This window comes from Gossypium arboreum, chromosome 8, assembly GCF_025698485.1.
Source record: "Gossypium arboreum isolate Shixiya-1 chromosome 8, ASM2569848v2, whole genome shotgun sequence".
NCBI lineage: Eukaryota > Viridiplantae > Streptophyta > Magnoliopsida > Malvales > Malvaceae > Gossypium > Gossypium arboreum.
In genome coordinates this window covers 15,383,231-15,502,434 of record NC_069077.1, presented here as the reverse complement: position 1 = coordinate 15,502,434, position 119,204 = coordinate 15,383,231, and the positions used below count along the sequence as shown (strand labels likewise).

Below are 119,204 nucleotides of genomic sequence, written 5' to 3'. Positions count from 1 at the left end.
TTAGAGAACAAATTAGTCTTTTTGTTAAAAATGAATTCATTTCTACTGTTAAAAACTGATTTTTGTATGTTAAAATGAGCTATATATGGCACACCATGCAATGTGTAATTGTCTAATTATATTGTCCGTCAAACTAGTTTTTAACAGTAAAAATAGATAAAAAGTTTTATTAGAAATGATCAATTTGTTTTTTGATTTAACTTACAATGATTAATTTGTCTTTTTCAAGTGAAAGAATCAAAATGCTTTAATATAGAGACTCTGTGATATTTTTACCTTATATTTAGGAAATAATTCCATAAAAAAAATAAAAGATTTCTATAATCTAAAATCTCATTATTTTCTTAGTTTGTGTAAAATGAAAATGATATCTTTAAAATAACATTATAGTCCAAGACAAGAGATAAACGGTATAGTCAGATATATTACTAAATATGTTGAATCTGTTGGATGAAAGCAAATTCAAATTCTCAACAATTTTCTTGATGGAAAATTTCAATGGCTAATTGAGAAATTTCGGATTAAATTGACGCAAACTTAGCCTCAATAATTCTTTTATTTCTTTTATTTTCAATCATAAATTAATTTTGAAAAGACACAATATAATATATATTATATTTTTCCACCCTTCTACCTCTTTAATAAAATAAAAATTATATAAATTTTATATAAAAAATAAAAATACTGTCACAATAATATTTATTATTTTAAATAAAATTCAGTTAAATTGATATTTAAGTAACTCGAATCATCAATACAATTAAAATTATATAGATAATAGAAAATAAAAGAGCACAAACAGCGAAAACCCTTATCGTTTGCTTTCTGCTACCATTTAATCTTAAGATAGTGGGAAACCCCACAGGATCAAATGGGTAGATCTTTGTCTCCTTCTTCCAGTCTCTCTTTTCATAATTGTTTTTGAAACTTCAAAATTGGTTCATACCGTTTTTCTTTAATAAAAAATAATAATTTCTTTTTGCAATTTTTGGTCCAAATCTAACATTATTTCGTTAATACTTAATTTTTGCATCAATAATGACATCTTAATTCATATGCCAAATTTCCATTTCTATTATATACTGTTTATCAACAAAATAAATACACCTAATATTTTTCTACTAAAATTTATATGTATCGGTATCGATTTATTTCAAGATATCGTTTTAAATTTACCAATATTTTTAAAAATGTTTAAATATATCAAATAAATTAGATTAAATAATTTCAAATACAAAATATTAATTGATTATATAAAATACTTCTTAATAAACTTCACAAATAAAATTCTATCATTTAATAAATCTAAATTAAACAAGGAAAACATCCACACATTAAACAATAAAATTATCCACGACATCATTTTTAAAAACTAAAATAAGATCATCACATATTAAATATATAAAATGAAAATTTAATATTATTCATGCACAGTCTAATATGCAATATCTTTTACTAATGTAATCGAAATTGACTGAAATGAATTAGTGTAAACAATACAAAACAAAATTTACATTGGTGTGGAAAAAAATAATCATTTTAATTTATTACTAAAATGATGCACATTAGTCAATACAACAAAAACTAGTGTGGAACTGAACACATTGGAGAAAACACAATCCATGTCTTTTTCTAACAAATTAATGTTAAGGAAGAAAAAAAGAACTAACATCTAATAATCAAAGATTGACTGCAATGACCATTATCCTCTATTAAAACATTTTAATTACTAAAAGAAAAAAAAATATGAGGATATAACCTCGAACTTTAAAATAAACAATGGAGTATTTGGAAAACAGAATTTTAAGCTTTTTTTTTTTTTAGTTGATTTGGGCAAAAATGAAAGATTGGTAGTCAAACCTTCTAATTATAATGTTTAGTGAATAAAGATTTATAAAAGTTTGTTGAGTTAAAACCTCCAAAATAAGAAATACTGGGATAGACAACTTTTTTCATTACTAATTGAGAATGAGATATGTGGAATATCATATCTGACCATGTTTGCTAAACAATTACTCAATTTGCCACATGTATATATTTCTTGAATATTTATGTACTCTTAATTTATTTTTAATTTACTTTTGTAAAATGATTTCTTATGCAACTTTATATTGATTGAAATATGCTATTTGGCAAATTTATTCAGAGAATAACATAATTATCACTAATTTATATATTAAGAACATGACATAATTATCACTAAGAATATAATTTACAATTATATTGATACACTATTAATATTTATCAATTTCTACAATATTAATATTTGAAAATAAACAACTTAAGAAATTTGTTTATTTAAATTTTCAAAATTATTCACTAATTAAATTTTAAAATGGACGTTTTAATTTATTGGTAATAATATTTTATTTCAATAATTTCATCCAAGAAAGACTCAAGTGTTGTAAATAAATATTTTAACAATAAAATGTGTCATGCCCTTATTTGTTATTTTATGCATATAAACTTTCAACTATCAATTAAGTTTTATCAAACACTTTAAAATAAACAGTTAATAGAATCAGTCGGTCAAACCAATCACCGCAATCAATAATCAATCAATTGCTAATGCCAATACATCATAATAAATAGTCTCGATAAATCTTAAGAAAACTAGTTCCCCACTGTGAAATCACAACCCTTTTTTTAATTCTAATTTAAGATTTAGTATTTAAATTTAAGTTTTAGGTATAATATTTAGGGTTTAATGTTTATAATATTGAGTTTAGAGGTTAGTATTTAATTTAATATTTATGGTTTAGAATTTTTTTCCAATAAGTATTGATAGTTTGAAATTTAGTATTTATTACTATTTTTTTTACAATTAATCCTACTTGGGTTGAGGTCGTATTTATTATGTGTTTATTTTTAAAATTATTAAATAATATAATTTCATTTCAAATAATTAATTAAGACTAATATTATTCAAATTATTGAACTTAATTAAAATATATTAAATATTTTAATCATTAAAAATTACAACAATAAAAAATTGAAACCATAATTAAAATATTAATGAAAATAATGATGAAATTTGATCTTTTGTAACTTTTTAGCTACTAATAAAAGTAACTAAATATTGAAGATAGGAAGTGTAATTTAACATTGATATAACATGTAATTTTTATTTTTAATATTTAAATTTTAATAATAAAAATAAGTTATTATTCTAACTCTAATTTGGTAATATATTGTACAATATAAAATAATTAATTTTCACATAATTTTATGTGTCACTTCAACCAATAAAATTCTTTAAAGCTATTTGAATTGAAGTATTCCAAAACATGCTTGTTATATTATTCGTCAAGCAATAAAAATAAAAACACGTAGATTTTATATGAAAAATCTTTATCGGAAAAAAATCACAGGTAAAACAGGAAAAATTTACTAATGTTGAAAAACAACAATACAAGAGATTTGCGGCTGTGCGTAGTTTTTAAGGGTTAAACAACCCGTCTAATAGAAAAGTATAATCCTATACGGATTCAACTTGTGCTGCAAGGTCCGTACCGTGGGGGCTCCATCCCCAGACCCCCAGTCAAGTTTAGTGGTAGATTGGGTTCAAGCTTTCGCCTCCATAGATCCTCAATTTTGTCCCTCTATTTTATTTCTTGAACAAGTGAGCTACACCTCAAACTTTTTAGACCGAATCAAACGGATTCGGGTCACACAACTCTAACAATACTAATGAATGAAACAATCAAAATGATTATAGTAAAAACACTTAAAAGGAATAAAATATATTTAACTTTTTTTAGTAAAAATATGTTGGCTTGTGAAAATAATAATAAGCATTTAGTAATAATAGATCTTAATTAGTTTTTATTTATTTATTCTACAATACCTAAATATTATTTATAACTTTTCTCGACTCTTAAATACATTTTAAGACATTTAAACATATATCCTCATATGCTAACAATAATATTAAATTAATTAATTAAGAATTACAGTAAACTTACTAAGGAACCATTGTAGCAGTATAATATATAAAATATTGGTGGCTTAATATTAATAATATAAATATATATGGTTAATGATTAAATTCAAAATTGTTATTATCTTATGACAACTACTTTGATAAAATTTTAAAATTATAATCCTAGTAATGTAATAATATTTTAAATCACAATCATATACACAAATTTATATCGCTGCAAGTGACATTTCTCCCTTTTTTTCTTATACTTTTTAAATAATTTATTTAATTATTCATTATCCATTTGCTTTCTATAATTAAAATATATATATTTTATATTTTCTAACCAAATTATCCTTTCAAAATATTTAATTTTAAAATATATTTATCTTTATATTTTGATATATACATAAATTTTCCTATTAAAATTTTAATTTTAATTTTTAAATTACTCGTTAAATGTTGTTTTTAGATAAATACTCCTTTCATAGTTATTTTTTATTCTTTTCTTATAATTTTATATAATAAATTGGAAATTGGGATAAATTTCAATTCATTATTTTTCTTTCTATTTACACAGCTATTTTTTACATTTTCGTAGTTGACGTTTTCATACATGTATTTGAACAAGAAGAAAATCCTAAAAGGAAATGGTCAATTTTTTAAAATAGATAAAAGAGAATTTTTAAAATTTAAATGTGAATTATTTATCTTTACAAATTTGTTTTGAATACTTCTTTACAGCCAAACATTTTAGTTTTTTAAAAAATATATATATTTAGGGTTTTTCCTTCTGGAAAATGATTTAGGTAATTAAAAACATTTAGATTAGTGAAAAATTGAAGATTATTAATTGTTGAACCTAAAGTGTAAAATTAATTTATTTTATATCAATAATGCTTTTATAAAAATTAAAATAAAATTGATTTAAAATATTGATAATTATCACAACATATATTGATTTAAAATGATAAACTTAGGTGATAAAACACTGATTTAAAATGATAAAATTTTAAATAGATTTCAATTAAAAGTGATAAAGAAAAATAGGATTTATAAAGAAAGTTAGGGTTAGACATTTACCATGTTTAAGATATATAAATAGATTTATTATCATAATTTAGTGTTTAGGATATAATACAAAAATATATAATTAATTTTATAAATATTAATCTAAATACTAAATATTAAATTCGAATTTTTCAAAAGAAAAAAGAGAGATAAGTTCCACTAAAACTTACGGATTGTGAGAGTAGAATTATCGTTCTTAGATCAATCATTTGAATCCTTGGGGTGCATCTACAATTGAAGACTTCACCACTAGCATCCAAATAGCAGTATGTAATATGGCCATGTATAAATGGAGAGCTGCATCTCATCTTCTTCAAGCGTACTGTTTCTAAGTTAAGACGTACGTCCCTCGATGAGCCACAAATTTTGTAAAGTGGGTGCCCATGTTATGCTTCTTTTTGTCTTTTCTTATTGGAGTTTGTGATTTGGTAACATGATTAGATGCATTTTCAGCTTCTTTATATTTTGTTCATTAAAGTTGATCTGCTTTGTATGTTATTATCATCATTGCAGGCACCAAACTGAGTGGGTTTTGATGTGCTTTTAGTGACATTAAATCAAATTATGAGTGAATTAGTTTGTGTAACACCCTAACCTTTATTTGTGCATTGTATATAGCAAATTCGTAAATACTACACAGTTTCCAGGTGTCGGTTCCATGTTAGAACTAGTGTGGGGGCGGAAATGTTAAGACGTATATAGATTAACATAAACGTTGGATTTTTTTCATGAACGTGGAGTCTCAATCAACCAAATACTTTGCCTACTTATTCACCACAAAATACCACAGATTGCAGTTGCTAGTGGACAAAGATGAACGATTTTGTTCAAAAACAAAGACTGGGAATTCCGTAAAACAGGAAACACCCTTTGAAACAAAAAAGAGGAGGAGCCCATAGATTAGAGAGGGTGATAGGGTTGTATTGAAATCAAAGACCACATCATTTGATGTGATCAAAATCGTGAAGGTGGAATTTTATCACAACAGTGATGTGTTGTTTGAAGACAGTGGACACCATCAGGAGTTGGGTGAGGATACTTTTTTTCTTTCAGGACACTGCAACAATAATTTGTTCAACCTTTGTCTTTGTCTCTCCCCTTTTCTCTTGTGTCTTGTTGTATTTCTGTTGGGGAAAAGGATAATTTAGGTTTAAAAAGATTCTGAAAATTTTAATTATCTGCATTACAGTGTAAATATTGTGAGAAGATAAAATCTCTAACCTCATGTTAAATTATTCTTAATGATTTATAAATATGTTATAAAACAATTTAAAAAAAAATAAAGAAAGAAGAGAGTATTTCATTGAACTACACTTTTAATAATTTTAGAATTTATAAATTTATCATAAATGCACCTTTAAAATACACTAAAAAATATAGGATATACTCGAAATTTTTTGCAGAAAATAGATGAACTTCAAAACCGACTTTTGCATTGATTTTATGATAGATCTGTCGTGGGCTCACTGACAGCTCTGCAAGTATGTAGATGGCGAGCACAGGCTGGACATGGACTACCCTACCAATACCATGGGCATTGAGCAACAGTGAACATTAGAAGTGAGTATCATTATCCAAATTCCAAATCATACAGGTCAAACATGGGTGATGACGTGAATATCTTATGCATTTCTTCTAGTGGGTCAATAGAGATGTCTTGTCGGCCATCCCATGGTAGATTACTTGGGCCTAATGTTCAACACCAATTCGGCCTCAGTCTCAGGTGAACTGCAATGTTGATGGGTTTAGTCCACCACACACACATAAATGCCATTATTATACAATCACATCCCCAAATAATGTAACTTTTTAATCATTAGCTCATATCACATTTTTCCATCACAAACCCACCAAATTATCTTCAGATATGGAGATTTCTTTTAAAATAATTTTTCAGTTCTATAATATCTTTGCATCTAATGTTGTACACTGTGTCTGAAGCATGCTCTTTAGTTTTGATTTTGAAAGGTTCCAATGACGGGAGCTATAGTCGAAGTGCATCGAATTGTACGTTGAATGATTTCCTGATGAAACATGGCACCTGGGATAAAGATGACTTTTTAGAGACTTATGTTTCTGATACAAGCTAAAGAAACTATTGGCATGAATAAGGTCGGTAGAAACATCTTCACACCTGTCACAAATAAGGATAATGTCAGTAATTGTTTGTGGAGTTCATTCATGAAGTTTTCACGACTTGTATTCCATGCAAACGAGTAACTATAAAATATAACATGCATACGTTTTGTTTATAAAAAATTATTTTTTAGTTTCTTTATTTAATTTTGTCTCTTTTAATCTTTAAATTTTATTATTTGTCAAATTATCTTAAAATAAATAAAAATATTAGCTTTTGTTAACTTTGTCACATCAACAATTAATTAATTTTTAAAACTTAAAATTTTATAAAATGATTTTAAAATTATTTAAAAATATATAAAAATTTAATATCTTAAAATTTTTAAAATTAATTAATTCTTGACATGACATACACGCAGATTGCCACATGGATGCCATGTCAGCAAAGTTAACAAACATTAACGTTTTCATTTATTTGACAAATAATGCAAGTTCAATAGTTAAAAGAGGCATGAATATATTTTTAGTAAAATTGAAGAGCTAAATAAATTATTATGTCAATATAATATCATTGGTGATTTCTGTGCTGTCACTAAATCCACATTTGCCAAGTACTGAAGTATTTGAGAATGCCTTCACCTATGTTACTTTTTATTCCCTTTCTATGATTAAAATCTATAGTAATTTATTTGACATGTCACATGTCCAATTATCATGATGATGGTGTGGGTGGTTAACAAGTTACGTAGGAAGTTATAGACTATAGAGAAGATTGCTGAGACATACCAGTCATGAGATATTCCAATTAGACCTTTTTTCATAGATAACACCTAAGATGTTCTTAGCAATTATGGACACAACATTCATCACCCAAGAATTTGGTGATTTAAATGCTGTTGCAAATCCTTCAAAGCTTGTAATCATGTTTATCATGTTTCGGTATCTTGTAGTACCCGTTAATTTTATTTATCCTTTCGTAGGCATTTACATGCTTCTTCAACTCTCTTTTTGCCACTTCATTTGCACTACTTAGGCACATTTCCCTTTTCTTATGCCTAAAACATGCTAAAGAATAAAGAATTATGTGACAATATGAAAATAATAACAACATTAGAAATTGAAGCATGACATGTCTTAAAACAACAAATTTATGAAGGACTCAAATAAATACTAAGAATTTTATTTGAACATAATCAAATATTAGTTAGATATATTATAGATAAATAGTAATAACTTTTGAGTTTAAGATTTATTAGGATTTTTGTTTTTTTTTATATTAGATCTAGGATTTATGTTTTTGTATTTAAGATTTAAGGTTTATTATTGGAATTTAGGGTTTAAGGGTTATGGTTTTAGGAATTAAGGTTTAAGCTTTTGGCTTTAGGGTTTAGTCTTTAATATTTTAAGTTTAGGGTGTAGCATTTAAGGTTTAAAGTTTAGGGTTTATGTATTTTGAGATTATAATTTAGGGGTTGGGTTTTGAGTTAGGATTTATGACTTATGATACGTGGAAGCTACAATAAATTTGTCAGGATACGTGGAAGCCACAATAAATTCATCATTATCAGAAATACTGTTCGGGATTGAAGAAAAATTAAATAGAGTTTAGGAATTTTGCTATAAATAGCCATGTATGAAGCCTAAACAAGGCATCGAAAAATAGTTTAAAATTCTTCTTACTTTTAATATTCTCTCTTTGTAAACATACTCTCTTTGTAAAAACCATCTTTTTCTTTTAATAAAATCATCTTCCGCATCCCTTTTCCCAGTAATTGGTATCAGAGGCCCCCGGAATAACGATTCTTGAAAAACTGATATCATAATATCCATTGTAAGTTATTATCTTTAATTTACAATGTAGTTAATTCTGTGGTTATTTATCTAAAAATCCATATTCTGTTATTTTGTCTTACTTTAGCTTGTTTAAGTCTGCTTGAGAGACGTTAGGCCATTGTTGGTTAAGACATAATAACATACCAGACGGTTTTAGGTACCATAGATAAATAACATGGAAGAAACAGATTGTTTATATAAAGATAAAACCTGCAGTCATATTATGCATATAGATTCTAAGCAAGAAAATGATATTTCAGCCCTTACTAAAGGATTTAATAGTTTAATGGATACAACTTCTAAAAATTTTAATAAATTATATAATAAAGTTAGTAATATAGAAGAACAAGTAAATCATTTAGGAAATATTAAGGAATTATATTTGAACAACAAATCTAAAGAAATCTTATCTGAAGTTAATAATAAATTTGAACAGGTTATTGTTAATAATAATATAGAGTCGACATAAATTTAGGTCATTTGTATTATGGTAATAGTAATATAATTTTAACTTTATCGATGAAGAAGAAACTTTTTCGAAGAGTCATCTTCTACTATTAATGTAAATAAAAATCTGAAAAAGCAGAAAAGAAAATATATTACTCAACAAAAATATGATTTTCAATTTTATAAAGAACTTATAGAACATTGGAAAATTAGATTTACTAAAAGTAATGATAAAAATGAAAGAGTAGAATATTTAAAATTAATAGAAGAACTTTATAAAAAACATAAAGATCTATTTACTTTATTTAATTATCATTACATGTTAAATTATGATACTACAGAGTAGTTCTAGTAATTCTAACATTCAAGAAGAGTTAAAGGTTACTACTTATAAATCTGATGAAGAAAACACTTCAACAAATGAGGAAGAAAATATAGAAATTCCAGAACCAATGGATATTGAACAAACAGATCCTTATGGTAAAAGAAAATTAGAATTAGATATTCAAAAAAATGATTATCCGAGAACTTTAAATAAAGATTACGAGACAGTTGAAAATACAACTAAGATTTTTAGTTCGCAAACCGAAAATATAGCTACTAATGAAATTAAAACTTAATATACAGGAGAGTCATCTAATCAACAACCAAGTCAAACTATACCTATACCACATTGGATAGATGATTTAAATAAAAGAAATGTGGCCCAAGGAGGAATATATTTAGACTTAACTAATATTTCAATATTAGACTATGAAAAACTATAGATGATTGGGCACAGTCAATGACAATTGTTGTAAACAACAACAATACTTGGTCAAAAGAAAATTTTTTAAATTATTTTGTAAGAACTTTTCAAGGTGATGTTTTACAATTTTTAAGGCGATAGGAAGAATCTGATATAAGAAAAGTCCAAAAAGGACAATTAATTAATCAGATAGGTACTCCTAAAGATCTTTTAAAAAGATTAACAAATATTCTAAAAATAGAATTTTATGGTTAGGGTTTAAGGTGCCATGTTTAGGGTTTATTATCTCGTATCTAAGGTTAAGGCTTTGTGTTTAAGCTTCATTATTCAGAGTTTATGGATATGATTAATTATTATTAAGGGTTGTATGTTTAGGGTTTAAGATCTTGTAATTAAGGTTTATGTTGTTTGGTTTAGTGGTTAGGGTTTTAATTTTTGAGTTTAGAGTTTATGGTATAATATTTAGGCTTTAGGATCTTGGTTGGTAGGTCTAGTGTTTAGTGGTTTTAGGGTTTTAAGAATTGAAGGGTTGTGTTTTGGTTTAAGATGTTGAGTTTTGGTTTTGGATCTCAAGTTTATGGCTTAGGGTCTTAAAATTATTATTTATGATAGTGTTTATGGACTATGATCTTAGTGACTGGTGTTTCATGTTAGGGCATAATATTTAGTGCTTATTGTTGGAGTTTAAAGTTTAAGGTTTAGAATCTTGGGGTCAAGATTTATGGTTTCATGTTTTGGGTTTATGTTTTATGGTTTGAGCTTAAAGTTTTGGGTTTACTATCTTGATAGTATAGTTTAGGGTTTAAGATCTTGGTACTATGATTTTTGTTTTTTGAATTAGCGATTTGTGGGGTTATTGTTTTTTTGTTGTTGTATTGAAGGTTTCGAGTTTTGGGTGTATAGTTTTTAGAATTTTGGGTTGGGTTTTGAATCTCATGCTTATGGTTTAAGGTTTAATGTCGAGGGCTTATAATCTTGGTTAGTAGGGGTTAATGCTTATGCTCTTGAGTATGTTTAGGGTTTATTATTTCGTATTTGAGGTTTAAGGTCTCTACTTTTTAGGGTTTAAGACCTTTAGTTTAGGTTTGTATAGGTTGGCATACCGTTTTCTATTTAGTAGGTACAATAATTTCCTATGTTTAGAAGTAATGTTTTGAAAACTCATATAATTACAAGCATGAAGCAATACTTTATGTCAAGTCAATCACAAAGTCTTGTTTTCAACATAAATCTTTTGGGACCATAAGTGTTGCTTAGTATAGTGTCCTTGAGAGCAATAAGTTTTACCACTATGTTCTCATTTTTATAGTAAAACACCTTAGATTACCCAAAATCCTTTTTATAAGAACTGTAACACACCTGAAATCCTTTTTATAAGAACTGTAACACCCCTTACCCGTATTCAACGCCGGAACATGGTACAAGGCATTACCGGACATAAACACAAATAGACATACATTTCTGAGCCATAAATTTTCGTCCAAATTAAAAATTTTTGTATTCAGTCATAATGTCCCTAATACGAGCCTACGAGGCCCAAAACATGCTTTGAAAGTGGTTCAGGACTAAATCAAGAACTTTAGAAAATTTTACAACACTTAGAAAATTTTTCATTAAATAGGGGTCACGCGCCCGTGTGGATATGGGACACACCCGTGTGGGCAGGCCCTGTGGCCATACACACCCGTGTCCCTACCCGGTCTAATTCTCTGTTTGTCACCCAAGAACAAATTGAAGACACAGGCGCCCTTGTGGTTAATATAAAAATTATGATTTTTCATAAAATAGGTGCAGACTTAACACGCCCAGGACAAACGCCCGTGTCTGAGGCCGTGCCATCCACACAGCTGAGACACACGCTCGTGTCTCTGCTCGTGTGCTCAATTCTGAGTATTCTGTTTTTGCAAAAATTAGGGTGCAGGGGACACACGGCCTAAACACATGTCCGTGGGGCAAGCAGTGTGTCTCACACGGCTTAGACACACGCTCGTGTGTCTACCCGTATGGACAAGAATAAGGCTATTTACCAAGCCATTTTGCCACCCTTTGTTGTACACACCTACACAACTCAACATAGCACCAATCCAAACATTTACATACAACCAATTCAGCCACAACCAAGACATTAACACATCATTCGTATACTACCATTTATCATTCACAAACATCACATACTTATCAATTCAAAACAAGAAAAATCCCATATCCATGAAAGACATCATCATATAAATTGCTTATACCAATAGTAACCAATTTCAAGTGGCCTTATACAATATGAGCCAACACATTAGGCTAATTCAATTATGACACATAATGAAATAACCAATACCCCTTTACATGCTATAACTTAAAATGTTGAAATAATTGGTACCAAAATAATTGTTGATAGTGTGAGTGGATCTCCGACAGTCTCTGATCCCCAAGCTAGCTTGGTGACATTATAAGGCAAGGGAAATGAAGGGGAGTAAGCTTTAAAGCTTAGTAAGTTCCTATGCAAATAATAGGTATCATAATCACACATTAAACATGCAATTAGCATGATAAGAATTAACATAATTGATATCAAAATCTTTACTCTTACCTTACTCAATCATAATCTTACCAAGGGTTCATCACATATCGAGCTCATTATGTATGAGTTTTACATACATACCTGTACCAACCTGTAACATACCATAGTCTTTCACAACTTTGACATTCCCGTTGAACACTCGGAATATTAATGGATACTCGAAAATCTTGCACAAAGTGCCATATATGTAGCCAAAGCTACCTTACATCTCATAATATATATAGGCTCGTTTTCGAGTTATTTTCGGGCATGCTCACACAAGTTGTCAGTCCGGACATAGCTACTCAGTGATGATCACACAAGCTGTCAGGTATCTACAACATATGCCGGACTACCCAGCCACTGGTAGGACGTACGAGACCAGCACCCGAATCACATAAACACATGGGTTCTTAGTGACATGTCACTCATATCCTATCCTATTCCTAAGGCTCAACCGAGAATTTTCACTTGTCGAAACTTTGTCGAATACATCCAAAGAGAAAATCATAATTCATACAATATTAAAGCATTTAAAACATAATTATAATGATGCATTATTTACATACGAACTTACCTCGGTACAAAATAGTAGAAATAGGATATAATCGTGATACACTTTATTTTTTCCTCGATCTAGGTCTGAACCTCGTTTTTCTTGATCTATAATAAAAAAATTTACCTTATTTAATACACACATTGTTCAATTCAGTCCAAAAATCATATTATGAAAAAAATACATTTTTACCCGTAATGTTTCACATTTTTACAATTTAGTCCCTAGGCTCATAAAATGATTTTCATCCAATTTCTTCATTACCCAAGCCTAGTCGAATCTTTCTTGTACTCATACCAGACCACATTTTTTCATTCAATCACACTTTTACTACTTATTTTATAACTTTTACAAATAGGTCCTTTTTTACATTTTCATCAAAAATTACCTAGTAAAAGTTGTTTATCTAACACCAAACATGCATTTTCTACCATTATACATCAAAATGCACAAATATCCATCATGTTTAAAATTTTAGACTTTGAGTTTCTTTCAAATTAGTGCTGGAAATAGATAGATTAGGTTACAAGGATCTCAAAAACGTGAAAATCATTAAAAACGGGCTAGAATGGACTTACAATCGAGCTTGAAAGATGAACAAACCTTAGATATGGAAACCCTTGAGAAATTCAACCATAGAAGGATGAAATTGAGAAGATAACATCATTTATGTGTTTTATTTTGTCTTTACTAGCCAAATGACCAAAATGCCCTTTACTTAAAACTTTGAAATTTCACCCTACCATGTTCATTTTTGTCCACTAACTTAAAAAATGATCTAATTACCATCTAAGGACCTCTAATTTAAAATTTCATAACAATTAGATACCTCTAGCATATAGAACTCAAGTTTTGCACTCTTTGCAGTCTAGTCCTTTTAACTAAATTGAGTGCTCAAACATCAAAATTTTTGAACAAAATTTTCAAAGAACCATTCCATAAAACTGTAGACCATAAAAATATAAGAAAAAATAAATTTTTCTGTGTCAGATTTGTAGTCTTGAAACCAATGTTCCGATTAGACCCAAAATTGGGTTGTTACAAGAACTCCACCTCCAACAACTCATTCACAAATCTAACAATATCCTAAATTCATTTGAACTTTACACCTTACCTTACTAGGCATTTGTTAGGCTAATGCAATTTTTCATTCTCTATTTCACCATTAATTTCTTCTAATACTCCATACTTAACAATATCATCATTGAATTTTATTAATAAGCATTCTCCCTTTACCTTTGAACCTTTAATATCAACAATAATTTTGTTTACTTCGGTATCATAAACTCAAAATGATTTTCATCATTGTTGTACTCATACCAGCCCACAACTCTCCCCCCTTTAGGGATTTTCGTCCTCGAAAATCTTACCAGAAAATAGGTTTGGGTACTGTTTTCTCATAGCTTCCTCAGGTTCCCACGTAGCCTCTTCAACCCCATATCGTTGCCATAACACTTTCACTAAGGCTATACTTTTATTTCTCAACGTTTAACTTCTCGATCTAAAATCTTAATCTGTTCCTCACCATAAGTCATATTAGATCGAATCTCAATTTTTGTTGGAGAAATCACATGTGAGGAAGCAGAACGATATCGTTGCAACACCGACACATGAAACACATTATGAATCCTTTCCAACTTTGTCGGTAAAGCTAACCGATATGCCATTGGCCTTATTCTTTCAATAACCTCATACGACCCAATAAAACATGGATTTAACTTGCCTTTACGGCCAAATCTCAGAATCTTCTTCCACGGATATACTTTCAAAAATACTTTATCGCCGATTTAAAATTCAATCTCTTTTCTTTTCAAATCCACGTACGACTTTTATCGATCTGAAGTAGCCTTCAAACAATCACGGACTACCTTTACTTTTCCTTCGATTTCTCTAACCAAATCAACCCCTTGAATCTGTCTCTCACTGAGCTCGGTCTAGTACAACGGAGTTCGACACTTGCGACCATAAAATGCCTCATATGGTGCCATCTTTATACTTGAATGAAAACTGCTGTTATAAAAAAATTCAACCAATGGTAGATATTTTTCTCAACTACCTTCTAATTCTAGAACACAACATCGGAGCATATCTTTGAGTACTTGAATCATTCTTTCAGACTGACCATCGTTTTTCGGATGAAATGCGGTACTAAAGTTTAACTTTGTACTCAAAGCCTCTTGTAATTTCTTTCAAAATCTCGAAGTAATCTCTATCCGAAAAATAGAATAGGCACTCCGTGCAATCTCACAATCTCAGAAATGTACAATTCAGCTAACTTATCGAGTGAGTAGTCAGTACGTACCGGAATAAAATAAGCTGATTTCGTCAATCTATCAACAGCAACCTAGACGACATCTTTCTTTTTTGGAGTTAAAGGAAAACTCGTCACGAAGTCCATCGTAATCCTATCCCATTTTCACTCGGGTACTATCACTAGCTGAAGTAATCCCGAAGGCACTTGGTGTTCGGCTTTTACTTGTTAACAAATCAAACATCTTAAAACAAACTCTGAAATATCTCGTTTAATACCTGACCACCAATATATTTTCTTCAAATCATTATACATCTTTGTACTACCTGGATAAACTGATAAACAGCCATTGTGTGCCTCGTGTAAAATTTTCTGAATAAGTTTATCATTTTTCGGTACACATACTCTATCCTGAAACATTAAACAATCATCTGAACCTATCCAGAAGTCTGTATCACTACCCGATTCACTCTGAGCTCTTTTGGCTTGCAATTCACTATCATTTTTCTGAGCTTCACAAATCTGCTAAATACATACCGGTCTAGCTCTCAACTCGGCCAAAATTGAACCATCATTAGACAAAGTCAATCTCGTATTCATAGCTTTCAAAGCAAATAAGGACTTTCTGCTCAAAGCATATGCAACTACATTTGCCTTTCCTAGATGATAGTTAATCACTAGTTCATAATCCTTCAGTAACTCGAGCCATCTCCGTTGTGGCAAGTTCAGATCTTTCTGAGTTATCAAGTATATTAAACTCTTGTGATCAGTAAAGATATGACATTTTTCACCGTACAAATGATGATGCCAAATTTTCAAAGCAAAAACAATGGCGACCAATTCCAAATCGTGCGTTGGATAATTCCTCTCATGCGGTTTCAACTGTCTCGAGGAATAAGCTACCACTTTGCCCTCTTGCATCAACACAGAACCCAAACCATTCAATGAAGCATCACTATAAATTACAAATTCTTTTCTTGATTCAGGTTGTACTAAAATCGGTGCCTCAGTCAATAATGTTTTCAATTTCTCAAAAATTTGCTGACATTTTTCGAACCATTAAAATTTAATATCTTTTTGCAACAAATTGGTCATAGGAGTAGCAATCATCAAAAATCCTTTAACAAAACGTCAGTAATAACCGGCTAAGCAGAAAAAGCTTCTAACTTTAAATAAATTCGTCGGCAGTTTCCAATCAACAATTGCTGAAATCTTACTTGGGTCAACCCGAATACCATCACTTGAAATAATATGTCCCAAAAATCCAACTTCTCGGAGCCAAAACTCACTTTTACTGAATTTAACAAACAATTTCTTATCCCTCAATGTCTGCAATACAGCTCTCAAGTGACCAGCATGCTCAGATTCATCTCGAGAATAAATCAGAATATCATCAATGAACACAACCATAAACTTATCTAAATACGATCACAAAATTCTATTCATCAAATGCATAAAAACAGCAGGTGCATTAGTTAGTCCGAAAGGCATAAAAAGAAATTCATAGTGCCCATACCTTGTCCTGAAAGAAGTTTTTGGCACATCTGACTCTTTAACTCTCAACTGATAGCAGCCAGATCTCAGATCAATCTTCAAGAATACCGTTGCTCCTTTTAACTAATCACATACGTCATCAATCATCGGCAAATGTTACTTGTTCTTTATAGTCACCTTATTGAGTTATCGGTAATCGATACAAAGCCTCATAAATCTGTATTTCTTCTTTACAAATAACACTGGAGCACCCCAGGGAGAAAAACTCAGTCTCTCAATGTAACACCCCTAACCCGTATTCGTCACCGGAACAAGGTTTCGGAGCATTACTCGGATATACATATCATTTAGAAAAAATTTCCGTTAAATACTTACCGATTCAATGCATCCTATAGATAAATATATTATCATTCAATTAATAATTTGGCACTTGTCTTAGCATCAATTAACATTGTTAGTATACTTACGCATATTTTATATAAATTCAACATTGATATACTTATTTTCTCAACACGTCACACTTGAGTTTAATAATTATCTCCACCTACATAATTTCCTTGTATCAATAAATCAAAGATAATCATATATGTGCATGTCATGAAATATATCATTCTCTTACCGTTTAAAATCATTTATTTCATTATATTAAAATTTCATGTACCATAATTTCCATATATTTCACGTATATTTATTCCGATAATAATTCATATCAAACTTAACATAAATCAAATTCTATATGCACATACTTTCCACACCATGTGTCAATATAACATGTACAAATCATTATATATGCTTCAAGCATATATGGTAATAAATCATTTCGTATTAGTATTGTTTCATACTATACGAATGTACTAGTATTTCACATTCAATCCAATATAACATACAATTTAACATATTTTCATGCTCAATTATGATACACAAATTTACCTGACAAAATTGCAAAAATACTCAAATTTAGGGGCATTTTGGTAATTTTTTATTTTCCCTGATTTTTATCCGATCTTGATCTAAATTGGTAATTTCATTCAATTTATTAATTTAGACAATAAGTCAATTCATTTCCTTCAAATTGGTCATTTTTGATATCCTTACAAAATTGCCCCTAAAATTTTCCTTTTATTAAATTTAGTCTCTGAGCCTAAAACATTCAAATTAGCCATGCTAGCTGAATATTCATACATATTCTCCTCCTCCTCCTCTCCATTCCTCATCCTTAATTTATATAACATGCTACAAGTAACATTATCAATACTTTCACTATTCACTTATATGTATATTCAAAACTGTCCATTTGCATCATAGTCACTAAATTATTTATATCTTGAGCTACAGACTTCAAAATTAAGATCGGATAATTTTCCCTAAAACTATACTTACATATCTTCCAACCATAAAATTTTCAGAATTTTTGGCTTAGCCAATAAGTACAATTTATTCTTTAAAGTCACTTCTATTCTTCTGTCTAACAGTTCTAACCCTTTTTTACTAAAAATTAATTATCTCCTCGTACAGGATTCAAATGATGTTCTCATTTTTTATCTTGAAAATATACTCATTTAAGATTCTAAAAATATAAATTTAAGCCCCTAATTATTTTTCTACAATTTTTGATGATTTTCCAAAGTCAGAACAGGGGAACTCAAAATTATTCTAACCTTGTCTCACAAAATTTATCATATTTCATGATTTAAAATTCCATTGATTATACAGTTTCTTCTATAAGAAACTAGACTCAATATGATTTAATTTCATGTTTTATTCAACCTCTAATTCAACTTCCACAATTTTTGGTGATTTTTCAAAGTTAGCCTACTGCTGCTGTCCAAAACTATTTTAGCGAAAGATATTATTTACCATTTTATAACACCCTTATTCCCTTTCTCTACAATATTTCCCATCACTTTCTCCTATTTCCCTTCACTAACTCATCAAGATCATAGAACCTTATAAAAGAAGACTCTACTATAACATTATTTCCATGTTTTCTCAACAATAACAAACTTAAAAATATATTGAAATTTTGATGTACTTACCTTGTTCTATTGATTCTAATCTTTAATTTGATTTTCTCTCTCCTCCAGCTTCTATTCCTTGAATCCAATTTGATTTGCTAAGTCCCCATAATCTCCTTAACATTTTTCTCCCTTGGTAGCTATGGAAATTCTTTTGATTTCTAGGTGAAAATGGTGAATTTTTGGTAGAAGGACTAAATTGTAAAGAATGAAAAGTTTCTTTCTTCTCTTCTCTTCTTCCTAACGTGAATGCATGGAAAATAGATGAGAATTTCCTCATCTTTCTTTCTTTATATATACTAATAAAATAATAATAAAATAGTAAAATATCATATAAAAAAATCAAATTAAAATATTAATAACTAATATTTAATTAATTATTTAATCTAAAATATCTCCAACATCATCATTAGTTTATATTTCTCTCTCTTCCAATTGACCATTTTGCCCTTTGTAATCTTTTAAAATTTTATTATTGAGTCATCACTTAATTTTGATAAAATTACAATTTAGTCCATCATAATTCTTCACCTATTCAATTTGGTCCTAATTCATCAATTTTTCCTTGGTTTCTAGATCCTTCCACTCTTAAAATATTTGCACTATTAGCCCTTCAACTTTTTTTATATTTACACTTTAATCCCTCAAATTTGGGTATTTACTCTTGGGCCACAAAACTTTTCTCACTTCTACAATTTAGTCCTTTCTTGAATCAATATGTCATAATATATTTCCCAGTGACATAACTCAATTTTCCTTTTCTTGTCACTTTATTTCCTTATTTTATTATATTAAGAGTAATATCTTACTGTATAAATTTTCAGGGTGTTACACTCAAAACCCTTATCTGTCAACTCTTACAACTGAGCCTTTAATTCCTTCAATTTAGTTGAGGCCATCCTATACGGAGCAATCGATATCGGTGTAGTCTCAGGTACCAAATCAATAGCAAACTCTACTTCTCTGACCGGTGGTAACTCCGGAAACTCTTCCGGGAACACATCAGGATATTCACAAACTATCGGCACTGATTCAATTTTCAATTAAGACATCTTTGTGTTTAACACATAAGCAAAATAAGCTTCACAGCCTTTCCTTACATACTTCTCAGCAGATATAGACGAAATCACAATAGGTAATTCACTTGATTCATTGGTTTCAACCCAAAAAACCTCACCATTTTCACATTTCAATTTAATAGTTTTCTATTTACAATTTACTACGGCATCATGCAATGTCAACCAGTCCATACCCAAAATAACATCGAATTCATCAAATGGAAACAACATTAAGTCAACCGAAAAATAATGACCTCGAATCATCAAAGGACAATTCTTGTAAACTTTATCAATTAGCACATACTTGCCTAAGGGGTATGGCACTTTAATCACAAATTCAGTAGACTCAAGAGGCAAACTCTTACTAGATACCAAATTCACACATACAGAAGAATGAGTCGATACAGGATCAATCAATGCAATAACATTAGTATCATAAAGAGAAAATGTACCAGTAATCACATCGGGAGATGTCGCATCCTCACGAGCACGAATGGCATAAGCCCTAGCAGGTGCTCTGGCCTCAGATCTCACTATTGTGTCCTATGTCACACCTTTACTGCTAGTTCCATTCCCGATATTTCTTGGTGGCCTACCTTTATTGGTAGCATTACTCGGCCTTGCACTCTGAAATTGTTCTTTTTCAGCTATCTCAGGACAATCTCGGATAAAGTGCTCCTGAGAACCACACTTGAAACAAGCTCAGTCATTCATCCTACACTCGCCGGGATGTCTTCTACCACAATTCTAAAATTCGGGTCGATTAGACATAACATTACCTACACTGGCCATTGAAGTAGCTTGAGACTTAAAACTCGAATATTGCTTCCCGCAGTCTTTGTGTGAATACCCAACTGATACATTCGAACGAGAATTCATTTCTCTAGATTTTTTTTTTGACTGAGATTGAAATGACTTACCCATCGGCCTTTTTCTTGCATCTCTCGCCTCACTCTCGGCTTTTCTTTTCTCTTTACTTAGCTCTTCGGCTTTGGAAGCTCGTTCAACCAATACAACAAATTCTTTCAGTTCCAAGATTCCAACCAACAGCTTGATGTCCTCATTCAGCCCATCTTCGAACCTCTTACTCATAATAGCCTCGGAGGAAACACACTCTCGGGCATACTTACTGAGCTTGACAAGTTCTCGCTCATATTCTGTCACTGACATTCGGCCCTATTTTAGCTCAAGAAAGTCCTTACGTTTCTGATCGATGAACCGCTGGCTGATATATTTCTTTCGGAATTCCTCTTGAAAGAACTCTCATGTAATCCCCTCTCTCGGTACCATAGATACTAGTGTATTTCACCAGTGATATGTTGTGTCCTTCAATAATGATATGGCACATTTCAAACACTCATCAGGTGTACATGATATTTCAACAAATACCCTGATAGTATTTTCAAGCCAGAACTCAGCTCTCTCGGGGTCATCATCTATATTAGCCCTGAATTCCTCAGCTCCTTGCTTCTGAATCTTATTAACCGGAAGCTTATTCTGTCTTGCCAAATCCACATCTTGAGGAACTACGGGAATCGGTTGAGGATAAGGAGGGAGTAGAGGATGTTGAGCATTCGGATTTGTTCGAATAAACTCCGAATACCATTCATTCATCAAGTGGAGGAAGGCTTCTCTAGCCCCTCATCTTTGACTGACTGTGGGAGGTCTATTTTCAGATGACGCTGTCCCTTGAGCAAGAGCCGGTGCATTACTTTCTACATCATTAGCTACAGCTCGGTCGGGATCTATTTACTATATGAAAACACAGTTTAAAATTATCAGGATTCATCACACTATTACAATTCATATATTGCATGTATAACTAGACTCGTACACACGCTATGTTAGTCTGAGAATCAACTAAACCGTAGCTCTGATACCATTAAATGTAGCACCTCTTACTCGTATTCAATATCGGAACAGGGTACGAGGCATTACCGAACTTAAACACAAACAGACATACATTTTCGAGCCATAAATTTTTGTCCAAATTAAAATTTTTTGTAATTAGTCATAATGTCCCTAATACGAGCCTACGAGGCCCAAAATATGCTTTGAAAGTGGTTCGGGACTAAACCGAGAACTTTAAAAAAAATTTCATTAAACAAGGGTCACACGCCCGTGTGGATATGGGACACGCCCATGTGGGCAGGCCGTATGGTCACACACGCCTGTGTCCCTACCCCGTGTAACTCTCTGTTTGTCACCCAAGAACAAATTAAAGACACACGGTCAAGTCACACGCCCGTGTGTTAGGTTGCGTGGTCGATTTAAAAATTATGATTTTTTATAAAATAGGTACAAACTTTACACGCTCGTGCCTGAGGCCGTGTCATCCACACGGTTGAGACACAAGCCCGTGTCTCTGCCCGTGTGCTCAATTTTGAACATTCTGTTTTGTAAAAATTAGGGCGCAGGGGACACATGGCCTAAACACATACCCGTGGGGCAAGCCGCATGTCGCACACGGCCTAGACATACGCCCATGTGTCTACCCGTGTGGACAAAAATAAGGCTATTTACCAAGCCATTTTGCCACCATTTGTTGTACACACCTACACAACCTAACATAGCACTAATCCAAACATTTACATACAACCAATTCAGCCACAACCAAGACATTAACACATCATTTGCATGCTACCATTTATCATTCACAAACATCACATACTTATCAATTCAAAACAAGTAAAATCCCACATTCATGAACGACATTATCATATAAATTGCTTATATCAATAGTAACCAATTTTAAGTGACCTTATACAAAATGAACTATCAACCAATATGAGCCAACACATTGGGCTAATTCAATTATGACACATAACAAAATAACCAAGACCCCTATACATGCCATAACTCAAAATGTTGAAATCATTGGTACCAAAATAATCTCTGACAGTCTCCGGTCCCCAAGCTAGCTTGGTGACACTATAAGACAAAGGAAATAAAGGGGAGTAAGCTTTAAAACTTAGTAAGTTCCTATACAAATAATAGGTATCATAATCACACATTAAACATACAATTAGCATGATAAGAATTAACATAATTGATATCAAAATCTTTACTCTTACCTTACTCAATCATAATCTTACCAAGGGTTCATCAAATATCGAGCTCATTATGTATGAGTTTTACGTACATACCTGTACCAACTCGTAACATACCATCGTCTTTCATAACTTTGACATTTATGTTGAACACTCAAAATATTAACAGATACTCGAAAATCTTACACAAAGTGCCATATATGTAGCCAAAGCTACCACACATCTCATAATATATATAGGCTCGTTTTCGAGCTATTTTCGAGCATGCTCACACAAGCAGTCAGTCCGGACGTAGCTACTCAGTGCTGCTCATACAAGCTGTCAGGTATCCGCAACATAAACCGGACTAACCAGCCACTGGTAGGATGTACGAGACCAGCACCCGGATCACATAAACACATGGGTTCCTAGTGACATGTCACTTGTATCCTATCCTATTCCTAAAGCTCAACCGAGAATTTTCACTTGTCGAAACTTTGTCGAATACATCCAAAAATAAAATCATAATTCATACAATATTAAAGCATTTAAAACATAATTATAACGATGCATTATTTACATACGAACTTACCTTTATACAAAATAATAGAAACGAGACCTAATCGTCAAACATTTTGTTTTTCCCCCGATCTAGGTTCGAACTTCGTTTTTCTTGATTTATAATAACAAATTTAAATTATTTAATACACACATTGTTCAATTCAGTCCAAAAATAATATTATGACAAAATTACATTTTCTCCTAATGTTTTACATTTTTACAATTTAGTCCCTAGGCTCGTAAAATGATTTTCATTCAATTTCTTCATTACCCAAGCCTAGCCGAATCTTTGTTGTACTCATACCAGCCCACATTTTTCATTCAATCACACTTTTACTACTTAGTTTATAACTTTTACAAATAGGTCCTTTTTGACATTTTCATCAAAAATCACCTAGTAAATGTTGTTTATCTAACACCAAACATGCATTTTCTACCATTAGACATCAAAATACACAAAAATCTATCATGGGTAAAATTTTAGATTTTGAGTTTCTTTCAAATTAGTGGTAGGAATAGATAGATTAGGTTACAAGGATCTCAAAAACGTGAAAATCATTAAAAACGAGGCTAGAACGGACTTACAATCGAGCTTGAAAGATGAACAAACCCTAGCTATGGAAACCCTTGAGAAATTTGACCATGGAAGGATGAAATTGAGAAGATGACATCTTTTATATGTTTTATTTTGTCTTTACTAGCTAAATGACCAAAATACCCTTCACTTAAAACTTTGAAATTTCACCCTACCATGTTCATTTTTGTCCACTAACTTAAAAAATGGTCTAATTACCATCTAAGGACCTCTAATTTAAAATTTCATAGCAATTAGACACCTCTAGCATATAGAACTCAAGTTTTGCACTCTTTGCAATCTAGTCCTTTTAACTAAATTGAGTGCTCAAACGTCAAAACTTTCGAATGAAATTTTCATAAGAAAAATAAATATTTCTACGTCAGATTTGTAGTCTCGAAACCACTATTCCGATTAGACCCAAAATCGGGTTGTTACAAAAACTCCACCCCCAACAACTCATTCACAATTCTAGCAATATCCTGTATTCATTTGAACTTCACACCTTACCCTACTAGGCATTTGTTAGGCTAATGCAATTTTTCATTCTCTATTTCACCATTAATTTTTTCTAATACTCCATACATAACAATATCATCATTGAATTTTGTTAATGAGCATTCTCCCTTTACCTTTGAACCTTTAATATCAACAATAATATTGTTTTCTTGGGTATCATAAACTAAGGTTTCCTTATAATTGTTTATCCTTTCATTATATTTATCATCTTTAAATTGGGCCACCTCATATCACTTTTCTGCTTATGACCCATTTTTCCCTAATATTTTTTCCTTCCATTTTAGTAAGCTATAGCTTTTATGATGTAACTAGAATTTTTTGAATGCATGAGACGACCAATCTCCCTCGCTCTTAGTGTCATCAACTTTTAAGAAGCTAACAAATGCAAATCTTCTACCATATTTACTTTTAAGGTTGTACAAAACTCGGTTGAAACGATGAAATCTACCCAATTTCGTTTCTTAATTCGGTTTGGGCGATTTCAATTTAAGGTTAATTTGCATGGGTGATTTATTCGTTGAACTCATGTAACACCTCCTACCCGTATCCGTTACCGGAATAGGGTACGAGGAATTACCGGTAGGGGCAAAGCCAGAATAAATTGTTAGGGGGCTGGATAAAATTTTAATTTTTTATAGTTTATATCTTTATAATTTGTAAAGGATTAAATTGAATTTTTATAATTTTAGGGGGCCCAAAGTGCAATTTTACCTTTACTAATTTAAAATTTTTAAAAAAATTTAATTGCGAAAAGAGGAAATTTACATTTTAGGGGGGTCGAGACCCATGCCAGCCCCCTTGACTTCGCCCCTGATTACCAGAGTTTACTGAACATTTTTCAGATAATTCTGAATCATTTATTATTCATATTCTGAAAATAATCATAGCGTCCCTTTATTAGGCCCTCGAAGCCCAAAACATACATTAAACATTCAATTCATATTCATGTCACATAAACATACATTTCAAACATTCAATAATTCAATTCAGGTTGTACGAACTTACTTCGTTGCTTATTCGTGTTTATAATTTCACTAATCCGAAAACTTTTCTTTTCAACGTTCATGTCTCATATTTGATCCGCCTAGATCTTTATAAATAAATTTGATCATAATTATTATTTATTTCATATTCTGATACGTTCAATTAATGCTCTAGGCAAAATTACCATTTTACCCCTGAACTTTTGATTAATGACGATTTCATCCTTAGGCTCAGAAAAATAAAAATCTTGTAATTTAATCCTTGCTTTGATCCTAATTATTCTTATATATATTGATAACAACCCATGAATTCTATAAAATAACAAAATTTTCCATAATTTCAACACTTTTCAATTTAATCCCTAAAACATGTTTTCACCCGAACATACAAATTTAGTCCCTGAGCCTAAAACATGCAAATTAGCCATGCTAGCTGAATGTTCATATATATTTTCCTCTTCCCCCTTCTCTCCATTCCACATCCTTGATGTATATATCGTGCTTATAAGTAACATTATCTATAATTTAACTATTGACTTATATGTATATTCAAAGCTATCCATCTATATCATAGTCACTAAATTATTTTCATCTTAAAATACAGAACTCCAAATTAAGAACCGTTAATTTTGTTTGAAACTAGACTCACATATCTTCTTACCATAAAATTTTTAGAATTTTTTGTTTAACCAATAAGTACAGTTTATTCTTTAAAGTTACCCCTGTTTTGCTGTCTGACAATTCTGACCCTTCTTCACTAAGAATTAATTATCTCATCGTATTCAGATGATGTTTCCACTTATTTCTATTGAAAATAGACTCATTAAGGATTTTAAACATATAAATTTAAGCACTTAATTATTTGTATCCAATTTTTGATGATTTTCCAAAGTCAGAATAGGGGAACTCGAAATCATTCTAACCTTGTCTCACTAAATTTATTATATCTCACAATTCACAATTCCATTGCTTACACCGTTTCTTAGACTCAATAAGATTTAATTACATATTTTTTTCATCCTCTAATTCGATTTCCAAAATTTATGGTGATTTTTCAAAGTTAGCCTACTGCTACTATCCAAAACTGTTTTAGTGCAAGATGTTTATTTACCATGATTATAACACCCTTATTTTCTTTCTCTACATTATTTCTCATTACTTTCTCTTATTTTCTCTTCACTGAAATATCAAGAACATAAGACCATATATACGAAAACTCCACATTAACATCAATTCCATGCTTTTTCAATAATATTAATCTTAAATATATATTGAACTTTTGATGTTCTTACCTTGTTCCATTGATTTCAATCTTTAACTTCATTTTCTCTCTCCTCCAGCTTCTATTTCTTGAATCTAACTTAATATTCTAGCTCCCTATAGTCTCCTTGTGATCTTTCTCCCTTGATGGCTATGGAAATTCTTTTGATTTTTAGGTGAAAATGGTGGATTTTTGGTGAAATGACCAAATTGTAAAGAAAGCAAAACTTTGTTTCTTACTCTCTTCTTCTCACGTTGGTTTGCATGGAAAAGATGATGAAAATTCTTCATCTTTCCTTCCTTTTATACTTAATAAATAATAATAAAATAATAAAATATCTTATTAAAATATTAATAAAATAGTATTTATCTAATTAATAATTATAAAATATCACAACATCATCATTACTTTCTAGATTTCTCTCTCTTTCAATTGACCATTTTGCCCTTTGTGATCTTTTAAAATTCCATCATTGAATCATCACATAATTTGGTAAAATTACAATTTAGTCCCTCATAATTCTTTTCCTATTCAATTTAGTCCTAATTCATCCATTTTCCTTAGTTTCTAGATCATTCCACCCTTAAAATATTTGCACTATCAGTCTTTCAACTTTTTTATATTTACACTTTAGCCCATCAAATTATGAGTATTTACTCTTATGCAACAAAATTTTTCTCACTTTTACAATTTAGTCCTTTCTTGAATTAAGATATCATAATATACTTCCCAATGTTGACATAACTCAAAATTTTCCCTTTTTGTCACTTTATTTCCTTATTTTACTATATCAAGGATAATATATTGTTGTAAAAATTTTCGGGATATTACAACTCAGCTTGGTTTCGATTTTCAAAATCGAATTAATCAACTTACATACCTTAATAAATGTAATATATATTTAAACCCAATAGCCCATTTAACCAAACTCAAACTCAATCTCAATCCTAAGCTCAAATTAAACTCAAACTCATAATTTCAAATACCCAACCTGAACCGGCCAACCTATTACCCAAAATCTTAATACCCAAATAAGAATGTAATAATAATTAAAAAAAGATACAACAATGGAAAAAAAATCTAATAATTATAACTTGCTAAACCTAGTTCCCCCCGAAGGAAAACCATTACTTCTTGTTGTAGTTGTTCCCCCCGACCATGGCATGTCTATGTCCGTAGGCCCTCGTCACCTCTGTTCTCTATCCATTAGGCTTGGCCTTTCCTCCTTATCTTTGCCTCATCATTTTTTGTCGTTTGGTTGTCAGCCTTTACAAGTCATTTCTTTCCGTTGGTCGTCGACCTCTGAAAGTCATACATATGTGTGTGTGAGAAAGATAAAAAGAAGTCTTTATTTGTAGAATTGTTGTGCTTTTTATATTTTATATTTTAAAGGTTTGGGCTAATCTCATTTTTAGGTATATACGTCCGCTTCTTCAACTGTAACTTCAGTTCATTTGTTTTTTTATGTTTATGATTTTGAAACTCATGCAAATGAGTATGAACAAGCGTTTCAAATTTTGAAAAAAAGAAAAAGAAATATATTTTGATTCTTTATATTGTAATTTTTATCTATTTCACAACAATCAAGTTTAATATCTCTTTTTGGTTTTCCGAAAAAGTCGGTTCGATTTCGATTCCTTAAAAAGTGGAAGCTAGTTAATTCGGTTTTTGATTTTTCTACATCGAAACGCCTTTTACCCAGTCCGGTCATCGAGATGCTACTACTGTTATCAGAATAAGACATATAAATTCATAAACAAATTCATTTAAACTCCAAGTCACTCATAATTCCATGTATAATATGAATTGTAAGCAAAATCGAAACTTAATCGAGCTTACGAAAGCTCTAAAATTGATCCGAGCATGAATAAGGACCAATGTAACAGCTAGATTTTGGATCTAGTCAGAATAGTAGTTTCGGGACCACAAATTCGACGTAGAAAATTTTATTTTTATTATATTTTTATGGTATATAGTTTTATGGAATAATTTCTTGAAAATTTCCTTCGAAAATTTTGACATTTGGGCACTGAATTTAGTCAAAAGGACTAAATTGTAAAAAGTGCAAAAGTTGAGTTCTATATGTTAAAGGTGTCCAATTGCTATGAAATTTTAAATTTAAGGTCTTTAAATGGTATTGGTTAAGTTTGTGGACAAAAATGGATATGGTTAGGTATGTTTCTAAAGTTTTTCATTTAGGGCATTTTGGTAATTTGGTAATTAAAATAAATTAAAAATTAAATTAAAAGCCAATTTTTGCTCATTTTCTACCCCATGGCCAAAACATGCATGGAGAAGACATAGTTAGGGTTTTGGAAACTTCCAAACTTAATTGTAAGTCCATTCTAGCCCCGTTTTTAATGATTTTTACGTTTTTGATATCCTCGTGACAAGATCTATCTATTTCTACCACTAATTTGAAGTGATGTCAAAGTTAAAAATTTTATCCATGTGGAACATGTATCTATTTTGATATTTTCTGGTAGAAAATGCATGTTTGTTTTTTGTTAAACGACTTTTGCTAAGTGATTTTCGGTAAAAATGCTTAAAAGGACATATTTGTAAAAAGTTGTAAAATGGGTATTAAAGTGTGAATAAATAAAAAATGTGGGCTATTATGAGCATGATATAGGTTCTTGTAGGCTTGGGTTTTGAATAAATTGAATGAAAATCATTTTACGAGCCTAGGGACTAAAATGTAAGAATGTAAAACTTTAGGGGCAAAAATGTAATTTTTTCTATAATGTGATTTTGGGCTGTTTTGAATAGTATAATGATTGAATAAGTTAAATGTGATATTATGGATCAAGAAAAAAGAGGTTCGGACATAGAATGAAGGAAAAACAAGTATTTGACGATTTAGTCCTTCTTTCCATTTTTGTACCGAGGTAAGTTCGTATGTTTAATAAGAATTAAATTATATATGTACAAATGCTTAATTGATATAATTGTGGTAAATGTTATATTATTGAAATGAAATGTAAATGCTATTAAGTGGGATACCACGGAAATGACCGGTAGAGATTCGATACAGCAAAAGTCCCGGTTGAACCTTAGGAATCGATAGGATACAAATGTCATGACATTAGGGTTACTCAGTCTATGTGTAAGACCATATCTAGGATATGGCATCGATATGAGATTTCGTGTAATACTATATATGGGATATGGCATTGATATGAGATTTCATTAATATGAGACTTCGTGTAAGACCATAGCTGGGCTATTGGCATAGATACGAGATTACATGTAAGACCATATCTAGGATATGGCATTGGTATGGTATTGTGTGTACGAGATCCCCAAGTATCCTTTAGTATTACAAATGGTTCAATGAGAAAATTTAACGAGTATGTCAAAAAAGAGAAAGAGTACGTAAGTATTACGAATTAGTGTAGGCATGTACGCAAAGTTTATAAGTATTGACTTCATGATATTGTGAGTTCATGATTTCTATGAGAATGATTTTGTGAAAGCCTTATGATTATTGGTCTATACTTGTGATGTATGAAATTCATAGTAAATTCGGTTGACTATTATGTGATTAACTTTCGAGCCAAATTGAGTTAAGATATAGCATGTTTTAATCACATAAATTGTGATTTATCGGATATAAGAAAAAGGAAAGCTTGGAATAATTGCCTATTCAAATGGTCATGAAAGTACGGGAAGATAAAAGTTTATGAAATCGAAAGATAATAAGATATATGCTTGGAAATACGAGTACGCATAATTAATGTGCATGTTTATTATGATATATGAAATGATTTGTTAATTGCTGTAATATGTTACAAAGGAAAGATTACAGGTTGTTAGGCTAATGCCAGGATATGTTAAATTATGCTTATAAGTTGAAAAGAGTAAGCATTAATTATAACCATGAGATTATGGTAGATTATAATAATGTGTGTTCATATTGTTGAACATGACAAACACTTGGTAAGATGTGAATGAATAAGATATTCTTATGAGACTTAAATGAAATTCGTATGAGTTTACATTATGTTAATTATTTGATATATTTATGGTTGATGTTGCTTATTATTTACATATGAGCTTACTAAGCTATCTAATATAGCTTACTCCCTTCCTTTCCCATGTTTTATAGTGTTATCGAGCCAACTCAAGATCGGAGATCGCCAGAAATCCTATCACACTATCAAGCTATCACTTTGGTTATGGATGAATTCAAGTATTGAGTTTATGGCATGTATAGGGACTTGGTCATTTTGTTATATGTGTCATTATAACTGTAGCCAATGTATTGGCTTGTAATTTGTCAAATGCTTGTTTTGATATTTGGCCATGTAAATTGGCTTATTTTAGGGCTAACATGGTTGTAAGCCTAAGTACATTTATATATGTGTTAATGTCTTTGGTGATATGGTCAGGGCATGATTGGTGAATGATGGAAGTGTGATTTATGTTATGAATGCGAATTGTTTGGACATATGATCTATTGGTGAAATGATAAATATTGATACTGTATTGGCATGTCTTGGTCATAATTGTAGATGTTTTAGTTGCCTAAGTATGTTATGTTTGGCCCCTTTGAATTCGTGTAAGTTATGTGTGAATAAGGGTGGCAAATGGCTTGGCAAATAGCCTTTATTTTGTCCACACAGATAAAAGCACGAGCATGTGTCTAGGTTGTGTGTGACACACGGTCAGCCCCACGGGCGTATGATCCGGCCGTGTGTTCCGTGCACCTAAACTTTTGCAAAACAAAATGTCTAGAATTGAGCACACGGGCAGAGACACAAGCGTGTGTCTCAGCTGTGTGTACTACATGGCCTAGCACACGGGCGTGTGGCACGGCCGTGTGCGCAAGTCAGTAAGCACCCTAAGTTTGGACACGGCCTGAAGCACGGGCGTGTCCCTTGACCCACACGGCGTGTGGCCTTTTAACATGAGAAATTTTCTAAGTTTCGTAAAAATTTTCCTGAGTTCTCGATTTAGTCCCGAACCACCTCTAATGCATGTTTTGGGCCTCGTAGGCTCGTTTTAGGAACGATATGGATGTATGTGAAAATTTTTAATTTTGAGTGGAAATTCATGTTTCGATTTTGAATATTTGTTTGAGTTTAAGCCCGGTAATGCCTCGTATCCTATTCCGGCATCGAATACAAGTAAAGGATATTACAACCAAATTATAAACTTTTCAAATTTTGAGTATAGGTACCGATACCAAGAATTAGTATCGATATCGTTTTGGCATTCTATAAATTTTTAAAATGTAAAACAATTCACTTAGTATCGATACCAATATACCATTATCAATATCCATACTCAAATATTGATACTTATATTAGTATCGATACCAAATTTGCATTCTACCATTTTAAAAATACTATTCATTTGGTCAAGTATCGATACTTTTATTCTAAGCATCTATACTTTTTGTCAAAAAGGTCAAAATCATCACATTTTAGTACTTATACATGCTTAAATCAAATTATGGCTAAAAAAGTGTTTCAGACACAATCAAAGCTGCACCAAATCATTTGTAACCTAATGCATATACTCATCAAATGATTCTAAATTCAATTAACCAATATGCCATCATTTGGCATCATTTCACAATAAGATTTAAAGCAATCATTAAACTAAATTAGACCATTCATATGACTTGTTATTCTATATGTATTTTCACATAACATAACACTACTTATAAACATGATCAAGTTATCATTACAAAAGGTGTTCAACAAGAAGTAAATTCCAAAACAAGTTGATGTTGCCAAATAACATGATAAACCCTAATTGCATGCCACATATAACTAAAATCAACTGATTGAAAATATATTGAATCTGAGCTGGATAGTGTGAGCTTCCCTAGATTTGATTGGCACGTTCCGAAAATTCAAAATCTATAGAAAAGGAAAACATAGGGTAAGCATTATGAAATGCTTAGTAAGTTCATATGTAAATAAAAATTAACTTACCTTAAATAACAAGTATGTATGCTAAACTAATATGATTAATCAAGTTTACCTAATTCATTAAAACATAATACAACAAGGTGAGGTATACTCATATTCAAACTATCATACATGGGTATACAGTTAATCAAAATTTGTCAATTGATCTTTCACTAGGATATCTTTGAGTATATACATGATACATCTCAATACATTCACCTTTCCTATTATTGTATTACTTGATGAAACTCAGTAAAAAAACTCGATTACACATATATTAATCTCATCAGAGGCTCAACTAACTTGAGCATACAGTCGTGTCAGGTTACCTGTCCAGGTTAAACCTTTAAAACAACAACAATTACCAGTCCAGGCTAAATTTTTGTCACATGTATCTTCGAGTTCGCAAAAAATGCTGGAGCTCGATATAATCGAAAATCAACTTGTAACCATGTGTAAGATACGTTTACGAAATTTCATCAAGGTAAATTTCTATCATACAAGTTCATAGTTTTCATTTGATTCCAAATCTCACCCTTTTGTATTAAATTGTAAATAAATCAAAGTTTACTAATATAGTATATATTCACATTATAACATGTAAGTAAGGTTCGAAACATAAATATACCATATAAGCATATTAGATTCACATCAGGGACTAGTCGACAATTTTTTCTTTTCTCAGGTTATCCTCGACATGAGTCAAATCCTGATCTAGATAGTAATTAATTTCAAAATATCACTTCCAAATATTATATAACATCAATAAGTATATGACAATGAATGTTCATCTTTTAGAAACCCCTAAAATTTTGTATTTTATTCATTTAAGTCCCTAAAATTGAAAATGCCATAACTTTCAAATTTGAGCTTCGATTTCGAAACTAATCTCAATTTCATCCTACTACATCCCTATAATATCTAAAATTTCAAAAATTTCATGTCAAATTTGTAATTATTACACTTTAGTCCCTATACTCAAAACTAATAATTTTCACTTTACAAATTAGTCCTTTTTCATAACTAAACTCAAAATCTATCAATTTAATACCAAAAGCTTCAAGATTCTACAATGGTAACTTTTTTGAAATTTAAAATTTTCGCAAATTAATCCCTGGATTAGCTAAATCAAGCTCTCAAGATCTTAAAAACATAAAAATTACAAAAAAGGGGACTTGAATTCACTTACCAATTGAAAGATTAAATGTTGAAACCCTAAGAGTTTTCTTCTCCCCCATTGAGCATTTGAAGTTTCGGTAGTTGGAAGAATTGAGAAAGATTATTTGGAAGAATTGAGAAAGATTATTCTTTCTCTTTCCATTTGTTAAAGATATGTAACCCAAATTCTTGTTAAATAAAAATACTAGTGGCAAGATAGGGGGATCTATGAGGGCGAAGGCCGAGGGCTACACAAGTGAAATCCATATAAAAGTATTCTTCCTCTATTTGATGTTGATTAGAATGAGGTGTTTTAACCTTACTGCATTATTTCTATTTGACTTTGATTAGAATATGGTTTTACAAACCTATAAATAAAAGTAGTCGTCTCTCTTATTGTATCATTCGAATTTGACATAATGGATTTTCTTCTCCTTTATCCGTGATTTTTTCCTGAAAAAGGTTTCCACGTAAAATCTGTGTGTTCTATTTTTCTTTCTTTTCTTGCCATTATTGACATTCTATTTTTACGCCATCCACTGTAAGTTTCTTTTATTTATTTTTTAAATCTTTTTCAAATTTTAATTTATAAAATCATAACATTATACATATATATTATACCATACCAACCGATTTCTCCATTTAAAAGTGGTTAATTTATCACATTAGACCTTAAATAATCACTAAATCAATCCTTAAGTAAATAAAAATTAATAGCAATTAACTTTTACCACTTTTAAAATTTGGCCATTATACTTTAATTTCTAACCGTTTAATAAAAATACTAGATGGAAATTCAATATAACTCTATAACATACTTGTAAATATTAAATAGTAATATTTACGGACTCGATCATAAAAAAATGGGGTTTCAAAACCATCGTTTCCAGCACCACTAAAAAACGGGTTGTTACAGACTTGATCGATTGCACACCCCTAATTACTTTTCATTAGGGGTGAGCAAAATTTGATTCGACTTGAAAAAATAAAAATAAAAATTCAAATTTTGAGTTAAACTAATCGAGTTATTCAAGTCAAGTCCAATTTTTTTCGAATTTCGAGTTCGAATCGAGTTTAATTTTCGAATTCGAATAATTCGAATAAACCGAATATCAAACTATAATGTTTTACATTTTTACCCCAAACTCTCAAACCATTTTACTTTCCCCCCAATACTTTTACTCCCTCCCGCTTTCCCTCCAAAATTTTTATATTTTATTTATATCTACTATTTATATTATTAAATTAAATTTCACATTTTGTACTATTTATATTATTTAATTGTTTAATCATATTAAGTATTTATAAATTTATGTTAAAATTGAATTATTAATGATGCCATAAAATATTTGTGTTAAAATTTTATGTTAGTATCAATACATTTTATCTTTAGGATAACTTTTATTAAAAAATCACATTTTTATGTTTAATATATTTTAATTTAAAATACATAATGACAAAAATCAAAAGATAGTTGAAGCAACTAAACAAGCAAAGAAGTTAACCCGTATATAAAAAATTAATAAATAAATTATGAGGAGATGAAAGTTAATAACAAATTGATTACGGTGGGTGACAGTGGTTGCAAGGACCCAAAGTCATTTTTTAAAATTTAACTCGAACAAATATATTCGATTTGATCCGATTCAATTTCCATCTCACTCGACTCGATTCGAGAAAAATTCAAATCGAGTTAGGATGATAAAATAGGATTTGTCAACTCGATAACTCGAAACTTTTTCATTTGATTCGATCGTATGCTCACCCCTACTTTTCATTTGAGGGAGGAAGACACCAACCATATGGCCATGAAACTCAAACACCTTTCATAACCTTTTCATTGCTTCTTGGGAGGGCGCCTCCACAATTTCTTGTTTTATTCAATGTTGATATGTCATGTTCTTATTCATTGATGATACACGAAACCCATACACTAGTTGTGTATCAAATATCCTCCATTTCATTAAGGCTTAATACATCGTTCGATACTTAAGTTTGACATTTTTTTTAATGTGGTACCAGTATTTAGCAAAAGTTATACATTTTAATACTTAAAGTTCGTTAACTTTTAGTGTTTAATTAGAATTTTATAGTTTATTTGATAAAAATTCATAATTAACTAATGATATAATCATCAAATCAATATGAAAAGCTGAAAAATCACAATCATCATGTTGTATTTAACAAATTAAGCACAAAATTAAATAAATTCACAATTGATACTAAGTTTATTTAACAAAAAAATAATGAGAATCCAAAGCTAAAATACTAGCAATTAACTTTCATCAAATTAATCCTAAAACTTGATTTAAATATTAAAAAGTGAACATTATTATCTTTGAGTACAAAAACGTATAACTTCACAAAATATAAGTATCACATTGAACAAAAAAATAATACAAATATCACATTAATAAAGAAAATTTCAAACTTAAATGCCAAATAATATAATATACATTTCATAATCCACTCGGTAATTTTGATAAGCAAATACTATTTTTCACCCTTTCTTAAACTCATTGCATACCCCAAGGCCCAAATTGTATTTTTCTTTCATGAAAGTGATTAATCAAGTATCACATGAGTATTAACTCCATTCTGGATATGAAAAATTTATTGACTGAATTGAAGTAGTTACAAACAAAGCTTTAATTATGGACATGGAAGATCATTCAAGTCAAAACAGAAGTCGTATGGTGATTTTCACCGACATTTTAGAGTTCCAAACACAAGCATGAGAGCAGCCTGTACGTCATATAGATTACTTATCTGATAACAGTGAAGATGCCAATACCAAAATCCCAAACTTGGATTCTTATTTGTTGCTGCAACGGAAAATACCAAAATCCCAAACTTGGATTCTTATTTGTTGCTGCAACGGAAGAGGAAACAACTATGATCTGTGCAGTACAATGGTTTGCACTTCACAGGAACCATGTTGGGCATTTGGGGTTCATTCAATCGACTATAGCTCTACTGTCAAGTGGTATAACTGACCCCCCCAGAGGTCAATTTTCACCAAACTGTTCCGTTTACCAGTTGGTTGGTGAACTTACCAACTGCATGTGCATGTTTCATCTGAGATTCAAGCTTACACAAACTAGTAATGATTGAATATTGAGCATTGAATTTGAGCTGCTTTAGGCTGTTATCACATGTCTAACCCCCCCCCCCCCTCCCCTCTCTCTTCCCCTCTTCTTTCCCTTTTATTTATTCCCACCCTCACTCAATCTTTGGGTATGTCAAATCATGCCACTTACTTAATACTATAATAATATGTAAGGACTTCAAGGATCCATCATTTTCTTCAATGGGAAGTTTTCCTTAAACTAGTATTATGTAGAATTAATCACTAATAGAAAATTTCTCCTGAAATTATTTTTTACATTAAACATTAGCTAGAATTAGGAATTTTAAAATTTTAAATTTGAGTTTATGATAAAATATATATATCTTGCATACCGAAAAATAATTATATAAAATTAGGATATTATGTTATTTGTATCTTTTTCAATAATTTAATACTAATTCAATATTTTTATTCTAAATTTCAGCACAATCATGATAGATTTTTAAAAAAAAATTAAAATACTAAAATTTAAGATCAAAATATTGAAATAACATTAAATTATTAAAAGAGAATGTAAATAACATAGAATCTTAATTTCATGTTGTACTTTTTTTTTTGCATATATTATCAATTTGTAAATTATTTCATTTATCAGTCTGAACATGCTTTGTAATAATTAATTTTATAGTTGTTAATTTAAATATAATATAATTTTTAAAGATCTTTTAATAAATTATTTGTATTATGTTTTTCTGTTTATGGTTTAGTAAAATTTTATATGGTGCTAACTTAAAAAAAAAAAATCTTTTGTTTTGATTAAAAAAAGCAACTCCCATTTGAGTCTTCATTATAAATCATTATTAAGATTTTCTTTCTTGTAAATTGTTCTTTAATATATGTGTAATTATCAACACACATAATTGTTTAATCTGTTATGTTCTTTAGCTGCATCTATTACAAACACCCAAGTTATCTGGTAGATTCCTAAAGGTTACTCCTTAAAATCCCAATTCCAGCAGAACCCTAATTTTCCCAAGATTTGATCAACTTTCTCTACCCTACATCAACCTCTCCTGGTAAGGTATTCATTCCAAAATTCTGTTTTTATTCATTTTTATCTGCATCAATCGAGTACCTTGAATTCAACTTCATTGCTCTCTTACTGATATAAATCAATTTTAGAGAACTTTGAATGTTTCTGTGTTCGTAGTAAATTTATATTTATGGGTATTTCAGATTCTATATCATGCTTAATTTTCCTTTCTTGGGTTTTAATGAAATTTAACGAAAGGAATGTTTCTACCGTAAGGGATGGGACTTAGCAAGAAATTAGCGTAAGATCTACAACCGGGGGAAAAAAAAAGAGAAAAAAAGAGAAAATTATCTCCTTTAAGTTCTTAAGCATTTAGATGCTTGAAGTCTGAAACTGATATTTGCAGTTAGTTTCATGGGTGAACTTTGAAGGTTGTATGGGAAATTGGGAATCACCATAATCAATTTTAATTAGGTTTTAAACTACATCTTTTATTTTATGTTCTTTTTTGGGGAGAGGGGCGGGGGGTTGCCAGAAATATGTTGAACTAATTGATTCAAAGTGAATAATGTTAAAATATGGTTGCCACTCTTTGTTTGCAGGAAGATTATGACTTACCAGTGTTATATGAGAGTAGTTTAACTTGAGAATACATTCATTTCAGGTGTTGTCTATGAGGTGAGACAAGTTGGATGATGAGAGACTTACCGGGTCATCTGCGCACCTGCTTGCACACTGGAAAACTTGCACTTTTGGCTATTTTAGTTTCAGGAGGAATTGTATTGCAAATTTTGGTTGGTGATGCATTTCTCTGTTTATTAGCTACCTCTGCATTTTCTCATCTAATATATGTTCAAACTACACCTTTGATCTGATTCTTTGTTTTTCGACATTTTAGGCGTGTGCTCTATACAATAATTGGTGGCCAATGCTGACTGGTTAGTGACCATCAAGCTTGTGATCTTAATTTTCTGTTTCTAGGAATTTACTTATTCTCAAATGAATTTTGTTGTTCTTTTTCCAAGTTTAAGATTTTTCACATTTGTAACTCACCATGGTTGCCTATTACCAATTGCGTACATGTCCCTGTCTGTCTACCTCAAAAGCATATGTTTATAATCCAATTTGTTATTCCTGTTACTTGAATCCACACAGAGATGTATCTTAGGATTCAGCTGTCGTTTTCTTCTAGGGACATGCATTATGCATGCAGAAAATGAATCATCCCCATGATTCTTTGGATTAATTCCTTGTTGTGTGGCTTTACCCTGCAATTTGTTACATTTTCTGAAGAGCTGGTTGGTTGCTGTGTAAATGTGCTTAGAGGTAATTGTTGCTTCAAACTGAAGCTTTCATATAGGGACATACATTGTGCTTGCAGAAACGAATCGTCCCCATGATTCTTTATGTTAAGTTCCTTTCTTGTCGTATGGCTTTAACCAGCACTTTGTTATATTTTTCAAAGAGTATGTTTGTATGCTGTGTAAATGCGCTTAAGAAGTAATATTTATGGAGTGTGAAACTTATTCCGCGTGTGAGCAAGTGCTTGAGATTTTGGTTATACATATTACTTCATTTACGTATTCTGACATGCTTCATTTCTGTTGCAGTCATAATGTATGTGCTGCTTCCGATGCCTTTGCTGTTCTTTTCGGGCTCTGATGCTTCTTCTCTTTTATCTGAATCTGACAACGGGTAACATTTTTTTGTCCTAAACTTCTTCACGTATAAGATTATGATCCTCTTTTTCAGTTTAAGCTTGAGATCTGGAATACTCTTGATTGTCTTCCTAATGAACAATGTAACAGTTGGGTTAATGCAACAAAGTTCTTGACTGGAGCTTCGGCAGTTGGAAGCATTGCTATACCGGCTATCCTAAAGCACGCTGGAGTTATTGGTTGGGGCGCACTGGCAATGGAACTTTCATCTTATTTCGTATTTGTACTAGCCATAATGTGTTGTATTCGAATGAATGATGATGATGATTACAGTTTCCTCTGAATCATTGATTAATTCAGCTCCCCACCTGCAATCATGTAAAGATTTGTCAAAGTTAATTCAGACGAGGCTCTTTCATTCCTCTTTTGACGAGCTTCGTTTCCATTGTTTTTGTAGATGATTGGTTCCATGTAATTAGTGGGATTGTTGTGCGTGAAGTTTGAAACACTTATATGGAGATTGAACTTGCTTTCAAATTGAAGCATCATTAGATGGAATGACAGTGATTTACTGATATGCTTGTTTTCTTGGGAAAACCCACTTTGAGAAATCAAAAATCGATTGTGTTTAATCAGGGATTAAACAGGTTCCAGTGGCAAGTAACATTTGGTCATAGCCAGCTAATAAAACAGTACCATTTCCTCATCATTGTGCAACTCTTGTTAGGGCAAACTAGAAGAAACTAAGCAAGATGAGAAAAGGCTAATGGGTTCCAAATCCATAAAAGACCTGCACGTAAGCCATTTGATTTTTAAGAGGCACGCTGAAAGGGTGGGTTATATGATGCAAATTTACAGACCACACAGTGAGCCAGTCTCGCAGATGCACCAAAATCTAGTTTAAGAATATATTCACACGTTAGCGAAGTGAAATAAAAGTTAATGAATCGAAAGCCTAACCGACCCAATGATTAATTTTGAATTGCATTTCACGCTGTCTCATTATTGGGCGTTTTCTTCGACTCTAAATTTCCCTTCTGATAAATCTAACAGACCAATCAATCAAAATTCATAAGAATAACGCGTTTCACATTAACTAAAATTACAATAATCTCAGCAAAGAGTCTCGCTCAACTTCCTTGAAACCAATTTTGTTTTTACCCACTTACAATCCACTTTTTTTCGTTGTCAAAAGACGACGCGAAACTGAGGAGCATCGGATCCATTGGCAGGCAGAATTTCCCAGCGGCATGGCTCGAGGTCGTCAGACACAGGGCAATATCCGGCTAAAGTAACCTTATCTGCAGTAGCAGCTACGGACCCGAATTCAAACACCGTAACACTCTCCGGTCGGGGCACTTCAACGGCTCCGCTCATTCCTGGAACGGGTTTTGGGGTGTCGTTGGGCTTGGGTACGGTTAGGGTTTGAGGTTTGGAGTTGCCAGTGAACCAAGAGAAAAGACCCATGGTTTGGTTTTGCGAGCTTCTAGGGTTTTACTTTTTGGAGAAGGGAAATTGAAGAAGGTTTTATTTAGATGACGGAACTGGAAAACTAAGTGAAAGTACGAGGATGACCCTCTTGAGTTCTTGGAATTTAAGATGGTGTTTGAACAGAACGCGGCGTTTTGGTTAGAAACTATACTTGCCGAATGGACCGTCAAAAACGAGGCGCAGCCCGTTTGAATCATCTTTAGTTAGGAGAAGTTTGTTTTTTCTTTTAAAATGTCTAATTCGATTAAATTATAAATTAAGTTTGACTCAATGTGATAATCAGACTTTAAGATTTCAGGAAAAGAAAAAAAAAAGTCAAATTATGTTTTAATTATTGTATTATGCATTAGTTTTTATATTCTAATTTCACTATTTTTAAGCTTTATACGTTAATACTTTTTTTTTGTAATGTAGTACCTATATTGTTTTTTTTTCAATTTAATACATGTATCGACAAAAGTTATATATATATATATATATATTTTAGTGTTTAAAAGTAATAATATTAACTTTTAGTATTTAATTGGGTTGTAAATTTAATTTGATGAAAATTAATTGTTAATATTATTAAGCTTGAATTTTCATAATTTTATAAATAGAATAAATTTAATGTTAAAGTTGTGAATTTGTTTAAGTTTGCATTCAATTTGTCAAATACAATTCGATAGATGTGATTTAATTTAGGTTTCAGAGTTGATTTGATGAAAACCGAAATTAAACACTTGAAACTTATATTAAAATATTAAAATATATAACTTTTGTCAAATATAAATACTATACTAGACTAAAAATAATACAAATACCACATTAAAAAATGTCTAACTTAAATATTAATCATGCATTAAGCTCAATCTCAATCCAAATGATAGTTAATAAATTTTGTTACATTAAATTCTATTATTTTAATATCTTTATGTAATAAATATATTAATACATGTTTAATTTCAATTTTTTTACATGGATAATGTCATGTGAATATAAAATTTGATTACTTTTAAAAAAATCAAATTAAGATTGAAAGATTAATAATTTTTTCAATTTTTTGAGAGATTTGTAATTTTGAGATTTTTGAACCGTTGTTTATAATTTTGGTCTTGAATGTGTTTTGATTTTAAAACTGCAATGTTTCGCAAATAATGATTTTATGCAAACAAATATTTTTGAAAATACAAGCTTGATTGCCAACTATAACATTTACTAACTTTTACCATAAATTTATATTTTACTTAGAAGGGCAATAAATAACAATTTTATCGAAGAGATTAATAGTAAGATTTTTCAAAATGTGAACTTTCTTAGAACAATTAATATGAAAAGTTTAAATATGAAAGTTTTATTTCAAAATCCTTCATCGATAATAACATTTGGGCCGAGTTTAGATAGCTATATTTAATATAATTCACACTTACACTTACACCGGACATGAAGAATAAAAAAATATACCTATAAAATTAAAATCTAGAATAAAAACTAAAAAGAAATTGAAACGTTGTTGAATGCAAATAGAGAAGAACAATCCAGAAGATTCTAAAACATTTTTGAATTACCACAAAAATCTGAAGTTTTCTTGAGGCCCAAAAAAACATGTACGAGAAAGTACTAGATTTCTCTTCAGCTTGTTTTATATACCTGACATCTTCTTCCATGCATCAAGAAGAAAGCAACAGAGTTAATCTAGTAAGCAATCAAATTCTCAGTCACTTCGTCATCAAATCCCTGAATTTCATTAGAGAAAGTAAGAAAAATGGCAATGATCCCAAGATTCTTTGGCAATCGAAGGAGCAGCATCTTCGATGATCCCTTTTCCTTTGACATATTGGATCCTTTCAGGGGCTTCCCTCTGTCTTCTTCGTCACTCACCACCACGCCTGTCCCAGAAACCGCTGCTTTTGCTAACACCAGAATAGACTGGAAGGAAACTCCGGAAGCTCATGTCTTCAAAGCCGACCTCCCTGGGCTTAAAAAAGAGGAAGTGAAAGTGGAGATAGAAGATGACAGGTTGCTTCAAATCAGCGGAGAAAGGAGATTTGAGAAGGAAGACAAGAACGACACTTGGCACAGGGTTGAACGTAGCAGTGGGAAGTTCATGAGGAGGTTCAGGTTGCCAGAAAACGTGAAGATGGAACAGGTGAAAGCTTCCATGGAAAATGGGGTCCTTACTGTTACCGTTCCTAAAGAGGAAGTGAAGAAACCTGATCTCAAATCCATTGAGATTTCTGGTTAAAACAACTTGAAAGGCGTCAAACGTTTTGATGAACATTTTTCTTTGCCTGCCTTCATATACATAAATATTAAGACTCCATGCTTGTGAAATGACATTAGTGTTGCTAATGTGAAGGTATCTTTGCTTTAATGTAAATTTCTTCTGCTTATTGCCAGCTCTAAACATGTAATTTCCAAAGGATACGTTTTCCATTCCATCTCGTAGGCCTTTCAAAGTTGGGTTTAGTCCTATTAATATTAATAACCAGTTCAAATACAAACTCGAAGTAAAACTGTAATTTAGATAACTTATATATTCAGAAGCTCTAACCTTAACGAGTAGGAGAAAAAGAAATGACGGTCGGCTTAAACTTGTCCAAACAAGCACCGGCTCGCTTAACCTCACTGACTGTCGATAAATTCCTGAAATCCAAGAAAAACCTCTCTAAACCCTCACCAAAGCTATGGCCTAACGATCCACAACTTCGATTTCCACTTCCAGTGAACAACCAACAACAGCCACCATCCATTTTACAAACCTTAGAATCGTGCACCAATTTCAACCATTTCAATCAAATACACGCTCAACTCCACGTCTCTGGGCTCCTTGAACAACCTCGCGTGGCGAGCCGGGCGATAAGGAAGCTATGCGACCATTTGAATTCTCATTCTCATGCTATTTTGGTATTTGATTGTGTCAAAGAACCTGATACGTTTCTTTGTAATATTATATTGAACGGTCTTTTGAATTCTGATGACCCAGTTAGTGCTTTGAGTTTTTACTATGAAAAAATGGTGGGTAAATTTGTTGAGGAGAATCAGTTTACTTTTCCATTGTTAGGGAAAATCTGTGCTGAGATTAAGTCTTTGAAAGAAGGGCAAAAGGTTCATGCCCGGGTTTTGAAACTTGGGTTCGAATCTGACGTCTTTGTTAAGAATTCTTTGATTCGTTTGTATTCGGTTTGTGGGCAGACTGAGAGTGCACATGAGGTGTTCGATGATGGGTTTGTGTTGGATTTAGTAAGTTGGAATTTGTTGATAGATGGCCATGTGAAGAATGGGCAGGTTGGTATTGCGCGTGAGATATTCAATGAGATGCCTGAGAGAGATACTTTTAGTTGGAATATAATCATTGCAGGGTACGTGGGTGTTGGAAACATGGAGGTGGCCAGAGATTTGTTTGAAAAGATGCCGTTTAGAGATGTTGTTTCTTGGAATTGTATGATCGATGGGTATGCAAAGATTGAAAATGTTTCAGAGGCTCGTCAGCTTTTTGATCAGATGCCTTTAAGGAACGTTGTTTCTTGGAACACTATGTTGGCTTTATATGTTCGGTGTAAGAAGTATGTCAACCAGGCTTTAACATTGTTTGATAGGATGATGGAAAGAGGGGAGGCTAGGCCCAACAGTGCTTCTCTTGTTAGTGTCTTGACAGCGTGTGCAAATCTGGGATGGCTTGATAAGGGCTTGTGGGTTCATTCTTATATTGAAAATAACAACATCAAATGTGATGTATTGCTTTCGACTGCTCTCTTGACAATGTATGCAAAATGTGGGGCTATGGATTTGGCTAGAGATGTTTTCAATAACATGCCAGTAAAAAATGTGGTTTCATGGAATTCCATGATGATGGGATATGGTACACACGGCCATGTTGAGAAAGCCTTAGATATGTTTATTGATATGGAAAAGAGAGGTCAAATACCAAATGCTACTACTTTTATCAGTTGTTTATCTGCATGTAAGAATGCGGGAAAGGTTTTAGAGGGTTGGTGGTGTTTTGATATAATGTGCAGAGTTTACGAGATTGAACCCAAAGTGGAGCACTTTGGTTGCATGTTTGATCTACTTAGCCGAGTTGGTTTGATGGAACGGTTAAACGAGCTTATGAGTAAGATGCCTGTGGAATCAGGACCTGCCCTGTGGAGTGCTCTGCTTTCTACATGTAGAGCCTCCTCTAATTTTGAGCTTGGAAAGATTGTAGCCAAGAGACTAATTGACTTGGAACAAATGGATATTGGGCCCTATCTTTTATTATCTTACATATATTCAGTGGAAGGGAAGTGGGGCGAAGTAGAAAACGTCAGAAAGTTTATCAAGGACAGGGATTTGTCTGAAAGAAGTGCTTCACCACATCGGAGAACCATCATATATTCTATGTTGATGGAGTTGGGTGTTCAGCTGAAATTGTCTTATAGAGATTCTATTGGATTTTGAGATTTTAGGACAATGAACTGAAGGAAAAATAGCAAATGGAAGTCGAAGAACAAAACCTCCGGAGAAAGCATCTCTGGAAAATGGCACAGTTAGGGCAGTGACTGAACATCACAACTTAATGGGCTTAGAATATTCAACTATGTTTAGTAGGATTAGGCCATGAGAAACATAAGCTGAAGAGGTGTGTTGAACCCCTTCATGTTTCAATATTCATTTTATATTTTGCTCGTAACTGAGATATAGAATTCTATGAAGTTGGTTCAGCTACGCTATGTATTTTAAAATCTAGTTGGAGAACTTCCCTTCTTTCTCCACTTGCTTCAAGTGAAGATATTCACCAAATCATGTCATCTTACTTTGATATTATTTGCAACCATAAAAGAATTCATTTTCATTTAACTTTATTAAACCCTTGATTCTTTTTTTTTTTCTATTAATGACCTTGCTCTCTTTTCATTAATATGAAATTCATAGTTTTATGTTTGTGTCTAGATAATTTAGCAGTACTAAGTCTTTCCAGTTAAGGATGTTCGACAATCACCAAATCATGTCATCTTACTTTGATATTATTTGCAACCATAAAAGAATTCATTTTCATTTAACTTTATTAAACCGTTGATTCTTTTTTTTTTCCTATTAATGACCTTGCTCTCTTTTCATTAATATGAAATTCATAGTTTTATGTTTGTGTCTAGATAATTTAGCAGTACTAAGTCTTTCCAGTTAAGGATGTTCGACAATCTGTTCTGAGTTGATGGTTTTGTGCTTCTATAAAAATGATAAGGCAGTAGACAGTTGGTTATTGTTGATATTGATTAGATTTAATCATCTCTTAGCTATTGGGAGGCCAGGTCGGCTTTGTTGATTGTTGTTAGGGCTTTAAGAATTGCTGCAGCATTTGCTGCCCGGGGAAACAGGGTATGTTACTGTCATGAAAATTATGAAATTTGTTTGGTACTGTAAACTAATGGATACACTTGTGGATAAAATGAGGAACCTGGCTATAAGTGGAAATGGACGTATACCCAAAACTGGAAAAATATGTTTAGAAGAAGTCAAGGTCTTTCCCTTAACTATATCTGTTTTCTATGTTCACTGCTTTGAGAAATTTAAATTTCTTTTAAGAAACATAAAATTTCATTAGTTGACAAAATATTAGATTACATGAGAATTTATCTTGCTAAAGTTCGTCATCCCTCCCTTTGACACAAAATAATAAAATATATACTAACCAACATATTTGAAGAAAGCCGGGAACTTATTCTTATAGTTATATTGCTAGAACAAAGAACTGAAAGACCCTGGTGTATATTTCTAGACATTAATTTGAACTCCTGTGTCATATGTCTCTCCACCTTTCCAATTTTCTGGTATGTTGTTTACAGGAATAATCCATGACTCATCTCCATCCTCCCCACTCAATAACATCCTTAAAGACAATGGACCACTTGGGGGTGAATTGGTTGTCCATACTGCTCCATGACTCCTATCCAACAGCTTGCACACAAAGTTCTGAGTCTGCACACATTAGAGGTAAGCTCATTAGTTAACTATTATACTGGTTCTTGTAGATTTGACCACCAAATTTATCTTCCCTTTGCAACTCCATAGTTAGTCATACCTGCCGAAGCTAAACAGGAAATCAAGTTTGGAAAGAGCAAATAATACCTCACATAGCTGCACGGCTGTGATATCCTTGTCACCTTGTTGATACCATAAAACAAATGCAAAATAATGAGGGTAGTTGCTGTTCTCATCAATCTTGATTGTAATATTTTTGTTCGGATAGCTGCATGAAACACTGTATAAAAGGAATGATGTAAGAGACCATGATCTTGTCCTGTCAATATGTGGTATATTTCTGATAGTGTGGGGATAAAAGAAAACAACAGAATAATGAAGAAGGAAATTTATTGTTCTTCTTGAAGTTGCTTTCTATCTCCTACATGCACCTCAAGATATTGGAATCTTACCGCCTATATTCAATGTCGACCACTCCAAGGGCTAATAGAGATGCAGCTGCATCTTTTGTCTGAGCCATCCTACCAAAGGCTCGTTGACTCAGGATAAAGTCAGTGTCATGACTTGAACCTTGATCAGTTATAACTACAGTCACACCTTTGTCTGAGCAATAGTTGCTGTTGGTGCACCTCACCTTGCATGGTAATAATTTATTTAATGTAATTTGAAGGTGTCAGTTGCATCACGTAAAGAGCATTTTTGGTATTATTCAAGTATAAACCTAAAAAATTTAATGGTATGGGCAGGGATAAGTCTTTCTTTAATACCTGGTAGCAAGCACCACAACCAACACCATTGCGGTAGAGGTCAGATACTGCCGATACATCTCCACCATTTATTGTTGCTCCAAAAGAACCAAAACCGCATGCTCCAACTGAATTCAATTTAAAGATGTTAGCCAAGTATTTATGTTGGTGCTATGCACAAGAAAAGGTATGTGCATTCCCTCTATCCCTTACCATCTGTTCCCTGTTCATCAGAGTTTGGGTAGTATGCTGCTCGTGAATGAGTGAAACAGTTGCTGCATGTTTCTGCCACTAACAGAGTTCCTTTGAGAAGCAAAGTTGTGAAAAGGATCAAAAGGGATTGAATAGAAAGAGCCATAGATGCGTTAATGAGAAGCAATTGATATAAGGTGGTAGTACATGCAATATCGGGGTCTGCAGCTGGAATTTATAGTGAAGCAAGCAGCCACAATATCTTAATTTGGTAAAACTTTTGCCAACTTTGACATTCTGTAAATAATATTTAGTGGAATTCTGTTAGGATATTTTCTTTCCGAGCTATTTTTTAGACTTAGAATTACTCGTTAAGGAATTATGTTGAGACACCCCTTTGACTTCTCAATTGTATAAATCACTTTCCTTCCCCTACTGTATTCTCTTACCAATATTTAGACAATAGTCATTCAACTATATTGTAGTGTGAAAAATACTAGTAGTAGATCAAATCCAAGGTTTCCTGGTTATTTCGCCTTATCTGTGTTTTGGATGAAGATTTTGTTTTGCTTGCAATCTTTACTAAATATCTTTCGCTAACATCAAAAAGAAATATTACATAAGATTAATGTGGAAACTTTGATTCTCAATACATTCTCTCTCTGATTTGCAGATTCAAGCTACTTGAACATGACAGGTTATTGTCAGAGGGGGGGGGCCTCAAGGTTGAAACTATAAGCTAAGTACTTTGAATGAGAATCATCTAACAAATGGTTTGTCTGCGTCTACATGGAAATCAGAATGATGAGAGTTTGGTAGTTTTCCACTAAACCAACCCCAGGTCAGTCATTTTTCTTGGTCCCTCCTTTGGCTATGATCATAAGTCCTGCGATATCCATGTTTGAACAGCTTGTTGCTGAAACTATGAAGGGTTGTCTAAAGAAAGAATTATATTTATACAATCAATACATATACATATCATGTTTAGAAAACACACCACAATGGAGTCCAGTTTATTAATTATATTAATAGATTTGGATGATCACTCTTTTGTCAATAAAGTTCATTTTAAACATGACCTTTCTTGACATCATTCAAGAGCTTGATTTTTACGTAAAAGGGTTGGCTTAATTCATCCCAAATAGACGTTTGAACCCCGAATCCAGTTAGGTGTGCTAACCCCAGAAATTCATAGGATGCTGCAGAACTGAGTGGGGAAATTTTCTTCAAGAGGGGTCAAAGAAATGACACTTACACAGCACGCCGATGTAGACCGACATGAAAAGAAATCCATTGAACCACATCAGCTGTGACATGGAAACCATTTAGGCTTAGGGACCCGACATGCCCTAGTTGGCATCAATTTCAGTGGAAATAGCATGGTAATAAAATAACCTTTGCTTTAAAAACAACTTGCAGTTCCTGTTCTATTGACCATAAGTCATACAAATAAAGTTACAGGTCTAAGAGTTCTTTAATGATAACCAATATTTTATATTCTAATCTCTTCCTTTCATTAAGAAGAAAGAAAACATGCATGGTGTTTCCTTCGATTGCACCCAGTACTCTATATATATGTACGTATACAGGGTTAGATATTTGAATGGTCTTGTGGTGATATATTGTTGGTTCCTAGAACTGGAATTACTTTTAGGTAAATGCAAAGGGCAGGCAAATAGAATTTTTCTTATTGGTACTTGTTAGATTTTCCCACGTGTTTGTGGAAAGCAATCAGTCAGTTGAAGCGAAAGCAACAACCCTGGAAGTGCTCCACTTACTTTTATGTATTCCCCATTTGATTTCTAGCTTTTTTTTGTTATCCTTTTCCCTTCTAAATCTCACTAAGAGAATGACATACCCAAACTACTTTTAATTTCTCCTTCCATTTTTCGGTTTTTGATTGTTATATCATCAATTAAACACCTACATTGGATTATCCAAGGGGAGTATCTAAATTATTGAATTTGACATTAAGCCTTGGGTTTTATGAATTCTTTATTATTAATTATTGAGATATGATTTGATGGCAAGGTTAAGGTTTGAGAAATTTTGAAATTTCATCATGTTCGAGTTCGATCTTATATAAATGTGTAGGTTATTTTCAAATTTATTTTAGTTAAATTTTCAGTTAAGTAATTATAATGTTTGATTTTGATTAGAAATGTTGATATAACTTTTAACTTGAAAAGAAATAAAGAAAGAATGATTACTCTAAAGGTTTTAAAAGCATTTCAAAATATGTTTGTGAGTAGAACTATATGTCTAAATCTTATCTTCTATAAACACCCATCAACTTTTTGGAGTATTTTGAAAAGTCGACATGAATTGATATCACGGTTTTGTATGGTATTTTTTCGATCCTCATTTCATTGCAAGTTGAATGTATTTTGTCACAATCAAATCCGGAAAATATTTTTTAAATTTATTAATTGAAATAGTTCATTCACAATTCTCATACATTAATATTCCTACATTTTTTTAGATAAAATAATAAAAATAAAGAATAATATTTGTTCACAAGGAAGTTGAAAAATATCCTATGGAAATATAATAGATATTTAAATACCTCACTATAACGTTATTCATAAGGATATGTTTATTGATTTTTATTTTAAATGCAATTGGAAATTGGAAATTGAAAAATTGAGATATTATCATAACAAAATCACTACCAAAAGTAACAAATCAACATATTGATGCTCACTATTTTAGACCATAATTTAATAATAAATCATTTCATTTTTTCAAATCACATCTTTAATTCAAATTTAATTACAATGTCGGCCAATTCAATTTCAGGGTCCTATTTGAAAATTTGTACAACATTGGCGGTCCTAAATAATAAATAAATTGCTGACACTCGAAAAGGAGGTGGAGAACGGACAATTGAGGCCCAGTTTCGGTATCTGGATCTGGATTCTTCGGTACATTCCTTCTCTCAGTCTTCCATTTTTCTTTGCTCTTAAACTCAATAACCATACTTGGAAACCAGATTTTGCTGAAGAAATTTCTTTCACAATGACGGCTGGTGAAAACTCTGTTCAGAGGTGGGTAATTCCTTGTGCTTTAATTCGATATATTTGGGAGCATTTGTGTTGGATTTGAGATGGGTTGTTCCAGATATATATATTCCAAGTTTTCAAACATGAGTTATCGTTGATACAATGTGACAATTTGGGGTTTCTTTTTCTTGCTTCTCTTATTTCGTTCATGCATAGCTAGCAGCGAATTGATTTCTTTCTGGATAAGTAAATCGTTTACTTTTTTGTTTTTTTTTTTTTTGCTTTTGGAAACCAGCAAGAAGTCTGTTCCTGATCTTGCTCCTTTAGAAGCAGTATTATTTGATGTTGATGGAACTTTATGTGATTCTGATCCTCTTCACTATCAGGTCTTTCGTGAAATGCTCCCACAGGTGCTTGTTGATTTCTTCACTTTCTTGTTCAACTCCCAAATAAACAATCTTTTATAACTTAGGAACTAAATCATCATCTTCTGACTCGGGAGGGAGGGAGGAATGTTGGACACGAGTCAGTTTCCTATTTATTTAGAGACTCATATCTCCATTCCTATGTCTAACTATGTTTAATTCACAACATGATACCTATTTGTACTTGCAAAACTAAGAGCAATTTGGGGTTTCATTTTTTAACGATGCTAATATAGTCTAACAGATTGGTTTCAATAATGGAGTTCCAATCGATGAAGAATACTTTATCAAAAATATTGCTGGGAAGCACAATCCTGCTATTGCTGTTCTTCTCTACCCTGATGATATACCAAGGGGCATAAAGTTCATGGAAGATAAGGAAGCCATGTTTCGTAGGTAAAGAAACTAAGATTGTTTGATCCATTTTACAAATTATTGAAGTTTCCGATTGATATGTACATACCATTATATGATAACTACTTTGTTTGGATGAAATAGGTTGGCCTCAGAAAACTTACCACCAATAAAGGGTCTATACAAATTAACGAAATGGATCGAAGATCGTGGGTTAAAACGAGCAGCTGTTACTAATGCTCCAAAACCGAATGCTGAACTCATGATCTCAAAACTCGGCCTCAAATATTTTTTCGATGTTGTTATTTTAGGAAGTGATTGCGAGCGTGCCAAACCGTATCCAGACCCTTACTTGAAGGCACTTGAAGTGCTGAAGGTGTCAAAGGATCACACATTTGTTTGTGAGGTATGCCTTGTCCCCCCCCCCCCCCCCAAAAAAAAAATAGTTTCTACATGAAGAAGTCATTAGTTGAACATTATTTTGAAAGCTTGATCTGGTTTTTCAATTGTCCAGGACTCTGTATCAGGGATAAAAGCAGGAGTTGCTGCAGGGTTGCCTGTTGTGGGGCTAACTACCAGAAACCCTGAAAGTGTACTTATGGAAGCTAATCCAACTATTCTCATAAAAGATTATGAAGACCAAAAGTTATGGGAGGCCTTAGAGGAGCTTGATAAGAGAATAGGCTCTTCTAAAACATCAGCTTGAACTCTAAAGCTATGTAGGAGATGATCTGACAGTTTGTGTATTCATGCCATATTTTTTGTGTCGTATCCAAATGTACCCACAAGATAATCAACAGTCAATGACGAGATTAATTATTTCCATTGAGATCATTGGATTAATCCAAAGCAAACAATGTAGGTAGTAATGGAAGCACGATTATTTAGATCGTTGGCCCAGTCACCGTGTGCATAAGTTCAAAGATTGATCTCTTTGTTCTTATTAATATGCAAATCATATCGAGTTGCGTTCTTGGGACAAAGTAAAGTTTAGCTGTTGCTTATTGTTCTTAGAACTTGAATAATGTTGGGTAAAATTCAACCAGTCAAACACTATTTTTAACTCTCTAGATTAAACATATTTTTTTATTTATTTTTCAATTAACTACAATTTTCTAGATGGATAAATTTGAGTATTGCATCAAAGGACTTGAAACTCATAAAAGACAGTCTCTGGATGGGTAACTTGTTAACACTTACGTCTTTGTAGTATATTTAAATTAGTTTTGAATTATAACAGAATAATTAAAAGATTCTAAAGTTATATTTGCAGTAATGACACTATATGTATTTATGTAAATAAATTTATTTATATGATACACTAGCTGAGCGTAAAATTATAATTCATTTTGGTGGTATTATGGAATCACTTACGCTGGGTTTAATTCTCGCGCTTCACGGTGGTCGTAGGTAGGCAGGCAGTAAGCAGAAAGAATTATTTTGAGTCGCGCGATTCCCCATCAAAAGGTCCTCAGGCTTTAAGCTCTTCTCTCACCCAAGAATAAATAAATATATTTGCTACAGTTTTAGATGTTATGTGTAGCAGTGGTCGCGCGCTACCTTTTTTTATATTTTTTCTTTCCACCGATCATCTATATAAACAAGTGTGGGAATATTATATATTCTGCACTAGTCCCAAGTTTTTTTCTCCAAATTCATCTTGGCCTTGCTTATTTTGCATTACTAGGTAATTCTATTTTTACAAAATTAGCTAATTCATTATTTATGATTTCTGCTTCACTGATTGATTTTTTTTTTTAGTTCGTTATGAATCAATCATGGCTTGGTTGGTTGCTTTTTTGTTTAAATTTTGATTAATTGAATCTGTTTCTGTGAGTGAGTCTACTAAGATTCAAACTGGTGATTGAAGATGGGCTGGTAAAATGGTGGTCAATCTGGCTGTTTTTGTTTTTAAATTTGTGTTATGATTTCTTTTTGGCAATCATAGATATGGTGAGATCTGGCTGTGCTGCGGCAGATAATAGAAGAATGACGGAAGAAAATCCAAATCATAAAGAAAAGAAAGCAAAGTTGGAAGCAGAACAGAGAAGAAGAATGAGAGAAGAATATGAAAAGCTTACACTGACAGAACAGCCCAAAAAACAGATGAAGGCGGCCGAATCGAACACAAAGAATACAATAATACTGGAAGAAGGAGACGCAAATATATCTTCTGCTTCAAAACATGGAAAGGTGTTGTTCAAATCTCTTTTCATGCTTCTTCTTGGTGGGTTTAGACTTTAGAATTGATGTGCATCTCACTGATTTAAACTGCAGGTTGATGATGAGTGCGTAGAAAGTTTTATGGAGCAACTTAAAGCCAAAGTGAAGAGTGAAGTAGATTATTCAGACTTCCAAATCTTAGAAGAGGATTTAGGGAAGGATTTGACAACGGTTGGGAGATTTAGTGTTCCGCTACGCCTGGAACATATTGCAAAGAGAATCAAAGATGGGTTTGGTGATATTACTTCACACAGTTCACAAAGTGACTGTGCAGCTATGCCTACCTATCGTCTCTTCTGTGCTGCAATCAAAGAGATGGATGATCTCAAACTAGACCAGGTCAACAAGACTAAATTATTGTTGTGGCGAGATGCAATTAACAATGCCCTCAACCTTCAATTCAATGTGGATTTCGCCATTAAGCACCTCTTTAAAATTGCGCGTGCATATTTTGGTTTCAAAGTAATGGAAGGGAAAAGCGGTGAAGAGATGCTCAAGCTCAAGAATGTAGATGGGAATCTGGAGGTCCCCGAAGATTGTCTACGTGAAGCTGAATATTTTAGCGGCAAGCCTCTTAGCACCGGTCTGCTCCGTTAGTAATTTTCTACCTAAAGCCATTACCTATGCCACTTTACCTAAAGCCTTTTTCTTTTGTCATATTTTAAGTCTTTCTATGTTTAATAAACTATCATTTATTCAATGTGTAGATCATATATAGCTGGGAACTTTGAAAACCGAGAGTGATGATCATATTGCTATCTTAATACTCATGGTTTCGGTGACAGATTTTTTCATGTAAACCTCAACTTCCAAGACAAGATTCATCAGGGTATATCATTAGGGTAGAGAAGAACAGCAATATATTTTTAAGGAATTCTTTATCGATTTGAACTCTATTATTGAAACCAATCTCTTATGGACCAGTTTAACATTGCTTCTAAGAAATTTTTTGAAGATAAAAAAACATATTATTAAATAAGATGTTTTTGAGCTTTTCAAAAGTGTTTATGAAAAAAAAAAATTTACAAAATCTTTTTAGCCAAAAATGGAAACAAAAATTTTTAGCTTTTGTTCAAAAGTGTTTTTTAATCCAAAACTATACTGCAGTTTAGACCACACTCATGAATTTTTGTGTAATGTGTAATTATATATATGAACTTTAATTTGTTATAATTATATACACGAAACTTTGATTTTGGTTCAAATGTATGCATGCAACTTTAGTTTTGGTTCAATCATAAACATTTAAAAATAAATACTTCAAATTTCTTTATATTGAATAAATACAATTATTTCTGCAATATATAAATATAAAATGATGTTATATCAATAATTGTATTAACACTATGTGAGAATTTGATTAAATCAAAATTTCATGTATAAAATTGCACAAAATCAAAGTTTATGTATACAAATGCATATTAAATGAAAATTCATATATAGTTTTGAAATTTATCCCAAAATTAATTTTAAACAAAACCATGTTTTCATTTCAAAATTTGATTTTATTTTGGAAATCAATTTCTATCTTTTCTAGACTTAAAATACATATTTAAATATTCTAAAGTTAAAATTTCACCAAAATATCAGTCAATTAAATCAAATTTATTTTTAAACCGGTTCTAAAATAAATAAATTTTAATTTAATCTAAATAAGTTTAACTATTTTATTGGGGCTTTTTAAATGAAAAATCAATTAAACTTTAATTATAATTTAAAATTAAATAAAATATTCAATTTATTCTAAATTTAAACATGAAATTTTAATTTAAACCTTAAATTTAAATCAAGATTTAATTAAATTTAAAACCTTTCAAAATTTATTCTCAGCCAATCCAATGACCCTGTCTTTTGAATAAAAAAATCCGGACAAAATTAAGGGTCTACACCCGAATATGCTTTTTGTTCATCTATACATATTTTTTTTGTGTATGTTTATGATTCATTACATAAGATTCTTCAAATGAAAATAACGAAATTTGTTTTGAATGAAGCGTGTCTTGTAATATAAATAAGTCTTACTTAGTATAATTGTACAATTCAAAATATATGTATTGCTTTACTTCATAGTATTACTATGCTTTGACCGTATTAACATGAGTTAAATGTTGGTTATGTTGACATATTAATTGTGATGGTAATATGTTGATTGAAGTAACTAACAAAGAGGAAGACAGGGGAGAAAAGTATTTGTTCATCTATGATAGGCGGAGAATGAAAGTAAAGAGAGGGAGAAAGAGACTCCTAAAGTTGATGTGGAGCGCTTTTAGAGTAAGGTTGTTGTGTTGATTCTTTAGGTTGGCTTAAGCAAAATATAAGGGGTTATCTACGGACCACTCTCTGTAAAAGGTCATCTACAGGTTGCTCCATATCTTACCACATGTCATGCTAAGTTGGAGGTATAACAGAATCGATTTCAAATTATGCTACTAGTTTAGTTGGGGGGTTTATATATATTGAATTGCAGAATTATGAGTTGCCTTTGATATATTTCTGACCCATTGTAATTAAGGTTAGTGATTTTCATTCTAAATAAATTTCACTAAAGTTAATTGTGGTTTTTGTTTTAACCCATTCTTGTTGAGATTATTTGTGATTTAGATCTATGCCATTGGAATTAATTGTGATTGGAAGATCAATAATATAAATAGTTTTGAGGCCACAAATGGTTTTCAGTAGAATGAGAAATTTTTATCAGGTTATTTTATGAAGATATCTTATTCAAGATTTTCAAAATTGGATCGGTGGTCAAAAAATTCAACTAGTCTGATTAAAATGAATGAACAATATAACATGAGTGATTAAATTGTAAAATTTTTATTTTAGACGATTAAAATGAAATTTTTTTATAGTTGAATGACTATTTATGAAATTTCCCCTTAATAAAAAAAAAGTAAAGAGGGGGAATGCATTATCCTTTCTCACTGAAAACGTGCACCATCTTGTACTCCATTGTGGGCTGGAAGTGTTGGCTCGCACGTGTGGATCCTTTAATACCAGCTCGCGTTGTAATCAGAATAGATGAATAGGAAATTTAGCGCGCGAAAAGGAGTGCGGCGATTACTTTCGAAATCATAAGACTTTCACAGCCACTTCCTCCGTCTTTCTCCAAATTGCTATTGCCTCAGGTAATTTCATTCTTAGAAATTTCAACAATCTGTGCTCATTAAATCCTGGAATTTTTCTTTATTTTTCACTTTCCCATCAATCATCGTTGGCTAAGCTATATTTCAGTTTGCTGCTGGTCATGTTGACTTGGGTTCTCAAATTGTTTCTTTCCATCTACAAGATTCAAACTGCTTATTCAAAGTTATAAAATCATGTTATGTTAGTCCTTGGGTCTGATTGCTTTTATTTTCAGTTTGTGTATCTTGTGCTTAATTTTCTGCAGCAATAGATCAATGGAATGTGATACGGCAGCAAAAGTAGTGGAAGCAGAGAATATAACAATGGCAGAAGAAAATGCAAATCATAAAGAAAAGGAAGCAACGCCTAGAAGAATGAGAGAAGAATATAGAAAGCCTAATGTGACAGAACAACACAAAAAGCTCAAAGCAGAATTAGAAGAAGAAAACGCAACGGTGTTTGAAGGGATATCTTCTGCTTCAGAACAAGGAAAGGTGCTAGGTCTCTTCTTCCCTATCTTTTAAATTATCAACACCGGAATAAACTGTTTTATTTGGATAATTTATTCCTCTTAAACTGCAGGTTGTAGAAAATCTTATGGAGCAAGTAAATGCTAATGTTAAGAGTGAAGTAGACAATTCCCACTTTGAAATCTTAGAAAAGGGTTTAGGAAAGGACCTGAAAACGGTTAGGAGATTCAGGGCTAGTTTGGCAATGCTTTTGAAAAGTACTGTGAAAAAGTGCTTTTGAAAAATTTAATTTAAAATTTGAGTATTTAGCATTGTTGTCAAAAAGTGTTTTTGAGAAATAAAATGTTCATTTTAGACATATTATTATCAAGTAACAAATATATATTTAAATAATATTTAAATTAGTTAATATTATTATATTTTAGTAAGAATATAAAAAATTATTATAACTTCTTGTTAATATTTTAATATATAAAATATAAATTTTAAATATTTTAAGTAATAAATATTAATTATTTATAAAATTTAATTAGAATATATAAACTATATTTTAAATATTTAAATATAACTATTAAATATTTGTAATTAGTATTTTAAAAATATTTTTATTTTTAATTAATGATTTTAATACATTTGTAATTAAGTACTAAAAAAAAAGAGAAGTATTATGTTATTGGAGGGTGAAAAAGTAATTAAGCACTAAAAATGCTTTTGGGAGAGAAAAAGTTAAAAATTTTAGTTTCTCCTTTTCAGAAGTGTTTTTGAAAAGTACTTCTAAAAAGCTAAAAATTTCAGCCAAAAGCAATTTGTTCTGCACAACTTTTCTTCCAGAAGTACTTTTGAAAAGTAATGCAGAACTGACCCTCAATATTCCACTACGTCTGGCTCTCATTGCACACTGAATCTATGATATTTATGGTGATATTACAAAGTGATTGTGCAGCTAAACCTAGCTATATTCTGTTCTGTGCTGCAATCAAAGAGATGGATGATCTCAAACTAGACCAGGTCAACGAGACTAAAATATTGTTGTGGCGAGATGCAATTAACAATGCCCACAACCTTCAATTCGGAGTGGATTTCGCCATTAAACACCTGAAACGAATTGCTCGTGCGTATATTGGTTTTAAAGCCATGAAGAGGAAAAGCAATACTAAAGACACGCTCAACAACAAAGATGGATTCATGGAGGATTGTTTCCGTGAAGCTAAATATTTTTTGGGCAAGCCTCTTAGCATCTGTCTGTTCCATTAGTATTATTCTAGCATAAGCCATTAGCCAGGCCGCCTTTCTCTTCAACACTCTTTTTATGTTTTTGCCTTTGTAACATTTTATTGTATTTCTATATTTAATCAAATAGCATTTACGATCTTCAATTTATTCCCAGAATAACTTGTAGTATTTCTTCTTCTTGCCCTAAGCTGCATGTAGATTCAGGCACTACATTTTCTCATAATCTTACGAAGAAAATGCCAGCGTTGTTGCCCAAGGAGAGCATGCAAAAATGGCTGCCCTTACAAAAACATAACACCATGTTTTTAGTATATTGAGTGTTGACTCTTTCTACTTCTCATTGCTATTTAACTTGAAACATACCAAACAAATTATCACAACATATTGACTTCTCATGGAGGAAAAAGGTTGATTTTCATTTAAAATTTAATTTAAAACAAAACCATATTTTCGTTTCAATATTTTGATTTTATTTTGAAATTCAATTTCTATCTTTTCTAAACTTAAAAGATATAAGTCAATATTTCACCATTCAATAAATCAAAATTATTTTAAAATCGGATCTAAAATAAAATAAATTCCAATTTAATCTAAACAAGTTTAGTTATTTTATTAGTATTTAATCTGAACAAATTTAGTTTTTTATTTTTGTAAAATCAATTAAACTTTAACCAAAATCTAAAATAAATAAAAATTTCAATCGATCCTAAATTTAAACATGAAATTCCAATTTAACCTTAAAACTAAATCAAAATTTAATTTAGTCTTAAGATTAAATAAAAATTTAATTAGGTTTGAAAACTATCAAAATCCATTCTCAACTGTTTTAAATCACCCCATAATTGGATCAAAGGATCCGAAGAAGATTAGGTGTCTGTAGACACCCATTTTGTTCGAGCCCAATTGGAGGCCCATTTAAATTTTGTTTTCTCTTGGGCTGTTCGAATCCCACTCGATTTTGGTCAATTTGAAACTTTTGTTTTTGTTTTTCTTTCCTTTCCTTTTTTTGGCCTATTAAGGGCACAAATTATTATTAGGCATAATTGTAAAAAAAAACCCTTAACGTTTGGGGGCTTTTGGTTTTGTGCCCTTAATCTTTTTATTTTTTGCTTAACACCTTCAATGTTACGATTTTTTCATAAATCAGTTCACTTTTAACAGTCAACATGAGTTGACTGTTAATCAAATTGTAGGTCAACATAGTGGCCCATGTGGCATGCCATATAAGCGCACGTCACCATATATGACGTCATCTATTTAACTTTTTCCTTTTTCATTTTGTTTCCATTTTCTTTCTTCTTTCCTCTTTCTCTCTTCCCCTGCAAATCACACCATTGAAGAGCTGAATGCTTGTTGTTAGGACCAGATTTTTTATTCAATGTTTAAGCAAAAGCACAAGTAACAGTCTCATCACTTTCAGGGCCAAATTCATTAGCAATCCCAGCAGCATAAAGAACAATGAAATCAAAACAATCAGTATCGTGTGAGCGATTACCATTGATAGCCATTAACCGTGAATGAACCTCGTTATCAACATGGAGACAAGTATCACATCAGCTTTGCAACATTGGTCTAACACCATGGATTGACCTAATTTAGTGACCCAATCTTTAGTCGTTTGTATCTTGCCACAAAGATCAGGCGTAATCACGAACTGGGTCGGCTCGAAACAAAGGGAAACGACGTCGTTAAGGAGAGAAAACAAATCGAGCTTCGATTAAAAATCATGGAGGCATGAAACAGAAGTGTGCAAATCAGGGAGCTGAAAAAGACTGGTTTTTTTAAGGTGTTCGGCTCATCCAATGCCGAAAACTGATAACAGTGAAACACAACAGTTTTGTTTCTAGATTTCAGCTTTGGGTGTTGAATTTGAAGGGTGAAAATCATGGCAAAAAGTCGAGTTGCGTGGGATTCTTGTTACATAATTGAGATCCATTGGACAAGAAGCAGCTATAGTTAACGAAAGGGTTGATAGAAAAACAAGGGACAAGATTGAAAACTTTAAACTATTGATGATCTTCATTCCTTGGGTTTTTTTTATTACTTTTTTTTGGTGATATTAATATGAGGAAGAAATTTTTCATTTCTTTGAAATTTGCCATTGTAGTGGTGGTGATAAAGAACAAATTTAAAGCTTTAGGTTTTAGAAGAATCCTTCAATGATGTGATTTGTAGGGGAAGAGAGAAAGAGGAAGAAGAAAGAAAATGAAAACAAAATGAAAAAAAAAGTTAAATAGATGAAGTCATATATGACGTCGTGTGCTTATGTGGCATGCCACATGGGCCACTATGTTGACCTATAGTTTAATTAACGGTTAACTCACGTTGACCGTTAAAAGTGGACTGATTTCTAAAAAAATCGTAACGATGAGGGTGTTAATCAAAAAATAAAAAGGTTAAGGGCACAAAACCAAAAGCCCTCAAACGTTGAGGGTTTTTTTTTTTACAATTATGCCTTATTATTATTATCATCACTACTACTATTATTATTAAATGTTATTATTATCATTTTTACAAATAAACAAGATTAAAAATATATATACATGAAATGAAAGGAAAGGAAAAAAAGAAACTTTTCATATTTTTGTTTTTTTTTAAAGGTAAAAAAAAAAAACCCACCACCAACAACAAGCATTCTATTTCTTTTTTTTTCTTGTATCTTTTTTTTTTTTTGCCATAGATATGTCATAAGGGATCAAGTTTTGGGTTCGATGAAGGGACGCCACCGGACCATCGTTTCTCCGCCCCTAGAAGCCCTCAAAAATTCTATTCTTTCCTTCCCATTCTAAAATAAAGATTTCTTTTTTTAAAGCTTGATCTTGAGAAAAGTTTTGATTTTTTTAAAAGAGATAGTTTAGATTTAAAAAATAAAATATATTTTTTAGTCATTTTAAAGGAAAGTTTAAAATTTTAAAATAAAGTTTTGATTTTTTCAACTATTTCAAAATAAAAACTTTGATCTTTAAGAAAAATAGTGTTTTAAAAAAGTTTAGATTTTTAAAATAAAAAAATATTTTTTGTCATTTTAAAGGAAAAGTTTGAATTTTTAAAAATAAATTTTAATGTAATACCCCTACCCGTATTCATTGCCGGAATAGGGTACAAGGTATTACCGGAGTTTACGATTTTTTTTTATATTCAATATAGCCCCTTTATAAATATCTAACCTTCCCTGCAATATTAAATCGAGACCAATCCACATCAACCAAACCAATTCAACATATTTTCAAGATAAATTCATGCATATTTATAAGATAACGTCATCACATACCCAAAACCAGGTTTGTTAACTATACTAATGGCTAACTTTACATTCATTTCACGTTAACATTTACTTTATTAGCTTATACATGCCATTGATTTCCAAAATAAAGTTTCTTTATATACCGAAATCCTGAGGTTGATAGTGTGATGTGTCTCCGACCGAATCCAACCTCCAAGCTCTTAACACTACAAAACAGGGGAAAATGAAACAGGGTAAGCACTTTGTGTTTAGTAAGCTCATGTAACAAGAATTATACTTACCTAATATTTTCAATACAATACAATAAACATTCCTATATCCATTCAATGCATTATTACCCTAACATGCACAAACTCAACATTCAAGTTAGTACAATAATTTCCATGTACCAATAATATATACTATGATTGATGATTGATGATTGATGTGTTCATCCAATACCATGATTTCCATTTCCTTGTTATTTTTCCATATTTATCCCGTTGAATTTATCGAAATTTCGATGGATTTTTAGAGGTACACTTTTAGTGTACAATTCTGGGTCCGTCAATTCATATTCTTGTGCGCACATTTCCATTTCAGAGAGCACACTCCCGCGAACCTCATCCTTACAAAGGACTACTAGTCCGAGCTAAATCCTATAATATAAACTCATAGAGTATTGTCGGGATTACTACCAAAGCTAAATCCTCGCAACGATAATTACTCTAATGAGCTTGGATCTGAATTACCAGTCCAAAGCTAAATTCAGACCCTAATTCGGATTACCCGTCCGGCTAAATCCATTTTCCACATATTCCTCGGAGGGCTATATCAGATAGGATCACCCGTCCGGCTAGATCCTTTTACCGTCAATTCCTTCTCGAGATCCATCGAATTTTCCTTTCATTCAATCGGATTTCTTCCCTTTATCAAATATATCAATGTTTCATAAATTTCCATATAATGAACATTCAAATCATATTCATATAAAAACATGCATTTCAAGCATTTAAGAATATAATTCAAGTTACACGAACTTACCTTGATACTTGTTCGTGTACAAAAATCTACTAATCCTGAACTTTTTCCTTTCCTCGATCTAGCTTCGTATTTGAATCTTCTGGATCTAAATAAATAAATTTAATTATCAATTTAATACATTTCATGTTCATATGCAACAATTTCTATAATTTCATTATTATTATTTATAGTTTATTTAAAGCTGTCTATTTGAGTCATAGTCACTAAATTATTTATAACTCAAGATACGGAACTCCAAATTAATATCCGTTAATTTTCCCTGAAACTAGACTCATATATCTTCTTACCATAAAATTTTCAGAATTTTTGGTTTAGCCAATAAGTACAATTTATTCTTTAAAGTTACTCCTGTTCTGTTGTCTGATAGTTCTGACCCTTCATCACTAAAAATTAATTATCTATTCATAAAGAATTCGGATAATGTTCCTGTTTATTTATCTTGAAAATAGACTCATTCATAATTATAGGAATATAAATTTAAGCCCATAATTATTTTTATTCAAATTTTTTATGATTTTTCAAATTCAGAACAGGGGAACTCGAATTCATTCTGACCTTGTCTCACAAAATTCATTATATCTCATGATTTACAGATCCATTGCTTACACCGTTTTTTCTATGAGAAATTAGACTCAATAAGATTTAATTTCATATTTTTTTCATCTTCTAATTCGATTCCTAAAATTTATGGTGATTTTTCAAATTTAGTCTACTGCTGCTGTCCAATATTGTTTTAATGCAAGCTGTTTATTTTTACCAATAGTTCTAAATTCATCTATTTGTACATTGTGTAAATTATGCGTTCATTTATTCGTCACCATCTTAAAATCATTTTATACCACATTGGCTTCTAATTGCTATGTTGTTCTTTTTACGTCTTGCATTGGTCATTGATATTGGTCATTTTATATCATGCTATGTACATTATTGTGGCATATTATTGTATGTATTGTTTTGCTTGTGTGATTGTTATATTATCATTTTCGTCATTGTATTATTATGTCAATAATTCTCCATGCATTATTATAATCGGGTTACATTTTTAGGTTAGCTGTATTTAATTATTAATTTGTTAATTGATTGTATCTCGTATGCGCCTATTACCCTATATCATCATTTTCCACTTCGTTTATGAAATGTGGTTTTACAAAATCTAAATTTTATGATTAATTTCGTCTTATTTCAAATCGAATTAATGTGTTTTAAGCTAGTTTCACAATTATTAAAAATTCTTTAAAACGAAGACGAGACTCGATTAAATTAATATGTAAATATTCTTTAGGACTTTATTGAAGATTAAAACTAAAGATTGTTAGGGATGAATTGTAAATCATGAGTAGGTCTTTCTAAGTATTTTTTTTAGAAATTTTTAAGAAACTAATAAATGTTATTTAAGATATATTATTTTAGGATTTTGACTAATTTAAACCTTAGATCAAGAATTTTAAAGTAAGATAAATCACAAACACGGCATGAGATGCTTTCGTAAGATCTTGATAAGTTCAACGTTATTAATTAAATCTTTTAAAATAATAATAATAAATCGAATAAGTTCTAGATGGATTTTAATATTTCTCTTAATTCATTGGTAATTTCTAGGTTTTTTTTAGAATTCTAAGATAGAATTAATTTTAGGAATTGAAGGTATTTTACTAGAATTATTTAGATATCCTTTAGGGTCTCATTAAAATAAAATTTCTAATTTAAGTTTCAAATTAGATAAGTTTGGTGAACACATCTTAATCGAGTTACAAGTAAACCGAAGACATTTTCTTTAGAGTTTTTATTTAAGATTTCCATAAGATTTTAGCCTAGATTAAGACATTAATATGCTTAAATAAATAAATAAAAACCTAGCTCCTAAGACCCCGTGGGACTATCCCCGGATAGGCGTTGTGGAGGTGCTATAACCTTCCCAACACATAACCATACTCCCAAACCCGAAATTTGGTAATGAGATCGAATCTAGACTTTTAGAATTTTTTGTAGTATTAATTCTAGACTTTTAAACGATAGGTGACTAACCAACCTAGCCCTAATTGGTAGTGACGACTTTACGTTAATTTAGGTCCTCCGCGTCTAGCTTTGCTTACTAGGTCCCGTACCCTTATGTAGGCAACGTATGATAGTGTCTATACCTGAATTTGTTTTTCCTTCATCTATACATATTTTGTTTGCATATATTTATATATATTGGGTCACAGAATCATAGTTGTTTTTAATATTTTTTTATTCATTGTAATTAAGGTTAATTGTAGTTTTCGTTCTAAATAATTGTAACTAAAGTTAATTGTGTTCTAAGCCATCGTTGCAGAGATTATTTATGATATAGACCTATGCCACTGAAATTAAGTGTGACTGAAAGATCAATAAAATCAATAATTTTGAAAAAATTTACTTAATTTTGTTATTTGAAATATCTGTTTAGTGGAATATCAAATTATCCAATTTTGTGTGTGAATAATTATTGTGTGGTTTACTTTTATCCTAAATTTCGATACATTATCTTTGTTTGTGCTGTAATATAAATTTTATAGAGATATAAGATTAGTGAAGTTTGGTAATTTGGTTTAAGACGACATGCCTTGCATTGTCGTGGGATTTGTCCCAAAGGGGCAGCAAGCCAACAACGGCAACATCTAAGGGTTTACTTTTTGATAAAAAAAAAAAAATGGTGGTGAGATTATGAGAAAATGCAGTGCCTGAATCTACATGCAGCTTGGGGTAAGAAAAAGAAATACTACAACTACAAGTTGTTTAGGAATAAGTTTAAGATCATAACTGCTATTTCATTAAACATAGAAATTAGACATTAAAATGTAACAAAGACAAAGACGAAAGGCAGAAACATAAAGGCGGCATGGCTTTAGGTAGAAAATTACTAGCGGAGCAGACCGGTGCTAAGAGGCTTGCCGCTAAAATATTCAGCTTCACGTAGACAATCTTCGGGGACCTCCAGATTCCCATCTACATTCTTGAGCTTGAGCATCTCTTCACCGCTTTTCCCTTCCATTACTTTGAAACCAAAATATGCACGCGCAATTTTAAAGAGGTGTTTAATGGCGAAATCCACATTGAATTGAAGGTTGAGGGCATTGTTAATTGCATCTCGCCACAACAATAATTTAGTCTTGTTGACCTGGTCTAGTTTGAGATCATCCATCTCTTTGATTGCAGCACAGAAGAGAAGATAGGTAGGCATAGCTGCACAGTCACTTTGTGAACTGTGTGAAGTAATATCACCAAACCCATCTTTGATTCTCTTTGCAATATGTTCCAGGCGTAGCGGAACACTAAATCTCCCAACCGTTGTCAAATCCTTCCCTAAATCCTCTTCTAAGATTTGGAAGTCTGAATAATCTACTTCACTCTTCACTTTGGCTTTAAGTTGCTCCATAAAACTTTCTACGCACTCATCATCAACCTGCAGTTTAAATCAGTGAGATGCACATCAATTCTAAAGTCTAAACCCACCAAGAAGAAGCATGAAAAGAGATTTGAACAACACCTTTCCATGTTTTGAAGCAGAAGATATATTTGCGTCTCCTTCTTCCAGTATTATTGTATTCTTTGTGTTCGATTCGGCCGCCTTCATCTGTTTTTTGGGCTGTTCTGTCACTGTAAGATTTTCATATTCTTCTCTCATTCTTCTTCTCTGTTCTGCTTCCAACTTTGCTTTCTTTTCTTTATGATTTGGATTTTCTTCCGTCATTCTTCTATTATCTGCCGCAGCACAGCCAGATCTCACCATATCTATGATTGCCAAAAAGAAATCATAACACAAATTTAAAAACAAAAACAGCCAGATTGACCACCATTTTACCAGCCCATCTTCAGTCACCAGTTTGAATCTTTGTAGACTCACTCACAGAAACAGACTCAATTAATCAAAATTTAAACAAAAAAGCAACTAACCAAGCCATGATTGATTCATAACAAACTAAAAAAAAAAAAAATCAATCAGTGAAGCAGAAATCATAAATAATGAATTAGCTAATTTTGTAAGAATAGAATTACCTAGTACTGCAAAATAAGCAAGGCCAAGATGAATTTGGAGAAAAAAACTTGGGACTAGTGCAGAATATATAAGATTCCCACACTTGTTTATATAATGGTGGATCTAAGACTTAAGTCTTAACTGTAGGAGTAATTATGTTCCAAACCCTTTAGAAAGAAAATCGCGCGCCAACAAAGATTGAAACGCGAGAGGTATTAAAGGGCGAGCGTGCGCTGTAAACATTTGTCCCACCAAAGATTTTATTATTGCTTTATAAAACTCTCGCGCTGCATGTTGATTGGTAGGCAGTAGGCGAAAAGTTTAATGGCTCCTTTTAACCTTCTCACTTTCAATTATTTGTTCCCTGTAAGATTTAGATGCTCAAACTCACTTTATCCTCCACTATTAAATTTTTAGTATAATTATAAATTTAACCCTTATACTTAATATTTTTATCATTTTGATCTTTTTTTGGCATTTAAATTTAATCAAATTATATTTTAGAGAAAAGTTGAATGGACACGATACTTATGTGGTAATTTACATGTGATATATTTTTTAAATAAAATTTTAATAATTTTATGTAATTTTTAAACTTTGATGAACTATTAAATTTTAACTACAAACAGACAAAAATATGATCCATCTTTTTATGACTTCAGCTATAAAAAACTTCAACATGGGTAGGTATGATGTATTTTTTTTCACGGCTCATCATTAAGTGGTTAAAGTGATATTAAAGGAAAGAAATATACAAGTAATAAACTTTTTTTTTCTTGAATTCAATGATAATAATACATTAAATACAAATTTGGTGAATGCATAGTGTAACTAAAACAGTGTCTGCATGCTTTATATGACTATGAAATACTGCGTTTTGGCACAAGTAGGTGACACCAACATTGTCATAATAAATTGTAGGAGGTCTGGGTATAGGAATGTGTAGCTTAAGAAGAAGGTTTGTTTTACCCATATAGTTCCTGTAAGTACGTTGGCAACTGCTTGATACTTGACTTAGGTCAGATTGGACAATGGTGGGTTTCTTCTTTGAGGACCAACTTATTGGATTCAAACCAAAGTAAACAACGTAGCCAGTAATGGAGACACGATTGTTAGAATTAAGTGACCCAAATTCTTATTTAAATAAAATACGATGAAAAATAAAATAAAAGTAAAATCCATATAGAACTAGACTTCTTTTTATTTTATTTTAGAATAAGGTTTTTAAACCTTATTAAACTCCATCTATTTTATACTGATTAGGATAAGGTGTTTCAATCCTATTAGAATATGGCTTTACAAGCCTATAAATAGACATAGTCTATTCCTCTTGTATTGATTCAAATTTTCGACATAGTGAATTTTCTTCTCCTCTGCCCGTAGTTTTTTTCCCGAAAGGGTTTCCACCTAAAATTTGTGTGTTCTTTTTCTTTATTTTATTATTTATTTTTATTTTATTTTTCACATATTGGTATCAGAGCTTCCGGGTTATTCATCTCGATCACGGTAATGGCGTCTTTGAAGTATGAAATTCTGCTGTTGGATTGCAACACCAAATTTGCGTTGTGGCAAATTAAGATGCAAGCAGTTCTTGCACAGATGGATCTGGAGGATGCCCTGCTAGGGATAGATAAGATGCCTTCGACATTAACAGATGAAGAAAAGAAGCTAAGGATCGAAAGGCATTAACACAATTACATCTGCATTTGTCCAACCAAATTTTGCAGGATGTGATGAAAGAGAAGACTGCCGCTGCATTATGGAAGAGGCTAGAACAAATATGTATGTCGAAAACTCTAACAAGCAAGTTGCATATGAAACAACGTCTTTATGCTCATCGTTTGGAGGAAGGTGCGTCTATACACGAACACTTAACAATGTTTAAAGAAATTCTCTCAAACTTGGAGGCCATGGAGGTTCAGTATGATAAGGAAGATTTAGGGTTGATTCTACTTTGTTCATTGCCCCCGTCTTATTCAACCTTTAGAGACACAATTTTATATAGCCGCGAGTCTCTCACAGTTGATGAGGTTTATGATTCTTTAACCTTGTACGATAAGATAAAGTATCTTGTGGTTAAACCCGACTCTCATGGAGTGGGTCTCATTGTTCGTAGGAGACAAGATCGGAATACTGATGATGATCGTGGTAGGACACAGGAACGGAATCCTCGTGGTAAATCTAAGGGTAGATTGAAGTCTTCAAACAGAGGTAAAACTTGTAACTTCTGTAAGAAGAAAGGGCACATTAAATTTGAGTGCTATAAGCTACAAAATAAGATTAAAAGGGAGGCTGCGAATCAAAAGGGAAAACAACCAGAAAATTTCGGTGAAGTTGATGTTGTAGAAGACTACAGCGATGGTGAACTTCTAGTCGCTTCTGTCAATGATTCTAAAGTAAGCGATGAGTGGATACTTGATTCAGGCTACACTTTCTACATGAGTCCCAATCGGGATTGGTTTACAACTTACGAAACAGTGTCTGAAGGTGTTGTTTTGATGTGAAATAATGATTCGTGTAAAATCGCAGGTGTTGGAACAATTAAAGTTAAGATGTTTGATGGAGTTGTCAGAACACTTAGTGACGTACGACATGTTCCAAAATTGAAAAGAAATTTAATTTCGTTGAGTACTCTTGATTCAAAAGAGTACAGATACACAGCTAAAAGTAGGGTTTTAAAGATTTCCAAAGGGTCCCTTGTTGTGATGAAAGGGCAGAGAGAGATTGCCAAGTTATATGTTTTGCAGGGTTCTACTGTTACTGGTGATGCAGCTGTCGTTTCCTCTTCCTTGTCAGATGAAGATATTACTAAACTTTGGCATATGCGCCTAGGGCATATGAGTGAGAATGGCATGGCAGAATTGAGCAAAAGAGGACTTATTGATGGGCAAGGAATTTGCAAACTGAATTTCTGTGAGCATTGTATTTTTGGGAAGCAAAAGAGAGTTTGATTCACTAGAGGAATCCATAACACGAAGGGAACGTTGGAGTATATTCAATCTGATCTGTGGGGGCCATCCAGAGTGCCTTCAAAAGGTGGAGCTAATTATATGCTAACCTTTATTGATGATTTTTCTAGAAAAGTTTAGGCGTTCTTCCTGAAGCAGAAAAACGATGTGTTTTCAGCATTTAAGTCTTGGAAAATTATGATTGAAAAACAGACGGGAAAACAGATAAAATACCTCCGCACAGATAATGGCTTAGAGTTCAGTTCTGATGAGTTTAATAGATTGTGCAAGTCAGAAGGAATAATGAGACACTTGACAGTTCGTCATACTCCACAGCAAAACGGCGTTACAGAACGAATGAACAGAACGATCATGGAGAAGGTTCGATGTATGTTGTCAAATGCCAACTTACCGAAGTCATTTTGGGTAGAAGCAGCCTCTACTGCATGTTTTTTGATCAACCGATCTCCATCCATTGCCATTGAGAAAAAGACTCCACAAGAGGTATGGTCTAGTAATCCTGCTAATTATTCTGATTTAAAGATTTTTGAGTGTCTTGCGTATGCTCATGTTAATAATGGAAAATTGGAACTGAGATCCATTAAATGCATTTTTCTTGGTTATAAAGCTAGTGTAAAAGGGTATAAGTTATGGTGTCCTGAAAATAGAAAAGTTGTGATTAGCAGAGAGTTGTTTTTGATGAAACTGCTATGCTACCTAACTTATCTCTTAAAGACTCTTCCAATAAAGAAAATCAAAAACAGGTGGAGCATCAGATTAATACAGAGTCAACTCCTCAAGCCAGAACAAAAATTGAAAATAGAGTTGCTTTTTCACCACAATACTCTATCGCTAAAAACAGAACTAGAAGAGAAATTAAACCTCCAAAGAAGTATGCCGAGGCTGATCTAGTTGCTTATGCTTTAAATGTGACTGAAGATATAGATACGAATCAAAAGCCATCTAATTATTCTGAGGCGGTTAGCTGTGAAGACTCAGAAAAGTGGATATTTGCTATGCAAGAAGAGATGGAATCACTCCACAAAAACAGAACATGGGACCTTGTGAAACTTCCTAAAGGTAAAAAGATTGTTCGTTGTAAATGGGTGTTTAAAAAGAAAGAAGGGACTCCAAGAGGTGAAGAACCCAAACATAAAGCAACGCTTATTGCAAAGGGTTACAGTTAAATTCCAGAAGTGGACTTCACAGATGTGTTCTCTCCAGTTGTTAAACATAGTTCGATTCGAGCTTTGCTTGGTATTGTGGCCATGCATGATTTGGAGCTTGAGCAGTTAGATGTAAAAACTGCATTTTTGCATGGAGAACTTGAGGAGGATATTTACATGGAACAACCAGAGGGTTTTATAGTCTCAGAAAAAGATGACTATGTTTGCTTGCTGAAAAAGTCTCTTTACGGTTTGAAACAGTCACCAAGACAGTGGTACAAGAGGTTTGATTCCTTTATGACTTCTCATGATTTTAAAAGAAGTAGTTTTGACTGTTGTGTTTACTTTAAAAAAACAGTGATGGTTCTTTTGTGTATCTACTTCTTTATGTTGATGACATGTTGATAGCAGCAAAAGATAAAGGAGTTATAAGAAAGGTCAAAACCCAACTAAGTAAAGAATTTGAGATGAAAGATTTAGGACCAGCAAAGAAAATACTTGGAATGGAGATTCTCAGAGATAAAAAAACAAGTAAATTATACCTAAGTCAGAAGGGGTACATTGAGAAAGTTCTTTGCAGGTTCAATATGCAGAGTGCTAAGCCTGTTAGTACTCCTTTAGCAGCCCATTTCAGACTTTCATCGGTTTTGTCTCCACAATTAGATGATGAGATTGAGTACATGTCACATGTTCCATACTCTAGTGCAATGGGATCTCTCATGTATGCTATGGTTTGTTCACGTCCAGATTTATCATATGCAGTCAGTGCAGTTAGCATATACATGGCGAATCCCGGTAAAGAACACTGAAAAGCAGTTCAGTGGATTCTAAGATACTTACGAGGTACTACTGATGTTTGCTTATAGTTTGGAAGAACTAGAGATGGAGTCATTGGGTATGTTGATGCTGATTTTGCTAGAGACCTTGATAAAAGAAGATCTCTCACAGGTTATGTCTTTACAATCGGAGGTTGTGCAATCAGTTGGAAAGCCACTTTGCAATCTGCAGTCGCTTTGTCTACCACTGAAGCTGAGTATATGACGATTACTGAGGGTTGTAAAGAAGTTATTTGGTTGAAGGGACTCTTTAGTGAACTCAATGAAGACCTTCAAATCAGTACAGTATTTTGTGACAGTCAAAGTGCCATCTTTCTTACAAAAGATCAAATGTTTCATGAAAGAACAAAACACATTGATGTTCGGTATCATTTTGTTCGTGATATTATATCTCGTGGTGATATTGTTGTGAGCAACATTAGTACTCATGAAAATCCTGCAGATATGATGACTAAGTCACTTCCTATAACCAAGTTTTAGCATTGCTTAGACTTGGTTGGTGTTCATTGTTGAAGTTAAGCCCTTAAGGGGTTTTATGGAAGAGGTGGAGAACTTGTTTATTGAAAGTTCGCGATGAAGAACTTGTTCATTGAGAATTTGTGTCAAGGTGGAGATTGTTAGAATTAAGTGACCCAAATTCTTATTTAAATAAAATACGATGGAAAATAAAATAAAAGTAAAATCCATATAGAACTAGACTTCTTTTTATTTTATTTTAGAATAAGGTTTTAAACCTTATTAAACTCCATCTATTTTATATTGATTAGGATAAAGTGTTTCAATCCTACTAGAATATGGCTTTACAAGCATATATATATACATAGTCTATTCCTCTTGTATTGATTCAAATTTTCAACATAGTGAATTTTCTTCTCCTCTGCCTGTAGTTTTTTCCCGAAAGGGTTTCCACGTAAAATTTGTGTGTTCTTTTTCTTTATTTTATTATTTATTTTTATTTTATTTTTCACAACGATCATTTAGATTGTCGACCTAGTTGGCGTCTCTATGTGTTTAAAGATTGGTTTCTTTGTTCTTAGTTATACGCAAACCATATTGTGTTGTGTTTTTCAGATAACGTAAAACCCTCTTAATAGTTTTCTAATGTATTTGGGATGAGGAGTGCATAAACTATGAGAGCTTATTCACAAAAAAGGAGACGTTAGGTTGCAAAAAGACAAATATTGCAATTTGCCAATTACCTTTCAATAGTGAGTAACATCTGTAAGCGATGCTCCATCATTTGTTTGAAATGCTTATGATACTCTTATAAGCGTTTGAACTCCTTCGCTTACATTCATACCCTGTTAACCAAAAATGTAATTTGATTGTAATAAAATGAGACCACCTGAATTCTTTAATACCTTTGAGGAAATAGTGCAACTGATCGACATCTTTAATGGAAAATTGTTTAGAAATTGAGGAAATGACCTATGAGAGCTTTACATCAACTATGTCATACCATGATATAAATTGTTGTATTGGTAGAATGATATATGAAGAGCGATGTGTTAGATTTAGATTTTAAAAAACCCAAGAGAAGCAAATAGTAATATATTAGGTATATGAATGACCTAACAATTTTGAATAATTTTTTAAGTTAATAGCTTAACTATCAATAACTATTGGACTGCAATGTGCAGAACAAAGAAACCTTAATATTTCACGACTCTAAATCTCCTTAATCATCAATAGCTGTCATTATGGAAAGTGGCCCCTACAAATTTTGGACTCTATTACAAAGTCAAAATTGCCAACTCTAAAAAAAAAAAAAAAAAAAAAACAACCCGTGATGCACCTACAAAACTTGTGTCAAATGTAAACAGTTTATAAGTGTAATTTCCCTTGAAAAGCTAAGCCAATATTGTGAGAAGTGAGGGAGTATTTTTAATGACTAATGATTGAATTCATCAAACAACTATTTTTTAGAATCACCTAGTTCAAGTTAAACCGGTTAAATCAATTTTGACATCACTGATTTTAACTCGCTAGTTTAAATATATTCTTGATTTTTTTTAATTAATTACTTTAATTGTCAAGATGGATAATTTGGACACAAACAGTTGGAATTCTGAATATAGCATCAATATTGAACTTAAAACTCATACAAGATATGATCTCTAAATCGGTAACTTGTTAATATTAATGTCTTTTATTACATTTAAATTAGAACAAAGAAAATTTATTTAAAAATTAAATTATGTATTTGTGTAAAATAAATTTATTTTTAGAGATAATATTATGTGGTTCATAAAATTATAAATTATTTTTGGCGGTATTATGGAACCATTTATGTTGGGTTGATTTATTGGGATTAATTCTCGCGCTTCACGGTGGTTGTAGGTAGGCAGGCAGTAAGCAGGAAGAATTATTTTGAGTCGCGCGGTTCCCATCAAAGGTCCTCAAGCTTTAAGCTTTTAATCTTTTCCTTCTCTCGCCCAAGAATAAATAAATAAATATATTGCTACAGTATAGTCGTTTTAGATGTTATGTGTAGCAGTGTTCTCTATATATAGATATTTACATTTTGTGATTTATAGCAGCTAAAGCTAAAGGCTAAAGGGTAGTCCTAAAGCTTCTTGGTCTATCCTTGTATGTTCCTTATTCAGCTATAGGCTAAACCCTCCTCTTGATTATTTAAGGTGGATTTCTGCTTCTTCCCTAGTTATGATGACATAAAATTCCCAAACAAACTTGAAGGTGATTTACATATCCTCACTTTTGCAGCATCTACTTAGACTGCATTCCATCCAAAGCATGTCTGGAGAATCTTCTGAGCAGCCGAAGAAAAGAGGTCGACCAAGTCATTCTCCAACCGACAACCGAAAGACGAACAAGAGAATCACTGATAAAAAAGCTCGACAAGAAATCAGGGTTAGAGCCTTTTGCTTTCAGGTTTCAGCTTTGAATAAACGTATGACTAAAAAATCTTTACTCTCAGGACATTGTAGTGGAACTTACAAAAGCGGGCCCGACTCTTAAGCAGCTCTTGGAAGCCTTTAGAAGCATCAATGGAGACGACTTGCTGCAGACAGTTAGTTATATACTGGTAAGTCATGATGCCTCTATTTACGTTGCCTTATAGGTTTCTATATTTTACTGAATTTGCAGCTTGGTAATATATTAATACATGATAATAAATCTAAGGCTTTAACTAGTAATCAAGTTGGGTTAAAGCTTCTGTAACTGATAATACACAATCATTTTGTTTTGAAAAATAAAAATTATGCTTATATTTCTTATTTACTATGCTAGTATTTAAATTAAAATTATTTATATGTATATAAATTTTAAAAAAGTACTTACTAATTTACGTAATAGTTTGCTCTTTTTTTTTTTTGAAAGAAGTTACGTACATAGTACATAGTACGTAGTTGAAAGAGAATAGTGAAGTTGGTTTGTATAAGAACCCGTGAGTGTAATTAATGAATAATTATTCATAATTAATTAAAATAAAAGTATAAAATAGTAAAAAAACAGTGTTTATTTATATAATTTATTTAAATATTTTTATTAAAAAGTAAAATCTATTTTATTTTCTTAAAAATAAAATTATAAACTTTTTTATATTCTTTCCTAATTAAACAGGTATCACCAAGTCCAAATAACAGAAATTTTATAATAATATAGATAAAGATACAAAGCACAAAAAGATTACTTCAGATCCTAACTGCCATGTTGGGAAATGATTGAAGTTGTTGAATAGGAAGATTGTCATCACTAAAGCCTTGATAAATTTACAAGAGATATTGCCCAAAAAAAAAAAAGAAATTGGTAGAGATTACTATTTAATATTTTAATTGGAAGTTTTAAATTCACAAATAAAATTAAATAATAATATATATTTATTTAATAATTTTAATTATTAAGCTTGCATTTTTCTAACTTTACTTATAACATTAAAAATGTCTATCATAGAGATCCATTTGAAGAAAAAAGAAATTTATTTAGCTGTCTAAAAAGTATAAGATTAATTCATTTATTCACAAAGTAAGATTAAACGTTGAACAAATTATGTAGGTAAGGTTTCGTACTAAAAATTAGATTATATTTTATACTCTTTACTTCAAAAATGGACAAAATAATCTTTATCGTTCTTTTTGGTAAAAGTTTTATAAACTGGCCATTATATGTTAGCATAATATACACGTAGCATATTATATATTACTGTTTAATTATTTTATCATCACGTCAATTTTAACAGTATAAATAGATAAAAACTTTAACTATCAATATGTTCTCTAAACTAATATCCAAAGATTAATTTATCAATGTTTTGAATGAGGATTTGATTTGCAGTAGACAGATGTGGATGAATTTTTTTTGAATTTATGTATAAAAGATAATGTGTTTTTGTTTTTTTTTTTTGTTGAAAACATGTGCCTTTATTTTTTAACTGGTCAACTTCCATCAAAGTTTATTGTTTAAGAAAGTAAAAGAAAGACTTACTTGGAGTTGACTTTTGACTTTGTGAAGGTAACATATTATTTTGTGAAATATATAAATGTCCTTTTCTACCTAACCATAATTCAATTTATAAGTTTTCAAATGGTTAGAATCAACATTTTAAATATATAATTTATTAAGGGTTTAATTCATGATTTGTATCTTAAAATATATTTGTTTCCCCATTTTCATATTTAAATTATTTTTTATTTCAATTTGTTACTTAAAGTATACATTTGTTATATTTTTCAGTTCATTTATTCACACACATTAAAAGGAATTTTTATAACCAATCAAAAAGCATCAAATGGCTTCTTTATATAAAAATAAATATTTTATTTTATTAAATGTATATACATATTAAAAATAAAAAATAGAAATAAATATATAAAATTATAAAATATATATAATCTACAAATAAATCATAAAAATAAAATATATAAAAATACTATAATTGAAAAGAAATTAATTGAAATAAATAATATTATTACAAAAATGTAATAAAAATTGTAAAAATGTTTTAAAAAGGTTTGTAAATAATTTTTTAAAGTCTAAAATATAAAATTTTAAAAGGTATTTAAATTTCAAGTTTTTTGCAATTACTTGAAATTTAAATATTTTTAAAATTTTATATATTTTATTTTAATTTTAAAATTTATATAAATAAATTATTTTTAAAATTTTTCTTAAACTTTTTATATTTTTTATCAATATAATATATTTCTATTTTTATTTAAATTTAGTGTTTTATTTTAAATAAACCTATTTGCCACGTGACATTTTTTTTATTGGTCAAAACATATGTCACCGTGAAGTTTTGTCATTAGCCAAAGTTGCCTAATAATATTTATTTTTAAAAAAATTTTGCATAGACCAAAAATAAAGAAAATTGATACTTTACTTTAGGAGCTTAATTGCCTAAATAATTTTAAGAAATTGAAATAACTAAAATTATTTTAGTCCAATTTTCTAGTTATTATTATTATTATTATTATTATTTGAAGGGTACTTTTGGTTTTGGCATTTAAACTATTTTAGACGCAACCTAATGAAAATTTACAAATATTATTAAATGGAATAGCAACAAAAATAAATTAATTATTTCAATGTGTATGTGATTATAAAATATTGAAAAATCTTTCCTCATTTTGTTCCTCATATACATAAAGGATGCAATAGAGAGAAGGAAAGGAGTGCAGTGGCAGCAGGATGAAGAGGGAAATAGCATGCCGTGCATTCAGGAGATTAAGGTACGTATACTACAATTTCCACATTTATAATAACTTTTATTGTACTGTAATGAAAAGATAGTTAAATAACATAATAGAATCCAAGACTATGGCATTAATATTTCTTCTCTCTCTGATTTCTCTCTGATTTATAAGTGAAGGACGCAATAAGCGAGGCAGTAAGCAAGGAAGTATCGCCTCTTCGAAATGACCTGCAGAGCGTTATGCAGGTACACGTACTTTATATTCAAATTTATATACCCACATTTATAAGTATAAAAAAGGAAGAAATGTGAGAAAAATATGTAAGTATAAAAAAAAAATTTCATATAATTTTGTCTGGATTTTTATATTTCCTTCCCTATCCCAATCCTGATCTGTTTTCTATTCTATAAACGAAGCCCTCGTTTGGAGGACCTCAGAATGGATTTTTGATGACTTCCCAAACACCGGGTTCCCAATGGCATCAGAATACGGTGCAGTCAGCTGCTCCTCCTGAACAGGTAACCAAACGTTTTCACCATTATCATTTGTTAAAGCATTTTTCCAAACTTCATTTGTTTATTTCTTTTGCAGCAAAATGATCAGTTCAATTACCTAATCAACTCTTTGGATCACTCTATACTTGTCGAGGGGGTATGAAACCCTTTTCCTTTAGCCTGCAATATTCACTGATTATTATTTAAATAGAATCCTAATTTGAACTCACCATCATGTTCTGTGTCCATTGGGGCCGCAGTTTTGGGGAGAACTGGGGACTAACAGTACTATGTGTCCAACTAGTACTTGTGATGAGAATGGAGAAAAGTTTGATGATGAGCAAGTGAAAGAATTTCTCGACGGATTTGAGGGTAATACCAAAAGACAAGTAGAATATTCAAACTTCAAAGGGTTGCAAGAAGAATATTTGAACAATTTAGTGGTGCACAAGTGCTTTCCTTCTTTTCTGGATCCTATAATTCAGAAAATAAAGAATGCACATGGGGATATTACAGAAAAGAGCAAACTCAGCAGCTGTGCAGCTGGTCCTACGCTTGTCATATTCTATACCACGATAAAGGAGATGAATGAGGTGATAAAGGTAGAGGATGTTACCCTAGATAAGTTGGAAGTTTGGAGAGATGCAATCTGTGATGCTCGGCAGATCAATATGGAGGTTGAATTTGCAATGCAGCACTTGATGAAGATTGCTTATGCTTATTTTGCTTCAAAGACAGTTGATCCAAAAATTTATGATGAAAAAAAGCGATTAGAGGAGGAGTTGCGGCGGATATCTACGAAGATTGAACTGCATGAAAAGTGTCAATCTGAAGCCAAAATTTTCATTGACAAGCCTCTTAACACGGGTCTTTTCCTATAGTCTTTACTTGCTATTTATGCAATAATCTTAGCATTAGGCATTGTGTAATACCTCTACCCGTATTTATTGCCGGAATAGGGTACGAGGCATTACCGGAGTTTACGAATTAATTTTTTTTTATATTCGATATAGCCCCTTTATAAATATCTAACCTTCCCTACAATATTAAATCGAGACCAATCCACATCAACCAAATCAATTTAACATATTTTCAAGATAAATTCATGCATATTTATAAGATAACGTCATCACATATCTAAAACCAGGTTTGTTAACCATACTAATGGCTAACTTTACATTCATTTCACGTTAACATTTACTTTATTAGCTTATACATGCCATTGATTTCCAAAATAAAGTTTCTTTATATACCGAAATCCTGAGGTTGACAGTGTGATGTATCTCCAACCAAATCCGACCTCCGAGCTCTTAACACTACAAAACAGGGAAAAAGGAAACGGGGTAAGCACTTTGTGCTTAGTAAGCTCATGTAACGAGAATTATACTTACCTAATATTTTCAATACAATATAATAAACATTCATAAATCCATTCAATGCATTATTACCCTAACATGCACAAACTCAACATTCAAGTTAGTACAATAATTTCCATGTATCAATAATATATACCATGATTGATGAACTCATCAATACCATGATTTCCATTTTCTTGTTATTTTTCCATATTTATCCTCGTTGAATTTCTTGGAATTTTCGATGGATTTTCAAAGGTACACTTTTAGTGTACATTTCCGGGTCCGTCAATTCATATTCATGTGCGCACATTTCCATTTCAGAGAGCACACTCATGAACCTCAACTTTGCGGCGGGATTACCGGTCGAGCTAAATCCTCGCAATATAAACTCATAGAGTATTGTCGGGATTACCAGTCCAGGCTAAATCCTCACAACGACAATTACTCTAATGAGCTTGGATCCGAATTACCAGTCCGAGCTAAATTGAGACCTAATTCGGATTACCGTCCGGCTAAATCCATTTTCCACATATTCTTGGAGGGCTATATCAGTTAGGATCACCCGTCCGGCTAGATCCTTTTACCGTCAATTCCTTTTCAGAGATCCATCGAATTTTCCTTTCATTCAACCGGGATTTCTTCCCCTTTTATCAAATATATCAATGTTTCATCAATTTTCATACAATGAATATTGAAATCATATTCATATCAAAAACATGCATTTCAAGCATTTAAGAATATAATTCAAGTTACATGAACTTACCTTGATACTTGTTTGTAAACAATAAAAATCTACTAATCCCGAACTTTTTCCTTTCCTCGATCTAGCTTCGTATTTGAATCTTCTGGATCTAAATAAATAAATTTAATTATCAATTTAATACATTTCATGTTCATATGCAACATTCTCTATAATTCAACTATTATTTATAGTTCATTCAAAGCTGTCTACTTGAGTCATAGTCACTAAATTATTTATAACTTGAGTTACGGAACTCCAAATTAAGATCAGTTAATTTTTCCTGAAACTAGACTCATATATATTTTTACCATAACATTTTCAGAATTTTTGGTTTAGCCAATAAGTACAGTTTATTCTTTAAAGTCACCCCTGTTCTGCTGTTGACAGTTCTAACCCTTCTTCACTAAAAATTAATTATCTCTTCATACAGAATTCAAATGATGTTCTCGTTTATTTATCTTAAAAATATACTCATTAAGGATTCTATACATATAAATTTAAACCCATAATTGTTTTTATTCAATTTTTTATGATTTTTCAAAGTCAGAACAGGGGAACCCGAATTCATTCTGACCTTGTCTCATAAAATTCATTATATCTCAAAATTTACAAATCCATTGCTTACACTATTTCTTCTATGAGAAATTAGACTCAATAAGATTTAATTTCATATTTTTTTCATCTTTTAATTCGATTTCTACAATTTATGGTGATTTTTCAAAGTTAGTCTACTGCTGCTGTCCAAACTGTTTTTGTGCAAGCTGTTTATTACCATTTTTCCCCTAAGCTTTTAATAAATGATAATTTCATCCCTACTCAATTAGCCTCTCAATTGAGCTAATTTTTCTCAATTAACATTTTATTCTATCACCTTAAACTAGTTTACAACCTTTAGGAATCAGAATTTGAGCAATAGACTTTAATTCCAAGTATTTTCACAATTAGGTCCTAAAAATCAATTTCTATTGAAATTACCTAATAAAATCATCTCATAAACAAATTAAAGCTTTAATTTCATTCTATTTCATCATAAACTTACAGAACTCAATCATGGTGACTTTCAATTTCATGCATGAAATCAAAAACTAATGAATTTAATAGTAGGACCTAGTTGCAAAAGTCTTAGAAACACAAAAATTACAAGAAAAAGGCAAGGATTAACTCACTTGGTGCAAAATTTATGAAATACCAGCTTAGAGAACCCTCCTAGGGCTTTTTTAGCTGCTGGAATTGAAGAGAAATGAAGAGAAATCTAGATATTTCCTATTTAGTCCTAGCTTTATTTAGTTAATTTTGCAATATTCTAATTTTTCCCTTAATTTATCAATTTTCCTGCTGATTTCATGCCCTTGCCGTCCAGCCCAAATAAATTTTGGGTCTAATTGCATTTTAATCCTTTCTCATTAGACTCTTAAGCTATTTAATCATTCTAACAACTTTTACACTTATTACAATTTAGTCCTTTTTATTTAATTGACTACCCAAATATTAAAATTTCCTAACGAAATTTTAATACCACATTAATAACATTTTATAAATATTTATAAAATTATTTTTGACTCAGTTTTACGAGATAGAGGTCTCGATACCTTGTTTTTACCCAATTTCTTCAATAATTTCTTTTTCCATCTAATCACTAAATCGGTAAAATTTTTCTATCAATATTTTTATACGATTTTCCTATCATATTAATTTTCAAGCAAAAATATTGAAATAAATTTCTCTTTAAATCGGATCTATGGTTACGAAACCATTGTTCCGATAACTTTGAATTTAGGCCATTACACATTGCCTTTGGCTTTCATTGAGAAAGGATTATATGAAACTGTAATTCTATATTATCTTTATTCCTTTCCACTAGGAGCATTACAAAATCAAATTTTTCTTCCTGATTTTTAACTTTTTCTTTTTAAAAAAATTCAAATCTAACTAAAATGTTAAAAATCAGTGTTTCTATTGAAAAAGAATAGAAAGGATGTAAAATAACAATTTCATACAATCATTTCTCGGCTTTCATTTTAGTCTACTTAATACCAACTTCTAACTCATTTTAGTTTTTATTATTATTTTGTTTTGTTAGTTAAGCCTCATTATCTTATTCCTATCTGATTTTTCAGTTCAATCCGAATTAGTTATGCAGCCTCTTTATTTTTTAAATTAAATGGATTGATATATACATACCTGAGCAAAATGCTAATAACACAAACACATGCTCTTTATTGTCTAAAATGTATTAATTCTCTCAAAATGCTTTTTATGCTCCAGCTCAATAGCAATTTCTTGAGCAAGTTTCACATCGCTGTAAGAGGGCAGTGTCCGTACAGTCTCAAGTTCCAAGATGATTCGAAATTTGTCTCAAAAGAGAAGACTCGACTTATCTCGATTACTCTAGATCGAATCCTAATATAATGCAGAGCAAACAAATTCCATATAGAAAACACTTTCGTCTCTTTACTAATATCTTTCGTTCACATCAAAAAGAAATATTACATAAGGTTAATGTGGAAACTTTGATTCTCAATACATTCTCTCTCTGATTTGCAGATTCAAGCTACTTGAACATGACAGGTTATTGTCAGAGAGGGAGGGGCTCAAGGTTGAAACTATAAGCTAAGTACTTTGAATGAGAATCATGTAACAAATGGTTTGTCTGCGTCTACATGGAAATCAGAATGATGAGAGTTTGGTAGTTTCCCACTAAACCAACCCTTTCTTTGTCCCCCCTTTGGCTATGATCATAAGGCCTGCGATATCCATGTTTGAACAGCTTGTTGCTGAAACTATGAAGGGTTGTCTAAAGAAAGAATTATATTTATACAATCAATACATATACATATCATGTTCAGAAAACACACCACAAAGGAGTCTAGTTCATTGATGATATATTATTAGATTTGGATGATCACTCTTTTGTCAATAAAGTTCATTTTAAACATGACCTTTCTTGACATCATTCAAGAGCTTGATTTTTAAGTAAAAGGGTTGGCTTAATTTATCCCAAATAGACGTTTGAACCTCGAATCCAATTAGGTGTGCTAACCCCAGAAATTCATAGGATGCTGCAGAACTGAGTGGGGAAATTTTCTTCAAGAGGGGTCAAAGAAATGACACTTACACAGCACGCCGATGTAGACCGACATGAAAAGAATCCATTGAACCACATCAGCTGTGACATGGAAACCATTTAGGCTTAGGGACCCGCCACGCCCTAGTTGGCATCAATTTTAGTGGAAATAGCATGGTAATAAAATAACCTTTACGTTAAAGACAACTTGCAGTTCCTGTTCTATTGAACATAAGTCATACAATGAAGTTACAGGTCTAAGAGTTGTTTAATGATACCAATATTTTATGTTCTAATCTCTTCCTTCCATTAAGAAGAAAGAAACATGCATAGTGTTGTTTCCTTGCATTGCACCCAGTACTCTATATATATATGTACGTATACAGTGTTAGATATATGAATGGTCTTGTGGTGATATCTTGTTGGTTCCTAGAACTGGTATTACTTTTAGGTAAATGCAAAGGGCAGAAAAAGAGAATGTTTCTTATTTGGTACTTGTTAGATTCTCCCACGTTTCAGTTTCATGCTAAATTAGTTTGTAGAAAGCAATCAGTCAGTTGAAGCGAAAGCAACAACTCTGGAAGTGCTCCACTTACTTCAGTCAGTTAAAGCGAAAGCAACAACTCTCGAAGTGCTCCACTTACTTTTATGTATTCCCCGTTTGATTTCTAGCTTTTTTTGTTATCTCACTAAGAGAATGACAGACCCAAACTACTTGTAATTTCTCCTTCCATTTTTCAGTTTTTGATTGTTATATCGTCAATTAAACACCTACATTGGATCATCTAAGGGGAGTATCTAAATTCTTGAATTTGACATTAATTAATCATATTAAGCCTTGGGTTTTATGAATTCTTTGTTATTAATTATTAAGATATGATTTGATGGGATGATTAAGGTTTTAGAAACTTTGAAATTTCATCATGTTCAAGTCTGATCTTATGTAAATGTGTGGGTTATCTGTGAGGTGTGCCTTGCATTTTCGTGTAAACGAAAGACAAAACAGAATCAACGTCACGATAAGAAGGAGCACGACTTCGCGACGACACGACGTACGACATCCCGACGAGGTGATATGTGACAATGTGGCGACATTTATTCAACTTAAACCAGGTTTTTTTCTCATAGTTAAACTCTAATATCTTTTCTCAGTTGAACTCTGATTATTCTAAGGATATTTTAGTCATATATTCACACGAATTTCGAGTTATAAAAAGACCTTAGTAATCTTAGAATTGACATCTTTATCACATTAAGATTAAGAGAATATTAAGAGAGTTTTTAAGGGAATTTTGTGTTTTAACTAAAGAGCTTTATTTTTCTGAGGTTCAGAGTGTTTTTGTTTTGGTTATCTCTATATTGTACAATTTCAAATTATTTGCTCATTTAGTGAAATCTATTTTGCCCATGGTTTTTGTCCTCTTTCGAGGAGTTCTTCAGGTAAAATATTTGTGTTCGATCTTCTCTACTTTTTTTGTTCGTCGTTGATACGAGTTGATCCCAACATTATTTCTAAATTTATTTTAATTAATTTTTTGGTTAAGCATTTGTAATATTTGATTCTTATTGGAAATGCTGATATAGCTTTAAATTTAAAAGAAAAAAAAAAGAATTACCACTCTAAAAAATTTAAAACATTTCAAAATATCTTTGTAAGTAGAATTATTATATTAATCTTGCTTGTGAAATATTCTCCTCTATGATAATTGTAACAATAATCTCAAATAATTTTTTTCTTTTTCTTGTTTGTCGATGTATAACCACATAGCATATGCTATAGAAAATTCTTGGAGGTGTTGGGTTTGGCCTAAGAACGGAAGATCAAGTAATCTGTGAATCTAACAAGTTGGTTTATAATAATTTATGGAGGAAATTATCATATTTTCGCAAGTCAATTAGATGCGAAATCTAAAAATTGACTTTTGCTCATACTTGCACAAGAAGTTTTGTTTTTTTTGTTGGATGCCTGATCTTTTTAAGGATTTGCTTAGCCGTCTAGTAACAAGTAAGAGTAGTATAGATTAAAAAAGAGAGAGCAGGAAATAAAAAAAAATCCAGAGCTTATTACATTGTGATTCATAGCAGCTAAAGCTAAAGGCTAAATGGTGGTGTTAAAGCTTCTTGGTCTATCCTTGTAACTGTTAGCAGTTGGTCGTTAGTAGTTAGTATAGTTAGTTAACAGTTACCACTTTTTATTCTAAACTCCAGAGCTTAGTCTCATGTAAATCACGTCGGTTGATTAAAGTTTCAACGTCTTGTTTCTTCATTCTGTCAACTTCTTGTTTCTTCATCCTGTCTATTGCTTATTTCATCACATCCAAAGCATGTCTGGAGAATCTTCTGAGCAGCCGAGGAAAAGAGGTCGACCAATTCATCTTCCAGCCGGCAACCAAAAGACGAACAAGAGAATCACCGATCGAAAAGCTGGACAAGAAAACAGGGTTAGAGCCTTTTTCTTTCAGGTTTCAGTTTTGAATAAATGTATGACTAAAAAATCTTTACTCTCAGGACATTGTAGTGGGACTTACAGAAGCAGCCCCTATTCTTAAGGAGCTCTTGGAAGCCTTTAGCAGCATCAATGAAGGCGACTTGCTGCAGACAATTAGAAATATAGGGGTAAGATTTACTTGGGGTTGTCTTTTGAGACTTACTTGGGATTGACTTTTGACTTTGTGAAGGTAGAGGCGGAAAGATAACATATTTGCTTTGGATCTAAGTTTTATCATTATTATTTTGTGAAGTATATATATGTCCTTTTTCTACCTAACCACAATTCAATTTATAAGTTTTCAAATGGTTAGACATAATTTATTAATGATTCATGATTTCACTCTTAAAGTATACTTATTTTTTTATTTTCATATTTAAACTATGTTTTTAATTTCAATTTAGTACCTAAAGTATGCATTTGTTAGATTTTTCAATTCATTTATTCACAAATATTATTAAATGGAATAGCAGCAAAACTAAATTAATTATTTCAATGTCTATGTAATTATAAAATATTGAAAAATCTTTCCTCATTTTGCTCCTCATATACATAAAGGATGCAAGAGCGAGATGGAATGAAGGAGTGCAGTGGCAGCAGGATGAAGAGGGAAATAGTACTATGCCGTGCATTCAGGAGATTAAAGTACGTATACTGCAATTTCCACATTTATAATCACTTTTATTGTACTGTAATGAAAAGATAGTTAAATAACAAAATAGAATCCAAGACTGTGGCAGTAATATTTCTTTTCTCTCTGATTTATAAGTGAAGGACGCAATGAGCGAGGCAGTAAGCAAGGTAGTATTGCCTCTTCGAAATGACTTGCAGAACGTTATGCAGACTATGGTAGGAGAAAGATTTTTTTATATTCAAATGTATATACAAGTTTAAAAAAGATATTTCATATTTTGTCCTGATTTTTATATTTCCTTTCCCAAATCCCAATGTTAATTTGTTTTCTACTCTATAAGCGAAGCCCAATGTTAATTTGCCGATAGCTTCCCAGGCATTGGGTTGTCAATACAATCAGAATCCTGTGCAGTCAGATGCTTTTGCTGAACAGGTAACCAAACGTTTTCACCATTATCATTTGTTAATGCATTTTTTCAAACTTCATTTGTTTACTTCTTTGCAGCAAAATAATCAGTACGATGACCTACTCAACTCTTGAGATCCCTTTATACTTGACGGGATATGAAACCCTTTTCCTTTAGCCTGCAATATTCACTTATTATTATTTAAATAAAATCCTAATTTGAACCCACCATCATGTTTAGAGTCCATTGGGGCTGCCGTTTTGTGAAGAACCGGGGATTAACATTATGTGTTCAACAAGTACTTGTGATGAGAATGGAGAAAAGTTTGATGATGAGCAAGTGACAATATTTCTCCAAGAATGGGATGGTAATACCAAAGGACAAGTACAATATTCAGACTTCAATGAGTTGCAAGAGGAATTAAGAAAAGTGGAGCTCAATTGCTTTCCTTCTTTTCTGGATCCTATATTAATTCAGAAAATAAAGGATGCATATGGGGATATTACAGAAAAGAGCAACTCAGCAGCTGTTCAGCTCATCCTACGCTTGTCATGTTCTATACCACGATAAAGGAGATGGATGAGGTGAGAGAGGTAAAGGATGTTAACATATCTAAGTTGAGAGTTTGGAGAGATGCAGTCTGTAATGCTCTGCATATCAATATGGAGGTTGAATTTGCAAAGGAGCACTTGACCAAGATTGCTTATGCTTATTTTGCTTCAAAGACAATTGATCCAATAATTTATGATCAAAAGAAGAAATTAGAGACGCAGTTGGGGCGGATATCTACGATGCTTGAACTGCATGACAAGTGTCAATCTGAAGCCATATTTTTCAACGACAAGTCTCTTAACACGGTTCTTTTCCCGTAGTCTTGACTTGCTACTTATGTTAAATCTTTGAAATTTTTGATAAATTTTTGAATTTTAATTTTTTAAATAAAATTTTAGGATTTTATAAATATAATATAGTTTAATATTTACATATGTTATTGGAAAGATGAAAGTTTATTTATTTATTTATTTATAACTTTTGATAAAAATTGATTTGTGAGATTTCTTTCTCTTCTTTTCACATAATTATTTTATAAATTTTGGTTAAAGTCATTATTAAATTCAAGTTAAAACTTTTTGCAATTGAAGAATTCCAATTGGGTTGTATAAATGGTTTTGAAAGTTAATTCACTTGATAATCGAATAAATGAATGTTGGTAAGATTTTTTTTCGCACTATTTGTTTTAAATTTTCTATTTGTGGTTGAATGTATATGGAATTATCATCTTTTGTCTTTATTCAAGATAAATTATATTCATCATTGAATTCAATTCATATATCTGAATGATTACTTTTAGTTTCGCTATAATTATTTTATATAAGTTTTAGTCCCTATGGAACTCGACTAAAATTAAAATATTTGGGTTTTTTTAAATATGGTGGCTATGAATTTTCATAAATAGTTAGCATAGAAAGGCTTTTATATAATTTGGGATTCTTTTTATATTTAGTGGTTATGGTTTTTTTTAAAGTATTTGTGCATATAAAGAAATTTTATGATAATGTCTTTAGTCATTAATATAAATATGAGTTTACATGAAATATGTAAGGCAAGCCAAGATTAATTTTATATTATTATAATTGCGTGTATACATATGATATTTATCGTATACACTTGTATTTATTTTTATCATACACTTGTCTTTATTTCATTTATTTATCATATGATATTTATATTTAATTTAATAATTATTATTATGATAAATATCTTTAACTTAAAATATAAGTAATTATATATTTATTTTACAATTGTACAAATATTTTTAATACACATGTATATATTTACTACCATACAATTGTCTTTTTTTTTATTACCTATTTGTCTTTAAATTAAATTATAATATAATATTAATAACTTTAAAACTAAAAGAAAAATCTAAGATTTTTCTTTCAATTGCCGCCTCATTTATACTAAATGGCCTGATTTCCATTTTAATCCCTTTTACTTTCTTTTAATCTATAATTAGACTTTCATCCCTTATTCAATTTAATCCTTTTCTTAATTTCTCTTAATTAGACTAAATTTACTTAATCAAAACTTAATTAAACACATAACTAACTTTGCAAATATTTTTAATAAATCTTTACGAATCCGTTTTACTAAAAAAGGAGACTTGATAATTCATTTTCCGATACTCGTACTTTTGAGGTCGTTACAATTGCACTAACTTATAGTGCTTGGTTGTATGAACATAGACTTTGCACTAAGGGAAGAACAACTCGCACCTCTCACTGTGAAAAGCACCCCCTATGTTAAAAGGGATTTTGAGAGGTGAGATTGTTCAAATTGCAAGACTCTAATGATCATGAAGCACGGCATTTTAGAAGCCTTTAGGGGCACAAAATCTGTAAAGATTACTCAGGCCAAGGTTTCTTTAACGAAATTGAGAAACATTTTGCTAAAAACGATAAGGTTGAAATGACATCACTTCTAACTTCTTTGATGTCTATAAAGTTAAGGGTCAAGGAATTTCTAAGTGATCTAAGGGCTTTGAGTTTTATGATCCCACAATTAGGAATGTTTTTGAGATGAGAATTGCGACATTCTTTTAGGACGTTGAGTTTGGAGGGAGAAATAAGGTTAAAGACATTACTTTTAATGAGGAATTGAATTCTAACTCATTTCCTACTATCACTTTTGATGGTGTTTAGGTTCTCATACTTATCATTAATTAAGAAGTGAATCTAGAACCTCAATAAGACAATGTTGAACAACTCTCTATTCAAGATGAGGTAATTGTTCCAAAAGAACAAACTCAACAAACTCAAGAATGAATGTCATTAAAAAGGTCCACTAGAGAAAAGGTTATAATGGCTCTAATGGAATATTTTGATCTTAAGCTACATCAGATGAATATTAAGTTAATGGTTTCTCGATGGTAACATTGATCATACATTTATATGGTACAATTAGAAAACTTTGTGTCTGATGATGCAAAGGTAATGATTTGCAAATTAAACAACTTCATCTATAGGCTTAAGCAGACTTCTCATTAGTAATATTACAAATGATTATCTTATTCGATTTAGAGATGAATTTTGTTGGTAATCGTATATACCATAAGTTTAGTGGGAGTAAGGTTCTATATTTGGTTTTATATGTTAATGACATATTGCTTGTCAAAAATAAGTATAGCCTCAATCAATGCCCTAAGAATGATTTTGAGATTACAAAAATGCATTAAATTTTTTACATTTTAGTGGTGAAAAGTCTAATGTATGTTCAGGTTTGTATACATTGGAATATTGTGTACACTATGGGAAGATTATGCAGATATTTTAAGCAACCTTGGTTTGGACCATTGGATAGCATCCAAAAGGGTTATAAGGTATTTTCAGAGAGAAAAAGATTACATGCTCACATATCAGAGGTCTAATCAGTTAGAGATCATTAGGTATATAGACTCTGATTTTGATGGAATATGGATACAAGATTTTGTCACTAAGGTGCAAATTGTGAAAATAAATTGCAGTATTTTATTCCAATAATAACAGGAGCACATCAAAGTCAAAACACATAGATTTTAAATTCCTGGTTGTTAAAGTAAAAGTTCAGAGTGGTTAGCTGCCTATAAAGCATATTGAGACAAACTCTATGATTGCAGATCCACTTACTAAGGAACTACACCTAAGGTTTTATAAGAGCACGCTGCTCAAATGGGTGTAATGTCATTTAAAGGATATTTGGTTTCAGTGGAAGTTTGTATTTTTAAATGCTTTTATGTTATAGACACATTTTCAATTATTTCGGTTTAAAGATATTAAGTTTATTTTCTGCAGAAATAAAGTTTATTTGGTTTATTCACACTCTGATTTTGGTAAGGTTAGATCTCACTAAGGAGTACCAGTTGGAAATAGATGTTTAGATCATATTGCATGTAATTTCCATGCTACACATCCATACTTGATCTATGTCATTTGGTTGTGTTAATATAATTTCCATGCTACACATCCATACTTGATCTATGTCATTTGGTTGTGTTAATATACGTGATCATGGATAGATTTAGTTACGATATATGTAGCGAAATTCACCTTGGTTCTATGTTAACATAATTAATAGACGAGATTGTTCGGAATACCTTTTGGATATGATAGTAAAATTTTGAGCTCATAAGGTTATATAATGACATGTAATTATAGAGTAATTAGTATTTATATATGGTCCAAGTGGGAAATTGCTGGAAAATATGGACATCACATATAGAACAAGGGTAATTACATATTATTTACTATCATGATAGTTTAGCCCAAACTAAAAGTAGTCTAATTTGGTTAGAATTTTATTGGCCTTTAATTATTAAATAAAATATGGGTCAAATATGTGTAGATACTCTAGTAATTGAGTTCTAATCAAAATTCTAATTAATGATGAGCTAATTAGAATTTGATTAGAACTAATATGCCAAGGTTATAAATATTAGGGTTATGGTTCCCAAATTACATATAAAATATCTTTTCTAATATCTCATCATTAGGGAAGAGAGAGCAGATATTATCTGAATTTCTTGTGTGCTAATTTGGAAGACCAAATCTCAAAATTCGGTAAAAGTTCAAGGAATTCATGGATTCAGGTACGCTTCTGCATTTAATTTTATTCTTGATTTATTCTTGATGATTTGACATGATAGATCCTGGTTTATTTAGTTTTATTTTAGATTTATTTTACAAATCTAACAAGTCCTCCCTTTGGCTATAATCATAAGGCTTGTGATATCCATGTTTGAACAGTCTGTTGCTAAACTATAAAGGGTTGTCTAAAGAAAGAATTATATTTATACAATCAATACATATACATATCATGTTTAGAAAACACAACACAACGGAGTCTAGTTTATTGATGATATTATTAGATTTAGATGATCACTCTTTTGTCAATAAAGTTCATTTTTAACATGACCTTTCTTGACATCATTCAAGAGCTTGATTTTTACGTAAAAGGGTTGGCTTAATTTATCCCAAATAGACGTTTGAACCCCGAATCCAATTAAGTGTGCTAACCCCAGAAATTCATAGGATGCTGTCGAACTGAGTGGGGAAATTTTCTTCAAGAGGGGTTAAAGAAATGACACTTACACAGCAGGCCGATGTAGACCGACAAGAAAAGAAATCCATTGAACCACATCAGCTGTGACATGGAAACCATTTAGGCTTAGGGACCCGCCATGCCCTAGTTGGCATCAATTTCAGTGGAAATAACATTTACTTTAAAGACAACTTGCAGTTCCTGTTCTATTGACCATAAGTCATACAAATGAAGTTACAGGTCTAAAAGTTGTTTAATGATACCAATATTTTATATTCTAATCTCTTCATTTCATTAAGAAGAAAGAAAACATGCATAGTGTTGTTTCCTTCATTGCACCCAGTACTCTCTCTATATATATGTACGTATACAGTGTTAGATATATGAATGGTCTTGTGGTGATATCTTGTTGGTTCCTAGAACTGGTATTACTTTTATGTAAATGCAAAGGGCAGACAAAGTGAATTTTTCTTATTAGTACTTGTTAGATTTTCCCACGTTTCAGTTTCATACTAAAGTTTGTAGAAAGCAATCAGTTAATTGAAGCGAAAGCAACAACCTTGGAAGTGCTCCACTTACTTTTATGTATTCCCCATTTGATTCCTAGCTTTTTTGTTATCCTTTTCCCTTCTAAATCTCACTAAGAGAATGACATACCCAAACTACTTTTAATTTCTCCTTCCATTTTTCAGTTTTTGATTATTATATCGTCAATTAAACACCTATATTGGATTATCTAAGGGGAGTATGTAAATTATTGAATTTGACATTAAGCCTTGGGTTTTATGAATTCTTTGTTATTGTTTATTTAGATATGATTTGATGGCAAGGTTAAAGTTTTAGAAACTTTGAAATTTCATAGTGTTCGAGTCCGATCTTATGTAAATGTGTGGGTTATTTGTGGGGTGTGCCTAACATTTTCGACTGAATCAAAGACAAAATAGAATCAATGTCAGGACAAGCATGAGCATGACGTCGCGACAGAAAATGTCCTGACAAGGTGATATGTCACGTCACGACGTGGCAACGTTTATTCAACTTAAACTGGGTTTTTTCTTTAAGTTAAATTCTTCTATCTTCTCTCAATTGAACTCTGATTATTCTAGGAATATTTTAGTCATATATTCACACGAATTTCAGTCTATAAAAAGGACTTAGTAATCCTAGAATTGACATATTCATTATATTAAATTAAGAGAATATTAAGAGAGTTTTGATGCAGCTTTTAAGGGAATTTCGTGTTTTAGCCAGAGAACTTTATTTTTTTAGGATTCAAGGTATTTCTATTTTGGTTATCTCCATAATGTACTCTTTCAAATTATTTGCTCATTTAGTGAAGTCTACTTTGTTTGTGGTTTTTATCCTCTTCGAAGGAGTATTTCACATAAAATATTTGTGTTCGATCTTTTCTATTTTTTTTTATCGTTTATATGGGTCGATCCCGACATTATTTCCAAATTTATTTTAATTAATTTTTCAGTTAAGCATTTGTAATGTTTGAATATAACTGAAAATGTTGATATAACTTTAAATGAAAGAAGAAAGAATTATTACTCTAAAGATTTTAAAAACATTTCAAAATATCTTTGTAAGTAGAACTATATGTCTCAAACTTTTCTTGCATAGCCTTTAAACATTTTGGATATGTTTGAAAAGTTGACATGAATTGATCCCATGGTTCTGTATGGTGCTTTGCCAATCCTCATTTTCTTGCAAGTTGAATGTGATTCGGCACAATCAAACCCTTGTCTATTATAATGGGAAGAAGCTTATGTTTGTACAAATTCAATTAAAAAATATTTATAAATTTATTTTTGATAAATAATAATAATAATAATACAAAATAATATTTGCTACTCTATCAAGTAGAGTTTTTATACTCCACAACTAGCGTTACGTTAGCAAGTGTCTTATTAAAGTATAATAAAATATTAAAAATAAATATTTTAAAAATATGTTCCATATCAATTTTTAAGCTTGCTTGTGAAATAAAAAGAAATATACTATCGTGTATCAAATATTAATCCTAACAATAATCTCAAATCTTATTTGTAATAATGATTAAAATTTCTATTATAATTGTAACAATAATCTCAAATAGTTTCTTTCTTTTTCTTGCTTGTCGATGTATAACCACATGTCATATACTATAGAAAATTCTTAGAGGTGTTGGGTTTGGCCTAAGAATAGAAGATTAGGTAACCCATGAATCCAACTAGTTGGTTTATAGTAGTTTATGGAGGAAATTATCATATTTCCGCAAGTCAATTAGATGCGAAATCTAAAAATTGACTTTTGCTCATAGTTGCACAAAAAAAATTATTTTTTGTTGGAAGCCCTCTCTTTTTTTAAGGAACTGCTTAGCCGTCTAGTAACAAGTAAGAGTAGTTAATAGTATTAGATATATATAGATTAAAAAAGAGAGAGCAAAAAATAAAAAAATAATCTACTAATCAATATTTGTGAGCCGGCCTTTCTTATATTCTTGTATTAGATCCAAAGGTTTTTTCTTGACCTAACTACAAAGATGATGAATCAACTTCTTTTTCTTTTCTTTTCTTGTTTTGCTACTCTATTTTTGTAAATACTATTTATAATGATTGATGAATAAAAAAATTTTCAATTGTTATTTTTGCTTACCCCCTCTCATTTAAAAATTGAAATTTACGTAAGTGCTTTATAAACATATGTATAAAAAGAACATATTTCATTTAGCTCTTTCATGCCTAAAATAACTAGACATTGTAGTTTTTTTGTAACACTCCTTACCCGAGACTGTTGCCAGAATCGAGCACGAGGCATTACTAAACTTATTCTATCCCTTAAATAGGTTTAAATTGTTTATTTAAGCATTTCGGAATGTACTGCCATTCTGCGTCGTAGTCGCCTAAAATTCATATCTTGAGTTCGAAACTCGAAATTAAGATCCGTAAATTTTTCCTGAAACTAGACTCATATATCTATCTACTAATTTTTTCATAGATTTTGACTTGGCCAATTAGTACAGTTTATTAGTTAAAGTTTCCCTGTTTCAAAACTCGACTGCACTAACCTCTTGTTACTTGAACCATGTTTCTTCCTGTAAAAAAATTCATATCACTAAGCCGTTTGTTTCTCTTAAAACTAGACTCAACAAGGATTATAACCATATAAAGTATACCTTCTAATTAGTTTTGTACAATTTATGGTGAATTTCCAAAGTTGAAACAGGGGTTCCAGAAATCGCTCTGACCCTGTTTCACTAAAACTCAGATATATCATGAAATATAATACCTTTACCTATTTTTCTTATTCCATAAGAAAATAGACATAATAAGATTTAATTTCATATATTATTCATCTTCAAACTATGTTTATGCAATTTTAGTGATTTTTCAAAGTTACGTCATTGCTGTTACTTGAATCTGTTTTAGGTTACTTTCACATTTTCATAATTTTCATGTGATAATCACCATTCAATCATACATATTAATAAACATGCATATCATCGGCCATTTTATTAGCTAATCACTAGCAAGTATTTACACATCATTCATTGTTCATATTATACCAAAAGTGGCTAAGTTTCTATACATGCCATACACAAAACAAAACGTCTAATTATACCGAAGTTATTTCTTTGATAGTGTGATCGGCCTCCGACGTTTCCTTCGATCCCGAGTGGCTAGATAAGTACTATAAGAAGAAGAAAATAAAGAGATTAAGCACTAGGCTTAGTAAGCTTACAAGCAAATAAATCACAACATTCAACATAATGGATAATTATGCATAATATCATCTAACATCATAAATTTCTTTACTTCTCAATTTCTATCTTCTTCTTTATTCCTTACCTTCTTTCTTACCCGACCTTTCCTTTTCATAAGTATAATCTACTTTTCCTTTGCTGTTAATTCACTGTAATTTAACTCGTATCCTGACCCGTTGAACCACTCGGAATACTAAGGATACTAGGGTCGTTCTGTCTATCAATCCTGCCAATGCCATGTCTTTGACATGGACTTACATGAATTATTCCTGTCTCCAATGCCATATATAATATGGACTTACATGGCTCAATCCTGTCTCCAAAGCCATATTTCTAATATGGACTTACATGGCTCATTTCGTTTCGTCTGTCAACCCTAATATCCTAACATTCCTAGGGTTCAACCGGCTTTCTAACACTTTTCCTCTGTCACTTCACCTTAAATTCGACTTTAAATATTTTCATAACATAAATATATAAATGCTGAAATTGACAATAATAATGTAAAATAAAAGAATATTGCATTTATTTTTGTAAACTTACCTCGATACAAAATGTGACTAAACTTTACAATTTAGTCCTTTACTTTTTCTTTTCCCGATCTACTCTCGAATTTCGCTCTTCTTGATCTATAATAGCAAATTTAGCTTATTTAATATCAACATTTATCAAAACAACCCTTTACTCAAACTTTGGCAAAATTACATTTTTGCCCCTAAACTTTCACATATTTGCACTTTTGCCCCAAGGCTCGTAAATTAAACTTCATCCTATTTTCTTATGTTTTATGACATGCTGATCATTTTTCCTTCTATGGCAACATCAAATTCACACACTAACATGTACTTATGACTATTAGGTATTTTTACCGATTAAGCCTTTTTACTCGTTTTCACTTAAAACCAAGTAGCACAAGTTGTCTAACATAATTTAAAACCTCATATTCCATCATAAAACATCAAAATACACAAATTTCACCTATGGGTATTTTTCCAAATTTGATTCCTAACTTAAATTATTGCTAGCATAAGCTTTATCGAGCTATCGGGACTTCAAAAACGTAAAGATCATTAAAAACGGGGATTGGAATCACTTACTATGAAGCTTGAAAGTTGAAGAAACCCTAGCTATGGAGAGAGGTAAGGTTCTGCTGGTAACTTGAAGAAGATGATACAATTTTATCATCTTTTTTACCTTTTTATTAATGTTAATAACCAAATGACCAAAATGCTCCTCCTTACTAAACTTTCAAAAATTCCTTCCATGTCCTAATTTTGTCCATGAACTTAAAATTGGTCAAATTACCATTTAAGATCTCCTAATTAATATTCCAAAATAATTTCATACTAAAAACTTCTAGAATGCAAGTTTTGCAAATTATTCGATTTAGTCCCTAACCTCAATTTAAGCACTTTATGCATAGAATTTTATCACGAAATTTTCACACAATCATGTAATCATACCATGAACCTCAAAATAATAATAATAATATATATATATATATATATTTTACCCTGAATTTTTGGTTTTGCAACCATTGTTCCGTTTAGGCCCTATTTCGGAATGTTACATTTTTACTAGTGAGTTTAACTATAACTTCAACTTTATTTATTAGTCTGAGTAAGATAAGTGTAACACCCCCAACACGTATCCGTCGTCGAAATAGGGTTATGAGGTATTATTAGAGTTTAAACACCCTTTTTTTGATAATCTGAGTTATTTTACTATTCATTACCCAAAAATATTCATCACGTCCCTTAATTGGGCCCTCTAAGCCCATAACATGCATTAGAAACAATCCGAGACTAAATCGGGATCATAGGAAATTTTTCGTAAAATCTCAAAATTTTCCTTATTTATAAGGGTCACACACCCGTGTGGCTCAAGGACACGCCCGTGTAGTCAGGTCGTGTGGTGAACACACCCATGTGACTTACCTCGCTCCAAGCTGTGTGGCTTAACATGCCCATGTCCCTTACCCGTGTGAATTTTAGGAGCTCACTTCCAAACCATGAACAAATTGATTTCACACGGCCAAGGCACACACCCATGTCGCTAGGCCGTGTGGTTAATTTTAATTTCGTATTTAGGTGCAGTATTCACACAGTTGTATCACATGCTCATGTATCTAAGCTGTGTGCTTCACACGGGTAAGGCACACACTCGTGTTCGAGCCCGTGTGCTCAATTCGGGGCATTCTGTTTCTCTAATTTTTGGATGCAAGGGACACACGGCCTTGACACATGCCCGTGTGTCTAACCGTGTGGACAAAAACAAGGCTACGTCCAAGCCTCATTTCTCACCCATTTTCTTCCATTACCTGCACCAAACCATTCCAATACCAACCAAGCAATTTTGATATAATTTCATACCATTTTAACACATTCAACGTGTTACATTTTTGCACGACATAGTATGTTACATTTTTGCACGACATAGTATAACTCATTAACACTATAATACCACACTTTTTCTTTATATACACAAACCAAACTATCCATTTCTAGCCATACCAATAGCTAGATTACCAACAAACATTTGCATAACCATATTTGATTTTTTAGCCTATACATGCCATTATCTTCAAATAAAACATCATTTTATACCAAAATGGGCTGAATGATAGTGTGATACGGCTCTGACTTATCTCCGACCCTTTGAGTTTCTAAGCACTATAAAATAGGGAAAAGGGAAACAGGGTAAGCACATAGTGCTTAGTAAGTTCATGTAACTAAAATACTTACCATATAATCTCATCAAAATAAATCAAACATCCATAATTCCAAACAATAAGATATTACCCTATCATACACAATCTCAACACATGAGTTAGTCCCATAATTTCCATGTAAATGTATTATACAATGATTGATGAGCTCATCAATTTCATGTTTTCCATACACTTATTATTTTCAAGATTTTCCCGTTGAATTTCTTTGGAATTTCGATGGATTTCTAGTAGTACACTTGTAGTGTACAATTTCAGTATCCGTCAATTCGTTGATTCCTTTTTCAGAGGGTGCACTCCCGATTCTCAATCCATATAGTGGGATTACCAGTCCAGGCTAAATCCCCTGTAGCATATGCTCAATGAGTTTTGTCAATATTACCCGTCCAGGCTAAATCCCTTTATCGACAAATACTCTTTAAGAGCTTTGTCTGGATTAGCAGTCTAGGCTAAATCCAGACTTATGTTTGGTTAGGATTACCCATCCGGGCTAAATCCATCCCATTTCATGTACATTTTAGTCCCTTTTTCATAATTTCATCAAAAATTACTTTATAAAAGTTTTTTATCTACTAACAACCTTTCATTTTCTACCATAATTTTTCAATATCCAGCATATTCATCCATGGCACAATTTCTATACTTTGAAATCTTTTCAAATTAACCCCAAAAATAAAGAGAAAATATTGTCACGATCTCAAAAATATAAAAATTACTAAAAACAGGACATAAGAACTTACCAATTCAAGCTGATTAGTTTCTTTTCTCTCTCCTAGGGTTTACATAAAATTTGGGGAAGAAGATGATATGAAAAAGATGATAATTCCAAGTAATTAAGTTATCATCTTTTAATTTTCCTAAATTCCAATTTAGTCCTTACCTTTTTTAATTTTTCCATGGATGAATCACCATTGATATTTTTTAGCATATAATTGATGGTCTAATTACCATATAAAGACATCAAAATTTTCAATTTCACAACTATTTAATCCTTTTAGCTTCTAACATATAACTTTTACATTTATGCAATTACGTCCTTTTTTCTAATAAACCACTAAATCGGTAAATTTTTTTGTCAATATTTTTATACGACTTTCCTACCATAATAAATCATGCAATAATATTAAAAAAAATTCCCTTTTTATCTCGAATTTATGGTTACAAAACCACTGTTCCGATTTCACTGAAATCGGGCCATTACAACTCTCCCCCCTTAAGGATTTTGTCCTCGAAAAATCTTACGAATGAAAAGGTTTGGGTACTGTTTCCTCATTGCCTCCTCCGGTTTCCATGTTGCTTCTTCTATACCATGCTTTTTCCATATAACCTTTACTAGATTTATCTTTTTATTTCTGAGCTTTTTTGTTTCCCGTGCCAAAATCTTGACCGATTCTTCATTATATGTCATATCGGGTTGAATTTTATAACACCCCTAACCCGTATCCGTCGCCGGAACAGGTTACGAGGTGTTACTGGAGTTTATAGAACATATTTCATTTAACCGAGTCATTTTACTATTTATTTTCCAAAAATAATTATATTGTCCCTTAATTGGGCTCTCGAAGCCTAAAACATGTATTAGGATCGATTCGGGACTAAATCGAGATCTCAGGAAATTTTTCACGAATTCCTAAAATTTTCAACCTTTTCATTCAAGACCTGCACTTAAACTCAACCACATTCATAATCCATTTCAAGCTTATTAATATTCAAATTCATATTTAAATATGACATATAATCTTGTGTTACCATACATGTTATTACTTCGTTTATACATTTCAAAACAAATACTATACTAGTCATTCCAATGGCTAGTTACAATTTGGACATATTCATGTCAACTTTGTCTTTTCATTCTATACATGCCATTATAACCTTTATTCACTTACCAAACTTTCCCGATGAGCCATTAGATAGTGTGAGTGATCTCCGTCGAGCTCCCAATCAATCGAGCCTGCAAAACTACTATAAAACATGAGAAAATATAACGGAGTAAGCACATAGTGCTTAGTAAGTTCATGTAACCAGAATTAGACTTACCATAACATTTTATCAACTAATAAACCATTCATGCTTTCACACAATAGAATAAATCCCTAACACACACATATTCTCAATACATGTGTTAGTCCCATAACCATCATGTAATGACATTTTTCAAATATTGATGAGCTCATCAATTTCATATTTTCCATTTCCCATATCTATCCTGTTGAATTTCTCGAAATTTCGATGGATTTTCGAAGGTACATTTTTTGTGTACAATTTTGGGACCGTCAATTCATATTCATGTACGCACATTTTCATTTCAGAGAGCACACTCCCATGAACCTCATTCTTACAGTGGGATTACTACTCCAGGCTAAATCCCCTGTAACGACAATTACTCTAATGAGCTTGGATCTGAATTACCAGTCCAGGCTAAATTCAGACCCTAATTTGGATTACCGTCCAGGCTAAATCCATTTTACACATATTCTTCGGGAGGGCAATATCAGGATAGGATCACCCGTCCGGGCTAGATCCTTTTTACCGTCAATTTCTTTTTCAGAGATCCATCGAATTTTCCTTTCATTCAATTGAGATTTTTCCCCTTTTTATCAAATATAACAGTGCTTCATTAATTATCATACAATGAACATTCAAATCATATTCACATCCATAATATACATTTCAAGCATTTAAGAATATAATTCAAGTTACACGAACTTACCTAGATGCTTGTTCGTATACAAAAATCTACTAATCCCGAAATTTTTCCTTTCCTCGACCTAACTTCGTATTTGAAATTTTTGGATCTAAATAAATAAATTTAACCATCAATTTAATGCATTTCATGTTCATATGTAACATTTTCTATAAGTCCACTATTATTTATAATTCATTCAAAACTGTCTACCTGAGTCATAATCACTAAATTATTTATATATTGAGCTACGGAACTCCAAAATTAGATCCGCTAATTTTCCCTGAAACTACACTCACATATATTCTTACCATAAGAGTTTCAGAATTTTTGGTTTAGCCAATAAGTACAGTTTATTCTTTAAAGTTGCCCCTGTTCTGTTGTCTGACAGTTCTGACCATTCTTCACAAAAATTAATTGTCTCCTTGTACGAGATTTGTAAGATGTTCCCATTTTATTCTCTTGAAAATAGGTTCATTAAGTATTTTAAACATAAAAATTCCAACCCATAATTGTTTTTATACAATTTTTAATTATTTTCCAAAGTCAGAATAGGGGAACCCAAATTCATATTGACCTTATCTCACAAAATTTATTATATCTCATTATTTACAATTCAGTACTTATATAGTTTCTTTTATGTGAAACTAGACTCAATAAGCTTTAATTTTATATCTTATTCATCCTCTAATTCGATTTCCACAATTTATGGTTATTTTTCAAAGTCAACCTACTGCTGCTGTCCAAAACTATCTTAGTATAAGATGTTAATTATGATTTTGGCCCTGAGTTTTAATACATAACAATTTCATCCCAGCTTAATTAGCCTCCCACTTGAGCTGATTCTTCTCAATTAACATTTAAACTACTTTACAGCCTTTGGAAACCAAAATTTCAGTACTAGGCTTTAACTCCAATTTTTTCACAATTAGGTCCTTTTATCAATTCTAACTAGATATTCCATCAATTAAACTCCTAATTCATCAATTTGATCCACATAACTCATGTTCAAAAATCTAAGAATTTCCAAAATTTCAACTTAATTCAACAAAACTTTGTTCTAAGACTTCTAAAACATAAAAAAAAAGAACTTAATTGACTTACCAAATTAAACTCCAAGCTTTAAGAACCCTATTTTCTCTTTTTCTTTCTTTCTTCCCTGTTTCTTTTCTGTTTCGTCTTTGCTATCTGTTTCCTTTTTTCTTTTTTTTGTTTATTTAGTTTATACACACATATATATAATAATTTAAAACATAAAAGTTTTGACATAGCATACCTGCTACAATTCCTTCTTTCTTACAATCCCGGTGTTTATCCACACCCGTATTGGTATCAGAGCCAGGTTCATTATAACTCATCTTCAGTAATCTAGAAGACAGATTGATTTGGAGAAAAATTTCTTAATCATGGCAGAAAACATGTTAACTCGACCTTCAACTTCTTCCACCTCTATCTCTTTACTTGATTTTCCTATGAAATCTCATTCTGCAAAAAAGATCTCTTCTTTGTATGAAATAGAATATTTAAGTAAAGAAGATAAGGTTCAGCCTACAGATCTTTCTACAGTAAATCCTTATGCTGCTTACAGAAAGTCCGCCTTTTCCCTTGTAAAATCTATCAGAACTTTGATCGAAGGCTCTACTAAACAAGACAGGGAATATATTCAAGCGTCGCGTTTAGATAGTTTTCCCATTTATGCAGCCTCACCAGAACAGTTTGTTACCCTCGAAATACCAGCAGAATTTCTAGTAGAATGGAAATGTGCAGGATATACACATATCCATTTGGAGCCATACGCCATGCTCTAAATTATCATGGCACAGCTGGAAAGCCTGTGGTTGCAAGAATTGCACTTTTGGATTCTAGATATTTGGAATACCAAAATGCATGTATTGCTACTATTGAAGCAACGTTAAACTCAGGCCTTGTTATGGTCACTCTTTTTCCAAATTTTGCAATGGCGTTAGCAGACCTCAATCTGACCAAAGCTTTGAAGGTTCAAATCCAGATAGCAGGAGCGCCGCAAGTAGCTTTAGCCATTACTGCAACGCTTCATTACCAGATCGTCTACAGAATTCAAGATCATGCCTTTAATCTTTCAAGGCATGGAACAGATGACTCTCTACTCATCTTAGTAAACACAAATGACCAGCCTCATTGTGTTCATGTTCCTAGGCAGATCCCAAAAAGAGAACTTATTAAACTTCTCTCAGAAAAATGAATTACTAGCTATGAAAAACTCCATGAACATAGCCAGCCGATCCAATCAACCTCAAGTCAGATTACATCAAAGGGAGATAGAACAACTGAGATCAAGTTTGATCATAGTCATCTTCACAATCCACAGAATCCCAATATTTTCCCAACCCAGCTAATGATGCAACTAATCGAAAGACCGGCACAACTCCATGACCAAGAAGATCCAGACTGTTGTTGCTCATTGTGTGAATCAGGCCCAAAAAGAAGCCTGATAGAAATTTTTTCCGCAGATGGAAAACCTTTATATATGTTTAAAGACCCTGTAACTAGACACTGTCCTTGGGCTTTAAACTGCTTATGTGAGTTATGTGCAGATGATAGAATGGCCGCCTGGATTGATGGCATGGACATGTGGACATGTCTGCATCAAAGCCAGGAAAGAAGAAGAAAAACAAAAACTCAACTCAAGACGAGTTTTACAAAAGATGGATGAATGAAGATCCAGACATTGGACCACTTGGAGAGGACAATGGTAAATATGTTTACCTTGTTGATTACTCATCTCACAAATCTTTACCAAATACATAGGTTCCACCTGAACCCTGTAAACCTCCCTCTCCTCCTCCTCCAAAATCATCTACTCTACCTCCTACAAACATTCCCAAGACATCAAAACCAAAACCTTTTCCTCAACCATGTTATAAGAAAATAAACAAATAGGTTAAAAAGAACCCGGATTTTCTTGCTCCTCAAAACCCAATCCCTGTTTTATGTATGATGCAGCCTACGGCATCATATGAAAAAGATTTCCCACCTCTTAAAAAACACTCTGAAAAAAGTTACACTCATGCACCAAAAATTCCTTCAAAGATTCAAACTGATATTTCAGGTGCACCAACCAAAATAAGTGCTGCAGAGGCCACTCTCAATTGGCAAAAAGAAAATGCTATTGCTCAAAACCATACTCTGAAAAGAATTGATTCAAAGATCTCAAACGTTGAAGCCAAGATAGATGACAATACCAAGATGGTCAGAGATCTAATCCAACTCTTACAAAAAAGATTGGATGCAATAGCAAGAGAACCAGCAGCATCAGGATAAGTTTTCTTTTCTCATCTTGCTCAAAGAGAAAAAGAAATCCAAAAATTGAAAGATCAAATTAAGACTCTTTAAGATACGGGAAAAATTCCTGAGCCTACCCAAAGAATCTACTCCCAGCAGAAGGAGTACGAATAACTTTTCCAGAAATTCCAAAACGTACCAAACCAAGTACGTATGAATTTTTTATGGAAATCAAAAAACAAGAAGCTGAGAAGAAGAAAAAAAATCCACTGAAGAAACAAAGCAGAAAGTGAAAGTGAAGCCTATCAAATGAAGAAGAAACTTGGAAAAAGACCAGTTTCAGAGGAATCTTCACCAAGACCACCTTCTCCAAAATAAGTCTCAAAATCTCTGATGATCCAGGAAGAAGAACAAAATCCTTTAACCAAATTTTTAAAAGATTATACAAACTCTATGATTCCCAAGATCTCAACCGTACAAAATCCAGAATCAAGCACTGAAATTGATTCAGGAGAGAGTTCAAGATCATCAGAAGAGTCTGAATCTTCATCAGACGAACAAACATAAACAAAAGATAAAGGTTTACAGAAAGTATTTCAAACAACTAAAGTTGAAGAACCAAGTGATGATGAAATGCAAGATATGCCAAAATCATCTTCTGCAGAACAGAGACAAATGCCAAAATCTTCCATAAGAAGAACCACTTTCACTCTAAATGATTTGCCACTGGCAAAATGGCCAGACAGAATCCAAAAATTCCATTCTTGGTTAGAAACTCACAATCTCACTGAAGATAGCAATTACAACATTCTTATGGAGTTTGTCTCCATATTTACGGGAATGTTGAGAGATTGGTGGAACTCCATCGATCAACATAATCAAATAAAGTTTCTAGTTCTTCAAGATCTGGCTCAACCAATCAGAATCATACATCAACATTTTGTAGGAAACCCTGAAGATTTGCTGACATTAAAAAGAAAGGAATTCTACAAAAAAAAATGTTGTTCGTATGTCAAAAAGGATTTGGAAAGGCATTTCAACGTAATGACAAAGTTATTTTATGCTTTAGGCCTAAATCCAAATCTCAAGCCAGTCATCCTCTCATCTCTTCCAAATCCAATTCAAGTTGCAGTTAACCAAGCTCTTTAGACACAAAACAAAAACATTCTCCAAATCACAGTTGGAGAACTTCAACAAGAAGTCTTTGTTGCTTTAGAAGACATCTGCAACAGAAGAATGATATTCAAAGATTATCTCCACGGTGACAAAAGAATTGATAGAGCCTGTGATGATTCTTATTTAAAATACAAATGTCCAAAAGATCATCTATGTGACTGCCGTACAAAAAAGAAGAAACATTTCAAAAATATTATTCTTTTACAACTTCAAGAAGAAAGAAAAAGATCAGGCCTCAATGGAGATATCTTAAAAAGAAAAGAAAGTCAACAAAATCTTATCGTTGTTACATCTGTAATAAAAAAGGGCATTTTTCAAAGAATTGTCCAAAAAATAAGAAACAAGCCAAGAAAATTGCACAGATAGTGAGACAATCAGGAGTCGAGATTCAAGAAGAAGATGATATTGAATCTGTTTGCTCTATTGAAGATGAGCCATCAGATAAAATAATTTGTGCTATTCCTACTTGTGATTCTTCAGAACTAGAATCAGATTATTCTGATATACAGATGATACAAGCTAAAGCTCATTCTGTTGACAAAGCTGTTGAAACAGTTCCAGTTCCTCATATACCTGTTAAAGTCTATCTAGACAAATAGAGTAAACCCATTACTATAATTGCCTTCATAGACACTAGTGCAGTAGAAACCATCATGAACCCAGATGCTTTACCTTCAGAATGGTGGAAACCTCATATAAGGTATTTTGATTCTTCTGCTGATGTTCCTTTTGCTACCCACCTAATTAGTAAACCAATTACGATTCAGTTTTTCCCAGGCTGTTGTGTAAAAATTACAGTATTGGGATCAAAACTTCCTAGAAAAAATATTGTAGTAGGTTTTGACCTCTATAAAAAAGCTCAGCATCTTAGAATACTCCATAAAGGAGTAAGATTCAAAAATCTTTTCCAACCATTTGTCAAAATACCAAAAATTTTTGTCATCCAATCTAAAAAAATCCTTCACAATCAAGGAATTAAAAGCCCAATCATGTGCAAAATCTCATTCTGAATTCCTGAATAAATGCCCAAATCCTTTGTGGAAAAACCCAGATTTCTTCATTAATCTACCTTTCAAGAAAAATGAAAACATCAACCCAACAAAAGTTAGCCACCAGGGAATGAATCCAGATCATCTGCTGCTAGCAGAAAAAGAGTATAAAGAATTACAGCAACAAGATCTTATTAAACCATCAGATTCTCAATGGGCGCGTGAAGCTTTCTATTAGAATAAAAGATCTAAACAGATTAGAGGAAAGTTAAGATTGGTATTTAATAGATTAGAGGAAAGTTAAGATTGGTATTTAATTACCAACCCCTTAATCATTTCCTCCAAGATGACAATTTCCCTCTTCCAAACAAAGATTTGCTCTTCTCAAGTCTAGCCAAAGTAAGAGTCTTCTCTAAATTTGACCTCAAGGCAGGTTTTTGGCAATTAGGAATCCATCCTGATGACAGACCAAAAACAGGATTTTGTATTCCTAATGGACATTTTCAACGGAAAGTCATGCCATTTGGATTAAAGACTGCTCCTTCTCTGTTCCAGAAAGCAATGATAAAGATTTTTCATCCTTTGATGAAAAATGCTTTAGTTTATATTGATGATATCCTGCTCTACAGCAAAGACGAATATGCTCATGCACAACTCCTTGATGATTTCAAATCCCTTATTTACAAATATGGGATAATGCTGTCAAAAAAAAAATGCAGATCAACAAATCAGAGATCCAGTTTTTAGGAATGGATATCAAAGAAGGAAAATATTCTCCAAGACCACACATTACTCAAGAGCTTCTCAAATTCCCATCAAAAGATTTGTCTTTCAAACAAGTTCAACAATTCATTGGGATTGTTAATTATCTTAGAGATTTTATTCCTAAAGTTTCTAAATATATTAACCCCTTGAAAAATATGCTAAAAAAAGACCCTCCTTAATGGTCTTCCTCTTAGACAAAAGCTCTTCAAAGGTTGAAAGAAATTACCCAGAATTTACCTCCACTTCAAATCCCCTCAGATGGAGAAAGAATCCTACAAACAGATGCTAGTGACAAATATTGGGGAGCAATTTTGCTTGAGAAAAGAAATGGCGAGAAACAACTCTAGGATACAAAAGTGGAAGGTTTTCAGAAGCAGAAATTCATTACCACTCCACATTCAAAGAAATCCTTGCAGTCAAAGGTATGGCAAAATTTAAATTTCATCTTCTGGGATACTATTTTCTGGTAGAAATGGATATGTCTTCATTTCCACAGATGCTCAAGTTTAAACAAAAAATAGTTCCTCACCCACAACTCTTGAGATGGGCAGAATGGTTTTCTCAGTTTAAATTTGATGACAGACACATATCCAGAAAACAAAATGTTCTTGCTGATTTACTTTCCAGACCCATAGAAAATCCAGAAGTCTTTGCTTACAAAAGAGTTTTTTGGCCTAGACCAATCATGATGTACCGGCCTTATTCCTCATCATCCACCTCTCCTACTCCTTACACTGTCACTCCTAACCTTCACCCTGAATTTTCACTAGAAGTTTATACTCTTATGGAAAAGAATTGTTTTCACCAAAAAGCCAAAGACATGATGTTCGAGTACCAAATCCAAGTTTTCAAGAATTTTGGAAGACTTATTCTTAAACTTTGGGGTATCCATCTAGATTATCCTTTCATTCACCCAATAAGGTTTGAGTTTGTTGAACAACCAAATGAATTAAAATGGTTTTTATGGTATTTTACTCATCTCTACCATATTGCCATATAGTTCAACATCCCTGATATCCCTTATTACTTGAAAAAAGCCATCAGAGGAAATATTGAACCAGAACAACAAAATTTCTTTACTTTCTTTAGCTGGTTTCATCCTCTCCCACAATGGCTTCAGATAATTGAACAACATTGCAATCAAACAAGAGGTAATTATGGAAGTTATATGATTATAATCTTTTACAAGCTTCAATATTTTATCAAATGTGGAAAAGCAATTCAGCTCAATTCCTTTCTTACTTCTTGGTTTCACAAAACTCTTGAAAATGATATCTTCAAAGATAATGTTCAATATCGAGAGTTACAAAAGTTTCTCTGCCAGCTCAATAGAATCATTCCATTTGAGATATGGCCACCACCAAATATTGATGCACCATGGGACACCTGGCCAAGGACATACACACCTTACCATAAAAAGGTCTTAAAAGGTCTCCGTGAATATCATGAAGGAATTCCTAACCCTGCAGAATGGTCTTAAGACTACCCGTGGTAATACAGTCAAATCAATCTTGCTAATATGGAGTTACATGATGAAAAAGAAAAAGATGAAGAAATGACCTGCTATAGTGAAAATTCCATGGATAGTGCTCAACTTCCCCATTCAAATGTAAACAGCTGAAAACCACTTATCGGGAATCTTGCTTTAATAATTAAATTATTCTGCTTTATGTCAAATAATGTCTAATATCAGTACTGTTTTTACTTTATGTACTATTCACTTTATGCTTTAATGACTGATATCTATCCGGTGTACTGTTTACTATTTTGTTGTATTACATCTCCTTCAGCTATAAAAGGAAGATGTATCCTCTTTGTAAGATATCAAGATTTCCCTAAATAAAATCTTAGTGTGTTTTCTTTACCTATGGCTTTCTAAATTCTTTGTTTCCTTAAATCTCCTTCTTCTTAGAAAACTTTAGATGAGTTTATACAAAGAATTACAATATAGTATGCTCTGTGCTTGCCATGAGATGGATCCTGCACATCAGAAATATTGAAATTCTGATCAAAGATAACAATATTGTTGTGGATAGCATATGTCTCTTGAATTAGGGCTTTGTAGCTAAAAGGCAGTGCCTGTCGAATAACCCGTGTGGAGAAAGGGTTTAAGTTTTGGCATAGCATACCTGCTACAATTCCTTCTTTCTTGCAATCCCTGTATTTATCCATGCCCGTATTGGTATCAGAGCTAGGTTCATTATAACTCATCTTCAGTAATCTAGAAGATAGATTGATTTGGAGAAAAGTTTCTTAATCGTGGCAAAAAACATGTTAACTCGACTTTCAACTTTTTCCACCCCCATCTCTTTAACTGATTTTCCTATAAAATCTCATTCTGCAAAAAAGATCTCTTCTTTGTATGAAATAGAATATTTAAGTGAAGAAGATAAGGTTCAACCTACAGATCTTCTTACAGTAAATCCTTATGCTGCTTACAGAAAGTCCACATTTTCCCCTGTAAAATCTATCAGAACTTTTATCAAAGGCACTACTAAACAAGTCAGGGAATATATTCAAGCCTCGTGTTTCGATAGTTTTCCCATTTATGCAGCCTCACCGGAACAGTTTGTTACCCTCGAAATACCAGCAGAATTTCCAGTAGAATGGAAATGTACAAGATATACACATATCCACTTTGGAGCCATACGCCTTGCTCTAAATTATCATGACACTGCTGGAAAGCCTGTGGTTGCAGGAATTGCACTTTTGGATTCTAGATATTTGGAATACCAAAATGTATGTATTGCTACTATTGAAGCAACGTTAAACTCAGGCCTTGTTATGGTCACTCTTTTCCCAAATTTTACAATGGCGTTAGCAGACCCCAATCTGACCAAAGCTTTGAAGGTTCAAATCCAGATAGTAGGAGCGCCGCAAGTAGCTTCAGCCATTACTGCAACGCTTCATTACCAGATCGTCTACAGAATTCAAGATCATGCCTTTAATCTTTCAATGCATGGAACAGATGACTCTCTACTCATCTCAGTAAACACAAATGACCAGCCTCATTGTGTTCATGTTCCTAAGCAGATCTCAAAAAGAGAACTTGTTAAACTTCTCCCAGAAAAATGGATTACTAGCTATGAAAAACTCCATGAGCATAGCCAGCCGATCCAATCAACCTCAAGTTAGATTACATCAAAGGGAGATAGAACAACTGAGATCAAGTTTGATCATGGTCATCTTCACAATCCACAGAATCCCAATATTTTCCCGACCCAGCTAATGATGGAACTAATCGAAAGACCGGCACAACTCTATGACCAAGAAGATCCAGACTGTTGTTGCCCATTGTGTGAATCAGGCCCAAAAAGAAGCCTGATAGAAAGTTTTTCCGCAGATGGAAAACCTTTATATATGTTTAAAGACCCTGTAACTAGACACTGTCCTTGGGCCTTAAACTGCTCATGTGAGTTATGTGTAGATGATAGAATGGCCGCCTGGATTGATGGCATGGACATGTCTGCATCAAAGCCAGGAAAGAAAAAGAAAAAGAAAAACTCAACTCAAGACGAGTTTAACAAAAGATGGATGAATGGAGATCCAGACATTGGACCACTTGGAGAGGACAATGGTAAATATGTTTACCTTGTTGATTACTCATCTCACAAATCTTTACCAAATACATAGGTTCCACCTGAACCCTGTAAACCTCCCTCTCCTCCTCCTCCAAAATCATCTACTTTACCTCCTGCAAACATTCCCAAGACATCAAAACCAAAACCTTTTCCTCAGCCATGTTATAAGAAAATAAACAAACAGGTTAAAAAGAACCCAGATTTTCTTGCTCCTCAAAACCCAATCTCTATTGTATGTATGGTGCAGCCCACGGCATCATATGACAAAGATTTCCCATCTCTTGAAGAATACTCTGAAAAAAGTTACACTCGTGCACCAAAAATTCCTTCAAAGATTCAGACTGATATTTCAGGTGCACCAGCCAAAATAAGTGCTGCAGAGGCCACTCTCAATTGGCAAACAGAAAATGCTATTGCTCATAACCATGCTCTAAAAAGAATTGATTCAAAGATCTCAAACGTTGAAGCCAAGACAGATGACAATACCAAGATGGTCAGAGATCTAATCCAACTATTACAAAAAAGATTGGATGCAATAGCAAGAGAACCAGCAGCACCAGAACAATATTTCTTTTCTCATATTGCTCAAAGAGAAAAAGAAATCCAAAAATTAAAAGATCAAATTAAGACCCTTCAAGATACGGGGAAAATTCTTGAGCCTACCCAGAGAACAGAAACAATTGAATTGTTTCCCTCTATCAGACAGAAGAATTTACTCTCAGTAGAAGGAGTACAGATAACTTTTCTAGAAATTCCAAAACGTACCAAACCAAGTACGTATGAATTTTTTATGGAAATCAAAAAACAAGAAGCTGAGAAGAAGAAGAAAAAATCGACCGAAGAAACCAAAGCAGAAAGTGAAAGTGAAGCCTATCAAATGGTAAAGAAACTTGGAAATGAAGACATATCCATTAATTTTAGATTTTCTTCACGATAAATCGCCTCAGTTTATACTTTTGGTATATTTTCCATTTTAGTCCTTTTTATTTTCTTTAATCTATAATTAAACTTTTATACCTTTTCAATTTAGCCCTTTTCATTTAATTGACTACCCAAACATTAAAATTTTCTAACAAAATTTTAATACCACATTACTAACATTTCGTAAACATTTATAAAATATTTTCGACTTGGTTTTATGATACCGAGGTCTCGATATTTCATTTTTTTACCCAATTTCTTCAATAATTTTTTTCTAACTAACCACTAAATGGTAAAATTTTTCTATCAATATTTTCATACAACTTTCCTATCTTACCAATATTCACGCAATATTATTAAATTAAAATTTCTTTTTAAATCGGATTTGTGGTTACGAAACCATTATTTTGATTTTACCGAAATTGGGTCATTACAAATCTCAACTTCCATCGATGAAATAACATGTGAAGGATCTGATTAGTACCGCCGCAACATAGACACATGAAAGACATTATGAATTTTCTCAAACTCTGGCGGTAATGCCAATCGATATGCAACCGGTCTAATTCTTTCAATGATCTCATAAGGTCCAATAAATCTTGGACTCAATTTACCTTTACAGCCAAACCTGTAATACCCTGAATATCTTTACAGTAATATATTATCCTTGATATAATAAAATAAGGAAATAAAGTGATAAAAAGGGAAGTTTTGAGTTATGGCAACATTGGGAAGTAAATTATGATATCTTGATTCAGGAAAGGACTAAATTGTAAAAGTTAGAAAAGTTTTGTTGCCTAAGAGTAAATACTCAAGACTTAAAGGGTTAAAGTGTAAATATGAAAAGTTGAAGGACCAATAGTGTAAATATTTTAAGGGTAGAATGATCTAGAAACTAAGGAAAATGGATGAATTAGGACCAAATTGAATAAGTGAAGAACTATGAGGACTAAATTGCAATTTTACCAAATTAAATGATGACTCAAGGATGGAATTCTAAAAGATCATGAAGGGCAAAATGGTAAATTAGTAAGAGAGAGAATTCTAGAATGTAATGATTATGTTAATGATATTTTAAATTAATTAATTAGATAAATATTATTTTATTAATATTTTATGAGATATTTAATATTATTTTATTATTATTTATTTAGTATATAAGGAAAGAAAGATGAAGAATTTTCATCATCTTTCCTTTCCATGCAAACTAACGTGAGAGAAAGAGAGGAAGAAAGAAAGTTTTACTTTCTTTACAATTTGGTCCTTTACCAAAAATTCACCATTTTCACCCAAAAATCAAATGAATTTCCATAGCTACCAAGAGAGAAAATGTTAAGGAGAACATGGGGAGTTAGAATATCAAGTTGGATTCAAGAAATAGAAGCTGGAGGAGAGAAAATCAAGTTAAAGATTGGTATCAAGAGAATAAGGTAAGTACATCAAGATTTCAATATGTTTTTAAGTTTGTTATTGTTGATAAATCATGGAAATAATGTTATAGTGGAGTTTTATTACATAAGGTCCTATGTTCTTGATATGTTAGTGAAGAGAAAATAAGAGAAAGTGATGAGAAATGGTGTAGAAAAAGAAAATAAGGGTGTTATAACATGGTAATTAATATCTTGCACTAAAACAGTTATGGACAGCAGCAGTAGTCTAACTTTGAAAAATCACCATAAATTTTATAAATTGAATTAGAAGATGAAAAAAATATGGAATTAAATCTTAATGAGTCTAGTTTCTCATAGAAGAAACAGTGTAAGCAATGAATTTCTAAATTTTGATATATAATGAATTTTGTGAGACAATGTCAGAATGAATTCAGGTTCCCTGTTCAGACTTTGAAAAATAATAAAAAATGAAGAAAAATAATTAGAGGCTTAAATTTATATTTATAGAATCCTGAATGAGTCTAGTTTTATTAGAAACAAACTATAACATCATTTGAATTCTGTAAAAGGAGATAACTAATTTTAGTGAAGAAGGGTCAGAATTGTCAGACAGCAGAACAGGGGTGACTTTAATGAATAAAATGTACTAATTGGCTAAACCAAAATTCTGAAAATTTTATGATAAGAATAAATGTGAGTCTAGTTTCAGGAAAAATTAACGGATCTTAATTTCGAGTTCTGTAGCTTAATATATAAATAATTTAGTGACTATGACGCAAATGGACAGTTTTGAATGTACATATAAGTAAATAGTGAAATTATTGATAATGTTACTTGTTGTATGTTATATAAATTAAGGATGTGGAATGGAGAGGAGGAGGAGGAAAATATGTATGAATATTCATCTAGCATGGCTAATTTGCATGTTTTAGGCTCAGGGACTAAATTGAATAAAAGTAAAATTTTATGGGCAATTTTGTAAAAATGTTAGAAATGACTAAATTGCATGAAATAGATTATTTTATTATTTAAATTACAAAAATTTAACAAAATTATCAATTTAGTTTAAGATCGGGAAAACATGTTTTAGGATTAAATTGAAAAGTGTTGAAATTATGGAAAATTTTGATATTTTATAGAATTCATGGACTGTTATCAATATATATGAGAATAATAGTTGGAAATAAGGATTAAATTGCAAGAATTTTACTTTCCGTCCCTAAGGATGAAATCGTCATTAATTAAAGTTTAGGGGCAAAATGGTAATTTTGCCTAGAGCATTAATTAAATGTATTAGAATATGAAATGAATGAGAATGATGATCAAATTTATTTATAAAGATCCGGACGACACAAATACGAGACTTGATCATGGAAAAGAAAATATATCGAATAATGAAATAATAAACACGAGCAATCAATGAGGTAAGTTCGTAACTTGAATTATATTCGAAATGCTTGAGGTTGTATGTTATTGATGTGAATATGATTTGAATGTTCATTGTATGAAAATTTATAAAACATTGATATATTTGATAAAATGGGAAGAAATCCGGTTGAATGAAAGGAAAATTCGATGGATCTCGAAAAGGAATTGACGGTAAAAGGATCTAGCTTGGACGGGTGATCCTATCTGATATAGCCCTCCCGAAGAATATGTGTAAAATGGATTTAGCCGGACGGGTAATCCGAATTAGGGTCTGAATTTAGCTTTGGGTGTAATTGGATCCAAGCTCATTAGAGTAATTGTCGTTGCGAGGATTTAGCACGACCGTAATCCCGACAATACTCTATGAGTTTATATTGCGGGATTTAGCTCGGACCGTAATCCTGCCGCAAGGATGAGGTTCAGGGAGTGTGCTCCATGATATAAAATGTGTAAGACCATGGTTGAAAGATACCATGGCAACTCGATATAAAATGTGTAAGACCATGGTTGAAAGATACCATGGCAACTGATATGAAATGTGTAAGACCATGGTTGAAAGATACCATGGCAACGTGATATGAAATGAACAAGACCATGGTTGAAAGATACCATGGCAACATGATGAAAATGAGTAAGACCATAGTTGAAAGACACTATGGCATCATGTCAAAGATAAATAAGACCGTGGATGGGAGACGCCTAGCATCATTGAACAATTGATATTCGGGTAATATGTATCGGATGACGAATGGTTATATGAAATAATTATGAAGATAGATAAACGAAATAAGTATAAGTACATGAAATATAATTTATGTTAAGTTTGATATAAACTATTACCTAATAAATATACATAAAATATATGGAAATGATGGAGCATGAAATATTGATATAATGAAATGAATGATATATGCTTATGAAGAAACGGTAAGAGCATGATATGTTTCATGACATGTACATATATGATTATCTTTGATATGTTGATACAAGGAAATTATGTAATTGAGACTATTATTAAACGAAGTGCGATATGTCGAGAAAATAGGTATATCGTTGTTGAATTTATATGAGATATGTGCAAGTATACTAACAATGTTGCTGTTTGATGCTTATACAACTGTCAAACTGTTGATTGAATGGTAATATATTTATTTATATGATGCATTGAATCGGTAAGTATTTAAATTTTTTTTTTAGTGATCTGTAAATGGTAGTAATGCTCCGAAACCCTGTTCTGGCAGCGGATACGGGTTAGGGGTGTTACAAAACCGGAGAACTTTCTTCCAAGGTTACACTTTTAAAAATACTTTGTCGCCGACCTAAAATTCAATCTTTTTTCTTTTAAGATCGGCATATGACTTTTGACTCAAACTGTCTCGAATCACTTTTACATTTTCTTCTGTTTCACGGACCAGATCAACTCCATATATTTTTTTCGCTGAGTTCTGTCTAGTATAACGGTGTTCTACATTTTCGACCATACAAAGCCTCGTACGGTGCCATTTTACTGGATTGATAGCTATTATTATATGCAAATTCAATCAGGCGTAGATACCTTTCCCAGTTACCTTCAAATTCTAATACACAGCATGGGAGCATATCTTCCAATACTTGAATTACACGCTTAGACTGGCCATTTGTCTGTGGATGAAATGCAGTACTAAAAGATAATCTAGTACCCAAAGCTTCTTGCAATTTATCCCAAAAAGAAGACGTAAATCGGGGATCTCTATCTAAGATAATAGAAACTGTTACCCCGTGTAACCTGACAATTTTAGATATATATATAATTCAACCAATCTATCCAAAGAATATTCCATACGTACTGATATAAAGTGTGCTGAATTTGTCAATCGGTCAAAGATTACCCAAATAGCATCTTTCTTCTTCAAAGAAACGGTAATCCCGATACAAAGTCCATTGCGATTCTTTCCCACTTCTATTTCGGTATTGTAATTGGCTGTAATAACCCCGAAGATACTTGATGTTCAGCTTTTACCTGTTTACATATCAAACATCTTGATACAAACTTAGTAATATCCCGTTTCATCCCTGGCCACTAGTACATCTTTTTCAAAATAATTATATATTTTAATATTTCTCGGATATACGGACATAGTACCACTGTGAGCCTCGTGTAGAATCTTCTGTATAAGTTCTGAATTTCTCGGAACACATATTTTACCTCTGAATAACAAACATCCACCATTCCCAATCTGAAATTTCGAATCAGTACCCATTTCACATTGTGTCCGTTTACCCAGTAACTCATCATCATTTTTCTAAGCTTCGAGAATCTGTTGTAAAAATACTGGTCTAGCTCTTAGTTCAGCTATAATAGCATCATCATCAGAATAAGATAACCGAGTGTTCATACCTTGTAAAGCAAATAAAAATTTTTAGCTTAAAGCATAGCCCGTGAAGCAAATAAAGATTTCCAACTTAAAACATCCGTAACAGCATTCGCCTTACCAGGATGGTAATCAATAACCAGATCATAGTGTTTTATTAGCTCAAGCCAACTGCATTGCCTCAAATTTAAATCTTTCCGTGTCATCAAATACTTCAGACTCTTATGATTTGTATAAATATGACATTTCTCACCATACAAGTAATGCCGCCATATTTTTAATGCAAACATAATAGCAGCCAATTCAAGGTCATGTACTGGGTAATTTCTTTCATGTGGTTTAAGTTGTCTTGAAGCATAGGCTATTACTTTCCCCTCTTGCATCAAGACATACCTAAACTATTTAATGATGCATCACTATAAATAACAAATTCCTTACCCAGTTCAGGCTGTACTAATACAGGCGCTTTTGTCAGTAAGTCTTTCAATTTGTCAAAGCTCTGCTGACATTTTCAGTCCACTCGAACTTAACATCTTTTTGTAGTAGACGAGTCATCGGAGAAGCTATCATCGAAAATACCTGTACAAATCTTCGATAATATCTAGCTAATCCTAGAAAACTTCTGATCTCTAACACATTCTTCGGTGGATTCCAGTTAACTATAGCTAAAATTTTACTCGGGTCCACTCTGATACCTTCAGCAGACATAATATGTCTGAGGAAACCAACCTCTCGAAGCCAGAATTCGCATTTACTGAATTTAGCGTATAGCTATTTTTCACACAGAGTTTGCAACACAGTTCTCAAATGTTCTGCATGTTTATTTTCACCTCGGGAATAAACCAAAATATCATCAATGAATACCACTACAAACATGTCTAAGTATGGTCTGAACATTCTATTCATCAAATTCGTGAACACTGTAAGTGCATTTGTTAGCCTAAATGGCATAAAAAGAAACTTATAGTGCCCGTATCTAGTTCTAAAAGTTGTCTTTGGTACATCTGACTCTTTTAACCGTAGCTGATAGTAGTCCGATTAGAGATCAATCTTTGAAAACACAGTGACACCCCTTAGTTTGTCAAATAAATCATCAATCTGGGGTAACAGGTACTTATTCTTTATTGTCACTTTATTAAGCTGCCGGTAGTCAATACATAACCTCAAGGATCCATCTTTCTTTTTCACAAATAGAACCGGACCACCCAATATGAATGACTTGGTTAGGAAAACCTCTATCAGTAAGTTCTTGCAGTTGTGCTTTCAACTCTTTTAATTCTGTAGGTGCCATTATATACGGTGCTATAGAGATCGGAGTAGTCCCCGGGACAAGATCTATAGAGAATTTCACTTCCCTCTCTGGTGGTAATCCAGGTAATTCCTCTGGAAACACATCAAAAAATTCACATACAACTGGTACTGCTTGAATCTTTGACTCATATACCTTAGTGTCTAACACATATGCAAGATAAGCATTACACCCCTTTCTAACATACTTATGAGCTGTCATAACTAAGATCACATCAGATAATCCTTCTGTCTGATCAGATTTAACACGGAGTAATTCACCTTCTGACATTTTAACATAATATATTTCTATTTGCAATTTACCACTACATCATGTTGAGTCAACTAGTCCATTCCCAAAATTATGTCAAACTCATCAAATGGTAGTAGCATCAAGTAACAGGGAAACAATACCCTTTTACCACTAGTGGACAATTTTTACAGATTTTATCCGCTATGACATGTTGACCCAAGGGGTTCAAGACTTTAACCATAAATTTAATGGGCTCGATAGATAAATTTTTATTTAATGTCAATTTCATGTAAATATATGAGTGAGTAGAACTGGGATCTGTTAAAGCAGTTACATTAGTGTTAAGTAGTGAAAATGTACCAGTAATGACGTCGAGTGCCGAAGTATCTTTACGTACACGAATGGCATATGTTCTCGCTGATGCTCGTAACTAAGATTTAGCTGCAGAATCCTTCGTAGCCCATCGGCTACCACTAACATTTCCAAAGGGTCAGGGTGGTCTACCTAGG

The 119,204-nt window shown here is 31.9% G+C and overlaps 10 protein-coding genes and 1 long non-coding RNA gene across 17 annotated transcripts; 7 read left to right on the top strand and 4 right to left on the bottom strand.

Moving 5' to 3' along the window:
* The first annotated feature begins 37,861 nt into the window (after positions 1–37,861).
* Positions 37,862–40,329, top strand: LOC108467547 (vacuolar protein sorting-associated protein 55 homolog). Of its 2 annotated transcripts, none has more exons than XM_017768202.2 (5): positions 37,862–38,177; positions 38,799–38,928; positions 39,033–39,072; positions 39,745–39,829; positions 39,943–40,329. In XM_017768202.2, the coding sequence occupies exons 2-5, from the start codon at positions 38,827–38,829 to the stop codon at positions 40,133–40,135; spliced, it is 420 nt and encodes a 139-aa protein (XP_017623691.1). In that variant the 5' UTR covers positions 37,862–38,177; positions 38,799–38,826; the 3' UTR covers positions 40,136–40,329. The 2 variants fall into 2 exon arrangements, with proteins under 2 accessions (XP_017623691.1, XP_017623690.1); XM_017768201.2 differs by having other exon boundaries at positions 37,862–38,182.
* Positions 40,330–40,860: 531 nt separating this feature from the next.
* LOC108467548 (uncharacterized) lies at positions 40,861–41,259 on the bottom strand. Its single transcript, XM_017768203.2, has one exon. The coding sequence runs from the start codon at positions 41,257–41,259 to the stop codon at positions 40,981–40,983; it is 279 nt and encodes a 92-aa protein (XP_017623692.1). The 3' UTR covers positions 40,861–40,980.
* A 1,526-nt stretch (positions 41,260–42,785) lies between these two features.
* On the top strand, positions 42,786–43,684 carry LOC108469682 (18.1 kDa class I heat shock protein-like). The gene has a single exon (XM_017770668.2). The coding sequence runs from the start codon at positions 43,028–43,030 to the stop codon at positions 43,505–43,507; it is 480 nt and encodes a 159-aa protein (XP_017626157.1). The 5' UTR covers positions 42,786–43,027; the 3' UTR covers positions 43,508–43,684.
* A 132-nt stretch (positions 43,685–43,816) lies between these two features.
* LOC108469677 (pentatricopeptide repeat-containing protein At3g29230-like) lies at positions 43,817–46,111 on the top strand. The gene has a single exon (XM_017770659.2). It carries the CDS (start codon positions 43,840–43,842, stop codon positions 45,700–45,702), a length of 1,863 nt encoding a protein of 620 aa, XP_017626148.1. The 5' UTR covers positions 43,817–43,839; the 3' UTR covers positions 45,703–46,111.
* Positions 46,112–46,816: 705 nt separating this feature from the next.
* On the bottom strand, positions 46,817–48,327 carry LOC108469680 (expansin-like B1). Its single transcript, XM_017770666.2, has 5 exons — positions 48,183–48,327; positions 47,991–48,097; positions 47,676–47,857; positions 47,371–47,503; positions 46,817–47,220 (listed from the first exon to the last, which is right to left on the bottom strand). The coding sequence occupies exons 1-5, from the start codon at positions 48,325–48,327 to the stop codon at positions 47,017–47,019; spliced, it is 771 nt and encodes a 256-aa protein (XP_017626155.1). The 3' UTR covers positions 46,817–47,016.
* Positions 48,321–54,983, top strand: LOC108469681 (haloacid dehalogenase-like hydrolase domain-containing protein Sgpp). Of its 3 annotated transcripts, XM_017770667.2 has the most exons (10): positions 48,321–48,432; positions 48,835–49,002; positions 50,961–51,085; positions 51,154–51,208; positions 51,459–51,573; positions 51,833–51,984; positions 52,087–52,348; positions 52,457–53,629; positions 53,891–54,135; positions 54,220–54,899. In XM_017770667.2, the coding sequence occupies exons 4-8, from the start codon at positions 51,180–51,182 to the stop codon at positions 52,646–52,648; spliced, it is 750 nt and encodes a 249-aa protein (XP_017626156.1). In that variant the 5' UTR covers positions 48,321–48,432; positions 48,835–49,002; positions 50,961–51,085; positions 51,154–51,179; the 3' UTR covers positions 52,649–53,629; positions 53,891–54,135; positions 54,220–54,899. The 3 variants fall into 3 exon arrangements, with proteins under 3 accessions (XP_017626156.1, XP_017626152.1, XP_017626149.1); XM_017770663.2 differs by lacking the exons at positions 48,321–48,432; positions 48,835–49,002; positions 50,961–51,085; ... (2 more) ...; positions 51,833–51,984; positions 52,087–52,348 and having other exon boundaries at positions 53,198–53,409; positions 54,220–54,983; XM_017770660.2 differs by lacking the exons at positions 48,321–48,432; positions 48,835–49,002; positions 50,961–51,085; ... (2 more) ...; positions 51,833–51,984; positions 52,087–52,348 and having other exon boundaries at positions 53,205–53,629; positions 54,220–54,983.
* Positions 54,984–57,115: 2,132 nt separating this feature from the next.
* On the top strand, positions 57,116–58,154 carry LOC128296321 (uncharacterized). Of its 2 annotated transcripts, none has more exons than XM_053031479.1 (3): positions 57,116–57,293; positions 57,557–57,785; positions 57,874–58,154. In XM_053031479.1, exons 2-3 carry the CDS (start codon positions 57,567–57,569, stop codon positions 58,039–58,041), a joined length of 387 nt encoding a protein of 128 aa, XP_052887439.1. In that variant the 5' UTR covers positions 57,116–57,293; positions 57,557–57,566; the 3' UTR covers positions 58,042–58,154. The 2 variants fall into 2 exon arrangements, with proteins under 2 accessions (XP_052887439.1, XP_052887438.1); XM_053031478.1 differs by having other exon boundaries at positions 57,527–57,785.
* Positions 58,155–66,014: 7,860 nt separating this feature from the next.
* On the bottom strand, positions 66,015–67,560 carry LOC108469679 (uncharacterized). The gene is made up of 3 exons (XM_017770665.2): positions 67,279–67,560; positions 66,770–67,014; positions 66,015–66,685 (listed from the first exon to the last, which is right to left on the bottom strand). Exons 2-3 carry the CDS (start codon positions 67,010–67,012, stop codon positions 66,143–66,145), a joined length of 786 nt encoding a protein of 261 aa, XP_017626154.1. The 5' UTR covers positions 67,013–67,014; positions 67,279–67,560; the 3' UTR covers positions 66,015–66,142.
* Positions 67,561–74,525: 6,965 nt separating this feature from the next.
* On the top strand, positions 74,526–79,384 carry LOC128279425 (uncharacterized). Of its 2 annotated transcripts, XM_053018281.1 has the most exons (9): positions 74,526–74,603; positions 74,749–74,847; positions 74,933–75,079; positions 75,147–75,254; positions 77,821–77,901; positions 78,042–78,110; positions 78,282–78,383; positions 78,457–78,516; positions 78,620–79,384. In XM_053018281.1, exons 3-9 carry the CDS (start codon positions 74,963–74,965, stop codon positions 79,238–79,240), a joined length of 1,158 nt encoding a protein of 385 aa, XP_052874241.1. In that variant the 5' UTR covers positions 74,526–74,603; positions 74,749–74,847; positions 74,933–74,962; the 3' UTR covers positions 79,241–79,384. The 2 variants fall into 2 exon arrangements, with proteins under 2 accessions (XP_052874241.1, XP_052874240.1); XM_053018280.1 differs by having other exon boundaries at positions 74,749–75,079.
* A 6,138-nt stretch (positions 79,385–85,522) lies between these two features.
* LOC128279409 (uncharacterized) lies at positions 85,523–86,322 on the bottom strand. The gene is made up of 2 exons (XR_008269527.1): positions 86,052–86,322; positions 85,523–85,947 (listed from the first exon to the last, which is right to left on the bottom strand). It is a non-coding gene; the product is annotated as an uncharacterized LOC128279409 (long non-coding RNA).
* On the top strand, positions 85,830–88,017 carry LOC108469368 (uncharacterized). 2 transcript variants are annotated; one of them, XM_053018208.1, is made up of 6 exons: positions 85,830–85,964; positions 86,032–86,139; positions 86,570–86,656; positions 86,786–86,860; positions 86,991–87,077; positions 87,292–88,017. In XM_053018208.1, exons 1-6 carry the CDS (start codon positions 85,848–85,850, stop codon positions 87,619–87,621), a joined length of 804 nt encoding a protein of 267 aa, XP_052874168.1. In that variant the 5' UTR covers positions 85,830–85,847; the 3' UTR covers positions 87,622–88,017. The 2 variants fall into 2 exon arrangements, with proteins under 2 accessions (XP_052874168.1, XP_052874169.1); XM_053018209.1 differs by having other exon boundaries at positions 87,150–87,384.
* The last annotated feature ends 31,187 nt before the right edge of the window (positions 88,018–119,204 follow it).

Bases quoted from the DNA above. Each gene is read 5' to 3' on its own strand.
- LOC108467548 (XM_017768203.2), bottom strand. From the start codon at position 41,259: ATGGGTCTTTTCTCTTGGTTCACTGGCAACTCCAAACCTCAAACCCTA.
- LOC108469680 (XM_017770666.2), bottom strand. From the start codon at position 48,327: ATGGCTCTTTCTATTCAATCCCTTTTGATCCTTTTCACAACTTTGCTT. The intron at 47,858-47,990 runs GTATTAAAGAAA...TTACCATGCAAG, and splicing joins GTTGTGGTGCTTGCTACCAG to GTGAGGTGCACCAACAGCAA. The intron at 47,504-47,675 runs GTAAGATTCCAA...CCTTTTATACAG, and splicing joins GTCGACATTGAATATAGGCG to TGTTTCATGCAGCTATCCGA.
- LOC108469368 (XM_053018208.1), top strand. From the start codon at position 85,848: ATGTCTGGAGAATCTTCTGAGCAGCCGAGGAAAAGAGGTCGACCAATT. The intron at 86,657-86,785 runs GTACGTATACTG...TTATAAGTGAAG, and splicing joins CGTGCATTCAGGAGATTAAA to GACGCAATGAGCGAGGCAGT. The intron at 86,861-86,990 runs GTAGGAGAAAGA...CTATAAGCGAAG, and splicing joins AGAACGTTATGCAGACTATG to CCCAATGTTAATTTGCCGAT.
- LOC108469677 (XM_017770659.2), top strand. From the start codon at position 43,840: ATGACGGTCGGCTTAAACTTGTCCAAACAAGCACCGGCTCGCTTAACC.
- LOC128296321 (XM_053031479.1), top strand. From the start codon at position 57,567: ATGGAATGTGATACGGCAGCAAAAGTAGTGGAAGCAGAGAATATAACA. The intron at 57,786-57,873 runs GTGCTAGGTCTC...CTTAAACTGCAG, and splicing joins CTGCTTCAGAACAAGGAAAG to GTTGTAGAAAATCTTATGGA.
- LOC128279425 (XM_053018281.1), top strand. From the start codon at position 74,963: ATGTCTGGAGAATCTTCTGAGCAGCCGAAGAAAAGAGGTCGACCAAGT. The intron at 77,902-78,041 runs GTACGTATACTA...TTATAAGTGAAG, and splicing joins CGTGCATTCAGGAGATTAAG to GACGCAATAAGCGAGGCAGT. The intron at 78,517-78,619 runs GTATGAAACCCT...TTGGGGCCGCAG, and splicing joins ACTCTATACTTGTCGAGGGG to TTTTGGGGAGAACTGGGGAC.
- LOC108467547 (XM_017768202.2), top strand. From the start codon at position 38,827: ATGATGAGAGACTTACCGGGTCATCTGCGCACCTGCTTGCACACTGGA. The intron at 39,073-39,744 runs GTTAGTGACCAT...TTTCTGTTGCAG, and splicing joins TTGGTGGCCAATGCTGACTG to TCATAATGTATGTGCTGCTT. The intron at 39,830-39,942 runs GTAACATTTTTT...ACAATGTAACAG, and splicing joins TTATCTGAATCTGACAACGG to TTGGGTTAATGCAACAAAGT.
- LOC108469679 (XM_017770665.2), bottom strand. From the start codon at position 67,012: ATGGTGAGATCTGGCTGTGCTGCGGCAGATAATAGAAGAATGACGGAA. The intron at 66,686-66,769 runs GTGTTGTTCAAA...TTTAAACTGCAG, and splicing joins CTGCTTCAAAACATGGAAAG to GTTGATGATGAGTGCGTAGA.
- LOC108469682 (XM_017770668.2), top strand. From the start codon at position 43,028: ATGGCAATGATCCCAAGATTCTTTGGCAATCGAAGGAGCAGCATCTTC.
- LOC108469681 (XM_017770660.2), top strand. From the start codon at position 53,473: ATGTTATGTGTAGCAGTGGTCGCGCGCTACCTTTTTTTATATTTTTTC. The intron at 53,630-53,890 runs GTAATTCTATTT...TGGCAATCATAG, and splicing joins TGCTTATTTTGCATTACTAG to ATATGGTGAGATCTGGCTGT. The intron at 54,136-54,219 runs GTGTTGTTCAAA...TTTAAACTGCAG, and splicing joins CTGCTTCAAAACATGGAAAG to GTTGATGATGAGTGCGTAGA.